A 121,928-nucleotide genomic window follows, 5' to 3' on the forward strand; every position below is an offset into this window, starting at 1 on the left:
AGGGAAGGAGGAGGATCCTGGGAACTACAGGCCAGTCAGCCTCACCTCAGTCCCTGGAAAAATCATGGAGCAGGTCCTCAAGGAATCAATTCTGAAGCACTTAGAGGAGAGGAAAGTGATCAGGAACAGTCAGCATGGATTCACCAAGGGCAAGTCATGCCTGACTAATCTAATTGCCTTCTATGACGAAATAACTGGCTCTGTGGATGAAGGGAAAGCAGTGGACGTGTTGTTCCTTGACTTTAGCAAAGCTTTTGCCACGGTCTCCCACAGTATTCTTGCCAGCAAGTTAAAGAAGTATGGGCTGGATGAATGGACTGTAAGGTGGATAGAAAGCTGGCTAGATTGTCGGGCTCAACGGGTAGTGATCAATGGCTCCATGTCTAGTTGGCAGCCGGTGTCAAGTAGAGTGCCCCAGGGGTCGGTCCTGGGGCCGGTTTTGTTCAATATCTTCATAAATGATCTGGAGGATGGTGTGGATTTCACCCTCAGCAAGTTTGCAGATGACACTAAACTGGGAGGAGTGGTAGATACGCTGGAGGGTAGGGATAGGATACAGAGGGACCTAGACAAATTGGAGGATTGGGCCAAAAGAAATCTGATGAGGTTCAACAAGGAAAAGTGCAGAGTCCTGCACTTAGGACGGAAGAATCCCATGCACCGCTACAGACTAGGGACCGAATGGCTCGGCAGCAGTTCTGCAGAAAAGGACCTAGGGGTTACAGTGGACGAGAAGCTGGATATGAGTCAACAGTGTGCCCTTGTTGCCAAGGCGGCCAATGGCATTTTGGGATGTATAAGTAGGGGCATTGCCAGCAGATCGAGGGACGTGATCATTCCCCTCTATGCGACATTGGTGAGGCCTCATCTGGAGTACTGTGTCCAGTTTTGGGCCCCACACTACAAGAAGGATGTGGAAAAATTGGAAAACATCCAGTGGAGGGCAACAAAAATGATTAGGGGACTGGAATACATGAGTTATGAGGAGAGGCTGAGGGAACTGGGGATGTTTAGTCTGCGGAAAAGAAGAATGAGGGGGGATTTGATAGCTGCTTTCAACTACCTGAAAGGGGGTTCCAAAGAGGATGGCTCTAGACTGTTCTCAGTGGTAGCGGATGACAGAACAAGGAGTAATGGTCTGAAGTTGCAGTGGGGGAGATTTAGGTTGGATATTAGGAAAAACTTTTTCACTAGAGGGTGGTGAAACACTGGAATGCGTTACCTAGGGAGGTGGTGGAATCTCCTTCCTTAGAAGTTTTTAAGGTCAGGCTTGACAAAGCCCTGGCTGGGATGATTTAGTTGGGGATTGGTCCTGCTTTGAGCAAGGGGTTGGACTAGATGACCTCCTGAGGTCCCTTCCAACCCTGATATTCTATGATTCTATGGTGGTGGTAATTCCTGAAGGATGGGCAGAGGTAGAGGGTGGGTTATTCAGAAAAGCCTAAGCAGGCAAGGTGACTAACCCCCATAGAAACCAATGGGAGTTAGGCACCTTGGAGGATCTGGGCCTATGTGGTTGTTAGTAATGAATAAATAATTATAACAATAATAAAAAGCAGCAGTCAGCAATAATACACCCCATTGGCTTGGATGCTTTCATTTAAGGAAACTGATGTTGCTTTCCACGGGCAGTTTTCAATTATATAATGGCTTACGGAAAATACTGTGATATAATTATGTCAGCATTGTAATGTTATGGAAAAAGCTGTAATGTGATTATGTATGCAGGGCATTCTTATAGAAAAGAGAGTAACAAAAGTGCACACAGCCCCGCGGCTAGCTGGCCCTCCAGCCCGTCTGGCTGGCTGTTGGCAGATGTTCTGGAATTTTTTGGTTTTTTTGTTCTGTCTTTTTGTTTTTCATTTTTTTCACGTTTCGGGGTAAACGTTATGAGGGGGGAGGAAGGAGAAACCCCTGGCCATGGAACAGCACTGGAAGTCAGGACACTGCCTGGGTTCCATTCCTAGCCCTGTCCCTCAGTTTCCTCATCTGTAAAATAGGAACAATGATCCTTATCCACCTCGCCGGGGGTAGATAATGAAGCTAAGTTAACTACGGATTGCAAAGTGCGCTGAGATCAAGGAAAGGAGCATACTATAGAATGGTAAATGAAGTGTCAGACTCTAGCTAGTGCTGAGAAAGCCCTGTAGCGCCCCCTCCCAACCAAACAATGGAAGCAGCTACTGTCCTCCTGGCCACCAGGGTATGTCTACACAGCGACTAGATACCTGTGGCTGGCCCATGCCAGCCAACACACAGCTTGTGGGGCTCAGGCTGTGGGGCTGTTTGGTTGCTGGGTAGATGTCTGGGCTCAGGCTGGTCCCCCGGCTCTAGGACCCTGCAAGGTGGGAGGTCCCAGAGCTTGGAATGCAGCCCGAACCCAGATGTCTACACAACAATGAAACAGCCCCACGAGTCTGAGTTGGGCCAGTGGCAGGTGTCTAGTTGCTGTGTAGACATACCCCCAGAGTCCAGGCCCTTAAGGGCTCATCTCCACTGCAGCTAGGAGCAAACCACCCAGCCCAGGTAGACAGACTTGTGCTAGCTTGAAAAACAGCAGTATGGATGTGGCTTCTCCAGTGGAGACTGGGACTAACCCCCTGGGCTATCACTCACCCAACCCCCTAGGCTTGAGCTCAGGTGACTAGCCCAAGCCTCTGCCAAGCCACAACATCCCCAGTGCTATTGTTAGTGGCCTGGCGCAAGCCCTGCTAGCACATCTCTGTCCACCTGGGCTGGGAGACCTACCCGCAGGGTGAATTTCATGGAACGGGGGAGTTCTTGTTTTTCAAAGAGTAGGAGATGTTCTCGTCCAGCAGGACAGGGAGACTTGGTGCGGCCAGGGCAGGACTCTGCATCCACTGCAGGAGCTGCCTGAGGCGTGCAAGGACCATGGCGAGGGCAGGGCTGCCATGACACAGGCCTCATGGTTATGTGCCTTTGGCCATACCATTGGTGCTCCTCCACAATTTCTATTGTGGAGGCCTGGAAGAGCAGTGTTACCAGGACTTTCCTGGGGATTTAGGATGGGGGACTGACGCTGTCTGCCCTGCACTGTAGTCACACGGACTTGCCAGATCAGTCCAGCGGTCCATCTAGGTTAGCCTCCCAAAGTGGGAAGTTCCTACTCTACAGGGGACTTTCTTCTTAACCCCTTATCCCTGGAAGCAGGAACATTAATAGCTCCTCCAAAAATTTTTTGTTTGCTTGCCTTTTAAACCTCTTGAATGTGGCTGTGGGCATTCTCATTATCCCTCCCAATGCCCAGGCCTTTTTTTTTTTTTTTTTAAATCCTGCTAAGCTCTTGGCCTCATGCTTTACTGTGGCAGTGAGTTCCACAGGCTAGCTCTGCACTGTGTAAAACAGCATTTCCTTTTCTCCGTTTTAAAGTTTGCAGCCTTTTGATGTCACTGAATAAAAAGAAGCCCCCCCAAACTACCTTTCTATCCCATTAGCGAGACAAGGTGGCTGAGGGAATATCTTTTATTGGACCACCTACTGTTGGTGAGAGCGACAAGCTTTCGAGCCACACAGAGCTCTTCCTCAGGTCTGGGAAATGTACTCAGGGTGTCACAGCTAAACAAGGTGGAACAGATTGTTTAGCATAAGTAGTTAACACATATTTCAAGGGACCATTCAAGGGTGAAGTCATCTGTTAACATTTCTCCAGTTATAGGGGGGAAAGGAAAAGAAAAAGCTGAGGAGAGATTTTTAGGCTATGTCTACACTATACAGCTTTTAGCGACACGGCTGTGTCGCCTCAGCCATGCCACTAAAAGGCATGCAGTGTAGCCACTGTTTGTCGTCAGGCGAGAGTTCTCCTGCCAACAAAAACTTCCACCCCCAACGAGCGGAGTTAGAATTGTCGGCAGCCGACAAAGCGCTGTTCACACTGGCACTTGTTGTCAACAAAACTGTTTTCTTTTGCGGGTGTGTGTGTGTGTCTTTCAGAGATCTTAAAAAAAAAACAAACCACTTTTGTCTTTCACTTGCCCGTGTAGTGGGTTATAGATTGTTGTAATAAGCCATATCCTAGTCACTATTTCACATACTTTTATCATGTTGCCTCTTATCCATCTGCTCTCTAAACAGTTCCAACTTTTCCATCTCTGCCCACACGGAAATCTCTTTAGGCCTCTCATCATTTTCAGATTCATAATCGCCTTTAATAATTTCCCCTAAGCTATTTATGCCTCGTTCCTTGTTGATTTCCACGTCCCTCTGAATATTGCATGTGCTACCCTTCCCTAAGGACCCATGCTTAACAGAAAGCAGATTCTTTGCAAACCTTTCTGGAGCTGCTAAATGGTACCTTTTCTCTTCACTGGCATTATTATATCTGTGCAATTACCACAGATAAGATTTTCAAGCACACAAGTGTTATCAACAAAGTTGTTATCTGGAAACTGCCAATGATTAAATCTTGGCAGTACGTGCATCTCCAGGGGTCACGATTAGAAAACGAAAGTGGAGTCTCTTCTTTTGAATGTGGCACATTGTCAGAGATTCAACAGATTTCCAGCGTCACAGCTCTGAGGCGGTCTGACAACATGAGCTGAGATGCATGGGATTCATTCCCATCTCCCCTCGGAATGGGATGGTCTATCAGGCAGAAGCATAATTTAGCCTGTGGGGAGCTATGGAGCAAAAAACTGGCTTCAGCCCCTAGTTTGCTATGGAGAGGCTGGAAGAGATTATTATTGTTAATTTATATAGTGTGTGACAAAGTTCCTCCTCTGCCTTGGGGGGTCCTGCGCTTATTGGCGGATTTTCTCGCCTCAGAAGTTCACGGCAGCCCTCAGTTTGGCCACTTTCGTGGCTCAAATCTGCCGTTCACTCAGTTAGCCTCATAACTGGCCAGCCTGGGGAAAAGGAAGAAGAACAATCCCCACAGTCTCTACTGATCCACCTAGTGGATCAGGGAACAGGCCAGAGACCTTCCCCTCTGGTGGAACCCACAGTCCAGTTCAACTCCTCTGGTATCAAGTAGGGAGTTGTGGGGATGGAGGTTTGGGAGGAACCTGGGCCCGCCCTCTACTCTGGGTTCCAGCCCAGCGCCCTATGGATTGCAGCTGTCTACAGTGGCTTCTGGAACAGCTGCGTGACAGCTAAAACTCCCAGCGCTACTTCCCCATGGCCTCCTCCCAACACCTTCTTTATCCTCACCATAGGACCTTCCTCCTGATGTCTGATAATGCTTGTACTTCTCAGTCTTCCAGTCGTACGCCTTCTCACTCTCACCTTCTTGTGCCTCTTGCTCCCAGCTCCTCGCACGCACACCACAAACTGAAGTGAGCTCCTTTTTAAAACCCAGGTGCCCTGATTAGCCTGCCTGTCTTAATTGTTTCCAGAAAGTTCCTGATTGTTCTGGAACCTTCCCTGTTACCTTACCCAGGAAAAAGGGACCTACTTAACCTGGGGCTTCTATCACTCTCCTGTAGCCATCTGGCCTGATCCTGTCACAAGTGCCACAAACATGTATGGGGCTTCTCAGTGAAACATGGGGCCAGATTGTAATCCCAGTTAAAGTGGTGTAGATCCAGAGTGACTCCACTGACGTCAGTGGAGTCACTCTGGATTTACCAACTGTGTAAATGAGGTCAGAATTTGACCCGTGATCTCTGCCCCAAAGACTTTACAATCCAAGGGCCAGATTCTTACCCCAGTTACATCACTAGGTGTTGTGGAGTTACCTTAGATGCATCCGATGAAGTGAGCTGTAGCTCACGAAAGCTTATGCTCAAATAAATTGGTTAGTCTCTAAGGTGCCACAAGTACTCCTTTTCTTAGTGTAAATGAGATCAGGATCTGATTCTAGCCAGAGACGGTGACCAGATGAGTTGTTATTACAGACCCCAAGGGGTAGGAGTGACCCTAATGCCTAAACAGTAGTTCCTTGCGCTCAAACGTGAGAACAATAGAAGCCCTGACAAGAAAGAAATCCAGACAAAAAGGGGTCCTCCTCTCCAATGTATTCTGGGGGGTGTCTTTTGTTTCCCTCCTCTGCCACGGCTAGAGATGGGACATTGGGCAGGGAGGGCCAGGACTCTCAGGTGGCACTGAACATTCTCTCTCTCTCTCAGGTGCTTGGCGGCTGGTTCTTGTTCATGTGCTCAGGGTCTGACTGATCGCTGTATGTGGGGTTGGACAGGAATTCCCCCCCCCCCCCCCAAGCTCAGATAGGTGAAACTCCTGCAAGGTTCCTGCCATTCTCTGCAGCGTGGGGGTGTGGGTCACTTGCCAGGATTATCTGGGTATAGCTCACATAATCTTTTCCCTGCCACTGTGGGGGCCTCGGGCACTGGGGCACCTTGGTGCCCCTGTTCTCTGCCTGAGGCACTGTAGCGGTCCCTCACTCTCAAGTACAGAGGGAGGCCACTCCGCCTCACTACTTACGGGGGAAAAGCTCCACCCCACCTGAGTGGGGAAAAGCACAACGTCCTTTAGCCCACAGCCACCTGGCTGGGGCAGACAACAACACAGAGTCTCTAGAGGGGCTCTGGCGCCCTGGGCAGAACACAGCCACGAAGAGCCTGTCGCTGCGGCTGCCTAGCTGGGGCAGGCTACAAGCAGCACATAAGCTTTCTGGCCTAGGGGTGAATAGGCTGCCGTCCCGGGGTGGGGTTGGTGGCAGGAGGACCCAGGCCCACCCTACACCAACAGGTTCCAGCCCAGCGAATCTGGCTGCAGCCCACTGACTCACACTCCAGACTCTGGGTGTACAGTCCCGTGGTCCACAGAGTCTCTGTCTCCTTAGGACGCTCGGCTGCTGGTAGCTCCTCAGGGTCCTCGTCTGCCTTCCCTGGCGTTGGTCCACTCAGGGGCTGGGCCAGGCTCTTGCAGAGCCATCTGCTCCCTAGAAGAGACATCCGCTCTCTCCCATGACTCAGCCGCAACTGAGCTGCAGGGCTCTCCTTTTCTACTTCCTGTCCCACCCTGGTACTTGGGGGGGGGGGGGGGAGTGCGTATTTGGCTCCACCCACCCAGGGGAGCGTAGTGGACTCTTCACACTCCAGTTCGGAGGGACGCCACTCCGCCTCGCTACAGGCACGAAATAGTCTCATCCCTTGTGGGCTGTAATACTTGGTCTAATTTCAGTTGTTGGGTTTAGTGTGCGGGTGGGCTGTGATACACAGCTCAGGCTGGATGGTCTGATGGGCTCTTCCGCCTTAAACTTTATCACCCCAGGACTGTAAAAGGGGATCACAGCCAGGGCAGGATTAAAGCAATCCAGGCCACTAGACACACCATGACACAGGGCACCTACGCCCCCCACTTTGTGGTGGCAGGGGGCTCCGTGCCCTTCCTGAAAAGCAGGAGCAGCAGTGTGGGGTCAGCATGGGCCCCATCTTCCCACCTTAGGGGCAGGGCTGACTGCAGGGTCACCCCAGCTGCTGGGGTGGACCTGGGATGAGTGATCTGTGTCCACTGCAGCCTCCTCGTGCTACACACAGAGCCCTCTGCTGGAGTGGTGTTGGCAGGGCGCCCGAGCACTGGGTGTTGAAGTTATCACCGTAATGAGATGCATGGGTCAATCACACTCCTCAAAGCTCTTGTTATAGGCTCTCTGAAGACTCAGGCAGCTATCGCTGCTTTGGTTACACTTGGGCCACAGTTTCAAGCTTTTCTTTGCAACTATCAGGGCTAGAAACGGACTTTCGTTAAGAAAAGATGAAATCCTACAGTCTGATATAATCAAAATGACTTCAGGAGCTGATGCCCTAGGCCTGGGATTATGATGTCTATGCTTTAATCCACCCTTAGTCATGCCATCTTATTTAGTGTTTAGTTTAATGTAACTTGAATTTAAATAAACATGAACAAGAACAGGCTTCAGGGCTCTAGAATAGCTTCAGTTGAACCTTGGTTGGAGATGATCACTTTCTGCAATATTGATAGATCACGTCTGCTTTCCACTCCCTGTCCTGGTTACATAATGTTCTCATGTAAATTTTATAAGAGAAAATACAAAATTGCCTATGCATAAAAAATGACTCACTGGAAAACTGATCACATTGAACTTAACTATGTTTTGATCCACAGCCAAACTGCTTCATTTATTTGAAGTGTAAATTATTCCTTTATCTAACGCCCAGTTCACTGGGAGTTCAAGGCCATTTGCTTTTAATGGGTCTCTAATCAGAAAGTTTTACAAAGTAGGGGGGAGGTGGGGGGCGAGTAGAGAAAGCATTTGGGAGGAACTTGAAATCCTCTTCTGTCAATTTATAGATGCAAGGTTTCTAATCCCCACACCCCCATCTCGGTTCACCCACGCCAACTCCTCTGCATTGCTGGAGGGCACTTCTCAGAGTTGTTTTCTCTGGTGAATTCTCTTTTGAATGTTGTTACAATTTCAGACAAAGAATGTGTACTATTTAGAAACTCTTAAAGTCATCTCTCCCTCACCCTAACCTCATTCCTGGCAGTGTTTGTCCTTGTGATCCAGCCTGAAATCTTTAATGCAACGGGCAGGTCTATATTACAGTAGTACAAGACTCCCTAGGCTGCAGTGTGATGGTTCTTGGGTATCCAGGACGGGGAGTTACCTGGTTACCACCTGCCTCTAGATAGAGGGAATCTTGCTTGTGGGTAGAAAGTTGGCTAGATTGTTGGGCTCAACGGGTAGTGATCAATGGCTCCATGTCTAGTTGGCAGCCGGTATCTAGCGGAGTGCCCCAAGGGTCGGTTCTGGGGCCGGTTTTGTTCAATATCTTCATTAATGATCTGGAGGATGGTGTGGATTGCACCCTCAGCAAGTCTGCAGATGACACTAAACAGGGAGGAGTGGTAGATACGCTGGAGGGTAGGGATAGGATACAGAGGGACCTAGACAAATTGGAGGATTGGGCCAAAAGAAATCTGATGAGGTTCAGCAAGGACAAGTGCAGAGTCCTGCACTTAGGACGGAAGAATCCAATGCACCGCTACAGACTAGGGACCAAATGGCTAGGCAGCAGTTCTGCAGAGAAGGACCTAGGGGTGACAGTGGACGAGAAGCTGGCTGAGTCAGCAGTGTGCCCTTGTGGCCAAGAAGGCCAATGGCATTTTGGGATGTATAAGTAGTGGCATTGCCAGCAGATCGAGGGACGTGATCGTTCCCCTCTATTCGATACTGGTGAGGCCTCATCTGGAGTACTGTGTCCAGTTTTGGGCCCCACACTACAAGAAGGATGTGGAGAAATTGGAGAGAGTCCAGCGAAGGGCAACACAAATGATTAGGGGTCTGGAACACATGACTTATGAGGAGAGGCTGAGGGAACTGGGATTGTTTAGTCTATGGAAGAGAAGAATGAGGGGGGTTTTGATAGCTGCTTTTAACTACCTGAAAGGTGGATCCAAAGAGGATGGATCTAGACTATTCTCAGTGATAGCAGATGACAGGACAAGGAATAATGGTCTGAAGTTGCAGTGTGGGAGGTTTAGGTTGGATATTAGGAAAAACTTTTTCACTAGGAGGGTGGTGAAACACTGGAATGCGTTACCTAGGGAGGTGGTGGAATCTCCTTCCTTAGAAGTTTTTAAGGTCAGGCTTGACAAAGCCCTGGCTGGGATGATTTAGTTGGGATTGGTCCTGCTCTGGGCAGGGGGTTGGACTAGATGGCCTCCAGAGGTCCCTTCCAACTCTGTTATTCTATGATTCTATGAACTGGATGTCATCTCCCTAGCACCACCAGCCACTCAAGCACTCCCTTCCGGACTATGCCAACTCTTGCTTTGCCTTGCAGGTTAACAAGAGGAGCACCACAGTCCCTGAGTGCCCAGTGATATCCAGCCCCTGACACTTGTTTAAAGAAAACAAAACCCAGATCCAAACTTCACAGGTGTTTGAAATCCAAACTCCCAACCAAAGCAGGGAGTTAAGCCCAAGTCCTAGGCTAATCCCCTAAACTCTGGGCAATCCTTCCTCTCTAACGGGGGAGAGAGCACACACAGAAAAGAGCACCCATTTTTACATTGGCTTATGGAAATGTGGGAATATACTGAAGGTTAGGAAGATACTGATAACTTTCATATCAGAGCACAAGTGTAAATTCTATCCCCAAGTACTTCTGGGAAAATAAACAGTTAAATAATGGAGAGCACACAACTAGTACTCAGAAAGCAATGCCTGAACTTAGTCTGAGGACAGGTCACGTGAAAGATACAAATGAGACACTTTTACGTAGGAGATAGTCAAATAATAAATCATAAACAAACTCAGGCATTTCTAAGGCACCAATCACTGTGATTTCTAAGTGCTGGAGAACTGACTCATTGACTTTAAGTGTATTTCTCTAGGAAACAGATGGAGATATTCCAATAATAAATGTACCTATCTCCAAAGGGGGAAAAAAATCTCATTTACATTAACAGTACCTCGGTGGAGATCAAATGAACAAAGCCGAGAACAGAATCATATAAAAAGTTTAAGTCAGACTTAGACTGGACCCTTATATACTTAGTACTGGGGACAGTGTAAGAATCAAACTATTAGAGGATGCTACCCATGAGTATACAAGGTTGTAGAAAAATTGCATATGCTGTTTCCCCAAGTAACATAATGAAGTCACACTATTACACTCTTCACTCTCACCCCTTTGAGGCATTAAAAAGTCCAAAGATAAAAGGGAACCAACAACTCAAAACAGAGTCATCCATTATGTGTGGGAGCCATCCTACTCTTCAAACAACCTATCCCTTGGTCGGTCTCCAAGGATCCAGTCATCCCATCCATTGAGAGGCTCATCCAACCAGCAAGCTGTCTCAGTCTCTCTGCTGCAATCAGGCCTCTCTCCCAGGAGAAGCAGAGCTCTACCCTCCCTCCTAGCTAGTCCCCAACTCAGCTGAGCCTTCTCCACACCTGATATCTGCTGCAGGTGTAGTGGGGCAGGGCTAACAGGGTCCACAGGCCCTCATTAACCTCCTCCCTGTCACAGTCCGGGGGGGGGGGGGGGGAAACACACCCAGGACTCACTGAACCAGAAAGTCCAAACTCCTTTCAAGAATGAGCCCCTCCACATCAGGCTTAACTCACCTTGGCAAAGCAGCGTGGGGAAACTTGCACTATAGTTACCTGTTGGTGGACAGGCAGAAAAATTCACACTGTAGGGCTGAGCGTGCAGCGCTTGCCTCCAGCGGTGAATTCCGTGTTAAGAGAAAAAGAGAGGGACAGATTCTTGGCTGGTGTAAACTGACTTTAATAGAGTGATGCTGGCCCAGAGTCTTAAAACCTAAACCCCCTCCCTGAACTAAGGACTTTTGTTTACACTGAGTGCAAACAACTGGGTTGTCCAAGGGCAGTTTTGAGATGAACAATTCATTTGTTTTCATTATATTTTTAAAATTATGTGCCTGCTTTCTTTTTGATCTTGCTGCAACAGATGGATTCTTGCAGGACCCCCTCTCTCAGCAATGACTAGAATAATCAAGGTTAGAGAGACCAGGACAGGAGTTCCACCAGCCCCGACCGCTCATTTTGGAAACTTTAAAGAAGAGGAACATGGTGAGAGGATTGGATTTCATGTCATGCCCTGAATTTGCTAGCTGGAGGAATGCGTGTACACATTCCCAACTGTCACAGTGCCAGACTCACCCCTGCGGCGCCTCCTGCTGGTCTCTCAGAGAATTAGCTCTTCCAGCCTACAGAGTGCCCTCTGTAGGCTGGTGTCCCGCTTGCTCCCGTGTCCTTCCCAGACCCCGGTGCCCCTTTTATCCAGGGTGCTTCCCCCCAGCAGTACCCCCACAGTCTCCAAGTCTCCCATCCCCGGGGAACCCCCACCCACTATCCCCCCCTCGCCTCAGTCTTTGGCTACTGACAGTCACCATTGAGCCCCTGCACACTGGGATGGATTGCAGTGTATAAGCCAATCATCACAGGCAAGGGGGGTTTGGACCTGCTGCTTCTGCCTACCCGTGGGCTGCCCCCTGTAACCCCAGTACCCTTTTTGGCCTTCCACAAGGCCTGCAGCCTGGGAGGTTTCCAGGCCGGAGCTCCCCAGCTCCTCTGGCCTTCCCCCAGCCCTGCTCCACCTTAGCTATGCTCCCCAGCAGCCAGGCCCTTCTCCCTCTAAAGGCAGAGAGAGAGTGTCTGCTCCTGGCCCACTGCCCTCTTATAAGGGCCAGCTAAGCCCTGACTGGGGCGTGGCCACAGCTGAGCCTGCTTCCCCCAATCAGCCTGGGAACTGCTTGCTCCCAGCCACAGCCCTCTCCTGGGCTGTTTTAAGCCCTTTAAGGCCGGGGCAGGTGACCACTCTGCTACACCAACTAAAACCAATGTTAGCTAGGCACAGCCCTTCACTCTTGGACCGGTCTTCAGCAACTGTAGCCACATCAGGCCTTTAGGGTAGAATTCTGACAGACTCCATCTCTCTGCTGCTTCAGCTCTCAAAGGCTCAGTAAAACCATTCCCAAGTAGTGAGCACAGGCTGCTGGTGCCTTAGTACAATACTTTGCACAGTCTCTGGTGACTTTCATAGAGGATCTCAAAGCACTTTACAAACTAGTTTCCTAATGCCCTTGTGAGGTAAGTAGGTATCCTCCCTCGTACTGATGAGGAAAGTGACACACAGAGAGGTGAAGTGACTTGCTCAGGCTTACAAAGGGAGTTAATGGCAAGGCTCGGAGCAGAACCAAGGAAGTGTTTCCCTGTTCTAACCACTAGACAACACTGCCCTCCTAGCAGTTGCAATACATAAGTACCAAATATGTAGATTTCTTTTTATCACTTTATTTAAGAAGCTTTAATAGGTTTACAAATCACTGTTTGAAACACCCAGCTGAGTACATAAACAGGAACCATGCAGAAACAAAACAGAGAAAGGAAAAGAGAAGATTGTCTGTTTCCACCAAGCGTGGCCTGAAACTGTCCAAGAACATCCAGATGTCTAACACCTAAGGCTTTGTCTACACTGGACTTTCGTCGGTAAAACTTTTGTTGTTCAGGGGTGTGGAAAAACACCCCCCCCACCCCCCAATGACAAAAGTTTTACAGACGAAAAGCACCGGTGTGAACAGTGCTTTGTCGGCAGGAGAGCTACAAAGCAATCGCTGCTCGTTGGGGGTGGAATTTCTTCTGTCGGCGGAAGAGCACTCTCCTAAGTGAAGGTAGAAAAAGGAGGATTCAACCAGCAAACCGGGCAAGGATCCATCCTGAACCAATTCAAAGGCTGGAGCAGAGGAGACACGCAGTAACAGCTATGCACTACTGCTACCAAGATGTGAGGCTCAGCCAGCATCATGCATCTGGGACACTAGCATATTACCCACCAATTCAGCAGGGTCCATCAAAGTCAGGTTAGGCTCCACAAAAATGTTATACTCCAAGAGTGCATGTTTTCAGTTCAGAGTAGCACCAAGCCAACTCTTTCTGTACATATCTCCCAGATGGAATTCTGAGTAAATGAGTCATCAACTCGTGTCCCCACTCCCTGTTTCAGCGAATAGAGTGTATTTCATTCTGTCTCTGGATAGGATTCATGTAAGGGAAACTGAAGATTAACGTTCTGAAGATTCAGAGCAGGCTGCACTGCGGGGACAGGAGGATGGTGAAGAAATTTGGCAGCATGTGACCTCCAGAAGAAGAAAGGGGAGCGTCCATGTACCAGCAATGCAGATACAGGTAAGCAACCGTTTTCATGTTCTCTCCACAGGTTCTAATGCGGAGAGTGGACTAGATAATACATCTGAGGGAAGGGAACAGAAGGAGACTCTGCCGATTGGAAGGCATGAGATGCACTGTCCTAGGGTTGGGGGTTCCACGACCATCGCTCCCAAGAGAAGGATGCGGGTGGTGGTGGTCGGGGACTCTCTCCTCAGGGGGACTGAGTCATCTATCTGCCGCCCCGACTGGGAAAACCGAGAAGTCTGCTGTTTGCCAGGAGCTAGGATTCACGATGTGATGGAGAGACTGCCAAGACTCATCAAGCCCTCGGATCGCTACCCCTTCCTGCTTCTCCACGTGGGCACCAATGATACTGCCAAGAATGAGCTTGAGCAGATCACTGCAGACTACGTGGCTCTGGGAAGAAGGATAAAGGAGTTTGAGGTGCAAGTGGTGTTCTTGTCCATCCTCCCTGTGAAAGGAAAAGGCCTGGGTAGAGACCATCGAATCATGGAAGTCAACGAATGGCTACGCAGGAGGTGTCGGATAGAAGGCTTTGGATTCTTTGACCATGGGATGGTGTTCCAAGAAGGAGGAGTGCTAGGCAGAGACGGGCTCCACCTAACGAAGAGAGGGAAGAGCATCTTTGCAAGCAGGCTGGCTAATCTAGTGAAGAGGACTTTAAACTAGATTCACGGGGGGAAGGAGACCAAAGCCCTGAGGTAAGTGGGGAAGTGGGATACCGGAAGGAAGCACAAGCAGGAGCGCGTGAGAGGGGAGGGCTCCTGCCTCATACTGAGAAAGAGGGACCATCAAGTGCCTATACACAAATGCAAGAAGCCTGGGAAACAAGCAGGGAGAACTGGAAGTCCTGGTACAGTCAAGGAATTATGATGTGATTGGAATAACAGAGACGTGGGGGGATAACTCACATGACTGGAGTACTGTCATGGATGGATATAAACTGTTCAGGAAGGACAGGCAGGGCAGAAAAGGTGGGGGAGTTGCACTGTATGTAAGAGAGCAGTATGACTGCTCAGAGCTCTGGTATGAAACTGCAGAAAAACCTGAGAGTCTCTAGATTAAGTTTAGAAGTGTGAGCAACAAGGGTGATGTCGTGGTGGGAGTCTGCTATAGACCACCAGACCAGGGGGATGAGGTGGACGAGGCTTTCTTCTGGCAACTCACGGAAGGTTCTAGATCGCAGGCCCTGGTTCTCATGGGAGACTTCAATCACCCTGTTATCTGCTGGGAGAGCAATACAGCGATGCACAGACAATCCAGGACGTTTTTGGAACGTGTAGGGGACAATTTCCTGGTGCAAGTGCTGGAGGAACCAACTAGGGGCAGAGCTCTTCTTGACCTACTGCTCACAAACCAGGAAGAATTAATAGGGGAAGCAAAAGTGAATGGGAACCTGAGAGGCAGTGACCATGAGATGGTCCAGTTCAGGATCCTGACACAGGGAAGAAAGGAGAGCAGCAGAATATGGACCCTGGACTTCAGAAAAGAGGACTTTGGCTCCCTCAGGGAACTGACAGGCAGGATCCCCTGGGAGAATAACATGAGGCGAAAAGGAGTCCAGGAGAGCTGGCTGTATTTTAAAGAATCCTTATTGAGGTTACAGGGACAAACCATCCCAATGTGTAGAAAGAATAGTAAATATGGCAGGCGACCAGCTTGGCTTAACAGTGAAATCCTTGCTGATCTTAAACACAAAAAAGAAACTTACAAGAAGTGGAAGCTTGGACAAATGACCAGGGAAGAGTATAAAAATATTGCTCGGGCATGCAGGAGTGAAATCAGGAAGGCCAAATCACACCTGGAGTTGCAGCTAGGAAGAGATGTTAAGAGTAACAAGAAGGGTTTCTTCAGGTATGTTAGCAACAAGAAGAAAGTCAAGGAAAGTGTGGGCCCCTTACTGAATGAGGGAGAGAGGATGTGGAAAAAGCTAATGTACTCAATACTTTTTTTGCCTCTGCCTTCACGAACAAGGTCAGCTCCCAGACTACTGCACTGGGCAGCACAGCATGGGGAGGCGGTGACCAGCCCTCTTTGAAGAAAGAAGTGGTTCGGGACTATTTAGAAAAGCTGGACGAGCACAAATCCATGGGGCCGGATGCATTGCAGCCGAGAGTGCTAAAGGAGTTGGCGAATGTGATTGCAGAGCCATTGGCCATTATCTTTGAAAACTCATGGCGATTGCGGGAGGTCCCGGACGACTGGAAAAAGGCTAATGTAGTGCCCATCTTTAAAAAAGGGAAGGAGGAGGATCCTGGGAACTACAGGCCAGTCAGCCTCACCTCAGTCCCTGGAAAAATCATGGAGCAGGTCCTCAAGGAATCAATTCTGAAGCACTTAGAGGAGAGGAAAGTGATCAGGAACAGTCAGCATGGATTCACCAAGGGCAAGTCATGCCTGACTAATCTAATTGCCTTCTATGACGAAATAACTGGCTCTGTGGATGAGGGGAAAGCAGTGGACGTGTTGTTCCTTGACTTTAGCAAAGCTTTTGCCATGGTCTCCCACAGTATTCTTGCCAGCAAGTTAAATAAGTTTGGGCTGGATGAATGGACTATAAGGTGGATAGAAAGCTGGCTAGATTGTCGGGCTCAACGGGTAGTGATCAATGGCTCCATGTCTAGTTGGCAGCCGGTATCAAGTGGAGTGCCCCAAGGGTCAGTCCTGGGGCCGGTTTAGTTCAACATCTTCATAAATGATCTGGAGGATGGTGTGGATTGCACCCTCAGCAAGTTTGCAGATGACACTAAACTGGGAGGAGTGGTAGATACGCTGGAGGGTAGGGATAGGATACAGAGGGCCCTAGACAAATTAGAGGATTGGGCCAAAAGAAATCTGATGAGGTTCAACAAGGACAAGTGCAGAGTCTTGCACTTAGGACGGAAGAATCCCATGCACCGCTACAGACTAGGGACCGAATGGCTCGGCAGCAGTTCTGCAGAAAAGGACCTAGGGGTGACAGTGGACGAGAAGCTGGATATGAGTCAACAGTGTGCCCTTGTTGCCAAGAAGGCCAATGGCATTTTGGGATGTATAAGTAGGGGAATTGCCAGCAGACTGAGGAACGTGATCGTTCCCCTCTATTTGACATTGGTGAGGCCTCATCTGGAGTACTGTGTCCAGTTTTGGGCCCCACACTACAAGAAGGATGTGGAAAAACTGGAAAGAGTCCAGCGGAGGGCAACAAAAATGATTAGGGGAGTGGAACACATGACTTATGAGGAGAGGCTGAGGGAACTGGGATTGTTTAGTCTGCGGAAAAGAAGAATGAGGGGGGATTTGATAGCTGCTTTCAACTACCTGAAAGGGGGTTCCAAAGAGGTTGGAGCTTGGCTGTTCTCTGTGGTAGTGGATGACAGAATGAGGAGTAATGGTCTTAAGTTGCAATGGGGGAGGTTTAGGTTGGATATTAGGAAAAACTTTTTCACTAGGAGGGTGATGAAACACTGGAATGCATTACCTAGGGAGGTGGTGGAATCTCCTTCCTTAGAAGTTTTTAAGGTCAGGCTTGACAAAGCCCTGGCTGGGATGATTTAGTTGGGGATTGGTCCTGCTTTGAGCAAGGGGTTGGACTAGATGACCTCCTGAGGTCCCTTCCAACCCTGATATTCTATGATTCTATGACGTTATCTCCAGACACCTGGAGATACAGGCTAGTGGGTAGTAATCTGCGTACTATTTTCTCTCAGAACCAGCCGTATCCCTCCTTTCATGCAATCTGCTATTTCACAGCAGGTCAGCTCAGGGCAGCCAAAGCTAAGCATAAATGCTGCACTGCTTGGCAGAAGTCTGGGGACAGGCAGGGTGTCTACATTTTTTTAGTCAGAGGCAGAAGGTCTGACTATCACGTAACTAGCTGTGATCTGTAAAGCAGTGAGGAAGTGTGGTGCTGGACATGAAGTCAAAAGAGCAATAATATTATCAACAAAAGGATAGCTAGATGACATTGCATAGGGCCATATCACCCACACTGCTGTTTTATCTTCAGCTTAAAACAAGGGGACCCCTCAAGCACTGGGGCTGTGATTCAAACACTGCCAGAGAGGCATACAGAATCCTTACTGTAAGAAAGAATCAGGCCTAGATTGATTAGCAATCAACCAATCCAACACAAGCTTGTTAAAATCCAACGCAAAGCTTGTTTCATTTAGCAGGCACAAAATAAGCTATGTGCACACATTTGTATAAGAAGAGATACTCAGAATTCGAATGGGACAAAATGATTCTATGATTTCATGTGCGCTTGAACAGAACAGTCTTCATTTGGGTGAATGGGTGTAAAGCTTGTCTACAGCACCGGAGGCAAAGGTTTCTCAAAGATTTGGATGAAGGTGTTTGATGGAATGAGATACATTAAGGCTATAGCACAACATATTGATATTGAGCTCACTGTGCTGACAAAAATACATGCAGTATGTAAAATTCCAAGCGCATAAAGATACAAGAGCACTGAGAAATAAAGCAAAAGCTCAATTTGACCGGGGGCAAAATGAGATGTTACTGAGCAGACACTGACTAACTTATCTAGATGCTGTAATAAAAAAAACAAGTCAAGGGTTAGTGCAGATCAAAATATCTGAAAAAAATCATTGAATGTGATGTTCCGACAGGAACAGTTCTGGAAGTTATGTCTAGACTTCAAAATGCCAGTGTTTTTAGTTTTGGGTGCACATCAAGGGTTTTGGCAGGTCCAGCTTCAGCTGAGATAGTCAAAAGTCTGCACCTTCAACTCCCCCCCTTTTGGTACGTATAAGTTTAAATGACTTCCCCTTGGGATTGTCTCAGCCCCTGAGCTACATCAAAGCATCATCTACAAGAATTGACTATGTGGATGGGTGGAACTAATTGTTAATCTGCTAATTTGGGATGAAAGTGAACACCGCCACGCTGCATAATGTTTGCAACATACCAAAAGAAGAGAACTTTAAAGTCAATATGAACGAATGCCAGGCTGGGCTGACGGAAATCAGTTATGTGAGACATAATAAGTGACAAGAGTCCAGCCAGACCCCAAGGAAGCAGAAACAACTGTACAAATAGAAAGACCCTCAAATGAAGAGGCCTTACACAGATTTATGTGGATGTTAACATGTCATCTCTAATTTGTTACGAATTAGGTACTTCAATCACAGCACTTCTTGAGGATAGTACAAAATGGCATTGGGATGAGTGGAAAGAAAAGAAACTTTAGGGGTTAAAGAAGTTGTCACAAGAACAGAAATCCCGAAATGTTCTGAGATTATGCGCCTAAAATCTCAGTTGATACAAGTTCCCATTTGTATGGGAGCTGTCCTGTTTGACGATCGCCTGGAGCACTAATACACAACAGAACTACACTCATTTTGGAAGCAAAAATACTGGAACTTGTCTTTGGCTGTAAGCAGTTTCATGGGTATGATTGTGGACACAAAAAATTCCTCAAGTCAGCAGATTCTGACCTTTGTCACCCTCACCCAGTTCATATGACTATAGGCATGAAATAAAGCCCACTTCCTTACCAACACCCATGTGTGTCAGATCCTTATTACAGTAAACTCAGGAAGAATCAGTCACACTGAAACAAATATTATATTAATTTTATTCACAATTCCAGAAGAAAGCATCAGTGGTAGTTCAATGTCAAACATGGGGCAGCTAGCATAAAAGGTTCAAATATTAAACAGCAAACAAGTTTCAAACGCTGAAATGAAAACCTCACTGTGAATTTCCCCATTTTGCTCATATTTCCAGTTCAAGTCATAGAAGTTTGAAAATACACTAGCTCATCACATGATGGAGAGAATGTCAAAAAAATTAAAGCTTTCTGTGGTACCATTCCCTTAACAGGGCATAAAAGTAGCAGACAGGAAATCTTCTGCAGCTGAACTGGTTTATCCCCGGGCTGAATTCTTTCTCTTTGGCTGTATGATTTTCCTATCAGTGGTGCTGACTGCTTCTGTCCAACTCTAATGCGATTAATTACACAGAGCAGAAATTTGCTACCATCAGTTTACAAGGACGTTCATTTGTGATGAGACAGAAATTTGAAAACAAGACTCCCTGCTGAGAGGGATTAAAAAGAAAAGATCTGAACATTTTGGATTTCTAAAAAGGGGATGGGAATGCAACATACTGTACAAATATAACAAAAATCATTTAGAACTTCTGCTTTCCAATTGCCTTGCTGATCCATGTGTAATAATTGTCATGCTTTGTATTGCTGTGTTGATGAAGTCATAGATTTATCTTTGATTGTTTTTTTAAATGGCTGTTGTCTTAAAACTGAAATTCAGTCCGGCTGACAGCTGTTTTTTTGCTTATGTTTAGTGGTCCGATCATGAAAACCCCCAAATCAAGTGACAAGAGCCAAAAAAATTTTCTTTCTACTTTAAAGGAAATTAAAGAGCAGGTTTCAAACTAACAAACAAATATAATTCAAACATGTGCTTTCAGACCTCTTGCTTAAAGACAAATCGACTAGTATTTACAAAAGTGGCAGCCTTTATTTCTAAGATATGTCTGCATTGCAGCTGGAAGTGTGCTTCCCAGCTTGGGTAGACAGACATGCACTAACTCCACTTGAGCTAGGTGCTAAAAACAGCAGTGTAGCTGGGGTCTAACCACCCAAGTTTGTACCCTGGGGTCTGGGTGGGTTTGTATTTAGGGGGCCTACCCCAAGCTGCTGCTTGTACTCCCCCAGCTACGCTGCTCTTTGAAGCATGATAGGTTGAGCAGAGCTAGTGCACGTCCATCTACCTGAGCTGGGAAGCACGCTGAAGTAAAACTTCAGGTGTTTTACTTTTTTAGCTTTCCAATTAAAATGATTGGAAATGGGATCTTGAATAGTTATTGTAAAGTTGTTTGTTTTTATTAAAAATAGATATATATGTGGAAGGAATAGAGCTAATAATAGATGCACGTTCTTGCTTATTCTGTGAAGAAAGTGACCAGATTAGAAAAATAAGCACAAGAAGCATATTCCCCCTCCTTCTATCCCTAAACGGTTCCCTTCCTTCTTCCTGGCTGGAAGCTACCGCTATTGTTCTTCTTGAATAAACTCCAGGCAAGTACAAATTCTCTTCTTTGATGCAGCTGGCTAGAAAGCCCCTAAATTAAAGATCTCACTTCTCTCTGAATAATCCCAGTGATTGCAACCCTCATGGCTTGTTTCACTGATGTTCATTTTCTTTTTTTCTCTTTTTTGCCAGGAGCCAATCTGCTGTTCCCACTGAGGGTCCCAATTTAGGGAAGGAAGGAAAACAGGAAATTCAGTAGGACCTGCTTATTGGGAACAGAGACATAGTGAAAAACTGCACTCACACAGCACAATTCATCAGACAATGTCAAAGCACTTTACATAGATGGGTAAGTTGTATCCTGGTTTTACAGATCCTGGGGAGGCACAGTGATGAAGTGACTCACTGAAGATCACACAAGCAAGTCAGTGGAATAACCAGGACCTGAACCCAGGAGCCATGCCTCCCACTCCCCTGCTCTAACCACTAAGTAATGGTGCCTCAATTAGAATGTGAAGTGTGTCAGTGCATGAGATGTGCTACTTGTGATTCCAATTATAGGGACCCTTTGCTTAGGGTGAAGTTTACCATAAAACGAAAAGCTTCACCATAAAAAGGAGCCCACTGTATTCTAAGTCACCCCACAGCATTTCTTTATATAGTACCAGTACGCTCAGACTATGATAATGAAATTGCACTCTTTGGTGATTATCCCCTGTTATCACACTGGAAATGTACTTATTTTATAAAGTGCATATCTGACCCAGCACCACAAAGCTGCCTTAAATTACTAAACTCTACTGCAGTGGTGTATGCAGTGCACCATCTGTTATTTAATATTTCAGATTAATCATAGAGACTCCCTCCCACCACTCACTTACAGTAGCTCTTCGGTGTGGAAGGCTTAAACTCCTTAACTCCTTGTACAAAAATAGAAAGCTGGGAGACATATTGCTCCACAAATTAATCCTACACTAAACAGATTCAGCAGCCTGGATTCTGCTCTATTTACAATTTTAAAGGACTTTTTACTTGACGAAGGTTACAGAGACCTTGCTATCAGAAGCTGAAAAGTAAAGTTGGAACATGGATGTAGTGGCTGGAAGACCAACAGTTGCCCTTATGTTTGTGTCACACAGTTGCGTTCAAAGCGTTTAAATAGAGGTTGGTAGTTAATAACTGCTGCGGTAGGTGTGGGACTACGACAAAGGGAGCTACACTGGTGATGTAGACTCCAAGTACAATAGCTGGGGGGTTTTGGCGGTGTCTGAGGGCGGTTCATATCTTCTCACCATGCAAACCCCTGGGAAACTCAGCCAGCATTGGTCTTGACTGAGGGCAAGCATGAGCCAAGTCACGTAACATTAGCACTGCTACAGCATTCAGAAGTGCTAACTCTCTTACATACACCAAGGCTTGAGTGGTGGGATTCTATGAGGACAGATACTGTCCAAGCTCCTGAGGATCCCTCTGAACACCCCCTTCTCCCACATGCACACAAAATCCCCAAGCGGATTTCTGATATGTAACTACCCAGTGAACAGGTTGGCCAGGGATGAAGCCATGATGGTCCAAGGCATGGGAGGTCGCAGAACAGAACTCTTGGGGATGGAAAAAGTGATCACTTCCCCCAGGTTTTGCTATATTGAAAGGAGTTTTCAGTGTATTAACAATTGTGTGTAATTGTCACATATTAGGCATCACACAAGGGGCCTTCTGCCTCTAAAAATGACACTGTGTCTTTTGGAAGAGCAGGAAATATTGCCAGTACTTTATTGGTACCAAAGTGTATGGATTGTTATGTATTGCACAGGGACATAACAACACACTTTGTCCCCCCCCCCGATACAATTACTACCTGTCTCGTTCTGGACAAGCTAGTTCCCTTACTTGAACCTCTGCCTTCCCGAAATAGGCTCAGAAAGCCTGGGACTGTCTGGTGCCATTGGCAAGTTGGGGGTAGGGAATTTTAAGCAGAGGTGGCTGCCTCGCTCTGTTCCTATTCTCTCTTGGCAGAAGCCTCATCTCAGTCCTGCATGCAAAAGGCACTTTTCCCTTTCCATTCAAATCCTCAGCCTCATCCAAGGAGCCTTCTCTGCCAATTCTGCCTGCAGCGATGCTGGAATGCTCCAAGGAACTCTGATATGACAGTGCCATGACAAGCTTTAGTCATTCAACACAGTGCCTGCTGTTAAAAACTAAAGCAAATGTTTTTAGGAGGTCCTGTTCACAATGGGAGGAGAAACATGCTAGCTACAACTGGGTTTAAACAGGACTGTTTAAACATGGTGCTGCTCTTAAGGTGGTGAGGGTCTTAGTGAGACCACCAAATTCATGAATGCCCTTTACCTCAGTAAGATCTCCATGGTATAGAGATGACAATAGTCCAAACTAGCCCTTGTGGGCATGCACGAGCTAGGATCATTTTTCTAAATACCTTTAGTGTGGTCCACTCCTTCAGTAGATATCTCTGCCCAACCACTGCCTGTCTTAAAACAAAACTTCCAATCACTGGCCTATCTTAGAGCTGTCTCCAGTTGCTTTTACCAAACCTGGTGGAATGAAATCTTTTAAACTCTGCATTCAGAAAAACTGGAGCATGTCATACGAACCTTGTGGTCTGAATTGGAATTGCTACTTTCTTGCCAAAAATAACGTAAACCATCCCTGTGACGGAGCCGTTTTGACCCCCAATGTTGCGGTTCTGTTGGTCTGCAGGCATCTCATTAGCTGAGAGTATTTGACAGCCAAGAGCAAGATGATGAACTGTGGGATTTTAAAACCAGTCTGGAAAAGGTCAGCAGTTGATTCCTAGTGGTGAGGAATTCAAGTGCATTGCTTTGAAGTGCAACCCGTCCCCCTTTGTTCTCCTACTGCCCCCCTCAAGTTTTAAACATACAGAATATATTGTACATGCTGGTGATAATTCAGACTCTTTCAGGCACTATCATTAGACAGAACAGTCATTTTGCTCATAGGGTTTTGCTTGAGATAGCAGCTCCTCTAATAATATCACCCTGGATTCCCCTTATAACGGGAGGTTTCTTCTAGATCTTAAAAAGAGATCAATATACCGAAACCAATTTCAATTAGAAAATATAATCATCTCCTCTTCCTGGAAGTGACACCACCCCTATCCCAGGCTGGGGCAGGATTTTTACATCTTCAATATCCTTTCAACGGGTTTCATATTAAGTCAGTCTGAAACGTGATCAGGCCCCTGCTTACAAGTGTTCCAGTCAGTCTATTCAGCACTGTGTAAAGCAGGCACTAGGCGCTCGGTTGCTGATGCGGTCCCCCTGTTCCTCTTTGTTCCCTCTCGGCCTGCATCAGAGGGATCTTCTCAGTCTTCTTCTGCAGATTTGAACATGAGGATGGCATTGTAGATTTTCAGTGCAGGACCCAGCTTAATGCTCAATATTTTAACTATGTCCGCCTGGTTCAGGAGGAGGAAGGCTTCACCGTCTATCTGCTGTAGGACAGAGAAACAGTACGAAATTAAGATTACTGCCAGGATACTTCCATGATTCCCTCCTCAGCTCCCGGCTTTCAATTAAATAAACATAATGTATTAGGTGCTGATGAAAGAAAGCAGTGTGACAAGCCTTGAGCTCCTGTATTTATCCACAGATAGGCATGCACAAGCTAAGCTTCCCGCACATGCTGCCCTTTTCAACATGACTCAATCCTAATGTAGACGGACCATCTCTGGAAGTGAAAGCACCTATGCTGAGACTACTGATAAGGGTGCAGTTAGTGGCTGTTATGATGGCTGGTTATGTCCATTAGGAACTATATTGTGGCCTAAGGATTACTTCTATTTTAAAATTCAGATGCAATCAAGGATCCTAACAAACTATTCAGAAAGTAAAATCATACACCTCACTCTCCAAAAAATCATGAAAAATCATGGAAAGCAAATCTCCAGTAGGATGTTATTCAGAAACCACACCAATCATGGGCTGGAGTAATACAACACTCTGCTACTTTATACAGAGCTTCTTGAAGTCCCATTAAAACTATTCAGGGCAAAACTTAAAAGTGAAGGATCTTTGACCTGCAGATCTGCATGAATGCTTTGGTCACAGATGCTGAAATCTCATAGCTGAGAAACAGTTTCCTGTGATTTAAAAGTTTGATTATTTTCAGAACTACAATTCTGCTCATAAATATGGAGTCTCCACGTAAGCAGAAAACAAAACAGATTCATGAGAAATCAGTTTCAAAGGCGTAAAATGAGATTGCTTAGTTTAGGAAGGAGAAATGAGAGAGGTATATAAAACAATGCGTGGTACGGTGAAGATAAAGCATCTGCTCCTATTTACCCGCCTTCATAATACAAGTGCAAGGGAACATCCAATTAAATTGAAAGGAAGCACATTTAAAACTGATTAAGGTAACCCTCTTCTTATGTTTTTACAAAATAGATATTTAAGCTGCGGAACTCACTGCCGCCAGGTATCACTGAGTCCCAGACCTTAGCAATTTTTTTTTTAAAAGGGAGTAGACATTTACATGGATTAACAAGAACATCCACAGGTACCCTAGAGAGGATAAAGTTATAGGCAAGTGTGACAAGGTGTCCTGAGTCAGGAGCTAACAACATCCTGTCACTCTGATACCCACTGGTATTATATTATTTGGTATTAATTGGGACCTAATTGGACAAGTAGTTGACTGAGGGTGTCAATTAACTGAGTAGAGCTACAGCTGAAGGGCTAATTGAAAGGGCAGCAGCCCTAGCAGGTGGAACTATATACATTGACAGGAAGGAAGTGTGAGAGAGGAGGGAGTCTGAAGGAAGGCAGGACTGGCTGCAGGGAAGCTGGCTATGGAATGTAAATACATGTAAATAAAACAGTACAGGCTGTGGCCTGTTGAAAGAACATAATAAAGCACAGCGGTGAAGGAAACCTGGAGTGGTTGTGGTCTGTAATTAAGGCCTGAAAGGACTCTCTGGGGGACCACCCCGTGATAGCAAACTACTCCATCAATGTCCATTACAGGGATCCGCAGCATCTGGCACGGGCCAATGTCATAAATAGGGTCCTGGACTAGGCATGGCACGTTTCTGATCCAGGATGACAATTCTTACATTCCTAGGATTTTTTCTAACTGGAAATCTATTGGATTTTAACAATTGGCTGAGTAGCGTGGGTCTGTCTAATTACACTGGACAGTCAGGTGGGCAAGGCAAAGAAATGGGAGCCAAATCTTATTTCTGTTCCCCTATTCATAAAAACACTGCGCAATCTTGTGCAAGTCACTTAACCTCTCTGTGCCTCAGTATCTGCAACTGTAACATGGGAATGCCAGCAGTGCTCCCTAACTCATAGCGGGTCACACAACTTAATTCATGAATGTTTGTAAGGTGCTCAGGACTGCTGTGATGAGCACATTAGAAATGCCTAGAAATAAACAGAGAACTGCTTAAATAAAACCAAATGGATCTTAAAAAAAAAAAGCATGCTGCAAAGCAGTCGTATATTTCAGCATGATATTTTGAGGCTGATACAATTATTACGGCTTCACATTGATCCTGTTACTTTATAAGTCATTTTATTTTAAAGAGACCCAGTCCTGAATTAGTCCCAGACGCAAATGTAATATCAATGCCTATGGTATATTATGTGTCACTTTGTTCCAGCCTGCTTGGCCTCTTTCTAAAATTCTTTGCACAATTAGTTCTCTTTAGTGCTAAGGTAACTCAATAAGAAAATAAAGCATCAACTTCCTCTCCTCCCCAAAGCCTGCGCTGGATTCATTTACCTAAACAGAATGCAGTTACAGGCCTGATTACATCTAATGGACTATTCTAGTGGCGTTCAGAGGTTCTGCCACTCACACTTTAATTCTTGCCAGATGCTGGCTAAAGCTCAGCCCATTATTAAAAGGGTTTTAATTTTGACCTGACAATTTAGTTGTTATACAAGTCTGAAAATACATGAACCCCTTCATGCCAAGGGTAGGGACTGGTGCTGAGCAGGGCTCTGGACTGCTGGAGGCAAGAGGTGAAACAGGAAGTAGCTATGCTGGAAATGAAATTAACTCTAATTACAAGATATAAAAAGTTTGAATGGTGGATTTATTAGTAGATTTACCAGTAGAATCTCATTTATCCAAATCTCTATTTTCTGAATACTTTGTCAGAAATCGGGTTATTTCCCTGTGCTTGGTTACACTAAAAAGTCCCTATTTATGTGGATAAATTCCATGTTCCCCCCATATTTAGTTAAACAGTGTTCCACTGTAATATTACCTTCTGTACGGTACTTTTTGAAAGCCTCAAACTGTTTTACAGGATGAAAATATGTACCAATATACATAACTATGAGCATGACTTCCATTTGCCTGCCACTGAAATGCAGCCATCTCAGGGGTGCAATCATTTATGTATATCTGGATTTATCAGAAGTATGCCCATTACAATGAGCACTATGTACTAGTATTTATTCAGAACCCAAGAACATGCTAAGTGCCTTGCAGAACATAGAGAAGATAAAGTCTCTATCCTCAAGAACTTACAATTGAAATAGACAACACACTGATGGTGCAAAAAGGAGGCACGAATAAGCAAGCTGATCAAAGGAGTGTTAAGTACACCTTGAGTTGCACCTGGAAATGTAATCGGAAGCCAGTAGAGTCCAGAGAGCAAAGGTATGATTCATTAGAGAAAGTTTGCTAAGTAAGAAGACAGCCAGGTTCTGCAGTAGCTGAAGTTTTTGAGTGGTGTTAAAAGGCCAGGCAGAGTGCAGTTCAGAGTAATTCAACTTGGGATATGACAAAGGCAGGGAAAACTGTGGCAAGATTTGCATCCAAGAGGAAAGGCTACAACTTCCAAAACAGCTGCAGATTCAAAAAAAGTCTCACCCGTTGTTGCCGCCTAGGAATCCAGGAATAGACAGCAATCCCTAAGAGAATCCCCAGGTTGCCAACCTCACTAACAAAAGCAGACATACCTAAGGCTGCGTGTCTGTCATGGAGGTCACGGATGTCACAGATTCTGTGACTGTCCGTGACCTCTGTGACTTCTGCAGTGGCTGGTACAGCTGGCTCAGGGTCTGCCTGAGCCGGGCAGCCCCTGGGTTAGCAGCAGCAGCAGTAGTTTGGGTGTGGGAGGGGGCTCAGGGCTGTGGCAGGGGGTTGGGGCAGCACTTATCTTGGGGAGGAGGGGGGCTCCCAGAAGCAGCCGGCATGTCCCTGCAGCTCCTAGGCGGAGGAGCCAGGGGGCTCTGTGCGCTACCCCTGCCTGCAGGCACCATCCCTGCAGCTCCCATTGGCTGTGCTTCCTGGCCAATGGGAGCCGCGGAGATGGCACATGTGGTGGGGGCGGCACGCGGAGTCCCCCTGGCCTTCCCTCCCCTAGGAGCTGCAGGGACATGCTGGCTGCTTCCGAGGAGCTGCGCAGAGCCAGGTAGGGAGCCTGCCAGCCCTGCGAACCATCCCCCACCAGCACAGGTCCCGGGCCAGTGCCCCTCCCGCAGCACCAGCAGGTGTTCCAGGCCATGTCCCTCCTCCCTCCCCCTCAGTATCAGCAGGGGGGTTGCGGACCCCCCCCCCCCCGCCCCAGCATCCGCTGCGCCCCTGGACCACCCCGGCCCAAGTCGTAGTTAGGGGTATATAGTACGAGTCATGGACAGGTCACGGGCTGTGAATTTTTGTTTATTGCCCGTGACCTGTCCATAACTTTTACTAAAAATATCCGTGACTAAAATGTAGCCTTAGGCATATCCCGTTCCTTGAAGGAGCAGATGAGATCTTCATTGCAGTGCAGTGCAGTGCACTACACTACATGATAGTACAAGACAGGACCTGAAGAATAACCTATGCAAGTTTAAATTCACCCTCCAGTTTTAAAGTTTTACTCATGCTGGAATTTGGCTAGGATGCTGCAGCTCCCCAGAAATGCCACATTCTTTTTCATAAGCAGAAATCATAGCTTAGCTAGGCACTAGGCACCATGCACCATGACTCCAAATCAATAGAAAGGCAAGAGCACGTAGCTGGCATTAGAATCTCCAGTGCTACAGGACAACACTTAATCAAGCTTTACTTACCTCTTCCCTGAATACCGAAGCTTGTTCCTTACAGCCAGGTAAACGCTGGACAAAGCTAGCCACCTAAAATATATAGTGGAAATAATGCAGTTAACACGGAGAGATTAATGGGACACCCTCAACTTAAAAACCGTATTTCCATCTTAATATCTTAGTATGTTCTACCTATTACAGTTACAAATGACATCTGAAATGTCTATAGCTGAAAGTGATGATAGCAAAAGTCTCTTTTTCCATTTGTCTCCTCTGTGCATCTGATAGCACTGTGTGCATAGTCAATTCCACGGTCTCCCATGGAGAGTCCACCAGTTTCTCCCTTGCTGAAAAAGCCCTTACAAAACATTGACATTATTTTTAAGGATTTACAAATCAATCAATCAACCAACCAGGACGTATGATTAAGAGGGCGCTCTGTCAGAAAACAGAACTTTTGGAAATTAAGATAATTTAAATGAGTTGACAGTGTCCCTAAGAGGCAAGATTTAGACAACTAAATATGTATCACTTGCCCAAGGAAGGGAAACAACAGTTTACACACATGTGAAAAGAGGAAGCACTAGGGAGAGAAAGGAACTACCATTCAGTTATGGTGAAGCAAGGGAGTAGAACTACGACCAATGGGATAAAATGAGGAAAAGTTAATTTTGCGTTGAGTATCAGGAAAAACTTTCTAATGGTGAAATGTGTTCGACTGTTGAATAGTCTCCCCAGGGATGTGGTGAAAGCCCCATGAGTTAGGTTATTTAAAACTGGACTATACAGTGCACTATATGGGGGAAGAGAGAGAGAAGAAGAAATAGACTAGATGACTTTATGTGTGTTGTTTCAGTCTCTAACTTCCATGGTTCATGGAAGATTTGTATATCAAGGCATAATCTGTTCAAACATCTCTTACTAATTGGATGCTTCCTATAGGGAATAGCTCTATTTCATAAGGCATGTTCACTTGAGTTGGTATAGATGTGACATTTCTCCCACCAATGCAAATGGACAAGCAGTTAAAAGGGACACTGTCTAATACTATTTCCTCTCTCTTCTTTTTAACTCCAACCCCATCCTCTCCTAAAAAGCACGGATACAAAATGTCTTCTCCTACTGATTCTACTGTTTCTGAATTTAGCAAATATTAATTCTTCCTTCTCGCTCCCATGAGACTATACAGAAACGAAGCAAACAGGGCTCCTTCTGTTTACAGAAAACTCCCATTGATTTCATTGGAACTGTAGGTGCCCAGCACCATTTAGGATCAGGCCCAGTGTTTAACTACTATTGCCGGGCCAGCAGGGAGAGCTCTGTTTCAGAAGATCCACACAAAAAAATGGTAACTTTATACCACAAGGAAATTTGGGGTTTCTGAATGGTGAGATGTGAATCCAGCAGCCTAGGTTGTTTGCAGAGGTAATTTCTCCTTGGTTTCCCCTATGGAAAATTCCTACAGAATTTAAACAAAAATTAAGACCTTTCTATAGGTTTCTGAATTGTGCTACAGAATTTAATAGAAAAATCTATACTACATGTTCTAGTACACGCAACAGGGTGGTCTGCTTCCTTTAAAGGGCAGTGGGGCCCACAGCTAGCCAACCCTATTCCATGATATGGGCCCTTTAAGAAAACAGATGTTTAAGGGGCTAGCAGAAAAACTGGGAAAGGGAGCGAGGGTTAATCAAGTGGCTACCCCTGAACACAATAAAAGTCAGCTATAAGGTGACTTTCAGGGGGCAGAGAAGAACTGCAAGGGAGCAGCTCCCTGGAACGGGAATCAGATCCTGGATACTGGTGGGATAGGGAAGCCTGCCTGAATCACTGCACAGGCCAAGGGGGAGGGCTGTAGAGTCCTGAATGAAGGGGAAGGACTTGTGAATCCAGGCACCAGAGCAGGAGGAGAACTGTGGAACCGACTCTGCAGAGAGGCTGCAGTCGGATGGAATTGCGGGGTGATGGAGCTGGAACAAGTTGAATGGGAAGGCACCAGGAGAAAGACTGGGCCAAAGAGGAATGTACAGTATACTATAAAACAACAATTTAGACCCTAAGAGAGGGAATGTTACTTTATACTCTGGGCTGTGAAGGGTTATTTGGGAGAACCAGGAGGGAACTGAGGGCAGGGTGTCTGCAGAGCGACACCATGTTATGAGACGGCATGCTGTGAGTCCTGCTAGATTAGAATACAGTAATAGGAGGTTCAAAGGCTCTCATTGTCTAAGATCCTATGCCTGATTATGCATTCCCACTCCATCCACATATGGAGGGGGGTCCTCCTCACATAGCTCTCCACCTCCATGAGGAAGAAGGGCTCAGGTGCTTCATGCCAACAGCCTCCCCACTCCTCTGGCCCAGCAGAGGGTACTCTGCACTGTTGGGGGCTGCCTGGGAATAGAATCAGGGAAGGCCAAGGGAAGCAATGATGCATGGCCAAGAATGAGACTGGGGGGAGCTACAGTGCCAGGGACCCAGTGGGGGCTGTTAGCCACCAGAGTTGGTTCGGAGATACAGGACTTGTGCATGGATACTTCTGGCCTCCTGCAGATCTCCAGGGATCATCAGATTTGTGGGTGGGCTCTAGGGCTTTTCCTGTGGGATGGTAAACCCCAACCTGCCCTTCCCACAGGGAAAGCCACAAAGCCCCCCACATGCTGTGAGGTGATCTCTGCGAGGACATGAGAGATGCCCATGGGAAAAGTCCCCACCTGTGGCTCTGCATGCTGGGGAAAGAAACAGGAGATCTGATCCATAGGTTTTAGAGCAATTTCTAGAGAACATCCTGTGATGCTCTGTACCTTGGGGGAACACCCTGCACCCCCATGTTCACCCTTATAAAATGATTGTGTGGTATCCAATGCAAAGTTTGTCATGTCGGGTGTCTTTGGAAGGCTCATGATGCACTGAGCATTGTTGTTATAGTAATGTTATAGGTTGTAATTTTATGTATATAGTTATGAGGCTGAAAATGTGTCCTCATGGCATAAAACAAGCCCAGGCAAAACTCTCCAGGAAGAGAGGGGCAGTTCGTACCTCATCAGGGCATGTATGGGACAAACCCAGCCCAGCCTCAAAGGAACAAAGGACACTGGCCTAGGCAACAACAAAGGATCTGTTGGACTCGAGTGAGTCACCCCCCCCCTTCCCTTGGGGCTTGTCTACACTACCAAGTTTTGCTGACAAAACTTATGTCGACACCTATAAGTCAACAAAACAAAAATCGCCAAAGGGTGTTCACACTTGCTCCTTCTGTTGACAGATCATGTCCACATTGGGGACACCATCATTGACAGGGTGAGCAATGCACCACGGGTATGTATCCCACAGTGCGTGTTGTGGGAAGGCAGAGCTGATCGCTGTGCATCTTGGGATTCTCTCCGAGTTCTCCCACAGCCCCGCCAGCTGCCGAGAGCAGCATCGTGAGTAGCTCTGTGAGCTCTCGGTGCTGAGGAATGGCAAAGCAGCACAGCAGTCTGTCCCCCTCCCCCTGCAGCAGCAGTCTGCCTGCTGCTGTGTTCCTAGTGCAGGGCAGAACAGGAGCAGTCCAATGATTCGCTCTTTGTTTGTTCCCCAAACGGAGCAGCACACAGATACTTCCCAGGGCTTTGAAAGGGGAGGATGCATGCCTGCAGGGCAGCAGAGATCAAAACACTGAGCAGAGCAATCAGGGCAGGCATTGTGGGATACTGGCGGAAGCCAGTTCTGTCGACAAAACAATCCGCAGTGTCTACCCTGGCTCTTTGTCAACAATAAAGGGAGGGGAAAAGACAAAAGTCTCTTGTAGGGGTGGAAGTATTTTGTTGCGACAAAAGTCCCATTGTAGTGTGTACGTTCTTGCTGTTTTGTCGTGAAAAGCCAGTTTTTGGTGACCAAACTTGCCAGTGTAGACAAGCCCTTGGCCAGTTTGGGACTACAACAAGGTAATGTTCACCTGACTCTGAAGGGGGGGGGGGGCAAAGCCAAGAGGGAATAAAGAACATGATAAAAGGGAGAGATGTTTGCCATGCTCTTTCTCTCTCTTCCATTTCCATCTACAGACATCACCACCAACCGACTGAAGTGCTGATCAAAGGGGAGAGCCTGGTTGAAGAGCTACCAGTCAGCCTGTGATGAGAAGCATCTAAGTTTGTAAGGGCACTGAAAGTGTTAAGATCAGCTTAGAATGCATTTTGCTTTTATTTCATTTGACCAAATCTGACTTGTGCTTTGACTTATAATCACTTAAAATCGATATTTGTAGTTAATAAATTTGTTTATTCTAATTGAAGCAGTATGTTTGGTTTGAAGCATATCAGAGACTCCCCTTGGGATAACAAGCCGGGTGCATATCAGTTTCTTTGTTAAATTGACAAACTCATATAGGCTTGCAGCGTCCAGCAGGCATAACTGGACACTGCAAGATGGAGGTTCCTAGGGTTGTGTCTGGGACGGGAGATATTAGCTAGCATCATTCGGTTGCACAATCCAAGCAGCAGCTGGCCAAAAGTGCTCACTCACGTAGCTGGGAGCAGCTTACATGCCTGAGGTTGTGCGTGAACAGCCCAGGAGTGGGGGTTCTCACAGCAGAGCAGGGTAAGGCTGGCTCCCAGAGTTGAGAATTGGTGTGGCCTAGCAGATCAGTGGTCCAGATAACACCAGGGGAACATCACACATCCTCAATATCATGAAATTCTATAGGGCTTCTTCCATAAGGGTTGCAGTGAGGTCTTAGATTTGAGCTAGGATACTGAAGTCTCCATAATTCTGGCATCTTTAACTACCCCTTTCCTCTGATGGATACTCCTTCTAGCATAGATCTCTATTATTATACCTGGTAACAATTTTGAAGGTAGTGGGACGCTGGAGTCTAAGCCAGTATGGGGCCTCCCTGTAATAACATATCAAAGTAGGATTGACAAGGCCATGTGAAAATATGCAAATAGGAGCTAGTATTAACAAGAGCTTTATAATCCACACGCAGCTTGCACAAGGACAATCTCCCACAGCCTTCTGTATTAACATCTCACGCAGGATTAACTAATGAGCAATTCAAGCTCTGTCACATATTAATAGATCCCTGGGACTCGACCCTCCCAACCCTACCATCTAACTCCACTTTGAAAACATGACAGGAAGCTTTCAATAAATAACAAGCCCTCATTCAAATGACAGCTCTTTTTGACTGGTCAGTATTATTGACGGCCTTTACTTGGGTGTCTCAGATTACTGCTGGTCATTCATTTCAGCTGCTCTCAAACCTTAGAGATTAAAATAAATTTTTCTTTAATGTGGGTTTTGTAAATTAAACAGATCTTTAGTTTCAGACTAAAGGAGAATTTTCAGAGTTCAGAGGCACCTGGCACTAATCACTGACCAACGACTGCCTGGCAGAAAGATGTTACGAGTCCAGCTTTTAAGGACAAGCTCTAGTTAGTGTCCAGTAAAACCTAGGAAGTCCTGCTGTCTTTACCTTCTTCACAGGCCCTTGTACATCCTGGTTCTCCATGTGCTTCTTTCATGGACATCTCATTGACTCCATGGGAATTCTGCAAGATTGGATCCTTTTACTGATATTTAGGACAAAATCTGATATGCCCTGTTGTAACAATTGAGGCCTAGTAGGCCTATTTTAATTGTTAGCCTAACTGGTGGAAAGTGGGTAAATGTTCATGAGGTGCCACAATGATATGTTATATAAAACTGTTTAGGCAAAGCTGCGAGAAGGCGGCAGACAGACGGCCTTCATTTAAACAGAAAGGATCCACTGACACCACTCCAAGGACTGTGTTAAAAGGAGCAGAAATCAATTAACCAAAATTTGAGTGTCAGAAATTAGGCTAATTGGTGGACAAAATAATGAGAGGCTGGGTTATTCCACCCACTATTTTTTTGGAGCTGTTAAAGACTTTTTGGGGTGGGGGTGGGGGGAACCAAAAGCAAAACATTTTTTACTATCGGTGCTGTTGCAGCAGAAGGATTGTTGCCGGGACTCTAGACCTCGATACTTCAGTGGGGAGGCCTGTTCATCATTACTGCACCAGCAAGGATCCCAACCTGATACATGTGACATCCTGACATATTTTCCCCTCCCTCATGTGCTCCCTTTCTGCCCGCCTCGCTCTCCCTCTAAGCTTTTCACCTGATCCTGAAATGAACTGTACTGCACCGAACCCACATGGTGAGATGAGCCAGCCCATCCAGCTCTGCTCAGCCTGAGAAGGGCCAGTGAAGGAGAGGGACCTGACCAGACCAGACCAACCAGACTTTGGTCCTGACTGGCATGCTGATCCAGGGTCCAGAACCACAGCTGTTATGACCAACCTTCTAGCCCAAAGTGTCTGTGACTGACCAGGCACCCTGTATCCTGAGGTCAACAAAAGCTGCATTTCCCCCATCTTCACTATCCTCTCTCTTCTCTCCCTTCTGTGTCTGTCTGTTTTGTCTAAAGAAGGAAAGCAACTATCATTCCCAATTCAGAATTAAACAGCAGAACTAACTTTATTTCCTCACCAAGAAGGACTGTTTAACTGAATAAGAGACTAACCAATATTCACTATCTCCAAAAAGGACTTTGAGAGGTTTTGATTAAGTTTCTTTTGCATAAATAATCAATTTCTGATTCAGTGCTCTTTACCTCGTTTTGATTCTTTTCCTTTTGTGTGGTTCAATCAATAAATGTCTAACCTTTGGCATGAATTTTATAGTGTTTGCCAGAGTAAGAAGCAGGCTGAACACCATTTAACATTGGACAGTGATTGGGTTATGTCAACACCTTTAACTCTTTGGGCCCATATATTCTATCAAAACGAATACAATAGCCCTTAGAAATTCTCTGGTGTTGCTATAATTGACCTCCTCCTCAAAATCCCTGGTGGTCACTGTCATAACATGTAGCAAAGACTGTAGCACAGACAAGCATAGTTTAGTGTATTCTGATTTTCAGTGCTCAGCATCTGTACTGCCCCTGCCTCACCAAGGACACATTTTTTGGCTTGTACCCCACTCTGCTCTTTTATGAAAGAAGCCTCAACATTTTGTCCAAAAGAAAAATAACATTCCACTTGTTCTATTTAAATTAGCAGTATCAGGTGTAACAATTCTTGCCCTCCCTGGTTTTGCTGGATGATCTACTGGAAAACTGAAGTAGAAGCTTTCTCAGCTCTGAAAAGCAGGACACAGGGATGGTGAATCTTCTACAGAGAGATTTTTCTCTTGAAAGTTGGTTGTGAATTGAATTCAAACAAGTTTTCACGAAACCAAAAGAGAGCCCGAGTTTTAAACAATCAGACTAAGTAACCCACCCTGTCATAACTGCTTAGGTTACAGTCTCTTGTGATGTCATAATTTCTCTAGTCTCCAGTCTTCTGACGAATCCTCCAGCATAAAGAGACAAGTTGAGATCTGATTTTCATAGTGTAAAAGGCAGGACGGAAAAAACACTTGTTTGAAAATCTATGAAGCCTCTCTATGGATCATAAAGAAGCAAAAAAAGTCAAACTTTATTTTTTCTTTGCAAGACTTTTTCACCTCACAACCCACATTACCACGGATTTCCTCCTGCATGAGTGGGCCAGCCATCACGCTCCAGGAGTCAAGTCTCTGACACTTCAGAGCTGGTGGTGCAATTCTAACCAATGCCCCAGGTATCCAAGCAAAGAGAGCTACTCAGCACACAGCAGCGACATGCTCTATCAGAGACCACCTAACTGCAGGGGACACATCTTATTTACAAGTACTGCATCTCGTAAGCTAGGACTGCAAAAATGTATCTCTGACCGCACAACTACTGCCTCTCAGAAATCATGTCATACTGTGGCTGGTTTGGTTCTGCATGTGAGACAGGCAGGGAGAGGAAAGAAGAAGGAATCTAAGCATGCACAGCACAATTTTACGATTATCTGCAATGTAAAGTGAGTCAGCAGCAGAGTCAGGGGAGGAAAAGACCGGAGGAAGCCAGCGTCTACTGTCAGCATTTTGTTTCAGGCCTGAGAACGAAAAGGGTCAGGAATAAGTGGCTGGAAAAAGATCCATAATCAGGGAAACACCACATGGTTTGACAGTAGGGGGTTAATACAAAATTTTTTCAGGGACTCAAAGTAAAAACTTTTGGCTGAGCCAGTTATTTCCCTGCATGAGCCATCACTGCAAAGTAAACAGAAACCACTGCCTATATAGGGGAGGAAAAAAGATGTCTTCCTATCAGCACTAGAGAAAAAAGGAATGACCTGAGATTCCATCAAGCAGAACAAGCAGAAAAGGCAGATGCACAGCACTCACCTCTTCCACGGTCCATTTGGCCACGCTCCTGGCAGTGAGGCCCGAAACCTCCGGCAGCAGCCTGCAGTGCTGCTCCCAGCAGAGATGGAGGCGGTGGGTCGGGCTGGAGGACAGGGAGGGCATGAAGACAGACTGATGGAGGGCCTGCTGCAGAGCAAATTCTGTGTCTGGAAACAGAAACAAGAGGAGTCAGAGTCAGTAGTCAGTCCTCAATTTGAAGCAATACCAAAAAAAAAAAAAAAAGTGTGTGTGTGGGTGGGTGGTAATACTTTGAAAGGGGAGAAAGGTGGGGCAGGAGCGCAGACTGCTATTCTATGGCACACTGCACTCTGAGCATGCCCCCACAGAGGGGAAGGAAAAAACCAAAAGCAAGGCTGCCAGGCTGGCGACGTGATCGTTAGCTGTTTCTAGGCAAAATGACGTCCTGCTGCTAACACAGACTATGTTTGCAGCGTTTTATTGACAAGGTGGAGGAGTTCTGGTAACAGCATCTTTGGCTGGAAATAAATGGCACAATTCCAGTTCACAGCCCGTAACCGGCTTGCTAACAGTGAGACGCATGCCAGATGATGGCCTGGACCAACTCCCTCCCCCCCAAGAGACTCCAAAGCCAGTAATGCTCCAGACACCAATATTTCTCTCCATTTGTCAAACGAGAGTGAGGCTTAAAAAAAAAAAAAAAAAAATCACTCCCCCATCTCTCCCCCAACCAAATGAGCTCACTTGATAAGTGCAGAGTCATGGTCCTAAAGGGATTTGTCTGGTTATACAATGGGAACTGACGCAAAGGATGGAACAACACAGAACATGTTCCTCTGGGTTATAATGGTTAATGTTTATTGTCCCCTCTCCTCCCCCCACCAATATAAAAGGGAAGCATTTCTAAACCTTGGAATACTTCATGTAAGATTATGGTCAAGGTTAATGGTGCCACCATGTGGCAACAAAGAATTATGCTTTGCTACTTTACTGGCAAAAAAATAAAACCGTATAGCAAAGATACAGCTTCCTCCCTTGTCATCCCTCCAGGGCCGCTGAAAAGTGCTGGGACGGCTCTTGTGATTAAAGTCCTGCAGACTTTATCCACAGAAGAGGTGCAGCTTGCCCCACATTGCCTGGCAATGTGCCTCACCCTTATTCTGGAGGGCCACTCATAGGGGTGAGAAGGAACTGCAGAGTCCATGGGCCATTTAGTTACAGTATTGGACTTTCTACTGAGATTACCAATTGGTGCTTATTGTGGTGGTGGTTGGTGATGTTCCTGTAGAAAACAGACTGAGGGTATGTCTACACTGCAGTCAGAGGGAGGCATACCCAAGCGAGCTTTGATCTAGCTAGCTCCAATAACAATAGCAATGAAGTTGGGCAGCACCAGCAGTACGGTGACCAGACAGCAAGTGTGAAAAATTGGAACAGGGGTGAGGGGGGGTAGTAGGAGCCTATAGAAGAAAAAGCCCCCCAAATCGGGACATCTGGTCACCCTAACCAGCAGCAGCACAGGCTACCGGCTCAAGTACATCTCAGAGCAGGGCTGTAGCTGCAGGTTACCCAGGGAGTTTGAGGAATCCCCCCTCCTTGGAGGATTATAAGAACAGGTTAGACAAACACCAACTAGGGTTACTCTAGGACAGTGTTCCCCAAAGGTGGGACGCCGCTTGTGCAGGGAAAGCCCCTGGCAGGCCGGGGCGGTTTGTTTACCTGCTGCGTCCGCAGGTTCAGCCGATCACAGCTCCCACTGGCTGCGGTTTGCTATGCCCGGCCAATGGGGGCTGCGGGAAGCGGCGGCCGGTATGTCCCTTGGCCTGTGCCGCTTCCCGCAGCCCCCATTGGCCTGCAGCGGCAAACCACGGCCAGTAGGAGCCTCGATCGGCCGAACCTGTGGACGCGGCAGGTAAACAAACCGGCCTGGCCCGCCAGGGGCTTTCCCTGAACAAGGGCGTCCCAAGTTTGGGAAACACTGGTCTAATATATTTAATCTGGCCTCACTGTGGGGGGATGGAGTAGATCAGCGGTTCTCAACCTTCCCCCCCCCCCAGCCCTCCACAACATGCTATAAAAATTCCACAGCCCACCTGTGCCACAACCACAGTTTTTCGGCATCTAAAAGCCAGGGCTGGCAATAGGGGGTAGCAAGCAGGGCCACAGGGAGCCCCACAAAGCTGTGTTGCTCAGGCTTCAGCTTCAGCCCTGGGTGGCGGGGCTCAGGGCCCAGGCTTCAGCACCGCACAGTGCAGCTTCGACTTTCTGTCCTGGGCTCCAGCAAGTCTAATGCCAGCCCTGCTTGGAGGACCCCCTGAAACCTACTCGGGGCTCCACAGGGGGCCCCAGACCCTGAACCACTGGACTAGATGACCTCTTGAGGACCCTTTCAGTCCTACATTTCCGTGATTCTATGAAATCCACTGGGGGGGTCGGGAGAAAGAAAATAAAATCACTAAAAGATGGAGCACCAGAAGAAAAGCTCCAATGGAAAAAAAACAAAGTTGCAAAGAAGAAAATGCAAGTTTCAAAGACCTACAGTATCCTCATCAGACCATGGGAAAGCAGCACAAGAAGTAGACCTTAGTCCAGCAGAGAGTCAATGCACTCTTCATTATTAGATACAGAAATCAAAAGGGGAAAGAGACAAAAACAAAGTCAGGTCAGGCAGTGATGAGAATCTCTCTCCATATATGAGAAAATACTGAAAGGAAAAAAAAATACCCCACAAGATAGAATATTCTACAGGAAGCAACCATCCCAAAATATAAAACAGGAGCTGGTTTATGCCCTTTTTGGGGTGTGGAGGGGAGAACTATAAACAGTCACAACTACCCTTCCCTCAAGGGACTGTGGGATAACTTCCAAAAAGAGACATAGTGAAAGCACTATATTTTGGATTATTTTAAAACTAGACAGGGCAAAGCAGAGGCTAGATTTAGGGAGAAATCCACCAGGGGGAGCACCAGTAGGTTTACCCCTTCTGCCCCCGCCATCTCTAACTTCCAGAACTGTAAGATGTCAAGCTATATATATATTTTAAAAAGTAGAAAATTACTTATTCAGAGTTTAAAACCCTCAAGCACTCAAGTGCTTGTAAAAGATTTACAAGGGAGGGTATGGAAATTCCTCTGATTTATTCACAATACTTTATTTTACTGACATCATTTTCCTGTTTGGTCACTATTTCTTACAGTGTTGTTCCATCATTGTTATTTCATGTGGCATGTTTGGTTCCCTTGTCTATTCTCTCCTTCAGTCCCCTCCATTCCTCTAATTTGGGTGGTTTTGCCCCAGTGTTAATCCTTCATACAATACCTTTCCTTTATCTTTGGAGCAGGGGAGGGTAAGGTAAATGTGTGTGTGTCAGTCTGCTAAAAAGTCTGCATGTGTATGTGAGGTGTTATAAATACCACTGAGGGATGGGGGTAATAACTAGGAATAATCAGAATTAAGATTTCTGTGTTTTAAGTGAACATTGTGGGAAAAATTCCTAACTGTGGTGTAGGGAGGTTATTTCACATTTAAAGAGGAAGTGGCAAAAGCCCCTCTGCCAGATGAGAAGCTGTTAATCTATGATTACTGATACATAATAATGGAATGAACATTGTAAGTGACTTGGTCAATGAGATATAACTGACGTGATCAGACTGTCCTGTGTGAATGTACTGATCTGACTAAGGCTTTGTCTACACTACCACTTTTGTTGGTAAAACTTTTGTTGGTCAGGTGTGTGAAACAACACACACACCTGACTGACATAAGTTTCACTGGCAAAAGTGCTGGTGAGGTCAGCACTATGTCGGTGGGAGAGGCTCTCCTGCTGACATATTGGGGGTGGTTTAAATATGCCAGCAGGAGAGCTCTCTCCTGCCGCTGGACACAACCCTTAATAGCAGGCTGTAGAAAGAGCAAAAAGAAAGCCACAACACAGATCTTGATAAGCAGCCTCAAGCACACACTTGGAAGACAATGGGCAAGCTATCAGCTTCAAGGACCTCGTAATCTGTCTCTAACACACAGCAAGCCTCGTTTTGGCCAAAGCTAGGAGGGTGGAGATCAAAAGAACACTAAACAGTTTAAAAAAAAAACCTTTTCAGCAGGAGAAGAGGGAGGGAGCTCAGACAGGGAGCCAAGCTGACAGAGAGAGAGGGGGAGAGAGAGAGAGGCTCTGTGGAAGAGCCCCAAGGGGAGTTGGTCCTACCTGGGTCCCCATGCCATGAGGAAAATGGTTAGATAAGGTGTCAGTCAGACATGCATACAGTCTGAAAAGCTTTTGTTCTAAATAAACAGTACTTTGCTTTAAAGAGACTGTGTGATCACTGTATTAACCAGTGTTATTGCTCCCTGAGGGAACAGAATGGCAGGGTCTGAGCTTAAGGCATAATGAGATAATCATTGTTAATACACAGGGCATTGCAATCCAGGGCCTGCTCTGAGAGAGTGAGAGAATTGTATGAATCCACCTGCAGCCAAGTGATGGTTGGAGGCCCAAGAAAAGATGAACTACACAAGACCAGGAGGGGCTGCAGGTTCAGTTTGCCTAGTGATTGTGGCAGCCGCACTGTTTTAAAGTCAGACAGGACAAAGCCCCGAATAAGATACTATCAGGCAGTGGTAGGTTAATGCATGACAGTAAATAACTCAATAGCGCTTTCCATCTCTGTTGTCTATGATTCTGTCTAAGCTGAGCCTAGCTGGAGCAGATGGATGTTCTCTAGAAGGCCAGAGCTGCTTCTGGCTGGCAGGGGTACATACGACTGACCACCAGGTAAAGAGAAGAAAAAGTAAGGCATCTGCCCCAGCTTGTGCCTGTTTAGCTATTGTTTACTGGAACCTTATTACAGTGTTAAATCCAGCTAAAAGCCAGGTCTGCGTGGTTATCTGAACTCATTTTTTATAGTAGATCTGTAAGTTAAACATGCAGTTTGCGGAAGTACAACCAGTAAGAACATTTTCTTTAAAAAGTGACCCACCACTTGCCAGAGGAAAAACTCCATATTCTCTCCCTTGCTCTGTTGTGGCCTCTCTTATTTTCTGAAAACTAGAACAATTTTAAAAGCCTTAAAAAAAAAATCATCAGGAGTGATTCAAAACTGCTACCATGTGATGACAGTCTGATGGGATCCATGGGAAAGCAGACGGTGACTCTTAGTCCAGCTTCCAGTGGACACATGTTTACCAAAAAGCCATCTCAGCAGACAGGTCAAGGAGTGAATGGGGAATGAACCCCCGCTCCCCCTTAGAAACGAGTTTCTCCATAAAAGGGATGAGGGTCCATCAGTGGGACAGTGTCAGAGGTCAGGCTGACTTGCCTTCCTGCTTCCTGGGCAGTAGCTGTGAAGAAGGGCGTAACTCTAGTGCATTAAATCTGATACCTCCAAGAGCCCTTAACATTTGCTTTAATACATTTGTGTGGGGAGGGGATGACTAGGACTGTAGCACACACTTGAGATAATTGCCTGCAGCTAAAATGCAGCATTCACCAGAGTGAAGTACTACAGATTCAAAAGCTGTGAAGTACCAAATGGTTTGATGGTTTCTTTACCTAAAACACACACACAAAATCAACCAACCTTTCCCTTCGTATTCCTGTTTCACTAGCTGGAGCTTTCTATAGGCATGCGAGCACCCAACCCTGAAAGCATAAATCAGTTATGTAAAGGTAACAAAACAAACAATAGAGACAAATTGTTTTTCTGCAATGAGTGTTAATGGGATTTTTTACAAGAACCAAGAACTTTCCTCCTTAGAACTGGCACTCACATCCCCTATTTCTCCCTCCACCCATCACCAGACATCTCTCATGGGTAAGTGCCATGCTGCTAAATTCACAGGTGGAGATGCAGATTTGGGTCCATGGCAGTCAAAGGAAAGAAATCCTCTCCCAAATGTGGGGAAATTTAAATTGGACCTCACTATCTCATTATACAACTGCAAACCTCTGGACAAACTGGCTGCTCCACAGAGCCACGGCTTCCCTTTCCCATGTCAGGTATAGCTGCTGTTGTGGGAAACTTACCCACTAGCGCACTGAAACATGCTGCAAAGTCTCACTTACTTTTTTGGTCTGGCGATGGTATCTGCAGATGATTCCTCTTCCATCAAATCCTTCTCTTGACTGTTTTCAGACTGCTCTGACAGACTGTGGACGCTGCTTCGACCCGATCTTTCACTATCTTGCATGGAAGATTTTCTAGAGAGACAATAATTGAAGCTAATTAACTCATACACTCCACTCCTCCAGGAATGCTGGATATTGTTTGACTTGTACGTGACAATAACTTCTAAGCACCACCTCATGTTTCAAACTTTCCACTCCCACCCACTGGTTAGTGATACACAGCACTTTTCTTAGCACTGACGCAGAGAGATGATGTGAGACAAATCATCCCTTGCTAGCCCAGGCTCTGATCTCAGCAGCAGTAAGGGACCATGGAAGCATTAGTTCTGGTGCATCAAGAGCTTTAAACCTTGATACCTTTGGATAATATTTAAATGAGTTTTCACGGCTAAGTTTGGTGCATAAACTGAGTTGCAGCAGATGTGCAAGACAAGGGAGAAGCAGTGGGGCACTGTAAGATTTGCACTAGGAAACACAAACCTCCCACGAGCAGGAAATGAATTGTTTAAAACAACAGTATATTACATTTCTGTACTGCCTGTTTTCCCACAAGGGTCCCACAGCTCTGTACAATCTTTCTACGTACAGCACCACTGAAACACAGCCAGCTGGGGAATGAGGCTGGCAACTGGGGACACAGAACAGTGCTGGGAGAGAAAGAGACATTTGGCCACATACATTGCAATGGAGGCAAACCCTCTTCCTACTAAACATGTCCAGGGATTTTTGACATCCACGCAAAGCAGACAGAATGTTAACATTTAATCAAAAAGACCCCCTCCCACCACACACACACACACACACACACACAATAAACAGCACAACTGAAGCAAACTGCTGAGATCTGCACTTCTGGCTCTAGGGCACGTCTACAGTACAAAGTTAAATTGATGTATGACAGCTTAAGTTGACCTAACTATGTAAGTGTACACACTACAATGTTCCTCCTGCCGCTGTAACTCGTTCGTTAAGCCGACCCAGTAAATCCACCTTGACGAGAGGCATGAGGCTTAGGTTGACGTAGTTCGGGTGACGTAGTGTCTGTATAGTCACTGTGGTACTTGCATCACTGAAATTGAGTGGGGTGGAGTGGGCTCTCAGCCCCTCACACTGTCTCATTCAAGTCAGTGCAAGTGTTCCTGGTGAGGATGCACACCACTGACAGAAAGAGGGCTGTGTGGACAGGAAAAACAACAGTAAGCCCTGGTCTACACTAGGACTTTAGGTCGAATTTAGCAGCGATGTAAACATGCACCCGTCCACACGATGAAGCCCTTTATTTCGACTTAAAGGGCTCTTAAAATCGATTTCCTTACTCCACCCATGACAAGTGGATTAGCACTTAAATCGGCCTTGCCGGGTCAAATTTGGGGTACTGTGGACACAATTTGACGGTATTGGCCTCCGGGAGCTATCCCAGAGTGCTCCATTGTGACCGCTCTGGACAGCACTCTCAACTCAGATGCACTGGCCAGGTAGACAGGAAAAGAACCGCGAACTTTTGAATCTCATTTCCTGTTTGGCCAGCGTGGCAAGCTGCAGGTGACCATGCAGAGCTCATCAGCAGAGGTGACCATGATGGAGTCCCAGAATTGCAAAAGAGCTCCAGCATGGACCGAACGGGAGGTACGGGATCTGATTGCTGTATGGGGAGAGGAATCCGTGCTATCAGAACTCCGTTCCAGTTTTCGAAATGCCAAAACCTTTGTCAAAATCTCCCAGGGCATGAAGGACAGAGGCCATAACAGGGACCTGAAGCAGTGCCGCGTGAAACTTAAGGAGCTGAGGCAAGCCTACCAGAAAACCAGAGAGGCGAATGGCTGCTCCGGGTCAGAGCCCCAAACATGCCGCTTCTATGATGAGCTGCATGCCATTTTAGGGGGTTCAGCCACCACTACCCCAGCCGTGTTGTTTGACTCCTTCAATGGAGATGGAGGCAACACGGAAGCAGGTTTTGGGGACGAAGAAGATGATGATGATGATGAGGAGGTTGTAGATAGCTCACAGCAAGCAAGCGGAGAAACCGCTTTTCCCAACAGCCAGGAACTGTTTCTCACCTTGGACCTGGAGCCAGTACCCCCTGAACCCACCCAAGGCTGCCTCCTGGACCCGGCAGGCAGAGAAGGGACCTCCGGTGAGTGTACCTTTTAAAATACTATACATGGTTTAAAAGCAAGCATGTGAAAGGATTACTTTGCCCTGGCATTCGCGGCTCTCCTGGATGTACTCCCAAAGCCTTTGCAAAAGGTTTCTGGGGAGGGCAGCCTTATTGTGTCCTCCATGGTAGGACACTTTACCACTCCAGGCCAGTAACACGTACTCGGGAATCATTGTACAACAAAGCATTGCAGTGTATGTTTGCTGGCGTTCAAACAACATCCGTTCTTTATCTCTCTGTGTTATCCTCAGGAGAGTGAGATATCATTCATGGTCACCTGGTTGAAATAGGGTGCTTTTCTTCAGGGGACACTCAGAGGTGCCCATTCCTGCTGGGCTGTTTGCCTGTGGCTGAAGAGAAATGTTCCCCGCTGGTAGCCACGGGGAGGGGGGAGGGTAGAGAGGGTAGCCACGCAGTGGGGGGAGGCAAAATGCGACCTTGTAACGAAAGCACATGTCCTGTGTATGTAATGTTAACAGCAAGGTTTACCCTGAAAGAGTGTAGCCACTGTTTTATAAAATGTGTCTTTTTAAATACTGCTGTCCCTTTTTTTTTCCTCCACCAGCTGCATGTGTTTCAATGATCACAGGATCTTCTTCTTCTCAGAGGCTAGTGAAGATTAGAAAGAAAAAAAACGCACTCGTGATGAAATGTTCTCTGAGCTCATGCTGTCCTCCCACACTGACAGAGCACAGACGAATGTGTGGAGGCAAATAATGTCAGAGTGCAGGAAAGCACAAAATGACCAGGAGGAGAGGTGGCGGGCTGAAGAGAGTAAGTGGTGGGCTGAAGACAGGGCTGAAGCTCTAATGTGGCGGCAGCATGATGAGAGGAGGCAGGATTCAATGTTGAGGCTGCTGGAGGATCAAACCAGTATGCTCCAGTGTATGGTTGAGCTGCAGCAAAGGCAGCTGGAGCACAGACCGCCACTACAGCCCCTGTGTAACCAACCGCCCTCCTCCCCAAGTTCCACAGCCTCCACACCCAGACGCCCAAGAATGCGGTGGGGGGACCTCCGGCCAACCAGCCACTCCACCACAGAGGATTGCTCAAACAACAGAAGGCTGGCATTCAATAAATTTTAAAGTTGTAAACTTTTAAAATGCTGTGTGGCTTTTTCCTTCCCACCTCCACCACCCCTCCTGGGCTACCTTGGTAGTCATCCTCCTATTTGTGTCATGAATGAATAAAGAATGCATGAATGTGAAGCAACAATGACTTTATTGCCTCTGCAAGCGGTGATCGAAGGGAGGAGGGGAGGGTGGTTAGCTTACAGGGAAGTAGAGTGAACCAAGGGGTTTCATCAAGGAGAAACAAACAGAACTTTCACACCGTAGCCTGGCCAGTCATGGAACTGGTTTTCAAAGCTTCTCTGATGCGTACTGCACCCTCCTGTGCTCTTCTAACCGCCCTGGTGTCTGGCTGCGCGTAACCAGCAGCCAGGCGATTTGCCTCAACCTCCCACCCCGCCATAAACATCTCCCCCTTACTCTCACAGATATTGTGGAGCACACAGCAAGCAGTAATAACAGTGGGAATATTGGTTTCGCTGAGGTCTAAGCGAGTCAGTAAACTGCGCCAGCGCGCCTTTAAACATCCAAATGCACATTCTACCACCATTCTGCACTTGCTCAGCCTGTAGTTGAACAGCTCCTGACTACTGTCCAGGCTGCCTGTGTACGGCTTCATGAGCCATGGCATTAAGGGGTAGGCTGGGTCCCCCAGGATAACTATAGGCATTTCAACGTCCCCAACAGTTATTTTCTGGTCTAGGAATAAAGTCCCTTCCTGCAGCTTTTGAAACAGACCAGAGTTCCTGAAGATGCGAGCGTCATGTACCTTTCCCGGCCATCCCACGTTGATGTTGGTGAAACGTCCCTAGTGATCCACCAGAGCTTGCAGCACTATTGAAAAGTACCCCTTGCGGTTTATGTACTCGCCGGCTTGGTGCTCCAGTGCCAAGATAGGGATATGGGTTCCGTCTATGGCCCCACCACAGTTAGGGAATCCCATTGCAGCAAAGCCATCCACTATGACCTGCACATTTCCCAGGGTCACTACCCTGGATATCAGCAGATCTTTGATTGCGTGGGCTACTTGCATCACAGCAGCCCCCACAGTAGATTTGCCCACTCCAAATTGATTCCCAACTGACCGGTAGCTGTCTGGCGTTGCAAGTTTCCACAGGGCTATCACCACTCGCTTCTCAACTGTGAGGGCTGCTCTCATCTTGGTATTCATGCGCTTCAGGGCAGGGGAAAGCAAGTCACAAAATTCCATGAAAGTGCCCTTACGCATGCGAAAGTTTCGCAACCACTGGGAATCCCAGACCTGCAACACTATGCGGTCCCACCAGTCTGTGCTTGTTTCCCGAGCCCAGAATCAGCGTTCCACAGCATGAACCTGCCCCATTAGCACCATGATGCATGCATTGGCAGGGCCCATGCTTTCAGAGAAATCTGTGTCCATGTCCTGATCACTCACGTGACCGCGCTGACGTCGCCTCCTCACCCGGTATCGCTCTGCCAGGTTCTGGTGCTGCATATACTGCTGGATAATGCGTGTGGTGTTTAATGTGCTCCTAATTGCCAAAGTGAGCTGAGCGGCCTTGGGATAGCGTCCGCACAGAAAAAAGGCGCGGAACAATTGTCTGCCGTTGCTCTGACGGAGGGAGGGGCGACTGACGATATGGCTTACAGGGTTGGCTTACAGGGAATTAAAATCAACAAAGGGGGTGGCTTTACATCAATGAGTATTTCAGGCAGGACTTCACGGAGGGTTCCAATAAGAAATGGTGCACCTAAGTAATTGTTCTTATTGGAACAAACAGGTTGGTCTGGCCTCTGATTGATACATGGCTAGATTTACCTCGCTGCACCTTCTCTGTGAGTGACTGCAGTGTGACCTAGAGGAATGAGTCCCCTAGACGGGGGGGGGAGCAAATGAGTACAAAACAAATCTGGTCTATTTCTTGTTTTGATCCACTCCATCTATCTTTTACATCTTTGGCTGGCAGCAGACGGTGCAGAAGGACTGCTAGCAATCTGTATCGCCTGCCTACTCACCATAAGATGGTTCAATAGGACTGACTGCAGGACTAAAGAGAATGACCTGGTCAAGTCACTCCTTTAGTCCCTGCGCCCATGTCTGCCCAGGCGCTCCTGGCCGATGTGGCCAGGAGCACCTCGGACATGATGATGACGGCTACCAGTCGTACTGTACCGTCTGCTGCCACAAGGCAATGGGTTGATGCTGCTGTGTAGCAATGCAGTACCACGTCTGCCAGCACCCAGGAGACATACGGTGACAGTTACCTGAGCGGGCTCCATGCTTGCCGTGGTACGGTGTCTGCACAGGTAACTCAGGAAAAAAGGCGCGAAACGATTGTCTGCCCTTGCTTTCACAGAGGGAGGGAGGGAACGGGGGCCTGACGATATGTACCCAGAACCACCCGCGACAGTGTTTTAGCCCCATCAGGCATTGGGATCTCAACCCAGAATTCCAATGGGCAGCGGAGACTGCGGGAACTGTGGGATAGCTACCCACAGTGCAACGCTCCGGAAGTCGACTCTAGCCTCGGTACTGTGGAAGCACTCCGCCGAGGTAATGCACTTAATGCACTTAGAGCATTTTCTGTGGGGACACACACACTCGAATATATAAAACCGATTTCTAAAAAACTGACTTCTATAAATTCGACCTAATTTCGTAGTGTAGACATACCCTAAGTCAGCTGTAAGTGCAGTAGCTGTAAGTCAACCTAACACAGGTTGACTTAACTGTGTAGTGTAGACATGGCCTAGGCAATTAACCCCTTAGTTCCCAGTCTAACCAGTAATGTGTTTCGGTTGACTTTTGCAGCCACAGGGTTGATACACAGATTTTCCTGAATGATACTCAACTCCCACAGCAACTGCATTCATAGAGCACCATCATAAAGGCTCCCAAAGCACTTCATGATGCTATGAAGTCATTTCTCCTGCACCTGAAATGCAGCCACCTCCACGGTGGAACACTGCAGTGGTTTAACAGCACACAGCAACCCTGCTTGAGCGTTTCAGGACAAGAAGTAAAGAAAAAGCCTATATCCAGTTGAAAGGGCAAGGGAAATATTTATAGCAACAGAATAGACTGTAATTTCCTTACTGGAATTTGACCAGGGCAACAGGATAAAGGAGGAAAAAAACCTATTTAGAGCATGTAAACAGTGTATAAGTACAGTGTCCCATATTGGGATTGTGCAAGACAAGGGTTAGTGGTACTGTGACAAGACACCTGCTTCACCTCGCAGAACTCAGCATTCCCCGCTCTGGTGGTGGAGGCCTGGAGTAAATCAGTCCCGCTCACAGGCGCCAACTCCATGGGTGCTCCGGGGCTGGAGCACCCAAGGGGAAAAATTAGTGGATGCTCTGCACCCACCAGCAGCCAAGCTCCCCTCCCCCTCCGAGCACGCCGCATCCCTGCTCCTCCACCTACCTCCCAGCGCTTCCCACCTGGCCACCGCCAAACAGCTGTTTGGCAGCGTTAGCATACTCCGGGAGTGGGGGGAGGAGCGGGAACATGGCATGCTCAGGGAAGGAGGTGGGGAAGTGGCGGGGCCAGGGCGGGGATTTGGGGAAGGAGTTGGACTATTGGCAGGGAAGGGGGGAAATTGGGGCAGGGACTTTGGGGAAGGGGTTGGAATGGGGGCGGGGACGGGGTGAGGAAAGATGGAGCAGGGCCAGGGCCAGAGCAGGGATTGAGCACCCATGTGAAAGAGGGGAAGTCGGCACCTATGGTCTCGCTCCAGACAGCTTTTACTCCTCATTCCGGTATTTACTCTTCAGTATTTACAAGGTGAGTCTCAGGGTAGGTCCCAGGAGTGCTTTTCAGCCAAACAAAAAGAAACAAATTCATAACACAAAAAGGGAATCTCTCTCCCTGCCTCCTCTTGGGAGTGTTGTTTTGTTATGTTGGCCTCTGGTTGCCAGCCCTTCCCCAAACAGTCATTAGGGGGGTTGCTTCCTCTGTAGGGAGGAGAGCAGCCTTCCATCCAGGAGAAGTCTTTTCTCATTGTTGCAGCTTGTCTCCCATCTCTCCTTACTCTCTTACCAGAAAAGGGTTTTTTTAAAGGTCATAGGCAGCCCTTAATCGGACTCAGGTGTCCCTAATTGACCTGAGGTAACTTCATTTCAGCTCATGGAGAAAAGGGCCTTTAATGTTCTAGGGCTGATACATCTGCCTTCCACCAATGGCAGAATGTATAAGGCAATGGATTTCTAAGTCAGAGATTGTGGGTTCAAGTCCCATCTGGGGTGCAAAACTACCACTGTCTGGTGGCTCCCGCTCTTTGTCCCAGGTATAAAGAGGAGAGATGAATCCAATGCTTTAACTGCTATCCTGTTAACTCCCATCTTTCAGTCTTGTGAGATAATGCAGACCCTGGGTATCAGCAGAGCTCTGGTCAACAACAGTAAAGCCAGCCTCACCTGGACTGTGGAGAGTCCTCCTGTGGGTCTATGAATGGAGCAGGAGTCTCTGGTCTCTTGGGTTTCTGGACACTGTTGCTGGGTGAAGGCCTCTCCCCACTGAGGCGATCCTGTAATGAGCTTTCTCTGTTGAGGTTTACTTCGGAATACGGGCAGCCAACTAACCTGTGTTGAAAACAAAGACAACCTCATCTAGCCCTTCCATGCCCACCCTGCCCAAATCAGGGATGCATGCACCAACAAGCCCAGAAGAGTGCAGCAATTTGGGGGATAGGGCAAGGGAAAGCATGTGGGCAGAAGACCCCTGAGGAGCAGACAGTCTGTTTAGCAGCTGCATGCCAGACATGTACAACTGGCAGTATGGGTATGCTAGGGGGCATGGAAGAGGAAAGGTAGACCAGAGGAGGACCTGCCAAGGAGGTTCTGCTCCGAGTTGCACAGGTGACTTCAATGGGCTGACACCAATGTAAATGAGAGCAGAATCTGGCCCAAAGCAGAGGTCAGTGATGAACAACTAGACTAAAGGAGAGTTTTGAGGAAGGATTTGAAAGAGGAGAGTAAAGCTGCATGGTGCACAGGGTCAAGAGAGGGTGTTTCAGGCACAGAGCAGCACAAACCCAGGCACCGGATATCTTGTGGGAGGAGGAGACAAAGGGAGCATCAAGGTGAGCTGATCTGACAAGCAAAGTGAAACTGCAATGTCTAAAGTACAAAAGAGTGAATTTCCTAACAAGAAAAATGATGAGTGAAAGTACAGGGTAAGCCCTCCAATGGCAGTCCCTCTTCACTATGGTGTATGCCCACTCCACTGCTCTGTTGGGAACAGTTTTACAAATATTAATAAATTAAGGCTCAAAACTTCTCTAGAATCTACGTATTCTTAGACCAATTTTAGAGATAGAGAAACTAAGCTATAGAATGCCAGTGACAGAGCCAAGATCAGAAACCATGATCACATGATTCCCAGTGCTGGGCTCTATCTGCTAGACAACACTGACTCCTTAACAATAGCTATTCTCCATTAACCTCCTGGCCTGTGCAGAAATTCATATGACATTCTAACGCAATATTTTGCACCTCTATTCTATCTGAGAATTTTAGAGCACTTTACACCACATAAAAGCTAGGTATTATTATTATAGACAATAAGTATCTAATCCTTGCAACCCTTACGTGAGGTAGGCAAGTATGATTCCATTTTACAGAGGGAGAAAATTAAGACAACAGAGAGTTTGATTCCTCCAAGCTCCCCCGGAAGTCAGCAGCAGAGCAAAACACTAACAACTACACCATGCTCCCTCTCCCTTAAATCTTGTGTGTTGCTTTCAGGGATGTTATTTTATAAAAAGGAACAACGTTAATGGCAGTAGGTGGTAGAAATCCTCGTCCCACTGAAATACAATCTAGTTTCTGATACCAATAGTGCAAGCTGAACTGATAGTCAAGCAGTCCATTTAGACACAAGAGGGAGCTGCAATCAAAGATATGACATTATCTACAGAATAGCAAGACCCATGCAGTGCAAGCGGATATAGTTGTACTGTTCCCATGGACAATAAGAGTCAGGCAGCTAAAATGCTTGTGTCAAGCTTTCAAAATTATCCCTTACAGCCCAGGTGCACGTACGTATAATGTGTTCCATATCGGGGTCCCCTGACATGACCAATACCCTGGCAGCCGGGGGTAGGACACCCCTGCCCTGCTACTTCCATCATATCAGCAGCACCTAGTAATGAAAATAGTTAAACAATATATTTTTTGCACTTGAAGATTAGGCAAGAGAAGAAAAATGTAACGTAATGGCATGACATCAACCACCTCACCTAATGGGTGCTGCAGGGTGTGTCCGGTTTTTGCACACCAGCCCACAGGGTGAATGTCAAAGCTGTCTGCGTCGACCCAGAAATCATAGCTGTGGTCCCAACCATCAAAATGTATCTAAAAGGGACGCCAAACAAGTACAGACCACACCAGCAGTGAGGGAGAGAGTTAAGGTTAGGACTCAGCTTTCATTCTAGCCTCTTCCCTGGCTCTTTTAACTTGCTCAACTTTTCATAAAAATTTCCTTTGGAGTGGCAACTTTCCATGCTGTATGTCACACAATCCTCCCTCTGACCTGGTCAATGTAACTACTGTTTTCCTGAGCTCTACATCTGTAGTTACAAAGAACAAAGATTCTGGTGACAGTCAAATGTTAGGGCCCTCAACAAAGCACGGGACACGGGGCTATTTAGTCACATCTTATCTTTGGGCTTAATATTTGCAAGCTCAATTGCTTATTTAATTGGTTTGCATTCTAGGAATCCAAAAATGTGGCACAACTGGTTATAGAAAATGAGTTAGTACAGTTTTTGCACTGAATAACTAGAACTTTTTGTTCGCAGTGTTGGCGTAGCCATGTTGGCCTCAGGATATTAGAGAGACAAGATGGGTTAGGTAATATCTATTATGGGGCCAACTTCTGTTGGTGAAAGAGACGAGCTTTTAAGCTACACAGAGCTCTTCTCCAGGTCTAGGAAAGGTACTCAGAGCTTGTCTACACTGACAGCGTTGCAGCAGCACAACTGTACCAGTGGAGCTGCAGTAAGGCGCTGTTGTGGGAGCACTCCCGCGGCAGCGCTTTGAAGTGCGAGAGAGGTCCACGAGGCGATTAGCTCCCAGCGCTTTACACTAGCGCTTTAAAGCACTCTGACTTACTGCGCTCAGGGGGGTGATTTTTCACATCCCTGAGCCAGCAAGTTAGAGCGCTATAAAATGTAAGTGTAGCCAAGCCCTTAGTGAAGACACTACCTATGCCAACAGGAGGCATAGGTACTCTACCTCCCCGAGAGGCAGTAGTGATGTCAACAGGAGAAGTCCTCCCATCACCACATAAACCTGGGCTCGCCTTGACTATGGGTTCCCCTCCCAGTTCCCTGTTAAGGAATGCTCAGAAGTTGCCGATGTACTTCTCATTAGTAGTATATCAATGTTCCATTCATTCACATAGATCATGCAGAAATTGCTCAGGGGAAGGCAAAACCATTTCTGCAAATGTCATTCCAAAATAAATTAAATTAAACTAGTACCTGACAATAGTAAGCAGTAACACGATGACTCACATGGGACAAACAAGCAAAACATCATTTCTAGACTGGACAGCTTTGCTTTCCAGATCTGTTATCTGTAGGGTGTTCCTGCCTTTTGTCATTTCCATAACAAGGAGGAGCCAATCTACACACATTCTGCACCTCAAATCTGTATTCCTGGGCAGAAAGGCACTGTGCTTTCCTTGAAAGGCATACCTTGATACGATGGTCCTCCTTCTCAGCTATTGTTGCCACTCTTATTAACATGGGATTTCTCCTGTCCACAGCCTCTAGCTTTGTGTTAACCTGGAACCCATGGGCTGGACGCTGTAAGAGAAGATTGTAAGTGGAATTGTGAAAAGTCCATAATTTCAAGTCATATAGTACTCGTTATCTTTTCTGGATAAATAGGTAAGTTCCTCCACATACCACAAACAATCCTTTGTAACTTTGGGCCCCACTCCTTGATGCCACTGACTACTTTTGAAACCAAAATCAGGATTTCCTGATGGGTTATGTTGGCAATTTGCTAGCAGCCAAAGGCCACAAATGGGACAATCTGAGCAACACAGAGGAGCTTTTTGCACTCCATACTGGTGGCAGATTTTACTTCCCTCTTAAAGATTAAAAAAAATTTAGAATTCTCAGGGTAACCTTGACACCATAGGTTTAAAGATGCAGGGCTATTAACCACCCTATGTCTGCAATCAGAACTCCTACTGGGATCCAGAGTATGATCCATCCACCTCCTCAGGTATTTTAGAAGGACACTGGACAGCTAACTACTATGTAACTGAGTTAAATGCAGCCTAGGATGGTAGTGACTGAAAGACACCATCATCTGACAGCTCTCTTCCATAATTTAGATGATGTGATTTGGCAGATCTCATTTCAGTCACTTGTGGACATGTGTTCACATCACATAAACCCCTGTCAAAATTGGCAACAAACGGTCCTACTGCTGGTAGTCTCAGCATAGGCCATTAATTTAATGTGCATGGAAACCCTACTACCATTTCATCCAAGATAGTCCCTCCACCTCAGGGTTGACATACACTACATGCAGCATGGGGGAAGATGGCCCTGCTGTTACCAGTGCTGTTCCTTTTCTGCAGATAAACAGCGAGAGCAAGTATCCCATGCTGTCAATCTGGCACCTTTCACCAGCAAGAAAATCAACTAACGTTTTTAAGATTTCTAGATAATGTAGCCTCCTTGGCTTCAGGATGCAGCAACCTCTAGTTAACCCTTTGGATACTACACAAAGTCATATCCTCTCTCCATAGCAACTGGAGGCAGGCCAGATCTTTCCTCTGACCCTGGGCTTAGAACAATTGCCAAAGCTGAAAAATACTACCTGTAAGAAACATTTACAAGTGCTATTCAATTCAAACCATTTGCAGCAGAGCCGGGACATGACATCCTGGAAGAACACCCTATTCCTTTTCAAACTATTTAACAAGCAAACAACAGTCAGAAAAAAACCCTGGGCAAAATACAATCCTCTGAGGGAGGATCAGACTGACTGACATGGAGGGTCCTCAAATGAAAATTCATAGGTAAGAGAATTTTCCCTTTCTCTGTCCCCTCCATGTCAGAAAGCCTTCACAGTAAAATGTAGAAAACAGTAAATCAGCCCTATGGTGGGAGGAAGGATTCAGCTTACACATGTAGAATTGAAAAGGAACTTAAGGGCTACAGGGGCATCCTGTCCTGTAACATCCTTCTACCAAACACTGCACCAGCGGGGGTGAGAATGTTGACTCTACATTATCTGATAAACTGTTTGAGAATGACAAACCTCCTCAGAAGATGATGTGTGTGATCTCTCCACCGACAAAAACCACTGCTCTTTTCACAGACTGCATAGTCACAAGAGGAGTTGTACCTGAGGCTTTGAATACCTTTGCTGTATTTATTTTATTCACATCTAATATGCATTTCTACTTCCTTAGGATGTTTGGATTCAACCAGAAGGGCAACATACCACTTCCTATTATGCGAGGCAGACTTTAGTAATTTTGGGGATGTGGAGCTGGTTAGTTCACTGATGTACCATGTTTGATAGAGTGTGTAACCGCACTTTCATTGACAGCAAGCTCCAAAATCCCCTTGGGCGAAGAGGTAAGATACTTTCAGCGAGAAAAGGAAGAGACCTACCAGCTACGAAGCTGAGAGGTGGCTTTATTAGGACTTGTAGCCCACAGATCAAGATCATCGCAGGGATCTGCACATTGCAAGAGGACTGATAAGAGCAGTGTCCTCCGATGTGTGTTATGTGACTGCACTGAGATTATCATGGGTTTCTTACAGTGTGCAATACGCCTGCAGTCTTTGACTTGTCTTTCCAAAAATTGCTGGTCTTGAGCCCCCTGGTAAAGTCATCTTGTAAAACGAAGAGTGTTCTTTGTTTTAGCTGACTTTGCTCTGATGTGTCCATTGTAACCAACATCTAAACCTCAAAGGACACAGAAAAAATTACTGAATTTCCTTCAAAACAGGAGGGTATTTATCAGTTTCTTAGAACAAGTGACTGAAGGTATATCTTCTCACTTTCCTAGTTGATGGGCTAGGTAGCATTGGATTTTGATTCAGGATAAGTCCCTGTTGAAGAAAGAGAGAGAGTGTGTGTGTGTTTTGAGAGGAGGTTGCAGTTACATCTAACTCAGGTTTGAGAACCAAGACCTGAAGGTAATTATAATCACAATCTTCTTTACCATCTTTACTTTCAGTGGCTGAAGGGGGAAGGCATAAGGGAGGGTCTTTCAGCACACATCTGAGATAAGAGGACCACGGCCTCTACTTTTGAGTACTACTCTCTTCCTCTTGTAGCACCTCTTTTGGTTTTCCCACTGAACTTGGATGCAAACAGGTTCCTCAACAGGCTGCCCACCTGGCCTGGGATGCACTACAAGGTGAGCTGATCGAGACAGCATTCCCTCAGTTCTGAGAGTATCTTGCTGAGCTGACTGACCCTGACTTTCCTTCTTGGCATTGAACCTGAGGAAAAGAGAGCTTCTGCCCAGGACAGGAACAAGGTTACTTCTCTAAGGAGAGCTGAAGGTTTTCTGCATTCTTAGCAGTTATATACACACTGGATTTCTGAAGAATCATCTGCTGTAAATGGAGGAGTGTCTGATGGCCCAAAGCATGAGACAGGCTATACTCCATGACTCCTCCTTGGACCACACTCTCCCTCAAGTCATATAGGAGTCCAGATGTGTTCCCACTACATGGGATCTGATATCTAAACTGAGCAGGGGTGGCCAAACTGAGCCTGAGAAGGGAATTTACCAATGTACATTGCCAAAGAGCCACAGTAATACGTCAGCAACCCCCCCATCAGCTCCCCGCTGCTGCCAGCACTTCCCACCCACCGGCAGCCTCGCCAATCAACACCTCCCCTTCCCTCCCGATCAGCTGTTTCGTGGCATGCAGGAGGCCGGGGCGGGATGGGGAGGAAGAGGAGCAAGGGCACTGCAGGCTTAGGGGAGGGGGAGCAAAGGGGTGGAGTGGGGGCAGGGCCTCTGGCAAAGCCAGGGGTTGAGCAGTGAGCACCCTCCGGCACATTGGAAAGTTGGCGCCTGTAACTCCAGCCCCGGAGTCGGTGCCTAGACAAGGAGCCGCATATTAACTTCTGAAGAGCCGCATGTGGCTCCGGAGCCCCAGGTTGGCCACCCCAATACTGAGGATCAGCTTCTCCGGACCCAACAGGAGGTAGCTGTTAAATATAAGAATGAATTTACCTAGAAAGCAATTACATGAATTTGAAGAAATTTGGACCAAGTCTCTGGCTATATTTGGATAAAAAATGTTCAGATGGCTCGAAGAAAGCCAGTCCTCCATTCTTCCTACCTCCTCTTCTTTCCTTCCCCCACCCCTTCTTCCTATTCACGTATGTTTTCTCCTGTTTTATTACTGTTGCTCTCCTCCTAACATGTTATGTCTATGTAGTATTGCCTGGTCTTGCATCCTTGACAAGCTCCTAACTCTGCATAATTCTACTGGAGATCCCATAAAGCATGTGGTATTTGAAACATATACAAGCTGCAGGTCATTTACCTTTTTGTACTTTGCATTGTCTGGTTCTTTACGGAAATCAATACAGAATTAATCACACACAAAAAATGAATTCATCAAGAGATGCCAGTCCTGGATCTGGACCAAGATCTTTATATACTCATTTGCTGCAACTGCTGGCTGGAAGCAAAGCAAGAATTGTGCCAGGTCTCCACACGCGAGCCGTACTAGCCCAGGAGATGAGTCAGATTTTAATCTCAGCAGATGTGTGCTAATGTTGGACAAATCAGACACTATCTTTTCCCATCTCTCTTCTGAAATAAAGAATGCCTGTGACAATAACTTATATGCTAGAGTTTTATGAGGACTGTAATTGGCCCTTCCACTTGTTTGCTCAAAGCCATGCTTCTGAAGGCTTTTGGCAATGGCTGCTGGACCCTGCATAATATGATGAGAAGGTCATCGGACAAGGGTAGGCACATATTCCTTTCATTTGAAGGGGGGGATGACATTGGCATTCGTGAATTCCTGTGTAGAAGTTACAACTCTGCTTCTATTGCAGCAGGAAACTAAAGTATCGCTGGGTGACTCGCCTCAATTGTATCTCCAGGAGGATTATTTTCATATTCTAAAACTTTGGGAAGACAATGACATAATGATGGATTTCAGTATTTCCACCTGGAATATTGATCTCCTTATGGAATTGTTGAGAGAACTGAGATATAAAAGAGGTTGCAGGCCATTGTTTCTCTTTGAATCACAAAGAATCTTGCCCCCTTTCCAAAATCTCTCTTTCTCCCTGGAACTGGTTCTATTGTTCCAACGTTTAGGAGATGGATTATTGCACCCTTAGTCTTCTGATGCTGTGAAGGGTCTTTTGATAGCGTTTTATTTTAATTAACTTTGTGGAAAACATGAACTTGTCCCTGGGACGAGTGACTTCTATTGAGCATCCTTCCCTGATTGCCTCAAGTATCCATTTTCTGAGGGCCCATCTTGAAGCAAGCCTCATAAAAGGGGGGAGTAGTTCAGACTTGAGAAACCCCAAAACAAGAGAAGCTTTTGGGACTGGATGGTTTGGAATCCCACCCAGGGTCTTCCAACAGCAATGGCCTCTTCCTCATGTGTAATCTCTATGCTAGGACCTGAAGGAGCAGTGACTTCAAAGGTTTCAGAGTAGCAGCTGTGTTAGTCTGTATCCGTAAAAAGAAAAGAGTACTTGTGGCACCTTAGAGACTAACAAATTTATTAGAGCATAAGCTTTCGTGAGCTACAGCTTATGCTCTAATAAATTTGTTAGTCTCTAAGGTGCCACAAGTACTCCTTTTCTTTTGACTTCAAAGGGAACACTTGTTGGGATAAGATAGTTTGAAGTTTCTCTCACTGGAAAGAGGGAGAGATTTATTCTCTTGTCTAAAGCTGCAGTGGCTGCTTTGTCTCCACACTCCCCAAAGAGTTTACCAATAAACTATTTCAAGTGAAGCCACAGTTACCTCTGGGACACAACTCTGGAAGTTTTGAATGTACTGCAAATTTAGCCAGCTGAAGCATCAATGCTGAAAAAGCCACTAGGGAAATCTAGCTTTAAGTAGATTTTATTTAGTGGTTTTTCCAGGGCTTTTTTGCCCACTCACAATGACTACCCAGTTGAGCACAGACCTCCACGATAAAAAACTTCAGCCAATAACCTCAGGACTGAGGCTGCTGTATCCAAGTTTAGTCTGAGTGATGATCTTATTCTCTTGTCCGTGTGTTTGGCAGGAATACTCCCTTGGCTGGTATGATTATGCCCATTACTAAGGAGGCTGCAGCAGGCTTAACTTTAGACAGAGTAATGAAGACCTTTTAATCGTTAGGTACAAATAAGTCTTGAAAGTGAATTCCCACTCCACCTTCATCAGACCCTCATAAACCAGGTGAGGAAGAATTACACAGCTCCTGGTCAACTGTGCCAGGTTTTTTTTGTTTTTTTTTTTTGCTATTTCATTTTCTAACACAAGCACCCGTGAAGTTAGTCCTCTATTCAAGCTTAATTCTGAAAAGCTAGCTGAAAGTCTGGGGTATCTTGCTTATAGCCCTAGCTTTACAGATTTCTCCTCTTAGGAGGCTCTAGAGGGGAGAGTCTCTTGTTGGAGGTGCTTAGACTTTGCACTGTCCCATTAAGAGCTGATTGTGAACAATGTCCTTCAGTTCCTGGGCCAAATCCCTTTGACAAGGTGAGGGAGGGGCAGAGGCAGGAGGAGAGTGCATTACCAAGGAGATTGAAAGGACAGTCTGTAGGCATGTCTCCTGAAGGAAAATTACTAGTAGTCACTCCTGCCTGTGGGACCCCTGGAGACTGGAAGGGGAGAGGAGGTAGGTCCATCTCCCATGGAAGGGGACCGTGTCATCTGCTGCTGGCTCCAGGCTGAGTGAGCACTGACCAGACAGCATGAGGAGTGAGCTGGAATCAGTGGAGACTGGCTCACTGGTATCAGAAAGGATGCAGCCACTGACACCTTTCATGACAGCTGAGCTCCTGTAGGCAGAACAGCTTGTGGGAAGGGTGGAATCTTTGTGGCCTTCTCAGCCATCTGAGCATAGACCTTGCTTACAGGCTGGCTGGGAACAGGGCTTTGCTCCTCTGGGTGATTGCTGTGGGACTTCACCTTCCCCTGATAGTCAGGAGACACCAGCGAACATTTCCTCCTTTGCAAGCCGTGGGAATAGCTTTCATGTGGCCTGCTTGACAGTCTCCGCATGGACCTCTCTCTTCCACTGGCTGAGAGCTTCCCCTTGGTCCCAGGAGCCGCCTGATGAGTGTGCCAGGAGATTGCTGTCTGTATCTGCTATTTCTATGGGTTAGGGGAGGTGCTGCTCTTCATACCCTCCTCACAAAGCCAAAAGATTTTTTTTTTTTTTAGCTTAGCAGTTTTGAGGAGAAAAACCTCAACGCCAATGAAGAAACAGACATTCAGTTAAAAATCTTTCAGAAATCACACAAAAGCTCCTCTCCAAAGGGAGCCCTGGAGTCTGCCATGTCTGGGGCTTGGAAACAGGATTCTGGAGAGTCCCTCCTACTAAACCCAGGCTCAGAGCAAAGATCTGGTGTGCCTCAGTGGCCTGGAGATGGGGAACGTCCCACTGTGAAGCCTGCCTGACATGGATGGTACAATCTACAGTAATATTCTGATCCAGTGAGACAAAAGAACTTCACCAACCAGTTTAAATGCTCTTGCTGGGGCTGCCTGGGAACTGGTTTCTTCCAAATATTTCTCCCATGAGAAGCTTTTGGAATCCTTGTATTCTGGAAAAGATGAAGGACTATCTTAAGAGTTAAATTATAAAAAACCCCGATCAAGTACAAAACCACCACCACAGGAGAACAACTAAGTAATACATGGCTATTCTTTTGAGAGTGCTCCGTTCGCAGATGGCAGATTGACATCCTTGCAGAATTAAGCCACCTGTTTATTCTCACAGAGAATGTACAGTACAGCCAGTAGCAGTGCAAGCTTCCAGAACACAGACAATGAGCCTCAAACCAGATTTGAAGAAACTAGGGTAGTTCATTTCTTTATTGCTCCATCAATTCTTGGTCTCTCGAGTAAGTTGCCAAATAGAGCCAGTCATGGGTTTTTGTGATGTGAACTGAGATCATCAAATTAATTTCCTATATTGCAGGCTTCTGAACAGCTGTCAGATGGTGGAGACGTTCCATCACTTCCTACCTATCCATAGGCTGGATGCAAATTAGTAGCCTGGAGGTGAAAGGCTCCCTCTCTCCCATTAACTTCCTGAGATTATGGTAAACTAATTTCTTGTATTTCAACAAGAGTGGGATATGCTCTCCTTCGCAGCACACTGCAAACTACATTTTAAAAAATTGTTCTATGTCTTTTTTCTATCCCTGCTCTTTATCACCATCTTAGCAGCCTGAATTTGTGAGTCTCAGTGGTGTTCCCATTGGACAGCCGTGCACATCACAAAACCACACAACTGGCAAATTGAGGACTCCCAGAGAAGTCAAGAATTGAACAGACACTAGCTTTCCATTGTGGTAGAAGCTCACATTCCCACCGATGCTGCTAAACCTATTAAGCAAATAAAGAAAGAACTTCGTGCTACAGGGCTGTCAATCCGGCACCAAGTGGACATGATTTCTTTTAAGCAAAAAAACAAAAACAAACCTGATAAAGCCTGAAAACACCACAATTTCCCTGCAGATTTTATCCTTTCCATTTGCTAATATCTCAATTTCAATGCAGAAAAAACAGAGAGGGGTCCAATCTTTCCACCTCTTTTTCCAGGAATTCCATACCCCCATCTTCGAGGGCATGAGACTGATCCTCTTTTTTCCAGCTCGCCTTCAAGGAAATACTGCATCTACCTCAAAAGGCCTCCCCCAAAAAATTAAATTCAATTCCAAATGACCAAGCCCTATGTCAGTGGCTTGAAAGAGCTATAGAAATCAAATAGAGTTGCACTTCAAGTGCGCATTAATAATAACCCTGTTCAGCCAATAAAAGAAAGGGTATTGAATAGAACTCATAACTTGCAAATTTAGAATTATGCAGGAGATAGAGCTTGCAGGTCTTCTCACTGAAGCAAGAAACACAATCCTGCTTTTAACATACCAGGTGGTGTTGTCAGTGGGGTTCCAGTTTCTTGGCAGTAACCAACAGGACGAATATATGGGCTGCTAGCATCACACCTGGATCAAAAGGAAAGAATTGGCTCCAGTCAACTTTAATGTGAGAAGAAAATCCCATCTGATGTTTCTTTGCTGGGGCAGCAGATGCTTTTAGCGTGTGTGATCATGATGTACAGTAAAAGTGCTTCCTGGCTGGAATTCACAAAAGGTACATTTTCAAGAACTGACATTTAAGTTGCCCCAGCAAGACAGGTGAATACTAAAGAGCCAAAGTATGTGTTTGTGTAGCTAACACATATTTTCTAAGCGCTGTTCTTTGAAACCTGAGCCCACTGAATTAGTCTGGGCACAGATTTTCAAAACTAAAACACAAAACAAGCAAACAAAAACTGTAAAAACACATACCACAAAAAGCCTATGCAAGAAATAAAAGCTATGGCGGTGGGGGGGGGGGGCGGGTATGATTTGAAGACTTGAGCTTACAACTGTGTACATATTTCATTAATTGAACCTGAAGCCAAGTGGAACTTGCCTGGCTTCTGATTTTGTTACAAATCCCAAACTTGGTCCAAGTACTTGAAATTTTGAGAGAACACGACCCCAGTTCTGAGAAAGCCCCTTCCTTCCCATGCGTTCTGGGGAACGGACTGATGGTTTCATGCCAAACCAGGCAAAACAATGCAGCTTCAGCCAAATTTTGTTTTGAAGGTTTTTTAATTTTTATTCTAAGTTTTTTCAAATCTGAAACTCAAAATGAAACGTGGACCAAACGTAAAACCTTGCAGACTAAGACAGTAATGGAACCAATTCTAAAGCCCTGCAAACTAAAACTGCAGCGTTGGACACAGCTCTGGATGAGACTTATCTGTGGGAAGGAAAACATCAGAACATAAGAATGGCCATATTGGGTCAGACCAAAGGTCCATCTAGCCCAGTATCTGTCTTCCGACAGTGGCCAATGCCAGGTGCCCCAGAGGGAATGAACAGAACAGGGAATCATCAAGTGATCCATCCATCCCCTGTTGCCCATTAGCACAGTACAAACAAGCAGGTGCCTATTTGCCTTCCTGGAGTAAGAAACAACTGGGAAAAGAGTGTAATAATAAAGAAACAACCACCACACACAGAGCTGATGGGTGAGAATCTAAATGCTTCGTATTGCTTTCACAGATCAACAGCTAAGTTTTTTTTTATAAATTAAACTAAAGACTGCACACACCTATAGTGTACATTGGGATATATGGAATGGAGAAGAAAGGTGTTTCCTTTACAAATATTCAGTATGGTCTCATGGTTAAATGACACTAAATGAAGGAGTAAATGACACTTCCTTATTTATTCTCTCCACCCCGTCAAGATTTTACAGACCTCAATCATATCCCCCCTTAGTCGTCTCTTTTCCAAGCTGAAAAGTCTCAGTCTGATTAATCTCTCCTCATACGGAAGCTGTTCCATACCCCTAATAATTTTTGTTGCCCTTTTCTGAACCTTTTCCAATTCCAATATCTTTTTTTGAGATGGGGTGACCACATCTGCACGCAGTATTCCAGATGTGGGTGTACCATGGATTTATATAGAGGCAACATGATATTTTCTGTCTTAAATTATTAAAATTAAATATTCACCATCTAAAAAAAAGCACCCTGAGATTCTCAGATGAAAAGTGCAATAAAAGAATAGGCCATAATTTTCAGAAAAGAGTAAGACCCTGATCTAAATCTATTGAATTGAAGGGAAAGACTTCCATTGATTTCAATATATTCACAGAAGGTAGTCAGACACAGGTCTCCACCCCAGGGAGGTGATAGCTGGAAGCCAGAAACCTTTAAGAGGATGCCCTTGAAGGACCATGAAGAGAGAAATACAGGTGCAGTTACCTCAAAACTGTGACAAGGCCACTTATTTAGAAGCCTGAAAATGGATTCAGGAGCCCCAAAGCACTCACACTTAAAAATCTTAGCAGCTAAGTATTAGAGATCATGTACTTTACGGCAAGATGTTACAAGGGGAAAAATATCACAGTATTTGCGGATACAGTTTGGAAATAGTTTTCTTTACCAATAGTCATAACTCTCATCCCAGTTGTCGAAATGAATTAGCAGCCGGTTATCCAACATATCAGCGATGCTTGCCACGCACATCAAAGATGGATTCTTTTTGTCCACTGCCTCTAGTTTCATTCCCACCCGAAAACCAGATGGTGTGACAGGCTAAGAAATAGCATAGAGGGAAAAGGTATGTCAAGCTCTATGCCAGGTCATTTAAATTACTGTTCCAAACCTATTTGGTTCAGGTTATTTAAACAAAACACTGTAGTAGTAGTAAACAATATCACACTGTAACCACTTGCTTGTCAGAACATCTGTCAGGAGAGTTAAAGCCCAGATTTCCATGTGTTCTGACAACAATACCCATGATTTCTAACAATGGCTCGGTGCAATCTGAATACTGCTTATGTTCAATTACACCAGAGCCAGGCAGTTCAGAGACAGAGGTACAGAGGACCCTTCTGGTGATGAGTACTGATTGAGGATGGATACTAGCATTGCAAGCCCTACCATACTAATGGAGGAGAAGTCAGATGTGGCTTGTGAGAGTCTCCAGGGTATACAGGTGGGTCAGTCCAAAAAGCAGAGCCAGAATTACATGCTAAGGCCCCGATCCCTATAAAGCAAATCCTCCATCCTTTTGCAATATCAGGGTAAGAATACTTTGATTAGGCCGAATGGGAAATGGTGCTGTTCAAAGAAACCAGGAGACCACTTGACTAACTCAGGATGGGGAAAAAACAGTGGCAGTAAAGACAGAAAAACGACAGAGATATAGGTAAACTTGAAAGCTTGTTTCTTTCACCAACAGAAGTTGGTCCAATAAAAGATATTTCCTCACCCACCTCTAATATCCTGGGACCAACACGGCTATAACAACATTACAAACAGAGATATGTACAGGGATGAACACCTTTGTGTATTGTGCTGGATAAACAGGACTTGTGAGATTCTTAGAGTACAGGGAAGTACCACAAACATCTAGAAGCTGAGACCTAAGCAAAAACAGAGTATTACAATTTATTTAACTAGTGCTAATGTAAATCAGCAGAAGAGAGATCAAGGAGGAGAGCAAATATACATCTCTGCCTGGGAAGATAGTGAATGTTGTGGGAGGCCTTCGGGATGGAGAAGTAAGAAAATTACTCTGGTTTCCCATCCTACAAATAAATTGCTGTGGGAAACTGCTCCCATATGACTCCACTAAGTTCTTCAGTGTTACAGCTTCTGTCCTGAGCATATAAAAAGGACATGTTTATATTCTGGCCAAAGTTTTAGGCAGTGCTTACTTAATATCAGTCGTATCAGCATTATACCCGATGCCACCACTTACTGTGTTGAGGGTCTTGAAAAGGTTTTTCGGGGCTGCTTGAGCTTTGCAATTCTTCAAATACAAAACCCAATTAAATTCCCCTTCCTTGTAACCTAGAAAAAGAGATCAGAGATTGTTTTACATTGTTCCTGCCATATTCAGATTGGTTTTTCAAAAATGGAAATAACCTAGAGAAGGATTTGAACTTTGCATGATACCTGCCCATGTACAATCTTCAAGGGTTATGCATTTCAGTTAACACATTATTATTCCCTCTTTTACTGCACTGTCTAATCATTAATCTGAAACTTCAGATGTTTCTAGGAAATGGAACGCAAGAAAGAAAGCATAAGTTGTGAACAAAGACATTCACTGATTTGCATGCTCACTTAATAAAGAATTGCTAATTACTTTCACTAACAATGCCAAGCACTGGGAAGATCAGTAAGAAATTGGTTTGCTCTTCTGGCAATTGTCTTCCCACTTCAAATCATTCAAAGTGGGTTTCACATGAAACAAAACATGGACACTAAGGGCAGCCAGTTCACAGCAAAATGTGTTGCTTCTTGTACAGATTTATTTCTCCACGTACCTTTCGGAGAGAGCAGCTTGTGACCTGTCTTTTCACACCAGCCAACAGGGTGGATATCTGGGGAGTCAGCATTAACCCAGAAGTCATAGTACTCAGAATAACCATCAAAATGTAACCGCATCCTGTATCCTTGCACCTACAAGCACAAGAGGTTGCATTATCTTAAAGGGACATTGACAAGTGACATAAAAATACTATTTTTAAAAGTCATTAACTCTCTTCCCTTTGGGTTTGTAAAACTGAAAGGAACTTTAAAAAACTAATTTACTTTTCAAAATTCAGTTTTACTTTTTCCATTTATGCTGTTTGCTTACTTTTTCCATTACACTCAGGGCTGGTCTACACTACCATTTAAGTCGATCTAACTTATGTCACTCAGAGGTGTGAAAAAGCACCGCCCCCCTGAAGCGATGCAAGTTTCGCACTGTCCACACCGGCGCTATGTCGGTGTGAGACATTCTCCCGCCGACACACCTTCCACTTCTCATCAAGGTGGAGTAACTATGCCAACGGCAGAGAGCTCTCCCATTGGCACAGCGTGTCTTCACCAGACATGCTCCAATGGCACAGCTACATCAGTGCTGTTGTGCCGATGTAGTGCTGTAGCGTAGACTTGCCCTCAGTTTGGCAATGTAAAATAAGACTTGTCAGTTTCATTTTCTTGTTCTCATACTGTAGCCCTACATTGCAATGTTTTGGGTTGCACATACTACAGGGGAACTGCAGAGGGTCCAACCCAACCCAACCCAACCCAGTTTTTCAATGATTTAAAAAGACACTATGAAAACATTTCTATTCGTATATGTTTTACAAAGCCTTAAGGCCCGGTTTTGAAATCCTTGCCCATTTCAATCCACCTGGATTGACTGGGGCACTGTGCTGGGGGAAGCCCCCTTGCACCACAATCTGGGGCTACAGCTCTTCTCTGGCTCACACAGAGTTCTCTCCCTGCTTGTGGTATACAAGAGTTTCTTCAAACAAACAAAGGAAAAGGGGATCTTTCCCTCTCCCTCCCTGGGGACCGGGAGAATTAAAGTAAAAAATAAATAAATAAAAGGATATTCAATCTCTTAGGCAGTTTCTCCATCACCCTTTTGTCAGTCTGCTTATCTGCTGGCTTTAGTATCCTTGATCAGGGCTAGGGGCCATCTTTAGGCCCTCCCCTTTCGGTAACCTGACTCAGCTTCAGGAGCGGCAGGCTCCACGACTATCGTCCTCTTCACTGATCTATTCCTGCAGTCAGTTGTCTCTGAGGCATAGCAGTCTTCCCCGTAACTGCCACCCCTTGCTGTGACAGGCTTTCCCCTTTTCAGCTTCCTCCCCTGCCAGGCAGAGCAAGCCTTGTAGGCGTGTCTGTGTTGGCTTATTTTATCCATTGTTATTGTGTCCATTGTAAATGGTTCCCTGGTTGTTCCCCCTTATTTTACCTAGCACAGACATTCTGTTTCCAGCCTGCTGATCCACTTACCTCCCTAATCCTGTTTCTCACGAAATGAAGCCTCACCCATGTCCAATTACTCTTGTCAAACCAGGCCTACAGTCCGGTTCGTGCTGGCTGAGTCCAGAGAAGCTCATTAGCTTCCCCTCAATTAAGGTGAGGGTGTGCCCCCTTACAGGTATGCATGTGAGTTAGAATTACATAACAGCTGAAGGATCTGGTCCCAAATTTAGATCCTCAACTACGTTCCTTTAGCTTTCAGCTCAAACTTCTCCCAGCCCTTACATTACTTGGCTTATTTTATTTTTTTAAAACAATCTAAAAGATTACTCCTCCTTAGACTTCTGATGTTGTTTTCTAATGAAAAGGAAATCAAATCCAGGAAGAACAATTACCTCAACAATGGTGAGGACACAAAATAAAGATGGGTGTCCAGGATCCAGTCCCTCCAACTTCATTCCAACTTTAAATCCATTCCTAGTTTGTGGGAAGGATTGATACTGTGGGGAAATTAATGTTGGAGGGAAAAAAATTGTATTTCACTTTTAGAGACACAACCTATTTCAGAATAGTCACCAGAAACACTAAAGACTTCTGGTTTTCAGTTTAGCAAAAACTATCATCACTAGAAATCACTTCAGTGTTACACTTGCATAATTTTGAATGGTTTCCCATGACTGGATGCAGGTGCCCTCAGTTGTTTCCTGTTCTGTATCCCTTTTAAAATGAGAGGTGATGTCCAATGGTCAAGCACAGTTACATGGATCAAAAATAGCATCATCACGTATCACTAATATATCTGCAGATGACATTCTAAACACTCAGTGTCAAAGTATCTGATTTTTTTAAGAACTAACTTGGAAGTCTGTTTTAATTAACTACAGGTACAAGCAAATCTTTTAAAATGTCCCAAGGCAAGTTTTATGTTTACATAAAGGACCTCTTTTATAGGGCCCCAATCCAGAAGGCTTGCCGTAGGCAAAACCATTGGGGACTTTTGCCTGTGTCAGGATTGGGTCCATACTACAGTCATTATCCCAACAGAGCACATTCATTCTTTAGGGCTTGTCTACATGTGGAGTTATTCAGGACTAGCTGCTCTGGAATAACTCCATCGCCTGGTCTATACCAGAGGGGGGGATCCATCTAAGTTACGCAACTTCAGCTACATGAATAATGTAGCTGAAGTCGATGTACTTAGGTCGACTTACCGTGGTGTCTTCACTGCAGTGCTGCTGCCGCTCCCCCGTCGACTCCGCCTGTGCCTCTCTCAGCAGTGGAGTACAGGAGTCAACGGGAGAGCACTCGGGGGTCGATTTATCGTGTCTAGATTAGACATGATAAATCGATCCCCGCTGGATCGATCACTGCCCGCTGATGCGGCGGGTAGTGAAGACATACACCATGTGTGAGTGTTCCTATTCTGGAATAAGAGTGTTTTGTTCTGGTTTAGGTTAATCCACTTTGAAGAAAAGTGTCCACACATGCAGTTATTCAGGAATAGTTTTTACACTCTAAATTCACATCCAACCTCAATCCGAATTAACTTTCAATTATAGATAAGCCTAAAGAATAGGTTCTCTATAACTGGAACTGCAAATAGCTTACTGCAATACAGTGAAACCTTAAAAGATTTTCCTTTCACTTTATGGTGGTCTCGGTCCTACAAGTTGCTGAGTACCCTCTACTGCCAACAAAGTTGGTGGGATTTGTGGGAGCTCAGCACCCTACGGGGTCGGGGCCTATAGATAAAGTTTCACCATATCCAACTTCTTTGTACTCTGATTTAGACACAGCAACTGGATGCTACTTCTACCCTCACTTGTAATGACTGCCTCTTAATAAAATAATCTATAACAGTCCAAGATTCAAGCATCCAATTAATTTTAACAGTGTTTTAACTAGTAAGGCTAGAATCAGCATCACACAACCACCAGTCATGAGTAGGACATATAAAAAGATACTAAACTGCCCCTCTCCACTGCGACTGAGTGATCTGCTAATAGCTGATTTACTCATAACTAATTGAAGCAGACTACAACGTTATTTGTGGCCAAGATTAAGCGCAAGGACTATAAAGGGTGTGTAAATGTCACCTAGACACCCTGTTGCCTTAAAAGAAAAATAAGAGATTTAAAACAAATCAAATATTAGCCAATCATATCTGAAATCTAGAGAATTAACTCTTCCTCCCCTGAATTAACTTCAGTAATAATATTTTGCCTCTTTATACTACTTTTCAGAGAATCTCAGATTGTTTTACAAGGATTAACTAATTGAGCCTCACAGCCCTTCCATGAGGTAAGGTACATTATTGTATTTATTTTTAGTGTGGGAAACAGTTTTCCTGTCCCACAAAATTTTTTGAGGTTTCAAAAATTTTCCCTGTCCTGAATTGGGACAAAAAGTCAAAATTCTCGAAAATTTTCACAAACCAAAAATCCAAAAGTATTTTTTGTTCGGGTCAAGCAAAACATTTCATTCTGATTTTGACTGCTTTTTATTTATTTATTCAAATTGAATTAACTAACTTTTAAAATATGTCTGTCTGAACCAAAAATCTGCAATTTTGTATTTATTAAGTGTCAAAATGGAACGCTTCTACAACTTCAAAACCTTTTATCCCTCCAAATTTTTTTGAACTGTAAATTTGTTGAAACCAACTCTTTCCCGCAAAAAGTTTGTTATGATTAACTGGCATTTTTCAATAAAAAAAATGTTGAGTCAAAAAACTGCTGACCAGCTTTATTCATTTTACAGGTAGGGAAACTGAGGCAGGGAGGTTGCATGACTAGTTCAATCTGCAGCTGTGGGGTTCTATTCTTGACTCGCTGCGTGTCCTTGGGAAAGCTACGTAATACCTCTCTGTACCTCAGTTTTCCCATCTGTAAAGTAAAAGTGGGGATAACAATGCTTGCTCCCTTTTGCAAAGGACTGAGAGATCTACAAATGAAGAGTGCTTTAAGTGCAAAATATTATTATTGCAATGCAGCAAAAATCAGCAGGACAGCTGGAAATAGAACACAGGAGTCCTAACAAGTCCCCTCCCTCTAACCACCAGAACACACGGCCTCCATAGAAGATGCATAGCGGGGTTTTTTTACACCACTTACGGTGCTAGAAGTCAACCTTTTTTATGCTACCTCCTTATAGCAACCCAAGCACTACTTGCAACTAGTGGTGTCAGGGAAGTCTCCAATTCTGGCACCAAAGGGTTAATTATTAGGTGATGCTGCATTAGAATTATCAAAGCAGAGAAAGCATCCAAGGGGCTACCAACCTCTTTGAACAGTTTGAGGGGAGCAGCTGGCATCCGTTCCTCTTCCAAGTAAGAAACCCAGTTCCATACCGTCTTCTTTCCAGGAACAACTGAATAATCAAAAACAAAAAGAGAACATTTATCTCATGGAGGACAGAATGCTGAATGGAGAGCAGCCATCTCCTCCCATTCCTTCCCACTCACTGAATGGCCACGACTACCATCTGGAGCAGATCCAGATGCCAGCCCAGCCCTCCTTGAATGCTTAAAGATTAGGTAACAAGAGCCTCGGAGGAGCTCAAAGCTCAGTCAGGGAGCCAAACACAGCTGGTGACTGCTATCCCCATCACTTTTAATTGCTGGTGAACTACACTCAGAAGCTACCCACCTTGAGGAAAATACAACCCTCAGGCAATATTTTGACTGTATCTATCTTTCATTAGAAAAAAATATGTTAAATTATATGCCAATTAGTTATGGCACACAGGCTGCTGGCAAGTTGCCACTGGAGCGTTGGTGCTGCAAAACTTGGACAGTCCTAGAACGGGAACTTCAGAAGGAGGAAAAGAATTTCTCCACCCAGTATCTCAGAGCATGAATAAGGGGTGGGGCTCAAACTAAAAACAGCACAGGAAAGGCATACAACAGCAGCTGAAAATAAACCCACAATGAATCAAATGAAAAACCAAACAAACTTCTGTTTAGCAAACGTGTGAGTACATGGACAGTGAAAACGATCACAAAGCAGGTGTCTGGACTCAGGCTAGCAGAACCACACTAACAAAGAAGAAAAAGTTACATTTTAAATGGGTATTAAAAATTACCCCAAATTATCTATAAATATCTCCCTTCGAGTATATAATAAATCTCTAAACCCACCACCTTTAAAGGCTGTAAACAATTCCCTATTTATTTACATTACATCTTCTATTCAGAATTTGCTGCATACAGATGTGATCCAAAGCTCATTGAAATCAATGGGAAAAGACTCCTATTGACTTCAATGGGCTTTGGATCAGGCCCACGCTTTCTAGGTTCTTATACTGTGCCCAGAACGGAGGCGAGAGCCTGTAATATCCCATCTGATACACTGCGGAAGGTGAATGTACAAAAAGTGAATAGTTGCCTTCACCGGGGGAAGGAGACCAAAGCCCCGAGGTAAGTGGGGAATCATAGAATCATAGAATATCAGGGTTGGAAGGGACCCCAGAAGGTCATCTAGTCCAACCCCCTGCTCAAAGCAGGACCAATTCCCAGTTAAATCATCCCAGCCAGGGCTTTGTCAAGCCTGACCTTAAAAACCTCTAAGGAAGGAGATTCTACCACCTCCCTAGGTAACGCATTCCAGTGTTTCACCACCCTCTTAGTGAAAAAGTTTTTCCTAATATCCAATCTAAACCTCCCCCATTGCAACTTGAGACCATTACTCCTCGTTCTGTCATCTGCTACCATTGAGAACAGTCTAGAGCCATCCTCTTTGGAACCCCCTTCCAGGTAGTTGAAAGTAGCTATCAAATCCCCCCTCATTCTTCTCTTCTGCAGACTAAACAATCCCAGCTCCCTCAGCCTCTCCTCATAAGTCACATGTGGGAAGTGGGATACCAGGAGGAAGCACAAGCAGGAGCGCACGAGAGGGGAGGGCTCCTGCCTCATACTGAGAAAGAGGGACGATCAGCCGGTTATCTCAAGTGCCTATACACAAATGCAAGAAGCCTGGAAAACAAGCAGGGAGAACTGGAAGTCCTGGCACAGTCAAGGAATTATGATGTGATTGGAATAACAGAGACTTGGTGGGATAACTCACATGACTGGAGTACTGTCATGGATGGATATAAGCTGTTCAGGAAGGACAGACAGGGCAGAAAAGGTGGGGGAGTTGCACTGTATGTAAGAGAGCAGTATGACTGCTCAGAGCTCAAGTATGAAAATGCAGAAAAACCTGAGAGTCTCTGGATTAAGTTTAGAAGTGTGAGCAACAAGGGTGATGTCGTGGTGGGAGTCTGCTATAGACCACCAGACCAGGGGGATGAGGTGGACGAGGCTTTCTTCTGGCAACTAATGGAAGTTACTAGATCGCACGCCCTGGTTCTCATGGGAGACTTCAATCACCCTGATATCTGCTGGGAGAGCAATACAGCGGTGCACAGACAATCCAGGAAGCTTTTGGAAAATGTAGGGGACAATTTCCTGGTGCAAGTGCTGGAGGAACCAACTAGGGGCAGAGCTCTTCTTGACCTACTGCTCACAAACTGGGAAGAGTTAGTAGGGGAAGCAAAAATGCATGGGAACCTGGGAGGCAGTGACCATGAGATGGTCCAGTTCAGGATCCTGACACAAGGAAGAAAGGAAAGCAGCAGAATATGGACCCTGGACTTCAGAAAAGCAGACTTTGACTCCCTCAGGGAACTGATGGGTAGGATCCCCTGGGGGAATAACATGAGGGGGAAAGGAGTCCAGGAGAGCTGGCTGTATTTTAAAGAATCCTTATTGAGGTTACAGGGACAAACCATCCCGATGTGTAGAAAGAATAGTAAATATGGCAGGCAACCAGCTTGGCTTAACAGTGAAATCCTTGCTGATCTTAAATACAAAAAAGAAGCTTACCAGAAGTGGAAGATTGGACAAATGACCAGGGATGAGTATAAAAATATTGCTCGGGCATGCAGGAGTGAAATCAGGAAGGCCAAATCACACCTGGAGTTGCAGCTAGCAAGAGATGTTAAGAGTAACAAGAAGGGTTTCTTCAGGTATGTTAGCAACAAGAAGAAAGTCAAGGACAGTGTGGGCCCCTTACTGAATGAGGGAGGCAACCTAGTGACAGAGGATGTGGAAAAAGCTAATGTACTCAATGCTTTTTTTGCCTCTCTTCACGAACAAGGTCAGCTCCCAGACTGCTGCACTGGGCAGCACAGCATGGGGAGGAGGTGACCAGCCCTCTGTGGAGAAAGAAGTGGTTCGGGACTATTTAGAAAAGCTGGACGTGTACAAGTCCATGGGGCTGGATGCGTTGCATCCGAGAGTGCTAAAGGAGTTGGCGGATGTGATTGTAGAGCCATTGGCCATTATCTTTGAAAACTCATGGTGATCGGGGGAAGTCCCGGACGACTGGAAAAAGGCTAATGTAGGGCCCATCTTTAAAAAAGGGAAGGAGGAGGATCCTGGGAACTACAGGCCAGTCAGCCTCACCTCAGTCCCTGGAAAAATCATGGAGCAGGTCCTCAAGGAATCAATTCTGAAGCACTTAGAGGAGAGGAAAGTGATCAGGAACAGTCAGCATGGATTCACCAAGGGCAAGTCATGCTTGACTGATCTAATTGCCTTCTATGACGAGATAACTGGCTCTGTGGATGAAGGGAAAGCAGTGGACGTGTTGTTCCTTGACTTTAGCAAAGCTTTTGCCACGGTCTCCCACAGTATTCTTGCCAGCAAGTTAAAGAAGTATGGGCTGGATGAATGGACTATAAGGTGGATAGAAAGCTGGCTAGATTGCCGGGCTCAATGGGTAGTGATCAATGGCTCCATGTCTAGTTGGCAGCCAGTATCAAGTGGAGTGCCCCAAGGGTCGGTCCTCGGGCTGGTTTTGTTCAATATCTTCATAAATGATCTGGAGGATGGTGTGGATTGCACCCTCAGCAAGTTTGCAGAAGACACTAAACGGGGAGGAGAGGTAGATACGCTGGAGGGTAGGGATAGGATACAGAGGGACCTAGACAAATTGGAGGATTGGGCCAAAAGAAATCTGATGAGGTTCAACAAGGACCTGCACTTAGGACGGAAGAATCCAATGCACTGCTACAGACTAGGGACCAAATGGCTCGGCAGCAGTTCTGCAGAAAAGGACCTAGGGGTTACAGTGGACGAGAAGCTGGATATGATTCAACAGTGTGCCCTTGTTGCCAAGAAGGCCAATGGCATTTTGGGATGTATAAGTAGGGGCATTGCCAGCAGATCGAGGGACGTGATCATTCCCCTCTATTCGACACTGGTGAGGCCTCATCTGGAGTACTGTGTCCAGTTTTGGGCCCCACACTACAAGAAGGATGTGGAAAAATTGGAAAGAGTCCAGCGGAGGGCAACAAAATTGATTAGGGGACTGGAACACATGACTTATGAGGAGAGGCTGAGGGAACTGGGGATGTTTAGTCTGCGGAAGAGAAGAATGAGGGGGGATTTGATAGCTGCTTTCAACTACCTGAAAGAGGGTTCCAAAGAGGATGGCTCTAGACTGTTCTCAGTGGTAGCAGATGACAGAACAAGGAGTAATGGTCTCAAGTTGCAGTGGGGGAGATTTAGGTTGGATATTAGGAAAAACTTTTTCACTAGGAGGGTGGTGAAGCACTGGAATGCGTTACCTAGGGAGGTGGTGGAATCTCCTTCCTTAGAAGTTTTTAAGGTCAGGCTTGACAAAGCCCTGGCTGGGATGATTTAGTTGGTGTTGGTCCTGCTTTGAGCAGGGGGTTGGACTAGATGACCTCCTGAGGTCCCTTCCAACCCTGATATTCTATGACTCTAACAAAGGTAATTACTACTCTGAATGTGTAATGGGCTCCACTGAGATTGTTTTTTCTGTTTACTATGATCCATCTTGTAACAGTTGGTAAAGTTTGCAAACAATAAGAAAAGAGACCATGAGCTCAGCTCACCTTGTTTTAGAGGTTTAGTATTTCTGCGGCTTTTCATATTATTTGATTTATTCTTCTCCTAAACACAGATATGATTAAAAAAAAAAAAGTTTAGCCATATTGTTGTCTCTCCCCGAGTGGTCATTTCACAATGCAGGAATGATAAAGATGTAACAGGTTACTAACAGAAATATTCTTCTTAAATCAAACCTGTGAGTGCATTACAGTAATAGTAGGATCTTACATATTCAGCTACTTTTACCCTAAAGGATCTCAAAGTGCTTTACAAATTGTTTCCACCATAGATAGACTCATAGATATTAAGGTCAGAAGGGACCATTATGATCATCTAGTCTGACCTCCTGCACAATGCAGGCCACCAAATCTCATCCACCCACTCCTGCAATAAACCTCTCACCTATGTCTGAGCTATTGAAGCCCTCAAATCATGGTTTAAAGACTTCAAGGTGCAGAGAATCCTCCAGCAAGTGACCCGTGCCCCATGCTACAGAGGAAGGCGAAAAACCCCCAGGGCTTCTGCCAATCTGCCCTGGGGGAAAATTCCTTCCCGACCCCATATATGGCGATCAGCTGAACCCTGAGCATGTGGGCAAGATTCACCAGCCAGACACCCAGGAAAGAATTCTCTGTAGTAACTCAGATCCCATCACATCTAACATTCATCACAGGCCATTGGGCCTATTTACCATGAATAGTTAAAGATCAATTAATTGCCAAAATCATGTTATCCCATCATACCATCTCCTCCATAAACGTATCGAGTTTAATCTTGAAGCCAGATAGGTCTTTTGCCCCCACTGCTTCCCTTGGAAGGCTGTTCCAGAACTTCACTCCTCTGATGGTTAGAAACCTTCGTCTAATTTCAAGTCTAAACTTCCTCATGGCCAGTTTATATCCATTTGTTCTTGTGTCCATATTGGTACTGAGCTTAAATAATTCCTCTCCCACTCTGGTATTTATCCCTCTGATATATTTATAGAGAGCAATCATATCTCCCCTCAGCCTTCTTTTGGTTAGGCTAAACAAGCCAAGCTCCTTGAGTCTCCTTTCATAAGACAAGTTTTCCATTCCTTGGATCATCCTAGTAGCCCTTCTCTGTACCTGTTCCAGTTTGAATTCATCCTTCTTAAACATGGGAGACCAGAATCATCAAAGATCATTTAAATAAGTCACAATGGTGTAGTAAAAACTGAACTCTTTATTGTAGTGGATTGGATTCATTGTCTGCACTGCAGGATTTGCAGCAATAAGCAACCTTATTACTATGCTACACATTAGATTCACACAAATTTGTTTTGTGGGTAAAAAACCACTTCTTCAGTGGCATCTGAAGAAGTGGTTTTTTACCCACGAAAGCTTGTGCCCAAATAAATCTGTTAGTCTTTAAGGTGCCACTGGACTCCTTGTTGTTTTTGTGGATACAGACTAACATGGCTACCCCCTGATACTTGACACAAATTTGTGTCCATCTATGCTAGTGCGTGGATACATAGAAAGGATATTTCACCAGCCATTGAAGGAAACAGAAGTTCTGAGTAACTGCTGTCACAAAAAGACACCCCTAGAAACTATATTTTGTCTTTAAACATCACAGATTATGTCCAATAACTTGTAAACTACAAAGAAAAAACGTTAACATCATGTTAATTCACCCAGGGTTGTCACTTCTTGAAGCAAAGCAAGAAAGGCAAAATTTGAAAATCAGAGCCAAAATATGTCCCATGCCCTTTAAAAGTTTGGGTTTTTTTTAAAATGAGGGCAGGCGAAAAGAAAGGGAAAGATGGAAGAAGGAAAATAGTTTTGACGTCTTGCATAAAACTCCTCAGATAAAAGCTGAACAATGGGATGAATTAAACTGTATGCAACATAAGAAACTTCAGCCTGTGTCACCAGTAACTGCTCCAGCTGAGCTCAGTGTCACAAAACAAGCAAAACACATGAATATAAATAAAAATACTCTGACATGGCAGCCTGCATATCAAGTAGCGGAGTGTGGATCTTTCAAACGGAGGACAGTAGAGTTCTCATTTTATGAACACTGATCTTGTGAACGGCTTCTTTCCCTTGATCAGCAAGGTACAAGACTATGTATTTAAACAGCAAGCAGAAGTCACAAGCACTCAGAGGATGCGTGTATCGACCTTCCCATGCTCTGGTGAAAGTGCCTTTGTAACGGACAAGTCATGCCTCAGAAATGGTTTTGCAGTGTTTTGAAGGACAAGAAGAAAACCATGTGGTACAACTCCTAAGTTTGAAAAGACTGAGGGATTTGGTGGCAAAGAAGGGATACAATTTTCTCAAGCAAAAAATATCAGTGATTTATTTCACCTGTGACTACAGGCACACTACAGGTTTTTCAACACTGCTGGGATATTTTTGTTTTCCGACTATTAGTCTCTAGATATTTTAATGTACAGAAAGGTCTGCAGATAGCACATCCAATGCATGTGTAACACTGAACTGAAGTTCCACTCTCTGTTTCAAATGCTAACAGTATAGTTTCCTGTAATGTGGCTTTAGATTGTAGTCTTAGGTACAGGGACCTTGCCGTGTATGTATTTTTACGACTGTAAAGGACTCTGTACCTCTCTGGCACTAGATATGCAAATTATAGGTTTGGACAAATTATAGTCTAAAAACTCAATTGCGACTTCATGTCAGTTTTTCACCAACATAACTCCATTGATTTCAGTGGAGATATTTCCGATTTACACCAGTGTAATGAGGTCAGACTCAAGTCCGAAAGATTCATGGAGCCCACCAGTGTACATAGAATATACCCTTTGATTTGATTTTCTTTGTATATTGACAAGTAATCTTGTTTGTTACAATTCCATTCAATCAAAGTGCACGCCAATCTCGTTTACCTCATCATCATCTACATTTTCGTCCTCATCCTCAGAATCCAGAAGAAGTTTCCTCTTCCTTCGGAGTCGCTTGAGGGGTCTGTCAGTCTCATTAACCTGGCAGCCAGTGCTGACATTAAGGTTTCTACTGCTTATTCTGTTTCTGCAATCAGCTGGGATGTCTTTCGAGTCACTGCAAACAGCCACAATTTAAAATAAAAAAAACCTGTTCTATAACCAGTATATGGATTGTGTGGAGGGCTTGGGCTGGCAAATAAGAAGCGAATTTAATATTTGTGGGAAGAGCCGGATTTTCTATCTATCTTACATACTTATATATAGGTGAGGAAGGATTAGATTTTTATCAGTACATGTGTGTAAATATTGATTTCCTTGTACACATACAAATCAACTAAAAGATTTTTCATCGATAATAATCTAAATGTACAGACAGAAAAGAAAGAAAAATGCTGCCTGAAACCTTATTAGAGTTTGCTTTAAGGATATTTACTATATTTATTTTGGTATGTGATGTTGACTGTGTTTTAACTGTTACAAAGCTTTAACTTTTTGAATCTCAGCGTCTGCTGTCATAAAGTTATTATGTGAAACCCCTCTATAATTTTGTAGAACTGGGAAAATTTAAATAGATAAAAATCTAATAAAATGCTTAAAAATAAACATTGATATTACCTGTTGAAATTATAGAAATAAAATTCTGCCAATTCTACTTATATGGCCCTGTCACCCCAGCATCTGATCACCTCACAATCTTTAATGTATTTACCCTCACAACATCTCTGTAAGGTAGGAAAGTGCTATTATCTCTGTCTTACAGCTGGAGCACTGAGGCATAGAAGGACTAAGTGACTTGCTCTAGGTCACACAGGAAATCTGTGGCATAGCAGGGAGATGACCTGGGTCTCCCAAGTCCCAGCCTAATGCCCTAACCAACGGACCATCCTTCTTCATGGGAAATGTCAGATTGACAGGCCAGGAGGCTTAAATCCTGCATTTATCTCCTGAGCAGGTACAGCACACACAGTGGCAATGCAGCCAGACTTGAGCAGTTGAAACTAATTGACCTTTTTGCTGGCAATCTTGGCAGAGAGGCCAAAGACTGAGGTCCTAGAGAGCGAACTCTCTTCTCTTCTTTATAGATGGTACTTCAGGACAGGACTAGGGTGATCAATAGGCTTTGCACTGCTGCTGCCAGTGCTGTGCTGATACCTGCTCTGTTGATCTATTGCTGTCACTGCAACACCTTCCACAGATGCTAAATTCTCATTAAACGGGAAAATGATGTGAGGTTTCTTACTTGTCTTGCTGCTGAGCACAGGTTCGAATACAAAACTTCCCATTCGCCAAGCAGTCCATTTGCCCACAGGTTTCACAGGCTGGGATGTCAGAACTAGGCACTTTGCCTTTGGGCTCTGCAGAAGAGGAACGAGGACAATGATTAAAGAAAAAGTTGTAAAGTTTTTAAATGTATCACCTCTCAGTCTAATCCAAGGAGCTCTCCCAACGCCCTTTACAAACTTTCATTAACTAAACCGCACACCTCCTTTAAGAGAGGTAATTATTATCTCTGATCTGGTATTTAAAGAGAGTGTTTTCTGCCATTAAAGCCCAAATCACTCATATCTAAAGAAGTGATATTTTAATATTAGGGAAATTCATGCTCCCCTGTAAAGCTGTCAAAGAATTAAATCTCAAGGCTCTAACTAGGGTCCAATTAGAAGACTTTTTTTTTAAGTGCCCCTATAGCTTTGAGACAAGTACAAATTTTGTTTGAAATTTTGTCAAAAAAGTGACTACATTTTTGGGGGGTGCTTGTAACATGCAAATGTGTTTCAAAAGTCAGTCTTTACATATATTTTTCATACTTCTTGAAAACCTCTATTAAGAGGCCCTGGAAAAGCCTAGTTATAGGTATCCCATTAAAAGTATCTGAAAATATGTCTATATAAATGGCTGTACGCTAGCCAGGAAAACGCATGAGTTGAATACAACAAAACTGACTTAAATAATGAGCATGATGATCCCAATATAACAATTTTACAGCCTGCCCTGATTTAGGTTTTTCCTAATGTAAGTTAAATCCTGATCTAGTATCACATTAGAAAACACAAAGTCCATATTTCCAAAATTTAGCACCAAAGTAATGCACATTTTGTTCATCTATAACCAAGTAATTTTGTGCAGAAATTATGTGCTTGGGCATACATGTGGGCTGGGTGCAATCTGCTATACCTAACATAAGCATAGCTGCATATTTTGGGCTCCCAATTGACTGTTTCGACAGTTTGATAAAACGTGGCCTCAGATGCTAAAAAAACAAATTGTCGAGTAATCTGTACTGTTTCAATTCTTCCCTGGCTCCCACTCACCAAGGCTTATAATATCTTGCTGGAAGACCGAAAAATATTGTTTATATTTGATGCCTCAGATAGGCCGATATAGACGTCAGATGGATTTGGTTGGAGTTCGGCAGAGACAGTCCATTTGTACTACATCCTAAGCCCTTTCCATCTGCCCTTGAGGACTTGCTGATTCCAGACATGGGGAAAGCAGGTAAGGAAGAACACTTACATAAAAGGCTATGCCTGCAGAGCTCTGCTCTGTTGGAAGATGCACTGCCAGGGGGAGTGTTCTTGGGTTAAAACAGAGCAAGGCTGTCTAAGTGCTGAGTCATCATCCAAGACCAGATTCTTAGTCTAATGGAAAAACACCTTCTAGTCTCTCTGTGACAGGGAGGAGATGCGCCCCCAATAAGGCCAGGATGGGTATATCTGAACGTATGGTCTTCCATCTCTCTTGATCTTACTAGGCATTTTGCTACCAGAAGTGCTGGTAAAAGAACATGAGTTTCCCTGCAGTGCTGGAGACAGTATATCTTGTGAACATGGAGACTGGCTCTGAGGTGTGCTTATGCACCACGCTGCTCCTAAGTGCTCCAAGGCAGTGACATGCCCTGAACTACTCCAAGGTGCTAGTGCAAAAGCTGCTCCCAAGCACTAAGGGAGGCTGATACACCAGGGGCTCCACAGCAGCAAACTGGGACATATTTTACACATGATCCTGTGATGCAGGGCCTGCCACAGGACTTTGTGCCAGGAGCCCTAATCTGCAGCCTTCAGCTAACAAGGGTCTCCCATCACCACTTTTTCCAGATCTGAAGGCATGTCCAGGAAGTGACTCGATGTGGTGACCAAGTCTCTAACTGCCTCTGAACAATAAGAGCCGAAGGAAGATACGGCTACTGGACTCAGCAAGCTCAGTGCACACCACCTGGGGCTGAGGACAAGACACAAGCCTAGACCCAGAAGGGCTATGGCAGCTGCATTGGTTAGAACTGTTGGGCAGCAGCTCCTGGGGGAGGAGCAGGTCTGAAAGGAACTGCCTGAAATGTTCCTGGTGCCTGAGGTACCTTTTGCTCACGAGGACAGTTCCCTTGAGTTGGATTATTGTAGCCTCAGGGATCCAAAATTCTTAGAGCTAAGGGTTGTTTCCACATGATTTATGCTAGAGGCACAAGTTTCCAGAGTGAATATCCTGCACAGATAATGGGCCAGATTTTGGCCCTGCTGTACAAGACAGAATTAGCACAAGTAAACAAAGGCAGCTCAGCTGGCTACCTGAGGATTCCACTTGCACAGGGAATCCCTGGCTGGCAGTGTTATGATATCCACTCCTGCTCCACCCCGGCATCAGGTGTGTATCCAAGGTAAAGGAATCACAGCAGAAGGGCCCAGGCACTCCAGTGATCCCTGTCTGCAAGAACAATCTCTTGGTGGCCGTTGCAACTGAGCCATGCTCTGAGTGGGTGCTTGACAAAGACCTAGCTCAGTGTCTTACCCTCCTTTATAAAGTGCTTTGAGATCTTTCGATAAAGGATGCTAGATAAACACTAAATATTTTTGGGATTATCTGGGAACTAAATTCATTCAAAATACTTTAAAATAGGTATACATATTTAAAAACATACAGTGATTCACTACAATGACCATCACCACACAGCTCATGCCAGCAAGCACTGTGTTGCTATAGGAAGCGCTTCTTAAAACATGTGGTTCCAGCGTCCTATCAAGCTGTGTATTTGGTCCCTCAGCAGCGCACAAAGCTCACCTTCAGAATCAGTGCCAGAGGCAGCAGTGGTGTTGGTTGCAGCCGGAGTGGAAGCACCAGGGTTAAGGCCGGCTATTCTGGCGTTTATTGCTGGAGCCAAGAGAGTTTTTATGGCTTCTGCTTCAGTAATGATTTCTAATGTTCCAAACTCACTTAAACGGAACTGCAGGTAACAAAAGAAAGAAAGGTTTCAGAGTAGCAGCCGTGTTAGTCTGTATTCGCAAAAAGAAAAGGAGTACTTGTGGCACCTTAGAGACTAACCAATTTATTTGAGCATAAGCTTTCGTGAGCTACACGAAATGAAGTGAGCTGTAGCTCACAAACGCTTATGCTCAAATAAATTGGTTAGTCTCTAAGGTGCCACAAGTCCTCCTTTTCTTTTTTAAAAGAAAGAAAGCGGCTAAAGAAGACAATCAAACTAAACAGCAGCAGACAGGCTTCAAAGTGGGAAAGATAGTGCATGAGATTCAGTATGCAAGCGGAGCTAGGACAAAAAGTGCTACTGGCAAGAGAAATTGCTTTCCATACAACACAGTGTCACAAAAAATCCTATTTTACCAGGAAATGCCTGTTCAGTGGTGATCTGCTTCAGTGTTAATACAGAAAAGCTACATTTATTCTTATGTGCTTCATATTTTTTCCCTTTATGTAATTCAAACCTACAGCATTTCTAGCAAACAAACTGGAGCGACTTATATGTCCTCTGAAAGAGAGCAGCAACTTGGCCAAAATCCCTGTTCTGAGTTTTCAGGATTATCCTATGATGAATAAATGGACAATAATGTAGTTACCAAACAGTAGCAACCCACCTAAAAATCTTCTAGAAAGTAGGAACTGTTAAGAAAGAGGTTCCTTACCAGTAACTGCAGTTCTTTGGAGAGTACTCCTGTAGGATGAGCCACCTCTGCCCCCCGCACCCAACCAACCAATCTCCTGTCCTGCTCCCCCACCACACACACGCACCCTACCATATCTTTGAGCTTTGGGAACCTTCCATAAATGCAGCATCAGCAGGGATTGCACACGTGGTCCTTCACAGTACTAAGTATTTTGAGTTAGAGTTATAAGGGGCCATGCAGTTCTCAATCCCATCAGTTCCTTCTACTAAACTCAAGAGTCCTCTGGCAAATGAACTTTACAGGAAGATGGGAGGCAACATTACTGAAGAACTACAGTTACTGGGTGGTAACTTCTCTTTCTTCTTTCTTCAGGGTGGCCTCTGCAAAATCCTACTTGTAGAAGTCTAACAAATAGGAGAGATCCCTTCACTGGCATGGGGTACTGACCCAAAGGTGGATCAGAGAGTCTAGCTCACTGGGCTATATCAGAGAGTCTCCTCAGGACAGACTGGAGAGGAACATGACTGTCCTTTCAACCTCAAGGTGTAAAGACTGGGCACGCAGAACAACAGTCTGGATTCTTACAACCTTGGCTTCAAATGTCTGGGGCCCTAGTGGGGTGCTTGCTTGGTCCAAGCAGACACTGCTTTTCTAGCAAGTTCCTGCACAGCGCCAGTAAGCGCAGTCTATAAGTGGGTATATGCAAAGATCGCCACAAGGAAGAAGGACTTTCTTATGATCTTGGAATTAATTATACAACAAAAACTAACTGCCATTCCCTCGGATCTCAATATCCTCTGCAATATGGAGATGGCTACCCAACAACAAGAGAAATAAAATACCAGAGGTCACTCACGCTAGCAGACTCTGTGGTAGAGTTTTAATTCACACTAGCATATAGATTGTATATAACTCCTTAAAAATCATAACGAATCTCCTCACCAAACCCAGTTCACAAAAGCACTAGCCCTGACTGCTTAGGCCCACTGACAGAAGCATTGTCTTCCTTCTCTCCTTCACCCTTACTGTTCACAATATCGCTAACTCAGTTCCACCCATAGCTTATAAAAGCTCTCCCCAAAACCCTCTCCCCACTCGTTTGAGCTGCAGCCTGTATTCCTCACAGCTTCAAAGATGCTGCACCAGAAGAAACATATTTCTGCCCCTGAATCCCAAAGTAACCAAGAGTATTATTTTTATTTAATTGAGAGCAACGATAACCCACCCCAAACAAATGGCAATTATATATATGGGATTCTGGTGGGCTTTTCTATAGGCATCTTTACATCAGTTTAACGAGGGAACTAACTCCTTCTTGAAATGGTGGAAGAACAGTAGTGGAATGGATAGAAGATATCACAGGCTGAGGGTTCCTCAGAAATGCATATAATAGTAACAGACTGATACTGTGAACAAAAGGTCACAATTTGGAGCCTCACCAGAGCTCTGGTGTCCCATTAAGCATCAGAGCTAACTATTGAAGGAAGCAAGGATATTAAAGCAGTCTTGTATTAAGGGACTAGATTCTTGAAGATAATGAGATATATAGAGCCTTTTAGATATAAAATCATCAACTCAAATCCAGCTCAAACCGGTAGTGACAGAATGTTGTTATGTTACCATCTGATGGCGCACCTGTGCTGGCGGGGCTCAGTCCACATTCCAGCGGACAAGCACTCTCATCAGAAAAACCACCACCACCACTGGCGTCTTTGCTAGAAGTCTCTGAAGACTGAATGAGCCATGGAGTTGAACTCTACTCTTACTCCTAGAGGTTCCTTCTGATCAAAGACAAAGCACATGAGTATATGGGGTGGCTGATTCTGCTACTGCCTGCACTGTACCTGCTCTCTAGTTAAACAGGGGATTTCAATCTGCAGAGCTGCTAGTACAGCATATTCACTAATTCTAAAGTCACATGAAAATTTTTTAAAACATTCTCCTTAATAAGAGACAAAAGAAACGGAAATTACAAAAAACGTAACTGTGCTGTTTTCCTCTCCACATGCAAGGATTCTGACATACATGAGGGAGGGGGGAAAAAAAAAGAGGCAAAAAATAAAAGGGAACTGGACAGTGAAAACAAAACAGAACCCTGTTATTTTGGATCATAATAGTGAGACGTACACCTGCGAGGCTAGTTAATAATGAACAACCTGGACATTTGTACCACACTCAGTCACTGTGGTACCTGAGGACTCATCTTTGTATTTGGTAATCCTGTAATTAAATGGTTCTGAATAAATCCCATCATGCTTTGTAGACACTACACTGTTATTCCAGAATCAGTTAAATACAACCATCTCTGGGGAGGAATATAACTGCTATTTAAGAGAACACAGCAATGTTTCTCAAGAGGTTTTCTTTTAGGAAGTGAAGAATAATGTTTCCAAATGAAAGTACAGGGGAGTACAGGAGACAAGTTAGCCATTAGAAAGTAATTATCCAAACTGCAATTTGAACAAAACCCCAGGACTCCTAGGAACTCCATGAACTTGATTCTGTATTACTCAGGTTTTAGGTCAGTATAACTCCCATTGATTTCAGGTCTCATATGTTGATCAAAACACTTCAGACACAAGCGTCATGCATGCACTTATTCTTTTGACTTCTGTGGAGATACGCCATGGAAGAATTTGCTTCATAGACTGAAGTAAGCTTTGAACGACTGGGTTGCAGATTTTTCAAAGAAAAGGGAGGGGGAAAGTGAAAGAAAAAGACCAGTGTTTTCCAGGGAGGCCCCTGATTTTGGAACGGATGCCTAATTTGAGATGTGCGGAGCCTGATTTTCAGAGGCTCGGAGTCCCCACAGCTCCAGGTCACTTCAGCTGGAGCTGTAAATGTTCAGAACCTTTAAAAAAAAAAATGTAAGGCTCAGCGTATCACGTTAGACATCAAAAAAAATCCGTGAAAATGTGGCCTGAATCATTTTAAAAGTACAACTGAACTAAGTCTGTCAGGCAACTTGGAAACCACAATAAACTGATGGGGTCATTTTCTGTCTACCACATTTGTGAACAACCTCCTCCAAAAATCTCAGCTGTGATTTATTTACATTACATCCACTATTAATAAGAAAGGTGTAGCTAGACAATAGCTGAGAAAATAATCACAGACATCCTAAAGCAACCATACTAAAGCAATATTCTACAAATATTCACTCGTGAGAATAGCCTTTGCTCATTATGGGCTGAATTTAACAGGATTTCTTGCCTGAATAAAGTGTACCCACACAGCTGAGAAATGGCAAGTTCAGGCCTTAAATGTATGAGTAGCAATGAATGAAGGCTCTTAAATACCTCCTTGCAGCTATAATTATGACACTTTAAATTAACTGAACAAGAGTCAAGAGGAAAACAAAAAAACAAAAAAAATCAAATCCAGAAATCTCACTAGGAATTCACTACTTGTTTGGTGACTCCAATTCTGTTTTGTCATAGCAGCAGCTGACGGGATAATCATTTTAAAGCAAGTCTTTTTTTCTAACCAAAGAAAAGAACATGTACTAACTTCAGTGCATTACTAAATGCTTGATCGTTTTTTTACCCTATTCCTTGGTTTCTTACTTGTATGTTGCTACCTGGCAAGGTAGCAATGCCGTCTTTCCAGTCTAAGGCACCCATTACATCGAAGTCTGCAGTCGGGGTGATAGTGGGTTTTCTCTCCGAGACACTCTGTTCCATCTTTCAGCTTAGCCTTTGGGTTTGTTTGTTTTTAAATTTTTAAGAAAGAAAACTAGGGGTTGAAAACAAAACAAAAGAGAGGCACAGAATCAACAGGCCTGTCACTTACATTTCATGAAGGATTTTAAGAGTGACGCTGCTTATGCTTCATATAGTTAATGGCTTTCAAAAGATGGAAAAAAATGTCAACTTGTAATTTGCTCAAGGCACTTTAAAAAAAAGGCGGTGGGGGTGAAACAAATATGCAATTTCTGGACAAAATTACAAAACAGAAAGCTGTGACGCTCAATTGGGTTTGCATAATTATTGTCCATTTTACAGTTTATGGGCAAAACCCTGGTCTCTCAAGTCCATGGGAGCTTTGCCATTGATTTTAAATGGGACTAGGATTTGGGCCAACATACACATGTGCACATACCCACACACTGCTGAGGCACTGGGGTGCCTTAAACAATTTTAAAGAGCAGTATTATCTTAGCAGCACTGGCAGATTGCACTGTTATTGGTCGTCACCTCCTACAGTGTTTACGCTCTGGGACTGCTTTGCAGCCATATAGAAGTTAAGTAGAAATATCCAGCAAGAGAATCAACTAAAAGCTATATTGCTATGTGGACTAAGTGTATCTGATGACAGCAACAATAATACTAATATAGCATTTTATATGCAATAATCAATCATCAATAAATTGTACTTCATTGCCTGGCATATATAACTTAAATAATACGAATACTGAAAAAAACTGGCTGCTTAAAAGAAAGGAAATTCACTTCTCATTCTTGAACTAGAAGTTTTATTATTTTTCCTATCTGACCACATAACCTACGTTACCTTAGTAAAAACAGGCCATATCAGTGACAAATTCAATTTAATCCTTGTCCTACAGGAACAGGCTTCAACTGCCATAGGGAAATCATACCACCATTTGATGTCAAAGTCTCTTACACATCACATCATCAGCATGTTCCAAGGCAGAACTTCATTTCACTGGAGGTCAAAAGCTCACCTTTGAGGTAGGACAAGTCTCACTCCATGCAATCATGTATCTCCAATTCAAGCAGCTTAGGGAGCACTGTAAGTTTAACCTGATTAATTCACTTGTGGGATGGACATTTGCAAACAGTACTTCTAAGCACCTCTGAACAAAACTAAGCCCGCTGTTGATGTCAACTAGTAGGCATCGCAATCCGATTATTTCCCTTGGGGCTGGTTTATTTTCTCTATATTTTTAAATTTAAAAATCAAACAAGCACAATTGCTTTTGCACCCCGAGAGACTGGCAGAGATACAAGCACCATATACTGTGATCATGATGAGTCACGCTGATGAAATTGCGAATCTGTTAGCTACATTTATGGCCCAATTCTTGAAGGTGCTCAAGAACTTCAGCTCCCACTGACTTCAACAGGAGATACAGAATCTTACCATCAGGCTCTTAGTGCCACTATCTAATGGATGAACAAACAAAAATTCTACTAAGTTAATACAGAGATCACATGACAGCATTACACTCTTTTACCAAGACACATTGGTACAGTTACTCAGGATCATCCTTCATCTAAGTCTTCTTCATCCAGTTCCAACCCAATACATGAATATTTTAATACAGACTTGTTAAGCTGCAAAACCCTATTTGTAGGCTACAGTTTGATGCCATGTCCTGCAAAGATACAATGTATCACACGATTTGTCATTCCTCCAATTCGCCCTTTATTTTAAAGGATCTTTACTGCAGAAAAATACCCTCAATCCCACACCAAGTCAGAATTCACATTTGATGCGTTCTTACTGATGGCACCAGAATATTATTATTGGAGTACTGGAAAGAGTAGTTCCTAATAAATAGGTGGAGCAAGAGATGGAGGACTGAATCCTTGGATTCTGGGTTCTATTCTCTGTCACCTTCCCCTTTTTGTGCCTCAGCTTGTCCCCTTGTAAAATGAAGGTTAATAATACATACCTACCTCAACGGAGGATTAATGAACATTTGTACAGATCTTTGCGCAGAAGCAGCACTAGGCAAATGCTCAGCACTGTTCCCCACCACACTCCCAAGAGGCCCAATGCTCCAAGGTGCAGAGTGCTCTGGGGCACTGAACAGGATTGGGTCCTGGGTCAGTAAGAACATTTGCAGAGGTCTCACTGGAGCCGGAGGCTTTGAGGCCACTCAGATAGTACAGCTTGGAAGATGTTAGTTTAAACCAGTGGTTTTCAACATTTCCAGATGACTGTACCCCTTTCAGGAGTCTGATTTGTCTTGCGTACCCAAGTTTCACCTCACTTAAAAACTCTGCGGCCGTCCAGCTCTGAAGGCAGTGCCACCACCAGCAATAGCACAGAAGTAAAGGTGGCAACCACTCTTTGCGGCTTGGGAGTACTGTTTTTAAAATCCCACTCCCACAATACCTGCTCCCACATTGTTTGTTGAATTTTATCCTTCTCCAGCTGTTATGGCAGTGGATCCTGTGGGACCCACAAGATCCCAGACCCGCTGCAGAGCTCTAGAGTCTGTCGTACTAGGCCAATAGGATGAGTCGACTTACCCCCTGGAAGACCTCTGTGTACCCCCAGGGATATGCATACCCCGGTTGAGAACCTCTGGTTTAAACTATGTGAGTTATTTAAAACCAGACCAAGCAAAGCATTAGAAAACACAATATATGGAATAAGCTCGTACTGGACAGAGCAGGACTAGCTAAAATAGGCTTTTTTCATCTCCATGTTCCATAAATCTAATTAAAAAAACTAGAAAAATATCATAATAAAAAATTACTTTTCTTATAATGTTCCTTTTATAATCCACTATCAGTAAAATCTACATTACAATAAAACCAATATAGCCCAATAAAGAGAAACAAAATGTTCAATTAAAAGAGATGGCAGAAACCAGCTTGAAACATTGGAAAAAGCTTTTGCCCCAGTATGTGATTGTTTTTCTTTTAACTTTCAAAAAGACCCAGAAAACATTACTGTGCCAGAAGACTGGATGTCCTGTAACTGTAATTTAAAATGTGGCAAAACTAGAATGGAAATTTCAGCTCTAAACAGCAAATTCTGGTTATAAATGATGCAAGCATCCTGGGAGAGATAATAATTTACAATGAATACATCATAGTCCAGGTTTGGACATAGTCCATACCGCACTTTGCTTTTCAAAGGCAGTGGGTAGGTGCATAGAAAGTGGGAGCCAGCAATGCCACAGTTTTAATCTTGTCTCTGCTACCAAATCACCTTGTGGCAAATCACACTTAGGACAGACAGCTTGGATCTTCAGAGGTGCTGAGCACCCACAGCTTCCATCGTCTTCAGTAATGGCAGTTGTGGGTGCTTATCACCCATGAAAATCAGTTACCTTTTATTTAGGTGTCTGAATTTGGGGTTAGGTGACAAACTTTATGCACCCATATTTGAAAATGTGGCCATTAACATCTGCCTCAACCTATTTATAAAATACAGATAAATAATACAGACATCTCCAGCAAAAGTGTTAGGGTTAATTATATTTGTAAACAGCTTTCAAAATATAAAACATTACGAAAGATCTAAATATTATTAGACTTTCAGGGAAAGGACCGGCTTTCAAAAAGACTTCTACTTCATATGCAATCAGCCTGAAACCTTACTACACGGGGAGTTCAATGTAGCTAGAGCAATGTAAAACTGGAGCAACACAGTGGTGAATTAAGACCAAAGACTTTTTAAAATCAGGTAACAACAATTTCAAGTTTTCAACCCTTCTGACTATGTCTTTACACAAGGCAGAATCCCAACTAAAAAAATACTTGGAGTCAAGAAAACCACCTCATTTTCAGCTCTTCTGAGAATGACTGTAATTATAAGTTTCCTTTTTGCCCAGAAACAGAACTGGGAACCTATTAGAGCTGGACATCTCATTTCAGCCAATGCAGCGTGGAACTGACAAGAGACACACCTGGAAACAGGTTTTTCAGAATTTCCTGTAAAAACACTTTACTTGAAACATCCATCATCTAGATGCTTTAATCTGTAAGTGTCTTTGCCTTGTATGAGTGATTGTTTCAAAGCTCCATATTACCTCACTTTTTTATATGATTTAACGTATTTAACAAATATCTAGTGCACAATGCCTGTAATTGATTATTTCTCTGCTGATTATAACCAAAAGTGAAGAGACTCAGGCCTTTTCCTAGGTTACAACTAATCTAAACTCAAAAAACTGCCCTGAAAATGTATCAGCCAGACACACAATTGTTTGCCTGCTCTTTACTATGATGATGATGACTGACAATACTTTACTTGCCCATCAAAAACTATGACTTGCGCTGGGCAAGTAATATTTTGCAAGGCTCAACTAGTCTTCTTACCAAGAAAGCCAGCTTACCACTGGCATCCCGTCAGTCTAGCCAGAAACACGACGGATGATCAAAACCTGCAGTGGAACTAGAGTTGCGCCACAATTTCAATATAAATTACTAGCAGCCACAGCAGGCACTTAGTGCATCAGTGAGATACAATTGCTCATGCTGTCCTCTGTCTCAAACTAGAAAACACACAATGGACCATACTCAAACAAAATGCTAACAGCCTTCATTCATTATGCTTTCTATTTGCTTCTCCCATTCTTAGTACATGTGTTCGCAATGGCGAGAGGAAAGAGTACAGTTACGACTACAAAAGCAACCAAAATGCTATTAGACTCAAAGACTAGAGAAGGATGGTGTAGGAAAGGGAGGATGCCCTTTTGGTTCAGACACTGAGCTGAGACTCAGGAGATCCAAGGTCTTTTCCCAGCTCTGCCACAGACTCCTGATGGGCAAGCCACTTTACTTCTCGATGTTTCCGTTGTTCATCTGTAAAATGCTTATCTCCCAAGGATGTTGTGAGGCTAAATTCATTACAGCTGTGTGGTACTCTAGCATGATGTTCGGAGATAGATAAAAATAGTACCAGAGGCTATCCAATCCTTATCAATGTATACGGTCAGACAGCAACACTATATGGGTACCCTTCTAAACCCAATCCTTACTCTTGCAGTAAATCCAGACTAGCACCATAGTCCACAGAACGTCTCTCTCTTAAAAGCCACTGGTCAAATATGCACATATGCCAACTGACAGAAGCAAAGCTCCAATATAACACAATTACTGGACCAGCATTTATGTAGTTTAAGAATTTCTGTCCCTCTCTCATACTCACACCCCCCATCCTCCAACCACCAGCCACTGTATGTTACAGCAAAGTTTCAGTAGAAAACGTAGTGAAAAGAAATCATATGTCAAGTCAGGTGCAACAAATGCAATTCCAAGGGTCAGTGCTTCAATTCACACATTTTCCATTCAGTTTTTCAAGTCTTCTCCAGTTAAGTTTCCTTCATCGTGCAATCATACTTGCTTTGCTACCCTTCTCTTCACATTGTATATCATCTTGAAGTTAACTAGAAAGCAGTCTTTTTTCCTGTCTTTTTTCATTACAGAAACTCAATGAGGCATTCAGTGCTATGCTGGAAAAAATATTTCAGTCTATTCCCAGAAGAGGAGAATGGAAGCAGAAGGAGGTACAAAACATACTTGTGTGTCCACAAAGTTAACAGTTTGTGTTCAATTACTCTAAGTGACAAATAGCACCACATAATACATTAACTTGTTTTTGTGGCTTGCATTAAACTGTTATCCTTCTAGGGCTTTTTCCTCCCCTCTAATCCCCTATTTTGAAGATTTTGGTGATTTTTTAAATGCTCGCTGACAGTCCTCCTCTAGATAGCCACGGAACAAGGACAGTATAAGCAGTGGCAATACAACCTTGCCCCACCAATGTGCATGAAGAGGTCACATACAGGGCAAAGTGAGGAATTCAGGTTACTTGGCTCATCCAGTCCCAGCCCCTCTACTGCAACAGCGATCAAAGGGGCCACTTGTACACAAAAAACGTACACACAATTTACAAATTTCAGCCAATGCAGCGTGGAACTGACAAGAGACACACCTGGAAACAGGTTTTTCAGAATTTCCTGTAAAAACACTTTACCTGAAACATCCATCATCTCGATGCTTTAATCTGTATCATTCCCAAATGTATAAATTTACCATAGGAAGGTACAGCCATTTCTCTACCAGTTTTGATTTGAATGATTTTCATTCAAGACCTAATGACCTGAAGATAAACAATACAACTTTGGGTTCTGAATTACGTCAATCTGGCGACATCATTGAAAGAGTCACAATTCTGAAAAACCATCATAATGGTTCTTCCAAGGGGAAACTAAAATGTAAAGTAATGTGTTGAAGTTTAACTGAGACACAAACCAGGAATGCTGCAATGAAATACTTCCATTACATGTTCAGAAAATTAAAGTGCATAACGGACAATAATTAGTGGACCCTTCCTTCCAAAGGAAAATGCCATTCTCCATAATATTTTGTTGTCCTTAAAAATTTCTGTTGAAGTTTAAGACAATCGCTGGATATGGGTTCCCAAACAGAAAGATTAAGGGAACTGTAAAGCTTTGCACTGGTTCCCCCCCCCCCCCGCCCCACATTTTAAGCCACTTTGTTAAATTATATTTTCTCTGAACATTTCACCTCAAATATCCTTTTGGTAATGTGAGCAAAAAGAGGTCAGAATGCACCTATTTCATTGATCACCTACAAGGTGAGGTTAAGGAGAATAATACAGCTACTCACTGTTCAGTTTTGGAAGAACTGTTTTTAATGTATACCAAGTGGACATTAATAATTGCTCTTTTCAAGGCTAGAATAATTCATCTTCAGGTCAAATATGTACAAGAACCTTAAAAATATACAAGTGTTTACAGAATTGTCCAAAATAAGCATAAACCAATACAAACATTTTAATATATATACATACGCAGGCTGGTGATTAAAATTCACCTGACCTTGAAGTCAATAGAAAAAACTAGTCAGAGCACCCATATTCTAACTACCAGTAGCTCAAAAAAATACTGCAAAATGCAATTAAAAAAACCTGGTAGCATTTTCTAAACTGGTTGATAGAATATAGTAAAACTTTCTAGGATTTTGCTCAACAAGACTAAAATCTGAAGTAATTAAAGTAAAATCTGGTAGTGGTATAACAAAGTTCCAAGCTCCAGGAAACTAGCCCTACATAGAAAAAACAATACAATATCAAAATGTCTTCTCCAGATTAAATATACTAGAGCAGTGGTTCCCAAACTTGGGACACCGCTTGTGCAGGGAAAGCCCCTGGTGGGCCGAGCCGGTTTGTTTACCTGCTGCATCCGCAGGTTCGGCTGATCACAGCTCCCACTGGCCGTAGTTCGCCGCTCCAGGCCAAGGGGGGCTGCGGGAAGCAGCATGGGCCCAGGGACGTACAGACCACCGCTTCCCGCAGCCCCCCTTGGCCTGGAGCAGCGAACCACGGCCAGGGGGAGCTGCAATCGGCCGAACCTGCGGACGTGGCCCAGGCAAACTGGCCCAGCCCGCCAAGGGCTTTCCCTGCACAAGCGGCGTCCCAACTTTGGGAAACACTCTACTAGAAAGCTGCAAAAGCTCAAGTGTTACTATATCAGGAAAAAGTTACAACAAAAATGACATCTTCCTACAGAATGATTTTGCTCCTGGCTGATCACTTCACTTTACCGATTAACAGTAAGTAAAAAGCTAGGAAAGCACTTTTTCAGAGAATATGAACATACTTATACATTACACAGCACAGTTCTTGCTATCCCCCTTCATCCATTAGAAGCTTTAAAAAAAGACATAATATTAGTTTTGCAATTTGGGAACTGCACATTTAGTCGATAATATATTATTATACAAGGCCTTGATCCAGCAAAGCATTTAAGCATATAAACAACTTTAAGAATATGAATAGTCCTATTGACTTCTCACAGACATCTCACATGCTTAAAAGTTTTGCTAAATCAGGACCTTGCATAACAATAGAATATTATTGATTAAATGTGTAAATGCATCCCCTATACCCAGTCTCCAACCCTGCAAAACCAATATTAAGTCTTTATCTTAAGCTTATAAGAGTTATCACTATTCAGATCTGAATGATTATATTATACAATACAACTTACTTTTCTGCCTAAAGAGATAGAGCCCAACTTAATACACCAAGTACTAATGTTTTCTGGACCTCATACCAAGCACAATTTACAAAACAAAAATTAAACACACACTGTATCTGGGGACTTGGACACAGCCACAAGGGAGTATCAATAGTTTTAGTATTTTAAGAGCTATAAACCACTCTTCAAATAGTATTGATCTGTGATATCCCAAACAGCCCAAGGACTTTTGTATTAAAGATTTGGATAACATTCCGTCCCCGAACCTGCCATCTTTCCTCAATGGGAGTTTTGACCGAGTAAGGTCAGTGGCATCAAGCCCTCTCCAGGCATTGTAGAAGCTGTTCTTATTGATAGTCTCTTTCATAGCCAAAGGCAACACACAAAAAAGATGGAAGTCTGCACCTCTTTTAAATATAACGGTGTGATACAATGAAATGAATGTGCTGGCAAATTCAGAGAGGGCCTCGTGCTGTTTGAAAGATAAGGAAATGCAGTTTGATGGGATTTGGTCTGTGTTTCTGGTTTGACAGGATTAGTTTTTAATCTGTGAAGTGTACCAGTCCTCCTTTATTATTCCCAGATTTTAAAAAGTTATATTATGCTGGAGTTAAGGCTAGAAGTAAATATCAGAAGCCCCCACATCTTTCCTTCCACAGCCCACTCACTCCCCAGCTCCCAGCAACACCAGAAAGCAGCACCATGGGAAGCAAGGATCGGAAAAAGGAGCAAAAGCAACTGTGTAAGGAGGACATGGAGGTGTGAATGGAAATGTGAGGAGGCAAGGTCAGAGAACAGGGATACAGGGGTGGCTGTCATATAATCTTTTAAAGTGAGATGCTGTCTGGTAACCCTAACAGTAACTGTGAAAAAATGGGACGGGGTGGGGGGTAATAGGCCTATATAAGAAAAAGTCCCAAAAAACGGGACTGTCCCTTTAAAAACGGGACATCTGGTCACCCTAGATACTGTATAAGTTTAGAAAGACACAATAAATCCCTCTTCTTCCCATTGAAAAGAGGGGTACCCATCTTGCACAGCTCCTGTTCAACTGTTCTGAACAAACCTTACTACAGGAATCAAGCTTAGGCATGTGGCACACACCTTTTAAAAGCAGCGACAGTTAGGGTCAACTGCTTGTGTAAGGTTGAGCAAGTAATCTACTAATGAGAAATCCTAACACCTGGGTACAGTCCATCCCCTGCTCCACTCCACTCCCTCACTTCAACCAAGAGAACAGCAACATACAAATTAAGGGGAGAAGACAGGTGGTTGGTTAAATTACCTCTTAAGAACGACCTCAGCTATTGCCAAAGTCTTCACTTCTTGCTGTAAAACAAATTATGATTACAGACGTTTAAAAACTATATTTTAAATAGTTTTGGAGGGAAATTTACCCTACACGTCATAAGCATATATTATACTTTGAAAGGTCTGTTGTACTTCATTATTCAGACTACAAAAGCAAAAAAAAAAAAAAAAAAAAAAAGCTTACAAAACTTTTTAAAAAATCATTTGAAAATACTTTCTTTCCTAGAATAAATATTTTATCTGTAAATGAGCTGAAGAGTTCAGCTGTCTTCAGAGAAGTGTGTTAAATTTAGAAATTAAATACATTATACTGTGAAACACAGAGATTTTAACTTAAAGTGAAAATCCTCAACCTGAACTAGGGAAGCACTACTGTTCCCTCCATAATAACACACCTTACTCTGATATGTAAATACTTCATGCATGTATATATTACAGTTGCTATTTCCCTTCCCTTGAGTTTAAAATAGAAAATATCAAAATATTTTAAATAGGGGGTTCAAAAATGACCCAATATATCAGTCTTGGAACATTCCAATCTCTCCATCAAAAATCATCCTAACATCTGTCAACAGCACAAGAGAAAAGAAAAGCTGGTTTGCACAGATACTCCAGATACAGAGCACAGTTAGTAAAACAACATGAAATTCTATCACTCTACCTTCAAAATATTTAAATAACTGTATCTGAATACTGAAATTAACACCATGTGCATTCCAGAGTCCATTATCATCAAACTTTTCTTCCCAACATAATCAGATCTTTCAGCCCCAGCTCATCTCTCATTATTTAACAGCAGAATTATGAGGATTTCAAATAATTATGTTTTTTGCTTTGACCGGACTTCAAAATCTTCCATGTTATTTGGGCACTGAGAATCACATCTTGCACCCCATTCTTAGACTTGCAAGTCCCCAAAGGCAGAGAGAACCCTGCATATCCACAATGAGCTGGTGGAGATTGTGGGTGGGGCAGTCAAAGGCAAGATGCACTGGAACTTGGTGGTGGTGGTGGAGATAAAGGTGCGTAAAGCTGTATTTATTGCAGATCTACTAGTCTAAACCCATACCCCACAAGGGATGTGCAGCAGGTTGCAGGTGGTCCTCCTCCTCCCAAAACTGCGTCTGGATGCATGTATGCACGCACACCAAGGACAAACAAACAGATTCCATATCTCAGCCATGCAATCTGTTTACATGGGCTCTGCTTTACTGCTCAGGATTTGGCCCTAAATTCATTAGTCATTCCCCAAAGATCAATACTTCATCAAGCCTCAGGATGTTCAGATGAAAAGCTTTGTTGTGTGACAGAAGGGAGACAACAGGGGAACCTAGACCACAACAACAACAAACAGAATTTAGCAAGCATTAAAAATTTAAACTGAAAATCTAGACTCTTGATACAAAATGTCTATTACAATAATATGCCTACAGACTAGGAGTCCCTACCATCTCCTCAAGAAGCAAGTAAACCAAAAAATGTCTTATAGTTTACATATTAGTATAGACCATTAAACAGTATGCTTGAGGCAAGTAAGGTATAGCCTGAGGTCATGAGAAGTTTGGTCGAGAAAGTAAAAGACTGCAAAGCACACCTCTGTTACATTCATCACATTAAAATTCATCATTGTTATTTACTTGTGATGGCATTAAAAATAATATAAGAAAGCAAATTCATTCTGACCAAAACAAACGGGAATCAATTTGCACAGTCTGTCAAAGATGTATGCTGGAGTTCTATTAAGCAACTCTAAACATAGAACTCAGTTCTGACACCCATACTCATGCTGAATTATATCTTATTCCACAATTATTTAATTTTAATGGGTATACCTGCAGAGAAAGGTACGGTCAATGTTATGTCAAAATTGGACCCACAGTGACTGGATTGCTGTTATAGTGGGCACAAGTGCCATTAACGAGACTATTCACAGTAGCAAATACCAGGCACAGTAGTAAGGGTTTGCACTATCAGACACAAGTTTTGTCCCCCTTTATACTTCTGTCTTACTACATATTAAGACACTCAAGAAGCTGGTTGTAGAGGAGAAGTCTTGTGCAATTCAGCACAAAAGCTCAGAGCTCTTTATTCCTTAATCTTAACTACATATCAACATTTAAATTTTTTTTGCTGGTCCAGTCAGTGGTTGAATAAATTAAACTAAACATTTTCAGATTAAAAATGTAATCCCATTCCTCCCAGTACCAAACACCATTGCAATTGTACTACATTAATACTTATCCCTATACTGGGATGATCCTCATCAAGGGCTATAATCAATATTTCTGAAGTATTAAATACATCCCTCCAGTCATCTGCCACTAGCACCCTTTCCTTTCAAAAAACCTTTTCCTCTGAAGATTCTACTTCTAGAAAAGCTTTATAACATTTCTGCCACACATCAAATCTCCACTTCAAGTGAAAAAAATTTTCTGTCTTTCCTAAGTCTCTTAACTTTGTCAAAAAGAAAAGGAGTACTTGTGGCACCTTAGAGACGAACAAATTTATTTGAGCATAAGCTTTCGTGAGCTACAGCTCACTTCATCAGATGCATTCAGTGGAAAATACAGTGGGGAGATTTATATACATAGAGAACATGAAACAATGGGTGTTACCATACACACTGTAACCAGAGCGATCACTTAAGCTGAGCTATTACCAGCAGGAGAGCTGGGGGGGGAGACACATTTGGGGACAATGTATACCTTCAAATCAGTGGCACTGCTATGGGTACCCGCATGGCCCCACAGTATGCCAACATTTTTATGGCTGACTTAGAACAACGCTTCCTCAGCTCTCGTCCCCTAATGCCCCTACTCTACTTGTGCTACATTGATGAGATCTTCATCATCTGGACCCATGGAAAAGAAGCCCTTGAGGAATTCCACCATGATTTCAACAATTTCCATCCCACCATCAACCTCAGCCTGGACCTGTCCACACAAGAGATCCACTTCCTGGACACTACGGTGCTAATAAGCGGTGGTTACATAAACACCACCCTATACCGGAAACCTACTGACCGCTATTCCTACCTACATGCCTCCAGCTTTCATCCAGACCACACCACACGATCCATTGTCTACAGCCAAGCTCTACGATACAACCGCATTTGCTCCAACCCCTCAGACAGAGGCACACACCTACAAGATCTCTATCAAGCATTCTTACAACTACAATACCCACCTGCTGAAGTGAAGAAACAGATTGACAGAGCCAGAAGAGTACCCAGAAGTCACCTACTACAGGACAGGCCCAACAAAGAAAATAACAGAACGCCACTAACCATCACCTTCAGCCCCCAACTAAAACCTCTCCAACGCATCATCAAGGATCTACAACCTATCCTGAAGGACGACCCATCACTCTCACAAATCTTGGGAGACAGGCCAGTTCTTGCTTACAGACAGCCCTCCAACCTGAAGCAAATACTCACCAGCAACCACACACCAGAACCACTAACCCAGGAACCTAACCTTGCAACAAAGCCCGTTGCCAACTGTGTCCACATATCTATTCAGGGGACACCATCATAGGGCCTAATCACATCAGCCACACCATCAGAGGCTCGTTCACCTGCACATCTACCAATGTGATATATGCCATCATGTGCCAGCAATGCCCCTCTGCCATGTACATTGGTCAAACTGGACAGTCTCTACATAAAAGAATAAATGGACACAAATCAGACGTCAAGAATTATAACATTCAAAAACCAGTTGGAGAACACTTCAATCTCTCTGGTCACTCGATTACAGAGCTAAAAGTGGCAATACTTCAACAAAAAAACTTCAAAAACAGACTCCAACGAGAGACTGCTGAATTGGAATTAATTTGCAAACTGGATACCATTAACTTAGACTTGAATAGAGACTGGGAGTGGATGGGTCATTACACAAAGTAAAACTATTTCCCCATGTTTATCCCCCCACCACCCACACTGTTCCTCAGACGTTCTCGTCAACTGCTGGAAATGGCCCACCTTGATCATCACTACAGAAGGATCCTCCCCCCCCAGCTCTCCTGCTGGTAATAGCTCACCTTAAGTGATCACTCTGGTTACAGTGTGTATGGTAACACCCATTGTTTCATGTTCTCTATGTATATAAATCTCCCCACTGTATTTTCCACTGAATGCATCTGATGAAGTGAGCTGTAGCTCACGAAAGCTTATGCTCAAATAAATTTGTTCGTCTCTAAGGTGCCACAAGTACTCCTTTTCTTTTTGCTAATACAAACTAACATGGCTGCTACTCTGAAACTTAACTTTGTCAAGTTTTTTGAGATTGTACATAAGCCGGTATATAAAACAAACTAAGTTATCTTAAAAAATACATAACGTTTGTGGCAACAGTAGCAATAATAACTATAGCCTCATAATAAATAATATTAATAATGAACTGTGCTAGCAATAATGCAGCTAACAGAATAACTAAGTTCCACTTTTCTCTACAAGTATTCCTGTCCAGGGATTTCAGGGTTATAAAAAAAGGCAGATTGTATAGTAAATGCTTCACTATATTTTAAAATATGCTTTCAACTATCCAACTGGCAGTGTTAAAATAACAGCAAAGTGAATTTTTAATGTCACACACACCACTTCCAGCTCAGAGAGATTAGAAGACTTTCCCCCAGAGTATAGGGGGGACTCCCACCAGAAGATCCCTGACACTATGATATATCAGTCCCTCTTTCTCCATCAATCAGCAATGAGATATTCACCAGGAAAAATTGTGTGGGTCAGCCCCTCTCAGACAGAAATGGCATCTTCTCACTTGACCCCCGGTATTGGGGTGAATAGGGCCCTCTGTCAGTCAGACATCAAGTGAGGGTAGGGACAGAATGAATGGAGAGGGAGGGGAACTGAGGTAAAGCAGGATGGGGGGTGTTTCTGGGGGAGCATGTTGGGGAGGCATAGGCAGGTATTGACTCAAGGGGGCTTTGCTGTGTGGACGCTAAGGGAGCACGCGTCCTGCTCCTGCCTCGGCATTCACCCTGTAATGTGGCAGAATCAGGAAACACACAAGTTACATATGAGAGGAAGGAGGGTCCTCCTGCCCCCCCCCCAGCAAGAGGATATTCTCTATGCCCCCCACCACACACACACACACACACACACACATACCAGGCTGTTATGTCCCTGTACCCCTCTCCAAAGAGCTGATGGCAAACTTTCCAGTCACTTCCTATCGAGCCTAAGACCCCCCAGCCAGGGGGGGATTTGGGGGGTGAAGAACTATCTGAACTGGGAATCACTGGGGAGAGATAAATGGGGCGTCCTCTATGGGGAGGGTCCCCCCATACCCCAGCCAGACAAGGGAATAAGGCACCCCCCCCCCGGGGAGACCAGGAAATTTGAGTCACTGGGGGGGGGGAATATAGGACAGCCCCGTATCCCCTCCGTCCCCCAACTTGGGGGGACATGGCGCAGCCCCTCACACCCCTACCCCAGGGACGGGGGCACAGGGCAGGCCCCCCCGGGGACAAGGGGGCACCCCCACTCACTGGGAGGAAGGGGGCATGAACGCCTCCAGGCCCGAGGGGGAAGGGGCTGGGACGCCCCCACCCGCACAGGGCGCCCCACTCACCGCCCCGCCCCCACACAGGGCGCCCCACTCACCGCCCCCCTCCTCTCCGTCTCCTGAACTCTTCCCAGGACAGTTTGTTACTGGAGTGGCCCGGGGGCAGCCAACGCGCATGCGCGGCCGCTGCTCTGGCTGGGGCGGGGAGAGCTGCGGGGGGAGGGGAAAAGGGGGCACAGTGAGGGGGCAGGATGGGAGGGTCAGAGTGAGGGTGGGTTAGAGGGCGGGAGAGGGGACCTAGAGGGCAGGATCTGGGGGGTGCTTCAGAGGGGGCAAGATGGTGGGGGGGACCCAGGAGCAGGATGGAGGGTGTTTCGGGGGAGCAGGATGGGGGGGGCCAGAGGGCGGGAGAGGGGACCTAGAGGACAGGATCGGGGGTGGGGGCGTTTCAGAGGGGGCAAGATGTGGGGGGGATCAGAGTGAGGGGGCAAGATGGTGGGGGGGACCCAGGAGCAGGATGGAGGGTGTTTTGGGGGAGCAGGATGGGGGGGCCAGAGGGCGGGAGAGGGGACCTAGAGGACAGGATCGGGGGTGGGGGCGTTTCAGAGGGGGCAAGATGTGGGGGGGATCAGAGTGAGGGGGCGGGGTGGGGGGGGACCCAGGAGCAGGATGGGGGGTGTTTCAGAGGGGGCAGGTGCAGGGACAGGTTATGTGGACAGGATGGAGAGAGAAAAGGGAAGGATGCAATTGATGGAGGGGGATAGATTGGGAGCGAGGCATTGGGCAAGGGGGACACAGGGCAGAGGGAAGGGGTGCACCTAAGGGTGTGAGGAAGAGCAAGAGGGGGGCAGGAAATGAGAGCTGAAGAATGGGAAAAACTGGGGGCAGGACAGAAGGGGGCCACTAGGGAGAAGTGTAAGAGGTCTAGGGGGGCAGGAAGAGGGAGGAGACAGACACTGGGGGTGATAAAAGAGGGCAGCGTATGGGAGCTGAGTGCTGAGGCTGGTCCATGGTCTGGGCACTAACCTAGAATTTGGGAGATGCAGGTTCAAGTCTCTGCTGTGCCATAGTCTTCCTGTGTGACTTTGGGCAAGTCATTCAGCACCTCTTGTGCCTCAGTTCCTCATTTGTACAATGGGAATAATGATGCTTTCCTAACTCATAGGGGTGTTGTGAGGATAAATATACAGTATTAAAGATTGTGAGATGCTCAGATACTTATCAGGAACCTATTAAAGTAGTATCTTTGATAGATAGATAAAAGAACAGCCAAACAGAGAAATAGAGAGGGTCTGGGAATCTGAAGGGGAAGGGAAAGTGGGGAACACTTGGGAGAGTGGACAAAGATGCACAAGGACATTTTCTGTAAAGAGGGTAGCTTCTCCTGGCCACCTGAACTGACAAAGGGAAACATCAAACCAATTCTCAAGGCAGTGATTTATTAGGAAGGGGCAAAGCCGAGGATTCACCCTCCAATCCGCTAGTCTGTACACTTCATACATGGTTTTGACAGGATCATTTATGCCCTGATCCTGCAAATTTCATCTGGGAGGACAGAATTGCTTAGAATGTTAGGACATGTTAATTTGCCGAGTGTAGGTTTGGGGAATGCTGTTTTTTATAGATACTTCCAGCCCCAATGGATCTTTTTGACAGAGATTGTTAAACCCTGACAATTTTTAATGTAAAATATTTTACCTTTGTGCATTTTGTTAGAATTGTCTTCTTACCTGAAAATGTTTTAACTTTCATTTGTAGTTTAATTTTGAAACAATAAAAAGAATGATTATTTTAATAACACTATTTTCTATTTTCTGCATTGATAAGACACAGAAAGAAGCACAAGAAGGCCTCAAGCTGTGACAATTTGAATGGAATGGGATTTCAGTAAAATAAGTGAGATTTGAAATGGCTCATTTGAAACACATTCTTCATCACTAACATGAGAAACTTAAAACAACAACAACATCTCTCACCTCATCTCCTGCCGTGATTTCATTCCAAGAGCCTGATTCTTTAAGCACATGCAAGACCCAGATCTTTAAAGGCTCCTATCTGCCTCTTTAGGGGCCTGCCTAAGTCCATCATTTAGGCGCCACTGACATCTTCAAAGCCACTAGTCAGCAGCTGACCAACACTATAGCTGTCTAAGTGCCGGTCAGAATTTGCAAAGCCAGCTAAGTGCTGACGGCACCCCACAGCTTGAGCCCTAGCCCAGACTGAAGCCCCAGAGGCCTCAAAGCCATTTTCTCAAGCTAGGTGGGGGATGCTTCTCTCACCAGTGGGGCTTGATCCCCTTAGCATCTCAGAGCACACCTAACACCTCTTCCCTGCCAGCTCCCACATCAGGAGTGTCAGAGGCAGGCCACCAGCAGGTGAGGGGCAATGAAGCACCAGCACAAAAGACACATGGGGGTGCAGGGAAATGCAGGGCAAGCATGAGCAAGCTGTCTAGAAAGAGTGAGAGACAGTTTTGGCTGCTGGGGCCTGGCCTACCTGAGCAGCTGACCTGTCTTAGGTGCCTCACTGCAGGAAGGGGTTTGCAGCTGCGGATCCTGAGCAGCGGGAGTTGCCTACATTTGGTTTGGGTATGCAGTGTTGTAGCCATGTTGGTCCCAGGAGATTAGAGAGACAAGGTGGGTGAGGTAATAACTTTTATCGGACCAATGTCTGTTGGTGAGAGACAAGCTCACAAGCCACACAGAGCTCTGTGGAAGCTCGAAAGCTCGTCTCTCTCACCAACAGATGTTCGTCCGATAAAATATATTACCTCACGCACCTTGTGCCTCTGGTCTGTCAGCCAGGTGCACCAGGTCAGCTGCTTAGGCACCTAAGCCCCCTCTCCCACAACTCCTTGGCATTTCACACCTGGATCTCTTAGGCAGCTCCCCGCTTAGCTGACCAGTTTCTGAAAATCCCTTTCTTAAGCACCTAACTATTGCATGCACACTCTAGGGAGCCGCCTAGGTGCCACAGAGCCACCTAACTCAGGACTGAGAATTCCACTAGGAGGCGGGTTGCCCATGGGTCAAGCGCTGCTTCACTCCGTCAAAAATCCCTTTCAAAATCTGGGCCTAGATGTTTGCAGCATCAGGACCTAATTCTGCTCCCAGTCCTGCAATCTGATCCACACGGGTAGATCCATGGAAGCTAGTGGGGCTCTCGACAAGTGCAGGGGTTCAAACGTGTGGTTCAGATTGCAGGATCAGCTCCTAGGCTGGGGAAGTGTGTAAACATAGTTTTCTGAGTGGGAAGTGGCAGGCACAATATAAACCAAACACATGACCTTCTGATTCATGAAATTAGGGCTCTCTAAACTTTAGATTACTTTAAATTAAAGAGCTAGGCTTGAAACTTAACTCATACTGGTTTCACAATGGTCCAATGCCTTGGATTTCCGGGAATAATGCTAGTTAAAGGCAATCAGAAGTAGACCCATTTTAAGACTATAAGCTCTATGGGGCCTTGGACTCTCCTTTATTGTACTTTTGTACAGTGCCAATGGGGCCCTGATCCTGTGCTACTGTAAACCAGTGATGGGACCCAAACTTTATTGGGAATTCTGGGCATTATTGTAATGCAAATTAATAATAATCATCAGGTAATTTAGAGCCCCAAAATAGGTTTTTGTTAAGGAAAAAATGATCAAAAACTATACAAATAGATCATGTATTTGTATTCATTCAAATACAAAAGTTTTTCTTTTAATTTCAGTAAAAAGGGACTTGTTTTTATTTAGAACTAAATGTTCAGGTTAAAAATGAAGGGGCAAGATTTTCATAAATGACTTCCAATTTTGGGTGCCCACCTGGAGGCACATTAAAGGGGCTTATTGTCAGGGAATGGGCATTTCACTTTGTGAAAATCACACCAAGGGAGCGTCCAACAGCTCTTCCTAGTACAGGTGGACTTACACTCATTAATAGAAAGGAAACTGCAAAAGCATTTGTTTATCATATAACAATCTTTTCCCAAGTTTTCCCCTTTCTTCTCTTTGTAAATGGCATAATGAAAAGAAAGAAGCCACACAGGGACAAACAGGACACATTGTAGCCACTTATTCTGTGGAATTTTGTTGAGATTGCAGCTCTGGATGGAATTCTGATAGCAAAAAGCAACTGTAAAAGTCACATTATGAGATTCCATATTTATCTCCTCTTGGGGCCTAATCTTGGGAAGTGCTGAGTGCCCCCAATTTCCATCACCTGAACTGGGAGCTGCGTATGCTCAGCATCTCAAAGGAGACACTTGGCTGGGTCAAACCCTACCTGATTCTGGCTCAAACTTGCAGAGCTAGCAAGATGTTCGGCCTGCTTCTTATTTACACTAGGACTCTTTACACTGCTCTAGCAATGCCATTTCAGAAATTACATTTACACTCCTTTAAGGCCCCTTTATGCTGCCAAAGTAAAATGAGAATCAGGCCTGATGTTTCTACTTGCAAACCCATGCTTGGGGGCTGCAAGCCCAGCAGGGCTCTCTCTCCTTCATCACCACCAATGTAAAATCATAGAAAATCATAGAATATCAGGGTTGGAAGGGACCTCAGGAGGTCATCTAGTCCAACCCCCTGCTCAAAGCAGGACCAATCCCCAATTAAATCATCCCAGCCAGAGCTTTGTCAAGACTGACCTTAAAAACTTCTAAGGAAGGAGATTCTACCACCTCCCTAGGTAACGCGTTCCAGTGTTTCACCACCCTCCTAGTGAAAAAGTTTTTCCTAATATCCAACCTAAACCTCCCCCACTGCAACTTGAGACCATTACTCCTTGTTCTGTCATCTTCTACCTCTGAGAATAGTCTAGAACCATCCTCTTTGGAACCACCTCTCAGGTAGTTGAAAGCAGCTATCAAATCCCCCCTCATTCTTCTCTTCTGCAGACTAAACAATCCCAGTTCCCTCAGCCGCTCCTCATAAGTCATGTGTTCCAGACCCCTAATCATTTTTGTTGCCCTGCTAATCATTTTTGTTGCCCATTTTTGTTGTGTATTTTGTTATAACACTTTCAATGCTTACTTGCTGTATCATCACTAATGTACTTTATTATTTAGAATAAAACTTTTAAAGAGTTTATGGGGGACTGAACGGCCCGTGGGATCTGCAATGGAATATAAGCATCTTTTGTCTCCAGTTGGTTCAGATCCAGCCCAAGTCATTTGTGACTGAAAATTATTACCATCTGATAGCGACTCTGTGAAATACAGTGTGTTAAATTAGCTTTTGAGGGCTCAAGTCTAGTTCCCAGAGGGCTGATGTCTTCATCATCATACAAACATATTTATCATTAACTGGAAGACTCAACAAAGAGACCAAGGACTGAATGGGTCATGGAGTTGGAATTACCTATCACCCCTAACGGACGTCCCTCCAGGGGTGCATTGGCAAGGTAAGGTGGGAAGAACTCTGTAGAGCCATGGCTCCAGCTGCCTTGTTCCATGGATAGACGGAGGACATCAGTCTCCAGGGCTGTCATGCTAGCCTCTTTTACCAGCACTAGTTTCACACACACTTATTAACAAGTTTCAGGTTCCTTTTTGCCTGTGTGCCACCAGTCTGTCCTGAGTCATTTTATAACGGAAACTGCCCCCTGCGGTGACTCTAAGTCATGCTCTCTCTGGCTGCAACTGGCTTTTAACTTTCACTTCCTGTGAATAAAGCTGCCCTAGTCCTAAACTAAAGCTATTTTAAAAAATGCAACTGGGTGGAAGTGTCCATTTTAAAGCTGGCTGTTACTAGTATTTATACAGTTCCTGCTTGGTTATAAGAGTAAATATTCATGAAGAAAGTGGCTTTTTAGTTGATTCTTTAGATCTTGTGATGGAAATTTTTTTTTCTCTATTTGTCATTGTTACTTGGAGAAGAGATTAACCCTCTAATTTACATAAACCTCATGGCGCTGAGCTATACTTGTACCAGTGGAGGTTCCAGTTTGAGGAATAGATTAATAGAGTCACATATTCGAAGGACAGAAGGGACCACTGTAATCATCTTGTCTGACTGCCTGCGTAACTCAGAACTTCCCTGAAATAAGTCCTGTCTGAACTAGAGCAGATCTTAGAAAAACATCCACTCCTGATTTAAAAATCACTATGATGGGGAATCCAGCACCACTGTGATGTACTTTGAATGCCAACATTGTTGTGGCCCAGAGGCCACAGCTCAGGTATGCTATCTTAATGCAACGTTAGGGAAAAACACCTTTCTTGAAGGTACATGGCCAAACCCCAACTCCAAAGAGTCTGGGAGATTTTACGCTCAATCAATCATCTGCTAACAATTGCAAACTCATATTATATTGTAATTAATTGGCTAGTGCATCCCTGCATGGAATCTGAACTGCCCAACAACCTGTCATAAGGTGGCCAATAGAGATTCTCTGTCAAGTGACAAAGGCTGTGGTGCAAAAGCTGAGTTCTGTCCTTACCACGCATGTGAACTGCTAGAGTGACAATGAAGCCACAGAGACATGCTGCGAGAGATGGTGCTTCACTAGAATTACATGGGAAGGTGTGTCCTGTAAAGACCCTTATTTGAAATTCTTGCTGTAATGCCAAGCAAGTGTCATGCATCTGCTGCTGTGAAGGCTGAATTCAAAATCACTCCCTTACTTTTGCAGAGAAGGGTTACTACAACTAATGCAAGAGTTTGCACTTCTGTAGCACTTTCCACCTGAGTATTTGAAAGCACCTTGCATGCATTAGCTAATTAAGCCTTTCACAACTCCTGTGGTGTGCGTGAGGGGTATATCGGGATGACTTTACTCACCACTGACATGAGGTCCCTTCCGGGATGGGATGCAGCAGCTGGTTAACACTGCAGGAGATTAGGTACGTGATATTATATTTGAAAGCGCAAGAGGGTGTTTAGTTTGGCAAAATGTTATCCTGAGCTGGAATTATGCCAGGGCCTTGGGGCTGAAACCTACACTTCTACAAAAAGCGAGACGGCCAAAAGTGGTCAGGACTTTGGCTTTTGGTTTCAGTCTAAATACATTCAGCAGCATAGCACCCCTGTCAACATAGTACCAGAGTGCTGAACTACAAAGTACCAAGAGAAAAGAGTATTGGTTCTCGTCAAACTCCCAATATCCAGGCAGAAGTTGAAGGGGTGACACGTATTGTTTTTGGCCCAGATCCTCCCAGGTATCCAGATTCCTAACTTCTATTGAAATCAGTTAGAAGTGAGGAGCCTCAATCATTTAGTGGTTCTGGGGCCCTGTTACTGATAAGCCTAAAATTACCAGGATCTTTACCAAGTGTGACAGAACCGTAGACAGGTTTCAGAGTAACAGCCGTGTTAGTCTGTATTCGCAAAAAGAAAAGGAGTACTTGTGGCACCTTAGAGACTAACCAATTTATTTGAGCATGAGCTTTCGTGATGCATCCGATGAAGTGAGCTGTAGCTCACGAAAGCTCATGCTCAAATAAATTGGTTAGTCTCTAAGGTGCCACAAGTCCTCCTTTTCTTTTTGAGAACCATAGACATTACAAATGGGAAAGACCTATTACATACTTCAGCCTATCTCCCAACCAGCGCAGTACTGTACCCTACAGCCCTTTTACTAGAATCTTCTCCAGATTCCACCATTTCCCCTAGAAGGCTGTTTTGTAGCCTGATCGATCCTTTGCTGCCAGGGCATTTTTCTTGATCTGAGCCTAACGTTTCCATGTGTTAATTTCATCCCTTTCCTATGTCAGGCAAGAAGTTCTGCTTCTTTCTGCCTTAGTAACCCCACCTTAAATATGGGGATAATATTCCTAAGCAATCAGGAGGGGCTAACTTCATTAATAATAGTAAAGTCTTTTGTGGTTATCAGATAAAATATAAATGAGGGAGAAGTATTAGTGATCCTGGGGTTATTACATTACCAGTGATTAAGGGGATGCTTATAACCTGGTCAACCCAAGGGAGCTGCAGCTGTTTAGCACCTCTGGAAATCAGGACGTGTTTCTTTAGTTGCCTAAATAGGTGTTGAAGTCCCTGACTTTTTGAAACGTTAGCCTGCCTGCTCCAGGCCTGTGGTGCGATTCTAAACTCAGCGGGAGCTAGTTCTCGTTAACATAGTCCTGAAACAGGACTAGCTACCTGTGAGTTCACACTAGCAGCATCGACACAAGGCAGTTACAGAGCAACACTCCAGTGTGCGCTGCAGCTCACGCCCCTGTAGTCCACACTCAGAGCTGTGCAGGGAAGCCCTAAGACACTCATGTGTGTGTGTGTGTGTTCCCCTTGATTCCCAGATCTCACTATCCTCCTGCTGAGCCCATGCAATCCTTCACATAGATTTTCCCTCCTTAGGTCAGGAGTTCCGTACCCACAGCCCACCTTCCAGGGGCTGGGCTGCCCATTCAAGCCAGCTGCCTTCCTCATTCAGCTTCTCCAAGCCGGTCCCTTCCCTGAGAAGCAACCCTCCTTCAAGCGGCCTGCTCACCCGCTCCCCATTTGGTTCTCTAGAGGCTCCTCTTACCACTAGGCTATCACTGATCTAGGCACATGATCTGCCTGCCATGTGGGTGCCAGATCTTTCTCCATCCACACAGGGTTGCCAGGCGTTTGGTTTGTGACCAGAATACCTGGCTGAAAGGGACCCTGATGGCTCCAGTCAGTGGTGCTGACAGGCTGCTAAAAGTCTGGTCAGTGGTGCAGCAGGGCTAAGGCAGGCTCCCTGGCTCCATGCGGATCCCAGAAGTGGCTGGCATGTCCCTGAGGCCCCTAGGCACAGGAGCGATCAGAGAATCTCTGCGTGCTGCTTTTCACCCGAGCGCTGGCTCCGCAGCTCCCATTGGCTGGGAACTGAGGCCAATGGGAGTTGTGTGGATGGTACCTGCAGGTGCGGGCAGCGTGCACTGCGCAGAGCCATCTGGCCACCCCTGCAACTGGGAGCCGGACATGCTGGCTGCTTCCGGGAGCCGTGCAGAGCCAGGGCAGGCAGGGAACCTGCCTTAGCTCAGCTGCGCTGCCCAACCGGGAGGCACCTGAGGTAGGCACCTCCTGGCTGGAACCTACACCCTGAACCTTCTCCCACACCCCAACCCCCTGCCCCAGATCAGAACCCCTTTCCGGAGCTTGCACCCCCTCCTGAACCCCAGCCACCTGCCACAGCCCTGAGCCCCATCCTGTCCCCAACCCCCTACCCCAGCCCTAAGCCCACTCCCGCACCCCAACCCCCTGCCCTAGCCCAGTGAAGGTGGAGGAGAGTGAGTGATGGAGGGAGGGGGGATGGAGTGGGGGTGGGGCCTCGGAGAAGGGGTGGGGGCAGGGAGCAGGTCAAGGGTGTTCAGTTTTTTGTGATTAGAAAGTTCACAACCCTACCTGGGGAGGAGAATTGAGTGAGGCTGGACCCACTACCTCTTAAAGGGGCCAGACAACTTGTGACAATCCCCTCGATTTCACCTTGGAATCACCATTGATTTCCATGGGATTTCTCAAGAAGCAAGTCAGAGCAGAACTGGGCCCTCTGTGTTACCCTTTGTTCTGCGGGAAGCAGCAACTGTGCAGAAGGAAGTGTTATTTATTCCTTCACATAACACAAGAACCAGGGGTCACCCAATGACATTAATAAGCCGCAGGTTTACAACAAACAAAAGGAAGTATTTCTTCACACAACACACAGCCAACCTGTGGAACTTGTTGCCAGGAAATGTTGTGAAGGCCAAGACTATAACTGGGTTCAAAAAATAACTAGACAAGTTCCTGGAGGATGGGTCCATCAATAGCTATTGGCCAGGATGGGCAGGCATGTAATCCCCTGCTCTGAGTGTCCCTAGCCTCTGTTTGCTAGAAGCTGGGAGTGGACAACAGGGGATGGATCACTCAATAAATTGCCCTGTTCAGTTAATTCCCTCTGAAGCATCTGGCACTGGCCACTGTTGGAAGACAGGATACTGGGCTAGATGGACCATTGGTCTGACCCAGTATGGCCATTCTTATGTACCATTGTGCTTTTGCTTCAGTGTTTACACAACCAACTACTTACAATAAAAGCTTTGTATTGAATATTAATAACTGACTTGTATAGGTGCCTTATTCTCAGGCTCTCAAGGCACTTTGCAGATATGAATCAATTAAGCTTCACAGACGACAGGTCAGCATCATTACCTCCATTTTACAGCTGGGGAAACTGAGGCACAGAGCTGTTAGGTGATTGGCTCAAGGACATATGGTTAAACATGGCCAACCTGGGAAAAGAACCCAGGAATCCTGGCTCCCAAGCCACTTCTCTCACCATTACACAACACTGTCTAAAGTTTCAAAGTTTAACTTTCCCGCCCCCTCCCAAACCGGTTGTTCATGTTTCTATACGTCTTTACCTTTCTTGCCACCCTCTCAAAGAACTGCAGAGAATTCACGGAGTTCTGGTCCCTCTAATCTGCCACGGATTATGCTGCAAAAAAGATGCTGACATGAAAATAACCAGGCTCATTTTTTTCTTCCCTTCCAGATGAGCTTTTAATACTTTCCTTTTTTCTTGGAAAAAACATAAAGCAAAAGTAGCATTAGGGGGAAAAAAGAGACTCAAACATACATGGAAATTCAAACACCGTCCTGCCTAGATTTCACCTCTTGAAGCTGGCAAATTTAGATAAGAGTTTAGCATAATGCACCCAAATGATTGGCAAGGGGGTTCCTCTCACCTCAATTACAGTGGTTTCTCGTCGTCGCCAGAAGTCTGCTCCATGTGAACCACGGCATTGCCATGAATTAGAGAATAAAACAACCTTGGGCCTTTTTATTTTTGAGACCCCTATTGTTTATCTGCCAATTCAGTCCTAACTGGTTCAGATTTCTACTGGGCAGACTAGACCCTCACTCTGAGTCCTCTTAACAGGGTTGAAGAGACAGGAAAGCCAAGCGATGAAGAACTAGGTTTACTGTCCAATGTTTCAGTGTCGAAAGAGTGAGCATGGGGCCTGATCCAAAGCCCACTGAACTCAGTGGAAAGTCTCCCATTCCTGTGAATCGAAAACGGCTGCTTTGCATGTGTTCCTGAGCGAGGGTTAAACCCTGGGTCTTCCACAGCCCGAGGGAGAGCCCAAACCACTGGGCTAAATGTCCTGGGGGCGGGGGGTATACAGCAGTGCAGCCTCCTCTGGCTATTTTATGAGTATCAAATTCGCAGCTATCTGCAGGTCGAGTGAAACTGCATTTGTGTGGAATAAATTATTCCTCTGAACAATTTCGACCAGGTCTGTTCCTGAAGACATAAAATCAGATTCCAGTCTCAGTGACACCAGTGTAAACCTGGAGAAACCCCCTCACCATCAGTGGAGCCACTCTAGTTTGACACCAGGGTACATGAGAGCAGAATCCAGCCCATAACAGCCACAGAACTCTTTGGAAGCAGGTCTTTGCTGCTGCCGCCCATGTCTTAGCCCCTGCAGGGTTCCACGGCACACTCTCCCCTGGAGGGCTGCAGGGGACATGCTCTACCTGAGTCACTGGCACAGCCTGTGGGCAGATGCCAAACTTTCCAGTGCCCTGTCGGCAGTTCCCACCTGTAAACGTGTTGATTCTCTTCCAGCATGTATTTCAGATGGTTACATCACCCTCCCTGAACCTGGGGAAGAAAGTGATCAGCTATTATCAGTCAAGGGTGTTTGCTGGTAATGTAGTATAGACATTTTATTACTGATATCAATAGGATTGCTATTTTATCAGAGGCCACAATTTAGATCAGGGCCCCATTGCACTAGGCGCTGTACGCACACATAGTAAGAGACAGTATTTCTGCCCCAACTGGATTGCATTATAAACAAAGAAAGGATTATTATCCCCATTTTGCAGATGGGAGACTGAGGCACAGAGATGAAGGGAGTTGCCTAGGGTCACTTAGTGAGTCAGTGACAGAGTCAAGAACTGACGCCAGGTCTCCAGAGTCCCAGCTCAGTGCCTTAACCGCAAGATCACCCATCCTCAGTCTCCCCATTGTACAGAAGAGGAAACAAATGACATTTCATCCTCAAAGCCCCAAATGTATTACACAAATCCACCAACCTGCTCTCTAGATGCCACACAGGGCTCATTTTGACCACCACTGAAATTCAGCCAGACTTTTTGCAATGTACAGCAACATCACACAACAGTTTAGGACAGAAAGTGAAGAATCCTGATTCCAGTTGCAAGTGCAAGGAGAATGCAGAGAATCAGGATGTCACATTGCCAGCTCTCATGATTTTACCATGATTCTCACAATATATGGTCTTTTCCTTAATGCCCCAGCTTCTGGAGTCATGTGATTATATGAGACTCTCCACTGTCATGGCTGTGGAGAAAAGCCTGACAATGTGAACTGAGGGTACCCGAAAGGCTCAAAACCAAAAGGTGAATTAAAATAACCCACTTTTGATTGTTTTTTTTTTAAATCCCATAGTTTTAAGCCCCTCTCATGAATGTGACTCATGGTTTGCAAACCCTCAGGTCAATAATACTGAGAATGTAATTCGCCAAGTTGAAATGCAACCAGGACCCCTTCCCTTTCAAAAAGTTCTGGGTGATCTCTAATGGCCACAAGCTGCCAGTAACTTAGTTTAACCCCTTTGTCATTGGTTCAATACAGATTCAGATGGAATAACATCACCCACTGAATCGCCCGCATCACTTCCTACACAGAGGAGGCACAGAGGGAATATAGCAAAATTTGCCAAAGGTGCCTCAATTGTTCGGTGTTTGACTTTAGACCTTTAGGGCCTGATTTCCAGAGGTGCTGAACACCCCTAATTCCATATGGAAGTCAATGGCAATGTGTTTGGCGCTTTTGAAAACCAGGCCCCCAGTCTCTACAATTGGGCATTCACAATTAGAATCCAAGTCATTTGCCCAAGATAACATGATAAGTTGGTGACAGAACTGGGAACAGAACCTATGAGTCCTGATACCTGCTTCTGCATGACCCATGTTAGTCACATGGCTTAATGCACTCCTGGAAGGTGCTCAGGGCCAGCTTTTTAAAAGGTGTTTTGGTGCCTATTTCCCATTGATTTGGCAATTAGATACTTAAATACCTTTAAAAATCTGGGCCTCAGATATATGGTGATGAGTGCAATATAAGAACCTATATAGACTAGGACACCTCTCCTCTGTATTTGGGCAGTGGTTTAAATAGCACACGCGTAGCAGCCAGCCCAAACGGCTTCTTCAGTCTATCATTATTATGGGTATGAAATTAACTGAGTGGGATTTCTCAGAGCTGTTTTATGTCTGGGTGCAATACATATTTATATCGATCTTTAAATACATAGTCAATTACCTGGCAGAGTGGAATGGGAGTTAAATCGGTGATTTCTCTCCATGGTTCTATTTTCCCCCCACTGTTTCAGAATGACTCTGATCTCTTGAGGAAATATTTACTTTTGCACTCCAGCAGAGCCCCGTCTGAGCCTTTTTGGCCAATCAGGCAAAAATGCTCCCAGGCAATGTTTTCAAACAGGGATTTTGAACCTGAGAGATAAGGTGTCTTCTCAGAAGCTCTCCTCGTTAGTCATTAAATGCTTATCAGACATTGTGTACGACCTGGGGATTCTGAATAGGCGGATGCAAATTCCCCCCTCCCCCGAGCTCGCAGAAGTTGGAGAGTGAGTTGTATACCAATGAGAAGGCCAACCTCCCTAGATTTGCGAAACGGCGGCGGAGCAATGTGTGGATTCTACAACTATCTGTGGGAAGGAAAAATAGATGTTTGAATGGTTGGAGGCAAATTCAGATGGATGGGTACAGCTGCACTGGCTTCAATAGAATTGTACTTGCTCAAACTAACATGGCCCTTGGCATGTACCTAACTGGGGGGATGGAGTTCAGCATGGACAAAAACTGGAACCTCAGCCCCAAAGCCCCTTCTGGTGATTTCAGTTCCAAGCCCCAGATCAGAGCCCACCTGACAGCTTGGTTTCAACATGGATCCAGAACCAGACAAGGCCAATTTCCCTATTCCTGTTTGGCTCAAGATTGTGGCCATCTCATGAGAACACCTGATCTCATGAAACTGCTCCCGACTGGGCTGACGCCATGTGAGAACAGCCCATGCTGCCTCTGCACCATTTGAGCACAAACCTTTTCTACGCTTTAAAACGCTGCAGTGACAGAGAGGTGGCGCATCAGTGAAGACACTAGCTGCCCCGGCAGGAGGGGTTCTCCCATCCGTGTAGGTACTCCACCACCCCAACAGGCAGTAGCTAGGGCAATGGGAGAATTCTCCCATTGACCTAGTGCTGTCTACACGGGGATAGGTTGGTTTAATTTCATCTCTCAGGGGTGTGGATTTTTCAAGCACCTGTGTGATGTCGTTATAGCAACCTAATTTCCTAGTGTAGACCAGACCTCTGCTTCAAACCCACACCCCAGCCGAACCCTGATCCAGATCCCAACAGCTTTCCTTGTCTCACCTCTGTTTTAAACCATTGGCTTCACATGATGGTCCATATCTTTCTAGTCCACACATGAGCTAAAATCCACCCAGCACATGAGCCGCTACTGAATGTTCAGCCTCTTAGTAGCTAGGGCTTTATCTGCAGCTAGCCCTGTGGATGGAGCTAGATGGGCACCACTGGGTGTTTCCTTCAGCATCCTGAGCCTGGGAAAGCCTGATAACAGAATACAGCCGTACACTGAGTCATGGCCATGGTGGTGGGGGAGAGAGTTGCCTCTAGGACCCTGCCCATCTTAGATAAGAACATAAGAATGGCCATACTGGGTCAGACCAAAGGTCCATCCAGCCCAGTATCCTGTCTACCAACAGTGGCCAATGCCAGATGCCGCAGAGGGAGAGAACCAACAGGTAATGATCAAGTGATCTCTCGCCTGCCATCCATCTCCACTCTCTGACAAACAGAGGCTAGGGACACCATTCCTTACCCATCCTGGCTAATAGCCATTAATGGACTTAACCTCCATGAATGTATCTAATTCTCTTTTAAACCCTGTTATAGTCTTAGCCTTCACAACCTCCTCAGGCAAGGAGTTCCACAGGTTGACTGTGCACTGTGTGAAGAAGAACTTCCTTTTATTTGTTTTAAACCTGCTGCCCATTAATTTCATTTGGTGGCCCCTAGTTCTTATATTATGGGAACAAGTAAATAACTTTTCCTTATTCACTTTCTCCACACCACTCATGATTTTATAGACCTCTATCATATCCCTCTTTAGTCTCCCATCTTGCTAATGTCAGTCATCTCTAGGGCAGCTTCACAAGGGGAATCCCCTTCCTAGCCCATCCATCCTTGCCTCATCCTTGCCCACTGATTGCCGCTCTGATTCTATCCAGCAGTTGACTATGGTAAGTATGTGCAAATGCTCCCGCGCACAGGCACACACACACTCATGCATGAGCACTCACACAGATCAATTCACTACAATTCACTTCATACTTCAAAGCATGTAGCCATCTGCATGGAATCTGGAGGGAAGATCACAGGTAGGAGGAGGGAAGGGTTTGGAGGAGGCACCAGGAAGTCAGTCTGTGTGCACGTGGCTAGCATGCTGGCTGCAGGTGCAGCAGCTCTGTAAAACGTTCTCTTAATAAGAGCCAGTTTTGTTTGAGAAGCACAGAGTCTTCTCATGTTATTACCCAGCACATGACACAAAGCATTTTATAAATATTAGCTAATTAATCCTCACAAACCTTCCTCCCCAGGGAGTGGGATGAGTATCATTATCCCCATGGGGAACCTGAGGGCCAGAGCAGGGAAAGGACATGCCCAAAGCCAATCAGTGGCAAAGCCAGGAACAGAACCCATGAAACCTGGCTTCCAGTCCCATGCTCATTCCTTTTGACAGCAGCCCAGGCTGGCTGTCAGGTGCAGACTTGCTTGCTGTCCTGGAAGTTTTTGCCCAGGGGGACAATGACCCTTTAAAGTAGCTGGTGGGGGTGTGTGTTACCTTGTCAGGATGCTGAGCAACTTGTACCAAGGGCACTGGTTATCATCATGAGCCACTTTCCAATTGTGCTCTGTTTTTCCAGAACTCAGAGCTACACCCCCAAGACCTTTAACCACCCCTGCTGAACACAAGCACCACAGCTCCTGGACGGTGCCACCATTCTGCTGCTGCTGCCAACCACCAAGTGCCCCCGGTGTCATTCTGGATTCTGTGTGCATTCCAGCTGCTCGCCACATGTGATCAGGCCCGCTCAGGGGAACAGATGGATTCTGCCTGCCATGTGTCAGTGCACAGTACCTTGGCTCTGTGGGCTTAGCACCTGAAGAAGGCTGGGGATAGACTCTTCTGGCATCAGCACTGCCGGTCACATCCCAACCCTGACAGCAGCGAATCAGAGAAACTTCTTCCTTGGCATGGCTTTCTCATTCCTGTCTTTTGCTCTAAAGATACAGCATCATCTGTGTCCTCGCCTTGAGCACTCTCTCTTTGAGTAGCTATTCCCTTTGGCGAGGAAATGGGGCCTGGGTACCAAGGAGACGAAGCTAGCTAGCTAGATTTGGACTCCCTAGCTGTAGCATCTAAGTCTTTGCAACATTTGTAAGACACATGTAAATGCTACACACGCTAAACAACAATACATGAACTAATATGATGTCATGGTGCTTGGGAATTCTTTATTGGCCCAGTTCCCCAGCTGATGTAAATCAGTGTAGATCCATTGATTGCAATGGGACTAGCTGGGCATCTGGCCAGCTGAGAGGGCAAATCCACCTGAAAGTGAAGACTGATCACAGCTGCGCTTGTTACATCGTGTTAAAAAGCATAGAATTTTCCAGTAAAATACTTTTCAGTTGTGGCTAAGAGGCTTCTAATTCCAGCCCCCTTCCCCCTGCACAAGCTAAGTGTATGACCCTGGGGCATGTCACAATACAGTAATGATGGACCCAGACCCAAACTGCCGCCGAAGTTGGGTTGGGGTGTTCTGTTCTGGGGCAGAGGAGACTCCTCCACAACCCCTGCAGAAGAACTCAGACCATCCACTCCATCCTACCTGAAGAAAGCTATGATCAGAGAATCATACAAATATAGGGCTGGAAGGGACTGCAATCGGTCATCTAGTCCACTCCCCTGCACTGAGGCAGGACTAAGTATTATCGAGACCATCAATGACAGGTGCTTGTCTAACCTGTTCTTAAAAACCTCCAATGATGGAGATTCCACAACCTCCCTAGGTAATTTGCTCCAGTGCTTAACCACCCTGACAGGAAGTTTTTCCTAATATCTAACCTAAATTTCCCTTACTGCAATTTAAGCCCATTACTTTGTTGGATCATATTAAAGTTCTGTATTAAAATCACAAATGAGTTTGATTCCCCATAGTTTAAACTCCAGGGTATTACTAATTAAGAGCTCTCTTGGTTTTTGTCTCTGTTTCTCTCCCTCTATGTGTGAAACTTGCAAGCTGCTAATTGTGTTAGTACATTCTAAGGGTATGTCTACACTATGAAATCAGGTCGAATTTATAGAAGTCGTTTTTTTAGAAATCGGTTTTATATATTCGAGTGTGTGTGTCCCCACAGAAAATGCTCTAAGTGCATTAAGTGCATTAACTCGGCGGAGTGCTTCCACAGTACCGAGGCTAGAGTCGACTTCCGGAGCGTTGCACTGTGGGTAGCTATCCCACAGTTCCCGCAGTCTCCGCTGCCCATTGGAATTCTGGGTTGAGATCCCAATGCCTGATGGGGCTAAAACATTGTCGCGGGTGGTTCTAGGTACATATCATCAGGCCCCCGTTCCCTCTCTCCCTCCGTGAAAGCAAGGGCAGACAATCGTTTCGCGCCTTTTTTCCTGAGTTACCTGTGCAGATGCCATACCACGGCAAGCATGGAGCCCGCTCAGGTAACCGTCACCCTATGTCTCCTGGGTGCTGGCAGACGTGGTACTGCATTGCTACACAGCAGCAGCAACCCATTGCCTTGTGGCAGCACACAGTACAGTACGACTGGTAGCCATCCTCGTCATGGCCGAGGTGCTCCTGGTCACGTCGGCCAGGAGCACCTGGGCAGACATGGGCGCATGGACTAAATTTGGAGTGACTCGACCAGGTCATTCTCTTTAGTCCTGCAGTCAGTCCTATTGAACCGTCTTATGGTGAGCAGGCAGGCGATACGGATTGCTAGCAGTCCTATTGCATCATCTTCTGCCGGGCAGCCATGAGATGTGGATGGCATGCAGTCCTTCTGCACCGTCTGCTGCCAGCCAAAGATGTAAAAGATAGATGGAGTGGATCAAAAAAAGAAATAGACCAGATTGGTTTTGTACTCATTTGCTTCCCCCCCTCCCCTGTCTAGGGGACTCATTCCTCTAGGTCACACTGCAGTCACTCACAGAGAAGGTGCAGCGAGGTAAATCTAGCCATGTATCAATCAGAGGCCAGACTAACCTCATTGTTCCAATAAGAACAATAACTTAGGTGCACCATTTCTTATTGGAACCCTCCGTGAAGTCCTGCCTGAAATACTCCTTGATGTAAAGCCACCCCCTTTGTAGATTTTAGCTCCCTGAAGCCAACCCTGTAAGCCATGTTGTCAGTCGCCCCTCCCTCCGTCAAGAGCAACGGCAGACAATCGTTCCGCGCCTTTTTTCTGTGCGGACGCTATCCCAAGGCAAGCATGGAGGCCGCTCAGCTCACTTTGGCAATTAGGAGCACATTAAATACCACACGCATTATCCAGCAGTATATGCAGCACCAGAACCTGGCAAAGTGATACCGGGCGAGGAGGCGACGTCAGCGCGGTCACGTGAGTGATCAGGACATGGACACAGATTTCTCTGAAAGCATGGGCCTTGCCAATGCATGCATCATGGTGCTAATGGGGCAGGTTCATGCTGTGGAACGCCGATTCTGGGATCGGGAAACAAGCACGGACTGGTGGGACCGCATAGTGGTGCAGGTCTGGGACGATTCCCAGTGGCTGCGAAACTTTCGCATGCGTAAGGGCGCTTTCATGGAACTTTGTGACTTGCTTTCCCCTGCCCTGAAGCGCATGAATACCAAGATGAGAGCAGCCCTCACAGTTGAGAAGCGAGTGACGATAGCCCTGTGGAAGCTTGCAACGCCAGACAGCTACCGGTCAGTTGGGAATCAATTTGGAGTGGGCAAATCTACTGTGGGGGCTGCTGTGATGCAAGTAGCCCACGCAATCAAAGATCTGCTGATATCAAGGGTAGTGACCCTGGGAAATGTGCAGGTCATAGTGGATGGCTTTGCTGCAATGGGATTCCCTAACTGTGGTGGGGCCATAGACGGAACCCATATCCCTATCTTGGCACCGGAGCACCAAGCCGGCGAGTACATAAACCGCAAGGGGTACTTTTCAATAGTGCTGCAAGCTCTGGTGGATCACAAGGGACGTTTCACCAACATAGAATCATAGAATCATAGAATATCAGGGTTGGAAGGGACCTCAGGAGGTCATCTAGTCCAACCCCCTGCTCAAAGCAGGACCAATCCCCAATTAAATCATCCCAGCCAGGGCTTTGTCAAGCCTGACCTTAAAAACTTCTAAGGAAGGAGATTCCACCACCTCCCTAGGTAACGCATTCCAGTGCTTCACCACCCTCCTAGTGAAAAAGTTTTTCCTAATATCCAACCTAAATCTCCCCCACTGCAACTTGAGACCATTACTCCTTGTTCTGTCATCTGCTACCACTGAGAACAGTCTAGAGCCATCCTCTTTGGAACCCTCTTTCAGGTAGTTGAAAGCAGCTATCAAATCCCCCCTCATTCTTCTCTTCCACAGACTAAACAATCCCAGTTCCCTCAGCCTCTCCTCATAAGTCATGTGTTCCAGACCCCTAATCATTTTTGTTGCCCTTCGCTGGACTCTCTCCAATTTATCCACATCCTTCTTGTAGTGTGGGGCCCAAAACTGGACACAGTACTCCAGATGAGGCCTCACCAATGTCCAATAGAGGGGAACGATCACGTCCCTCGATCTGCTCGCTATGCCCCTACTTATACATCCCAAAATGCCATTGGCCTTCTTGGCAACAAGGGCACACTGCT

General features: G+C 45.1%; 1 protein-coding gene and 1 long non-coding RNA gene across 2 annotated transcripts; one reads left to right on the plus strand and one right to left on the minus strand.

Annotated features, from left to right (window-relative positions):
- The first annotated feature begins 13,454 nt into the window (after positions 1 to 13,454).
- Positions 13,455 to 32,708, plus strand: LOC141974551 (uncharacterized). The gene is made up of 3 exons (XR_012635768.1): positions 13,455 to 13,597; positions 20,788 to 20,944; positions 32,669 to 32,708. It is a non-coding gene; the product is annotated as an uncharacterized LOC141974551 (long non-coding RNA).
- LOC141974550 (lethal(3)malignant brain tumor-like protein 4) lies at positions 19,212 to 82,721 on the minus strand. The gene is made up of 20 exons (XM_074934336.1): positions 82,604 to 82,721; positions 79,794 to 79,908; positions 78,497 to 78,668; positions 75,630 to 75,687; positions 71,008 to 71,096; positions 68,123 to 68,227; positions 66,290 to 66,425; positions 65,719 to 65,810; positions 64,396 to 64,547; positions 62,321 to 62,397; positions 60,905 to 60,990; positions 53,901 to 54,011; positions 52,440 to 52,554; positions 52,243 to 52,342; positions 50,617 to 50,781; positions 42,928 to 43,062; positions 42,443 to 42,504; positions 36,888 to 37,054; positions 28,653 to 28,715; positions 19,212 to 24,067 (listed from the first exon to the last, which is right to left on the minus strand). Exons 2-20 carry the CDS (start codon positions 79,850 to 79,852, stop codon positions 23,939 to 23,941), a joined length of 2,073 nt encoding a protein of 690 aa, XP_074790437.1. The 5' UTR covers positions 79,853 to 79,908; positions 82,604 to 82,721; the 3' UTR covers positions 19,212 to 23,938.
- Between the last annotated feature and the right edge of the window lie 39,207 nt (positions 82,722 to 121,928).

This window comes from Natator depressus, chromosome 19 (assembly GCF_965152275.1).
Source record: "Natator depressus isolate rNatDep1 chromosome 19, rNatDep2.hap1, whole genome shotgun sequence".
Classification (NCBI taxonomy): domain Eukaryota; kingdom Metazoa; phylum Chordata; order Testudines; family Cheloniidae; genus Natator; species Natator depressus.

Bases quoted from the DNA above. Each gene is read 5' to 3' on its own strand.
- LOC141974550 (XM_074934336.1), bottom strand. From the start codon at position 79,852: ATGGACTGCTTGGCGAATGGGAAGTTTTGTATTCGAACCTGTGCTCAG. The intron at 68,228-71,007 runs GTTGGTAGCCCC...ATTTCCCCACAG, and splicing joins CCCTCAAACTGTTCAAAGAG to TATCAATCCTTCCCACAAAC. The intron at 50,782-52,242 runs GTACGTGCACCT...TTTTCAACACAG, and splicing joins CGATATGGAACACATTATAC to GTTAGTTGGCTGCCCGTATT.